Source organism: Ostrea edulis, chromosome 1, assembly GCF_947568905.1.
Source record: "Ostrea edulis chromosome 1, xbOstEdul1.1, whole genome shotgun sequence".
Lineage (NCBI taxonomy): Eukaryota > Metazoa > Mollusca > Bivalvia > Ostreida > Ostreidae > Ostrea > Ostrea edulis.
In genome coordinates this window covers 20,823,079-20,928,078 of record NC_079164.1, presented here as the reverse complement: position 1 = coordinate 20,928,078, position 105,000 = coordinate 20,823,079, and the positions used below count along the sequence as shown (strand labels likewise).

General features: G+C 34.3%; 3 protein-coding genes across 6 annotated transcripts in view; 1 reads left to right on the top strand and 2 right to left on the bottom strand.

Moving 5' to 3' along the window:
* Positions 1–18,990, top strand: part of LOC125663638 (uncharacterized) — a 30,297-nt gene extending 11,307 nt beyond the window's left edge. For 3 of the 4 annotated variants that reach the window (XM_048895933.2, XM_048895932.2, XM_056153024.1), the window contains 4 exons: positions 5,905–6,013; positions 7,539–7,660; positions 7,844–7,891; positions 13,986–14,935. In XM_048895933.2, coding sequence (XP_048751890.2) covers positions 5,905–6,013; positions 7,539–7,660; positions 7,844–7,891; positions 13,986–14,314 — 608 coding nt within the window. In that variant the 3' untranslated portion in view covers positions 14,315–14,935. Of the gene's footprint in view, positions 1–5,904; positions 6,014–7,538; positions 7,661–7,843; positions 7,892–13,985; positions 14,936–15,036 lie in introns of those variants that run through there. The other variant, XM_056153023.1, reaches the window with a different exon arrangement.
* A 3,598-nt stretch (positions 18,991–22,588) lies between these two features.
* On the bottom strand, positions 22,589–64,213 carry LOC125663637 (sodium/hydrogen exchanger 3-like). Its single transcript, XM_048895929.2, has 12 exons — positions 63,808–64,213; positions 50,837–51,303; positions 49,560–49,816; positions 47,505–47,722; positions 43,991–44,193; positions 33,343–33,432; positions 32,774–32,844; positions 29,276–29,446; positions 26,635–26,734; positions 26,110–26,260; positions 25,662–25,721; positions 22,589–24,582 (listed from the first exon to the last, which is right to left on the bottom strand). Exons 1-12 carry the CDS (start codon positions 64,004–64,006, stop codon positions 23,522–23,524), a joined length of 3,048 nt encoding a protein of 1,015 aa, XP_048751886.2. The 5' UTR covers positions 64,007–64,213; the 3' UTR covers positions 22,589–23,521.
* A 3,615-nt stretch (positions 64,214–67,828) lies between these two features.
* LOC125663774 (zinc finger and BTB domain-containing protein 41-like) lies at positions 67,829–98,382 on the bottom strand. Its single transcript, XM_056153022.1, has 15 exons — positions 98,328–98,382; positions 91,500–92,858; positions 91,111–91,323; positions 89,284–89,420; positions 88,137–88,210; positions 87,922–88,005; positions 86,881–86,978; positions 84,752–84,949; positions 76,685–76,751; positions 76,104–76,297; positions 75,096–75,197; positions 74,695–74,799; positions 73,022–73,135; positions 71,295–71,474; positions 67,829–68,659 (listed from the first exon to the last, which is right to left on the bottom strand). Exons 2-15 carry the CDS (start codon positions 92,844–92,846, stop codon positions 68,573–68,575), a joined length of 3,000 nt encoding a protein of 999 aa, XP_056008997.1. The 5' UTR covers positions 92,847–92,858; positions 98,328–98,382; the 3' UTR covers positions 67,829–68,572.
* Between the last annotated feature and the right edge of the window lie 6,618 nt (positions 98,383–105,000).

The following is a 105,000-nucleotide window of genomic DNA, read 5'->3' as shown; positions in this document are numbered from 1 at the left end:
TCATGCTCTCATGTATTTCCAAAAATAAAATTTATTTCTCAAATAAGGGTTAAAATAAGTTGTATGCATCACTTCTCCAAGTGTTAAAGCAAGTCAGACAAGATTTCAGCTACCATGGAAATTTACATGAATTTTTGATATTAACATATACATGTATATATATATATTATTAGAGATATATCTCTGGTGTCTCACTTTCATTCATCTGTTTATATTGACATGTGATTGGGAAGGTGGGGTGGGGCAATAAAATTGACATGCAAGTATTTGACTTTTCAACCAGTCATGTTAGTCTGTTAGTGTGGCTCTCTGAGTCAAGAAAGACATCAATTTTACATTACAATACGGAATATCGGAACTATTATTTCATTTCCAATTCCGTCGCAGTTTTAATATATAGTATGTCCAACGGTATCTCGTTTTCTGGGTTAACTTAGGCAACTTTTCAGTAAACAAGGCATAACTACATGTATCAGATATAATGTGTGTTCTTGTGTTCTGGCACTTGGCATCATTCTTGGAAGTGGAGAGGGGGGGGGGGAGTTGCCTTAATAAGTTGTTTTGCCTAAATCCCAAAATCCTGGAAAGGAAAGGGGGGGGGGGGGGGCATCTATCCTTCAGTATACTCAAAACATGCATGAGATGAATTCATTGGTTAACCTTGCATTTAGTGCTACAATAAAAAGGGACCAGCTAATAAAAGTATGTCACATGTCAAGAAAAGTGGGGAGGAGGGACCCCCACTCCACCCCACCCCCGGGAACACCCCCCTCCCTGTCTCCTTTGCTACGTGCCTTGAGATTGAGGCATTATTTATGATATTATTGTATAGCGATCAGTTGTTACAATGACTTAAAAAAATCTAATAAATTTAAATGAGTAATTATCCACATATGGGTTGGTAGAGGAAATACACAGTACTGTGAATTAGTTTTGACTTGGCTTCTGCTACCAAACATCTGATAAGTTAATGTCCGAGTACCTCTCCATTCCTTTAAAAGTAATGGAGCAGAGGCCCCGAAGGTCCATTGCTTTAAGTACCGTATTAGGAAAGCCATTTTTTTAAAGCTCACCTGAGCTGAAAGCTCATTGGTGAGCTTTTCAGAACACCTTTTATTCAACATCCATCCTTTAACATTTTTGACATCTTCTCAACCAAACTTGCCACAAAACATGCTTGAGTATAGAGGATTCAAGTTTGTTCAAATAAAGTGCCACATCCTATTTAATTCGTGGAGAAAATTAATAATTAGTGAAATTTTTGTGGCATTTTTTAAAAATCTTCTCAAGAACCACTGGGCCAATTTCAATCAATCTTGGCAAAAATCATTCTTGGGTAAAGGGGATTTTTTTCAACGTGGCCGCATTGATTAAGAGTTAATTTTTTTCATGAAAAGTGTTTATTTAACTCTGCATTTTAATTTTATTTTACAAAATTGAGTCGTGAGTAATGTGGCCCATGTGAATTTATAGATTGAAGTTGGCAAAATTATGCGATTTTCCCGGAAAACGTCAAACTGCGGTAGTTTTGGCATTTACTTGAGTGCTTTAAACATCCGGTGTGAGGAAACGATAGCGCAATACAACTTGGTTCATGTTATGGATAAAAAATATCCTTTTAGATTTATTCTAAAGTGTTTTTTAATTCTTCCAAAATTGGTAGGCCAAAAATGGCATATTGTGGGTCAAGTCTTTTGTTCAAATAAAGTGCCATGCTCCCTCCAAAGGGGAGATTAAATCAAGAAAAAGGCAAAATTAGGTTAGGGTCATTTAAGATTCTTTTCAAGAACCACTGGGCCAGAAAAGTTGAAATCTACATGAAAGCTTTCTGACTTAAAGTAACTTCATGGCCCCTAGGGGTAGGGTGGTGCCACTATAGGGTATCAAAGAGGATATATAGGAAAATCTTCTCAAGAACAACAGGGCCATGATTAGTCATATTGATATGCAAGCATTCCCAGGTAATGCAGATTTAAGTTTATTCAAATTGTGCCCCTCCCCTGTCCCCCACCCCCGATGTAGGGTTGGGCCACAATAGGGATTCAAAGTTTTACATGGGAATACACAGGAAAAAATCTTAATCTCATTATCAGCATGGTTGTGATTAGTCATATTAATATGAAAGCATCCTCAGGTATTGTAGATTTATGTTTTTCAAACTATGATCCTTTGGGGTAAGATGAAGCCACAATTGGGGATCAAAATTTTATGAATATATAGGAAAACATCTTTAAAAATCTTCATTTCAATAACAACAAAGCCATGATTAGTTAAATATTGAATTGCAAGCATCTACAGGTAGTTCAAATTCAAGTTTGTTTACATCAGAGGCCCCAGGGACCACAATAGTTTTATATGGGAATATTCAAGAAATTAATTAAAACAAATTCTTTTCAAGAGTAGAAGCTAGGGCTACACTAAATCATATCAAATGCAAATGTTCCCAAGTTGTGTGGATTCAAGTTTAATTGTCCTGTCTGTCTGTCTGTGTTTGAAACTTCAACCTTGCTCATTACTTTTGAATCATGAGTGGCAGGGTTCTCATATTTCATATTTACATTCCTAGTGACAAAACTTTTTTTTTATGACACCAAAGTTTTTAAACTTTTGACCTTGGAGTTTGACCTACATGTAATTTAAAGAAAATCTAACCTATTCAATATCTCCTGAACTATTTAAGGTATATATTTTGTATATGAAATTTTTTTATACCATCATCTCAGACAGTTAACAAATTGTGATAAAGTATTTCTACCAAAGTCTACTCTGCTTTTCTTTTTTTCTTTTTTTGCCAAAGGATAAGAGTAATTCAAGTTAATGTTGTTTTTTATTAAACTACAAACCACATACAATTATGGCATTAGACCTTTCATATCATACTATATATGATCTTTTGACCTTAACCATCTCCAGCACAGCAAGGTCAAATTAGTCATAATGGTATTGAGGCATCCCCATGTAATATTAAAGTGTGAATTCAGGTTTGGTTATGTTGTGACACATTGGGACTATGATTATGGAGCCAAACTATAGAGTGCAAAAAAAAAAACCTTTTAAAAATCACATCAGCTGAGCAACTGTAGGGCCATGGTGACTTGGGTGAGCAATGCATCTCATGAGTCTCTTGTTATATATGAAATATGTCTTGTGTCAGATTTTAACGGATGGAGCACATTAAGAATTTATGAATTGAAAATTAGCAGTGAACAATATTAACATGTTGACAGCCATCATGACTAAATCACAGACTAACCGGGACATGTAAAGGAGGCTAATGGAACTTGTAGACCAGAAAGATATTCAGTAGACAATCAAAACTTCAAAATGTAATATAAGGAATAACTGTCTAGTTTGTTTGAATTATGGGAGAGATAATTACAATCAAAGCCTGGGGGTAATAATTTCGTAGTGTGATACAAAGCCATTGATATGGATAGGTACAATTTTTATTGAACATTCTTTCTTGCATATTTCTACCACCAGTATCTTTCGTTGTGTGTTATTTGATATTTATGAAAGAGTTATTCAGAATAAGCAAAGATACTGTAAATTGGATCAGATTCATAAAATTCTGTAATAATGAAACTTATTTTATTCAATGTTTTAGTGTACACAACAGGACATGTCCCAGTAGAATTTTTTTTAATGTGTTATCATGTCTCCCCTTCCCAGAAGGGAGACATATTGTTTTAGTGTGAATTCTTCTTCTTCCACTTCTCATACAAAGTTTGTCCAGGCCATAACTTTTTTTGTCTTTTGACATAGGCCTTTGATATTTGGTATGTGGGTATACCATAAGACAGTGTGTGGCATACCATTTTTATGACCTTTGACATTCACCTTTTATGTACAGGTCAAATAATAGAATTTTTTGGCATTTCTTTTGTCCGGACTATAACTTTTTTTTTTTTTTTAGGTCACCTGAGTAAACTCAGGTGACCTATTGCAATTGGTTTTCGTCCATTGTCATCCGTCGTGCGTTAACAATTGAACATTTTTAACTTCTTCTTAATAACTACCAGTCCATTTCTTTTCAAATTTGGTATGAAGCATCATTGGGACAAGGGGGACATAAATTGTAAATTTCAGGACTCCAGCACCCCTGGGGCCCTAGGGGCGGGGCAAAAACTGCCCAAAATTGACAAATTTTCAAACATCTTCTTCTCAAGAACCGCACACATGTAAGAAAAACTAAATGCATAGTGATGTAGAGCAGGAAGGCGTCTACCAAAATTATAAATTTCATGATCCCCGGGGTAGGGGTTCTGACCCCAGGGCGGGGCCAAACTTGTTATATAGTGTTTATGTGTAAAACACTTAAATAACATTTTCTTTAGTGCTTTTGATACTAAATTGAAACTAAATGGATAGAGCAGGTAGTCTTTTACCAAAATTGTAAATTTGATTTTCCCCAGAGTAAGGGTTTTGACCCCAGGGCAGGGCCAAACTTAGTATATAGTATTTATGTGTAAGTTTGCTGATACTGTATAAAATCTAAATGCATACTTAGGAATAGCAGAAAAGGATGTACAAAAAATGATGAATTTCACAACCCAGGGTTATGACTTTATGATGAGTCCAAATTAGTCATATCTTTTGATGTTATAATGTTAATACATAGTACACCTATTATTTAAAGCCTTTCATCAGTGTATGCACTTTTGAGGGCAGTGAAGTTTTAAGAACACATCTTGTTTTATACTGTTGCTGAACATTAGAATTTAGCTTAGGTATTCAGAACAGGAAATTTTTTCCAGATTTCATAGCCCATGGAAGTAGTGATACCTTTTCACTAGTATTCAGGTGACCGATAAGGCCTATGGAACTCTTGTTCTTCTCCAAAACCACTGGGCCAATTTCAACCAAACTTGGCAAAAAGCATCCTTTAATAGGTGAAGAACTTTAAAATTTGTTCAATTAAAGGGGCATGCCCCCTTCAAAGGGGAGATAATCACAAAAATAAAAATAGGGTTGGGTCATTTAAAAATCTTCTCACAGATCTGGCACATTTCTGGGCTAGAAGAGCTGAATTTTTTATGAAAGCTTCCTGACATAGTGCAGATTCAAGTTTGTTAAAATCATGGCCCCCAGAGGTTGGATGGGGTCACAATAGAGAATCAAAGTTTTACATACAAATATATAGGGGAAATCTTTTTAAGAAATCTTCTCAAGAACCACTGGGCCACAAATTTACATGAAAGCTTCCTGACAAGGTGCAGATTCAAGTTTGTTAAAATTGTGACCCCTGAGGGTAGGATGGGACCATGCACAATAGGGGATCAAAGTTTTACATACAAACATATAAGGAAAATCTTTAAAAATCTTCTCAAGAACCACTGGGACAGGAAAGTACAAATCTACATGAAAGCTTCCTGACAAGGTGCAGATTCAAGTTTGTTAAAATCATGACCCCTGAGGGTAGCATGGGGCCACCATAGGGGATCATGTTTTACATACAAATATATAGGGAAAATCATTAAAAGTCTTCTTCTCAAGAATCACTGGGCCAAGAAAGTACAAATTTACATCACAGCTTTCTGACATAGTGCAGATTCAAGTTTTTAAAATAATGGTCCATGGGGGTAGGATGGTCCCACAATAGGGGATCAAAGTTATACATACAAATATATAGAGAAAATCTTTAAGAATCTTCTCAAGAACCATTGGGCCAAAGAAGTTTACATTTACATGAAAGCTTCCTGTCATAGTGCAAATTCATGTTTGTGAAAATCATGGCCCTTGGGGATAGCTAGGTTGGGACCACAATAGAGATCAAAATTTTACATGCGAATATATTTGGGAAATTTTTTTGATATGGGTCAAGGTGACTCAGGTGAGCGATGTGGCCCATGGGCCTCTTGGTTAGTTTGTTTGAGCTATGTGAATTTTATAACTTCTATGCAGCCTATGCAGCCAACCTCTCGATGAATGAGCTGTGGATTGGTTTAAATGACATAGAGACAGAAAATTCCATCAAATGGATTTCAGGAACATCAAATTACCCCAGTGACAAGTAAGGCACAAAGAAGTTTACAGTTTGATATAAGTACATGTATAACTAAATTTAAAAAAAAAAAATTACCTTGTGGGAGACAGTTGGGCATTGCTATGTGCTTATATTGGCAGTTAGCTACAAGCACATGTATCCATGGAAACTTAAGAGATTTTATTATTGGCACTTTGTGTGACTGCCACATTTTTATTCTCCCCAAAAAATTTCAGAGGAGCATATAGTCACTGTCATATCTGTCTGTCCAAGCTCATATCACCTAAACCTTGGTCCTTGAGACAAGAACTTTTGCACCAAGTCTTTCAAGGTCATTTTGGAAAGGTCAAGGTCACTCAGAATACAAAAGTTCCTTATTCTACAATTTTTTAAAATAAAAGTTCCCATCTCCTAAACCTGTCATTAGAAATTGGTCATAACTAATTGCAAATATTCCTTGAGAGAAAGACTTTTGGACCAAAGTCATTTTGAAAAATTCAAGGTCATTCAGAAGATATACTTTATATAAGTAAACAGATCTTTATTTCAACAGTTTTTGAACAGGTATTGATTTTATATCACACAAATAAGTAATAGGCAAATGGCTTTCAGACAAAGGTCACTCAAGGTCATTTTGTAAATGGCAAGGTCACTCAGAACATATACTTTATATATGAGAAAAGAACTTCATTTTAACAATATTTCAACAGTTATTGATCTTTTGAACCAAGGTCTTTCACAATCTTTTGGAAAGGTCATGGTCACTCTGTACATATACCTTATATGAGGACAAAATGCCTTATATCAATAGTTTTTGAACAGGTATTGATCTTATATCACACAAATAAGTAATAGGCAAATGACTTTCAGACAAAGGTCAATGTCACTCAACATATACCTTAGATATTCATTTCAAAGTTCCGTGGGGATCTGGGTTAGAATAGGTCCTCAGTACCCCCTTGCTTGTCGTAAGAGGCAACTAAATGGGGCGGTCCCTGCTCAATGGCCATAAGCGTCGAGCATATTTCTAAATTTTGCAGCCCTTCACCGGCAGTGGTGATGTCTCCATATGAGTGAAATATTCTCGAGAGGGACATTAAACAATATTCAATCAATCAGTCGTCTTTTCAAAAATATTTCAACAGTTATTGATCATTTTGCGATTCATTCGTCATATGAAGTAGTTCATTGGTTAGATGTATTTCGGGGAGCATCCATTAGTTTTACTGATATTCTTATATGATAATTAATGCTACTTGTTAAGATTTGGTAACTTTCTTTTCATATTTCTCTTGCATCAAACTTTTAAAGGGATATTTTAAAAACATTATATTATGCTGTGAGGTGTTGAGGCAGTTTGAGATGCACATTGAGCTGATTTATAAAATATGAGTACTAGCTGGTATTTGTATGAAAAAGTTCATACATTGATTTTCTTTAAAGGGAGAATTTTAGAAATATTTCACATGAATTTTTTTATATAAAAATCAGCTGCGAAAGTGGTAGAATAAGCATTGTGATGATTTGCTCCATTTGTATGATTTGATTATAGATTGGATACTTCATCTGCAGCAGACACCAAGGATTGTGTTGTACACGACACAAGGATTCAGAGGTGGAGTTTTAAATACTGTACCCGAGACAAATTTCCCTTTGCCTGCCAAAGACTAAAAGGTTCAGCAGTTACTTCAATATGAAGATGTTAATTCTTCTTTTGCAGTGCTAAATTCATTTTTTTGATTCAGAAAATGAATGTAAATGATAAAATTTCCTCTGAAAATGAACAATAATGGATAAGAGAAGTGCACTATAGTAATATTATTGATTATCATAGATTTCTTGTTTTATTTTTCTAAGTGGGAGAAACTGACCTTTTTAAGGTACCTGAAGCTGTTGACAAGGAAAGTAAGTATTAAAAAATTAAACATCTTACTTTGCCGTAAAATAAAAGAAGAAATGATATGCTGTTATTAGTCCCCTACCGGTTTGTAAAACTGAAGGGGACTATATATAGGGTTCTCCTCTGTCTGTCCGTCACTCTGTCAGTCAGTCTGTCCCTTTGGTTTTCCAGAATTGTTTCCGTTATGCTTGTGAGGATTCATTTGAAACTTGCAGTGTAGTTTCAGGGTGGCAAACTACAGATCAAAATTGAATTTCATAATGTTTGATCAATGGGTGTGAAAGAAATTAATCTCTATATTGTTACAATTTTATATTTATCAGGATCATGTTCTGATAGAAATTCTGTAAAAGTTGTTTGGACATCTGAATAGAGTCAGTTGACGAAACTCGGTCACTGATTGTGTAAATAATCACTTCATTAATTTAACATTTCAAGCTCATTAATCGCAAAAGGAACATATCAATGAAAATATACATCGAATTGCGAGTATTTTTTTGTATTGTCCGTGAGCAAAGTTTGATCTGTCGACAGTACTCAATTTAATCACATTCCTGCAATCCGACTGAAATCGCGGGTATTCAAAATCAGCCTTCAAACATTTGATAGTAAGGAGTAATATGACCAGGGTTCACAAGTCCTTTATAAGTAATACCTAAGTAAGAGCTATGAATATTACATCCATGTGTAGTTTTGTGTTATGCACGATAGTTGCAAAAACAGTGACCCAGATTTGACTGAATAAGACTATTTCATTCCAGCCATTTGTATTAACAACAAAAATTAAACTAAATCGATACTGGTGAACATGGTGACTTGGTACCAGTATTTTAGGTCATAGTTCAAGGTTAAAAACACTAGATATACATTCTCTCGAATCATATCCATCAATGAATGGGGGCACCGGTAGGGGACAAGTATTGCTTATGCAATACTCTCAGAATGCTTGCTTATTGATAAATTTCAAGGACTGACTTATCGTTGATTACAGAAATGAGTATTTTTTGTTCAAAAGGATTCAGATGGGGTTGCATGGTCTCTGGTCACTTTTACTAGAAAAACTGCATGTATATATTTATCAAGCTGAGCATATATCATAGAGGATACTTTTACTTTTAGAGAATAGTCATAATTTTAACATGTTTGCCTGTATAAATAAATATATATATATATATATATATATATATATATATATATATATATACATGTATATATATATATATATATATATATATACAGGCAAACATGTTAAAATATATATATATATATATATATATATATATATATATATATATATATATATATATCGTGGCTATATCCATCAATTCAAATAAAATTATTATGTATCTTAGCAAAACCCATTAACAATTTAATGAGAATAATTCAGGTAATTCAGGTATGCCTTGTAGCCAATAGGCCTAATTTCTTACAACATTCAATCAGCTTCAAAACAGTTTTCATGCCTCTAAATTTGTGTCATTTTGACAAGTTGTGGAAATTGAACTACAGTATCCAGTCACATGTGAATTTTTTGATGTAAAAGTGTTATTTCTATCATTATGTCATCTTTGCATTTTACTCCATATCAAGCTGTACAAGTATATTTTCTGCTTATGCATAAGCTAGCCATGCTGACTTTCTACTTTGCTTTCAAATGATATACTATTTTGCACCAGATTTTTCTAATGTACCTCAAGACACTATATTCCTGTAATGTACCTCAAGAGTTACACTAGCTAACACCAGATTCCTGTAATGTATCTCAAGAGATACACTAGCTAACACCAGATTCCTGTAAATGTACCTCAAGAGATACACTAGCTAACACCAGATTCCTGTAATGTACGTCAAGTGATACACTAGCTAACACAGGATTCCTGTAATGTACCTCAAGAGATACACTAGCTAACACAGGATTCCTGTAATGTACCTCAAGTGATACACTAGCTAACACCAGATTCCTGTAATGTACCTCAAGAGATACACTAGCTAACACCAGATTCCTGTAATGTACCTCAAGAGATACACTAGCTAACACCAGATTCCTGTAAATGTACCTCAAGAGATACACTAGCTAACAGCAGATTCCTGTAATGTACCTCAAGTGATACACTAGCTAACACCAGATTCCTGTAATATACCTCAAGTGATACACTAGCTAACACCAGATTCCTGTAATGTACCTCAAGTGATACACTAGCTAACACCAGATTCCTGTAATGTACCTCAAGAGATACACTATCTAACACAGGATTCCTGTAATATACCTCAAGAGATACACTAGCTAACACAGGATTCCTATAATGTACCTCAAGTGATACACTAGCTAACACAGGATTCCTGTAATGTACATCAAGTGATACACTAGCTAACACCAGATTCCTGTAATGTACCTCAAGAGATACACTAGCTAACACAGGATTCCTGTAATGTACCTCAAGTGATACACTAGCTAACACCAGATTCCTGTAATATACCTCAAGAGATACACTAGCTAACACCAGATTCCTGTAATGTACCTCAAGAGATACACTAGCTAACACAGGATTCCTGTAATGTACCTCAAGAGAAACACTAGCTAATACCAGATTCCTGTAATGTACCTCAAGTGATACGTACACTAGCTAACACAAGATTCCTGTAAATGTACCTCAAGAGATACACTAGCTAACACCAGATTCCTGTAATGTACGTCAAGTGATACACTAGCTAACACAGGATTCCTGTAATGTACCTCAAGAGATACACTAGCTAACACAGGATTCCTGTAATGTACCTCAAGTGATACACTAGCTAACACCAGATTCCTGTAAATGTACCTCAAGAGATACACTAGCTAACACCAGATTCCTGTAATGTACGTCAAGTGATACACTAGCTAACACAGGATTCCTGTAATGTACCTCAAGAGATACACTAGCTAACACAGGATTCCTGTAATGTACCTCAAGAGATACACTAGCTAACACAGGATTCCTGTAATGTACCTCAAATGATACGTACACTAGCTAACACCAGATTCCTGTAATGTACCTCAAGAGATACACTAGCTAACACAGGATTCCTGTAATGTACCTCAAGAGATACACTAGCTAACACCAGATTCCTGTAATGTACCTCAAGAGAGTAGTAAAGGTATATAGATTCTTCACATGTTAAAGGGACTGACTCACGATTTTACCCAAAATTTTCTTTTTCACTTTTAATGATGAAAATCTACTGTCTAATGTGTTTGAAAGATTTCACATGAAAATTAAGGTGTTACATCATCACAGAATCTCATTTTAGAGAGTTTATTATTTGTTTTGTAAACAAAGATTGCAGTATGCTATTGTTTACGAAATTTTCAAAAGAAATGGATATTGATCCAAGTATCATATCTTTCGCATTTCAAGCATTTTAGGGGTGAAATGTGTCATCTAAAAGTTAAAATTTGTTACTATGCAAAATTAAGATGCATTATATTGCAAAATCAATATTTCACTTGTTTGTTTGTTTACATAAAAAGACTCGAGTCTTTGTTTGCATAACACATATTTAAGGCTAAAATATTACTTTTATTCTTGCATTCAGAAGGTCAAAATCTTGGCTGTCAACATTAAATGAGCTATATTTCTAATGTTTAACATCAAAAATGAAAAATATTTTTATCAAAAATCGTGAACCAGTCCCTTTAAGGTTGGTGTTGAGGTGTTTGTTTTTACTTACAAAGGTCGTGAAAGGTTTTTTTTATTCAGTGCAATATGTCTTCATTGTAGAATTATTTGGAAAAATGAATATATATTTTGTACTTTTATATCAATTCTTAGAATAAATGACATGTGAATAGAATTGACAGACTGCATATCAATTCTTAGAATAAATGACATGTGAATAAAATTGATAGACTTCATATCAATTCTTGGAAATAAATGACATGTGAATAAAATTGATAGACTAATTTTGTAATGTTTAGCATTTTTGTAGCTCATGTTTCTTTATCCACTGTAAATACAGTTATCATACATGTATATATCTATAGTACATGTAATAAAAGTGATATTGGATCAATGTGCTGATTTTAAAGAAATTCAATATTTTATAGAATTTGCATGTTGATGTTCATTTATACAAACAAAAAGTAATTCTGTAGTAAACTGAATTTATACATGAGAAATTAATTGAAATCTTTTATGTCGTCTGTAATTGCAATTACAAAACAATGTATATGAACATAAACTAATGCAACACTGCAATATTTTTGTGCTGCAGATACCTGTGCATTGCAGAATGGTTGTGTGCAAGTTAGTTGCAGGGGCAGATCCAAGAATTTTGGTTTTCAAAATGACTTATTTTTACCTTTTTTAAGCAAAATTTTTTGACAAAAAAGGGGGGGGGGGAGTTGACCCTGGACCCCCACCCATCAGGATCTGCCACTGCATTGCTGAGGATGATGAGATGTAACGAGTATTATTGTATTCAGCAATTGCAGTCAATTTCCTGGAATATTTCATAATTTTATGTGCACAAAACTGTCAAACATTCAGTCACATTTATTACAAGTACCTCTGTAGTTACAAGTTGTTGGGATATCTCTTTTTTCTGGGAGAATGGAGATACTGATAGATTTTCACCCTGACATTGTAATTATTAACACATATCATGTAAAATGCAAGGGTTGCTGGATTATGACTATCAATTATGTAGAGCTTGCTTCAAGATGTGTGTGAAATTGTCAGTAACTGAGCCAGCCATGGTTTGTCAATTTTATTTTTAATAAATTTTTACTGAAAATAACTCTGTTTAACCATTCAAAAAAGAGAGATGCTGTGGTCTTAAATATCTTGTTAAGAAATTTTGATATGACATGAAGTATATATAGATAAAGAATATGCATGGTTTATTGACAGTTACAGTGTTTTCTTTATGTTTTTAGGTCACCTGAGCTGAAAGCTCAAGTGAGCTTTTCTGATCGCTTGTTGTGCGTCGTTTGTCTGTCAGTCTGTCTGTAAACTCTTCACATTTTCGACTTCTTCTCCAGAACCACTTGGCCAAATTCAACCAAACTTTTTAAAAAGCATCCTTGAATGAAGGAGTTTCAAGTTTGTTCAAATGAAGGGCCATGCTTCTTTCAAAGGGGAGATAATCACAAAAATGCAAAAATAGGGTGGGGTCATTTAGAAATCTTCTTCTCAAGAACCACTGGGCCAGAAGAGGTGAAATTTTCATGAAAGCTTCCTGACATAGTGGAGATTTAAATTTGTTAAAATCATGACTCCTGGGGATAGGATGGTGTCACAATAAGGGATCAAAGTTTTACATACAAATATATAGGAAAAATCCTTAAAAGTCTTCTTTAAAGAAAGCTTCCTGACATAGTGTAGACTCAAGTTTGTTAAAATCATGGCCCCTCGGGGTAGGTTGGGGGCACAATAGGAAGTTTTACATGCGAATATATTGGGAAAATCTTTAAATATGGGCCAAGGTGATTTAGGTTAGCGATGTGGCCCATGGGTCTTTTGTTTTGTTTGAGATAAAAAAAATCTGAAATGTTTTTTAATTTGAAAACTATCCAAACCATATACTTGTATTTTTTTCTGATCTCTTTAAAATCTCAGAGATACAAAGCACGGCTTGTGACTTCTTCAGATTTATTGATTAAGGAACTCAAGTTTTATTAAAACTAATAACTTATTCACACAGGTATTGTGCCTTATAATCACCAGGTCTGGCGGTTATAAAACTTTTTTGAGCACGTTTTCATACTCAAACTCAAACTCCGGGTTCTAAATCATACTCATACTCAAAAATGAAAGTGATAAAACTTTTATAAAATCATTCTCATACTTAAATGAAGTACATTCTCAAGATATTTTTAGTATGCTTTGGAGCTTGCTCGGAGATGTACTCAAAACAAACATGGCTGAGTTTGAGTATGAGTAATGGTAAAAGTTTTATAACTTCCAGGCGTGTTCTTAACAATGTCTATATCCATTACACCCTTCAATAATTGTAGATGACCTGTAATATGAATTTAACACTAATGTCCAGGGGCTCAAAGTACACCAATTATGATTTTAAAAAGTGTTGAATTTTGCAAGAGGTGTTTTGTTTTTTCAGATTTTGATCCTGTGTCATTACGGTGGGTAATAATTTTAGCAATCATTGGTGGAATTGTGTTCATCATTCTGTTGACTGTGTTGTATTGCTGTGTCAAACACAAGAAAGCCCAGAGGATTCGTGGGAATGCAGAAAGGAGTCAGACATATCAACCTAGCAACAATGCAAGGAGACTCAGCAGCTCAATAGAACCCAGTGCACCTGCAGAAGAGCCCAACTGTCCACCCGCATACTGGTCCCTGTCCACGGAGCCTGACAGGAGGTCCCTACCCCCAACTTACGAGGAGTCCCAGCTGACAGAACCAAGCAAACAAAGCATGCTCACTTAATGCCGAAAATGTTTTAGTGAATTAGTATGTTCTGAAAATACATTTATTTCATTTTTACTGAAACAATGATGTGTTATGCTCATTGGTGGATTTGATTACTGTCCACATGGAATTGTACTTACAGTGTAGCTGTGAATACTATTATTTTTGCTGGTTACTTTCATGTTTTCAAAATGAAATTTAATTGATTTAACTCCATAAATAGGTCACCAGAGTATCTAAGGTGACCCCATGCAATCTTAATTTTGCTTCTCTGTCCTCATCCATTGTGCATTGTTCGATCATCATATTTTGATTCCTTTGTGCATTCTGGAAATCAGCAAATCTCCTCGTTGTAAAAAACGTGTATTTCTTTCGCAGCTTTGTGTATCTGACATGACTTTCTTTAATCTGTTAATGAAGTAACATGTGGTAAAATCTGAAATGTTGTATGCTGTCAAACAAGTCTGCAAGTTATTCCCTTTTTATGATGTGTTATTAGTTTTGTTATTCCTTCATTTTGTCATGTGACCTCTGGAGTGACCCATTTGATTTTGATACTCAATATTTAATACTTTTTTAAAAAGCATACAGAGTTTGTGTACACTTGCTGAGATTAAATACTAATTTTGTGCACATTCACTTGCCTTGTGTTGTTCAGAGATGTGTTTAACTTTACAGAATATATTATATAGATTTATATGGAACATGAAGTGAATGTGAATTAAACCCTGTGATTTCAGAAAAAGAAGTAGAGCACAGTTTTCCCTGGGCGGTTTCCCTTGGAGCAGGAGGAGCCACATTAGTTATCATTGTGATACTTGTGTTTTGTGCCCGTAGAAAGGTCGAAAAGAGGAGACATAATGATCACTTAGCCAATCAGGCTGAAGTTGACAGATTAACCAGGGAAAATACAGAGAGGAATCGATGGACCAATCAAAGGTCCCTAAACTCAGAGAATCAACCAATTTCCATGGAGATCAGAATAGCTGGTCCCCCTCCTCCTCCATATGAAGAATATGTAACAAAACCTTCACTATACTGAGTAGAATGATTATATAAGGCAAAAACAGATTTGTCATTGCTTTGCTCAATGTAGTTTTTAGGTCACTTGAGTAATTGCAATTGGTCATCGTCCGTTGTGTGTTAAAAATTGGGCATATTGTATTTAACTTCTTGATACATGTAACTACCATTCCAATTATTTCAAAATTTAGTATGAAGTATCTTTGAGACAAGAAGGAATCAAATTGTAAATTTCAGGACCCCTGCACCCCTGGGGCCATAAGGAAGGGGCAAAAACTGTCAAAAATTGATCAATTTTCAAAAAGTCTTTTCTAGAATGGCACAAAAACTAAATGCATAGTGATGTAGAGTAGGAAGGCCTCTACCAAAATTGTAAATTTTGATCCCAATGGTAGAGGTTCTGACTCCAAGGCAGGGCCAACTTGATATATAGTGTTTATTTGTAAAACATTTAAATAACAGCTTTTGTAATGCTTTTGATACTAAATTGAAAGAAAATAGAATTTTTTTTAGATGGAGTAGGTAATCCGTAACCAAAATTGTAAATTTCATGATCTCAGGGTTAAGGGATTTGGTTCCAGGATGGGGCCAAAATTATTACAATGATAATTGTCTTTATCATTTGAAAGACTTATTTAAACTAAATGCATATTTAGGCTTAGCAAAAGCAGAAAAGGGTGTACCAAATTTATGATTTTCGCATCCCCAGGGTGTTGACTCAAGGATGAGTCTAAGTTAGTCATATTATATTAATGCTATATATATATATATGTATATTATATTATGTAAAGTCTTTCATCAGTATATAGGCACTTTTGGGGCAGTTATTGAGTTTTGAGAACACATCTTGTTTTATATTGTTGCTGAACATTAAAATTTAGCTTAGATATTTAGAACAAGAATTTTTTTCCAGATTTCATAGCCCTTGGGCCTAAAGTGATACTTTTAATACCCAGGTAACCAATAAGGCCTACAGGCCTCTCATTATATGCCTGTTATATAGACAGGTCATATTTTGGTATGGCACAGTGCATTTGTCCATTACACATCTGTCCATATGTGAGCATCTCGTGGGTCAAATGAAAACGTTACTTCTAAGCTAGGCTAAAATCATTGAACTTTGTACACGTTTCTAATGATAAGAGGAAGAAGGTCAAAGGTTAAAGTCAACCTCACATAGGTAATTTTATTGACACAAAACAAATTAGAAATAATACTAATAAGGCTAGGATAATCAAACCTGATATACAGATATTCAACTATTATACATTGTAGATGTGCATTTGTCTGTCTCTCTGTCAGTGTTTTGTGGGTCAGATAAAAACAGGCTAGATAGGGATGGGATGTATAATGGTATGAAGCAGCATGTCTGTTCATCCACCAGCACCCTGTGGGAAGGATAATATTAAGCTTACTGATAAGGGTAGTCAAACCTGGTAAACATATTCCCAATGGTGATAGGAAGATGTCCTGTTATTTCTCAAGTTCAAAATGATTATCATGAAGAAAAAAGTACTAATAAGCCTAAAACCATCAAACTAGGAGTGCATTTTCCCCCATGGTGTTGATGCCAAGTGTATTTTGAAAAGTTACTTTATTAGAATGAAATATATTTCTTCAAATTGATGTTTGATAAAGTCTTCATATAACTAACATTTTATTGATACTCTCGATATCAGAGAAAGTGTCAAAAGAACACTCAAATGTGGCTGTTCATTTTTCATGTGATTCCTGACGGCATTTCTTATTGTATTGGGCAGGTACTTTTCGCAGTGTGTGCATTGCACTTGTTTGTCTTTTGCATTAGTAACTGACATTTGCTGGTGTTATTATGGTTGTACATTTTCAGAGTGTTTCTCAATAAGGTTTATTTTTTATGCACCCACAGTCAGAGGGGACGTATTATGTTATGGCACTGTCCGTGTGAACATCAGAGGTAATGTTTTCCAGACTTTTTTCTGTAACAGATGCATATATAGTGTTGAAATTCGGTCACAATTTCTCCCCCAAGAAGCACAAGAGTGAGTTTGCATTTCAGCTGGATTGGTGCTATTTGGCCTATTTTAGTGCTTAAAGTAGGTCAAACAGTTTTCCAGACATTTTTTTGTTACAGATATTGCCCTGAAATTTAGTCACAAGCTTCCTCTTGGAGGAATAAAAGTGCAGATTGCATTTCAGCTATATTGGTGCACACACCATAATCTATTCAGGGGGAAAAGTAGGTCAAACAATTTTCTGGACTTTTTTGTTACAGATACAGGTATACCCTGAAATATAATCACAACTTCCTCTTGGAGGAATACAAGTTCACTTTGTATTTCAGCTGGATTGGTGCAGAGTGACCTACTTTAGGGCTAAAAGTAGGTCAAACAGTTTTCCGGATTTTTTTCATTATGGATACAAGTATTGCCCTGAAATGTAGTCAGAATTTTCTTGGAGAAATACATCTTCAGTTTGCATTTCAGCTTATTTGGTGAACCGTGACCTACTTTAGGGCTAAAAGTAGGTCAAATAGTTTCTTGGACTTTTTCTCATTTTGGATACAGATATTGCCTTGAAATTTTGTCATCACTGTGTGACGGGCGTATGATGATCTGTTTACGGTACTCTGGTTTAAGCATTATCCTATTGCTGATCTGCTTGCTCTAGTGTTTTAAGGAAGGAGTAAAGATCCTAATCAGGAGACTTACTTTTTTATGTTTTTAAGTCCTTTGTCACAACCAATCTTTGAAAAGCAAATTTTTAAGTTGTGTTTGTGTTATACAGTTAATTCTTGAATTATCGCCACTTTTTATTGCCATTTTCACTATACCACCATGTAGACGCTATTGTCAAAACACTTTTCCTGCTGTATAAATATCCCATTAAATTTGCAAACAAATTTTTATGTACAAGGGTATGTTCATTTTCCTACTGGTACTTCAGCATAACTGTTTTTAGTCATTTTTGTATCATATACAACAATGACATTGGTCACATTAATGTTGAATCTTTTTCCTCAGTGCCCAAGGTGAAGTTCATAATGTTTATGTTCCTGCTCATGCTTTCTCCGATGATCTCTGACCTCTGAATTGGACACATGACTGTCACTTGAAATGGGCGAGTGACAAGTTGTTTGTAAACACCTATTTAAAATAATTTTGGTTAACAGGTGAAATGATGTATGACATGTTGTAGAGCCTCATAAATATGTATGTGCAAAGATTTAATTGCGTTAAATTGTTGAAATTCGGACCGTACAACCTTTAAAAGAAATCCTTTTGATTTTTGGGTCAAATATAAGGTCAGCCATGCAGTTATATGTTTTCATGTTTTTTGTGATACAACCTAGTCATTTGTTTGTTATACCTACCTTGTTTTATTTTATAACACATGTATATTGTGTATTTGAATTTAGATTCTCATATTTTAGTTTGGATATATATATTGAAAGACTATTTTGCTTTAGTGCCTTTCTAATATTTGTATGTACACATGCATGTACTTGCGTTTATACACAAACTTGCATAATGTTAACTGGTACATTTTCTGTATTCCCATTTAGTATTAAATTAATACTTTTGTACAATAAAACACATCATTTAGTATTAAATTAATACTTTTGTACAATAAAACACATCATTTAGTATTAAATTAATACTTTTGTACAATAAAACACATCATTTGTGGTGTTTCAGTGTTTTTCTGCGACAAGGATTTTTTTGACAATTTACATTTTATGATAAATAACAGAAATGCCAAATTCTGCTAAACTACAGGAGATTTACGGGAACTTTGGCATTACCTAGTATCAAAACTGGGACAACAATTTAAAAGACCTTGGAATTTCTTATAACCTGCCTGAAATCTAAAGAAAATTTGCATCATTTGACATTTTGAGGAATTTTATTATATATTTTAGTATATAGGAATCGCTCTGTCTGTCTGTGCAGATTCGTGTCCGGGCCATAACTTCTTTGTTCTTTGACTTAGGCATACCATATTTGGCACACAGGTGGATCACCATGAGACGATGTGTCGAGTACCTTCATGACCTTGACCCTTGACCTCAAGGTCAAAATTAAAAGTTTTTTTTTACAATGGATTCATGTCCGGGCCATAACTTCTTTGTTCTTTGACATAGGTATACCATATTTGACCCATGAATGTATCACCATGAGACGATGTGTCATGTACCTTCATGACCTCTATATGACCTTGACCTCAAGGTCAAAATTAAAGGTTTTTACAATGGATTCATGTCAGAGCCATGACTTCTTTGACATAGGCATACCATATTTGACACATGAGTGTATCACCACGAGACGATGTGTGGGGTACCTTCATGACCTCTATATGACCTTGAACTTTGACCTCAAGGTCAAAATTGATTATAGGGTTTTGACATAGTCATACCATAAGACATGGGTGTATCACCATGAGACTATGTGTCATGTATTCATGACATCTTTATGACCTTGACCTTTGATCTCAAGGACAAAATTATAGGTTTATGCCATGGATTTGTGTTCGGACTATATCTTCCATTTTCTTCTACAAAGGCATACCATATTTTAACGCTCAGGAAAGAGGTAATTTATACCTATTAACAACACCCTTTGGGAGATTGGGGTAAGCGGGGGTATTCTTAGTGAGCATTGCTCACAGTACCTCTTGTTAAAATAAAGACATCCATTGTCTTAGATATGAAAAATTATCATGCAGGTGACCTTCATGTGTTTGCATTCAATTACCAATAAACTCTTCCCTTGTATTTTTTGCCTTAATTCCTTATTCCGAATAAGTAATGGTATACTCAAGTAAGCTTTTCTGATCGTCTGTTGTCCGTCCTCTGTAAACTGTTCACATTTGTGACTTCTCCAGAACCACTCTGTCAATTTCAACAAAACTTGGCAAAAAGCATCCTTTGGTTAAGGGCTTTCAAATTTGTTGAAGGGTTATGCCGCCTTCAAAGGGGAGATAATCACAATAATAGGGTGGGGTCATTTAAAAATCTTCTCGAGGACCACTGAACCAGAAGAGCTGATATTTACAAGAAAGCTTCCTGACATAGTGCAGATTTAAGTTTGTTAAAACCATGACCCTGGGAGTAGGTTGGGGCCACAATAGGGGATCAAAGTTTTACATGCAAATATATACATGTAGGTAAAATCTTTGAAAATCTTCTTCTCAAGAAACACTGGGCCAGGAAAGTTCAAATTACATGAAAGCTTCCCAACACAGTGCAAATTTAAGTTTGTTAAAATCATGACCCCCCGAGGGTAGGATGCGGCCACAATAGGGGAATCAAAGTTTTACAAACATTTAAAAATATTCTTCTCAAGAACCATTGGGCCAAAGAAGTTTACATGAAAGCTTTCTGATATAGTGCCGATTCAAGTTTATAAAAATCATGGCCCCCTGGGGGTAGGTTGGGGGTCGCAATAGGGATCAAAGTTTTACATTCAAATATATGGGGAAAATCTTTAAAAGGAAAGACAATTCCCTAACCACATTGTTGCTTTTATGAATAAAGTATTACTTACTGATATCATAAATGACAGTCTTTAACAACAAAAATCCTTGCTTAACAATTAAATCAATATTAATCTATCATGTATTTTAAATCACCCGCCGCTAAGAGAGCAGCCATTGAAGTTTAATTTATAATGTCACACCATTGGTTCCCGTTTATTTCATCAGCAGCACTGTAGACATGACAAGTGACGAACAGTTAAGTTTGGAGCCATATAGATTTGAGCCCGTTCTTTCGCAAGAAGAAATCGAGAAAAGAAGACGTTCATTTGAGTCACAGACCAGGCAGACGATACATGTTTCTTCATACAGATGTCTTGAACCTCAACTTGTCATTACGCAAATGATGGCTCCACAGTCTTTTCTTTTCAGATGACCAATGGTTGGGTCAGGAATTTTAAAAAAAAACTTTTTCACATCTCCCCTTCGCATTAGTGCAATTAACAGCTCAACAGGAAGGCATCGAAGAAATACTTCGTAAAATCTACCACATGCACATCTCATCTTTGGTGATCTTAAAATCTAATCAAAACCTGAACAGACAGTGTGACGTCAAAATTATTGATTTTTGTGGTCTTGAATACAAATTTTTAGAGTCCACATCATGGCAGCCTCTATAGATTTCAATATTTAACGTTTTCAAATTAGTGCTGAAGCTTATGTAGGCTGTATATCAACGGAATAATATGGCAAATTTTTATATAATTAATCCTATCATAAACATTTTTTGGGTTGCCTTCCCTTTAAATATGGCGCAAGACCATAATTAAACCACCAATATATTAATACACTGTATTGCTCTTCAATCTAGTGATTAAATTTAGATGTTAGATCCACTCACATACTAGCGAGTATGTGATCGGCTCAAACATTTAATTTTGATTAGATTGTAGAGCTCTTCAGTGTTTCATCTCATGAATAAATACCCGGGTTTAATCTTCAGTCCCGATCTTATCAAGTCTTGTCTTGGAGGATACACATGTAATGATATTATTCCATTATATTTATATTACAAAATCGCATTTTCCTCTATGAACCAACCAATTTCAGCATGCGACACAATCCATTCATATTGACTCACAATCCGTTCATATTGACTATGAACGGATTATGAACTAGTTTAAATGAACGCGACTGAGAGAGCGTAAGGATTTGAAAAAGTCAACATGTGTTACAAAGATCTCGCAAATTCACACCTCGGATTAAGATTGTGAACTTAAGTGGATTATCATCCCAATCTTTCAGTCTCCTAACTTTAAAATACAGTGCACCATGCAATGTTGATAAAAGGCAGGGTAAGATGAAGTGTGACGTCATGTCTGTGTTTTGACGTATGTCACAATACGACTGTGACATAGGTGGATCTTAGGAGTTCGTTTTACAAAATATTTCCTGACTTATACAAGCAATGTAAACAAATGGTGATTTAGTAAATGAATATAAGAAATGAACATCTGTGACTAGCACTAGCGATTCACAGAGAATTTGCCTCAAATCCAAATCCGTTCATATTGACCATGAACAGCTCTCAAGTGATATTCATTTCTTAAATATAGGTTATAAATTCTTTTATTAAAAATATCATCTAAATTAGTTTTTGTTAGGATAACATGTGAAGCCTCATGGGCTATTTCCAGTACAGAGCAGAACTGAGCAAGGCAGTATGTGCTCTACGGACTGGCAACATTTTTTCAGCAACAAAAATCAGATTGTCCACTTTCCATCTCTTCCCAATTCACAACACAATAAATGAACTTTTTAATTTTACTACATAGTAGTTTATTTTTTTCTTCAAAATTCAATCTCAATTCATTGTAATGCTTAGAGGAAGAGAATGTCAGACATACTTATCAATATATACATGTTCACAAAATCAGTTTTCTGAGGTCTATATACGAAACTCGTTCATTAAATTTTGTCATGATATGTCGCATATCTGAATACAAATTCATTTTCAAAGTATCTTTCACAATGCTGTCTTTTGCCTAAAGAAACAATTATTGCACATATTTTTGTTCATTATAGAACTGTTACAGCAATAAAATATTGATTCAGAAGATGTTTGAATTAAAAGGCAATGCTTGCTGCCTTTCATGCAGAGGATTTATGCAAGTTCATGTACAGAATACCGGTAAGCCTGCAAAAGGTTAAAAGAAAGGGGCTAAATCAATCCCTTTGCATTATATATTGATATAGGACTTATACCTGTACAACCTGAGATACCATGCCTGTGAATGTACTAACAAATCCTTACTAATGCCTGTGTAGACCTGATGCATGGGTGTCATGTTTGTACTGCAACATAACATACAATAAAGATGCACTGTACAGACATTTTAAACATTGTTAAATACATGTATCACATAAAATTTCCATCTTAAATGAAAATCCCTGAATTTCCAAGTTGGTGATGAATTATTTTTAGAAGTATATCCTATTTGATTGGATGATGATCATTCTCTATTTGATTTTATGAAATCTATGGAATGAAGACATGATTGAAGCTCAAAGTGTTCAGTACATCATCACGGATGAGGTCTTATTGCCATGAATACAAATTTTGCCACACAAAAATGTAGAAACAAGTTTCAATCACTAGACATATATTGACTAGCAATGCACAGTAGATGTTCATAAAAGCATTTCTGGAAAGACGATTGAGTATTCTGGACTAGATTGTGGCCGTTATCATAAGTCATCCCTGTCGAAGTCCCAACCCCCATCATCATCATCCCCCTCGCCTTCACTGCTACAGTCTGCGTCATTGTCACTGGAAAGCTCAGGTGTGGGGATGTGAATGGGAATCACAATGCCTGCTTCATCACTAAGAGTTGCAGACAACCATTCATTCACTCTTGACACAGCCTGGTCATGAAAGTCTAAATCTTCCAACATGGATTCCGAGTGGAGTCTTGATTTCGTCATTGGTTCGATCACCTGAAAGTGTTTTGGCAAATCAGGAGCTGATGCAGACCCTGGTAGAGATTTCAATGGCTTGTGAGTTTCCCCTTCATCGCTGTGACTCTGTGTTATAGAACCCTCAGAGAAATGGACTGTAGGTAATATGACATGATGAGATGGAGGTGTAGCCGAGTGATTGGACAAAAGGATATTATTTTTAACTCCACAAGTATCCATTATAGATGGCACTGGGAGATCTTCTGCATTGTCACCACAATGATTCCATGGGGGAGGCAGAGTACCTCCACAGTTATGGCTTTTGCTATCAGTTTCATCCACAGAAGAGTTCAATTTAGCAACACAAGCATCCAGACACTTTTCAACCGAATCATATCCTTTGAAAACATCAAAGACTGAGGCATGGTGTTGCCGCGTTTCTGGAATTAAGGTCACTTCAGGAGAGGCATAGGGGGATCCAGATTCCTTCAAGTGACTGTAGGAGAGATTATTAACCCATGTAGGAGCCTCGGCGACAACAGGAGCACTGTCATCCGAGTACACTAAGGACGTGGAAAAGGGGATAGGATCCCTTGGAAAGTTTTTCCATGGGAACACTGACTCGGCTGCGGTGACCGTCGATTCTGGTACCTTTGACAACTCGCTTGCAATGCCCGCCTCCATTTTTTCCTGACTGGGAGCAGCTTTCCATGGCAGGGGTAATTCCACTGATGTAGGGACTGAGGCCTCTTCATCAGCGTAGGTGATTGTGGAGGGCTCAGAAGTCTCCCCCAAAGAATAACTCCCAGACGAAAAGTCAGAAGTTTCTGTGTTCTGGTCAACTCCCTGAACTGATGATAAAAAACAAAGCACTCTAAATCTACTGTTTCTATTTGAAAGTTCTTTAATAACACCAATACTGGTATTCTGATATAATTAACGCACAGGTATTAGAATAAATCTATGTATACCAATTTTTTTCCTTTTTGATGTATAAAAATATTCATCTAAAAATACATTAATTTGCTTAATTATAATCATGTTAAAATGAATCAGAATTCTTGAATTATCACTCACTACAATTTACAACACAAAGATATCTAACAAAATCACCACAAAACAACAAACATACAACAAAAAGTTAATTATGATTAAAGGTAATTAGTATCCACCTAGTGTACAATGAAGGATTGGTTTAGGTATAAAGTGTTTGTTAGATTACAAAGAGGTACTTTGTTATGCTTAATAAAAGTTAATTTGAGACAAAAAGCGTCATTTTGAGTTCTACACCTGGCACCAAAAGTAATAATAGGTTTTCCCTGGGATCTTTATTCTGTGAATTCGTTTGAAAGTTTAAAAAGATCTTCACATTTTCTCAGGAAGCTTTTATTTGATATTATTTTCAATCAGTTTCAACTTCTCCCCTGAAGTACTGAGCATCGCACATAACTTGCTCACGAATGATCCCGTTTCCATTTGCATAATTCATCATTTGAATTTAATTCCCTATATTGGGGCCAGTTGTGTCCCTCGAAATTATAAATGTGTAATATCATGCAAAAACAGAAATATATAATACAAAACAAAATAAATAATGTTTCTCATAGCAAACACAAACTGATTCAAAATTGTTAGTGAACATTAAATATTTTCATAGTTTCCTTTTGTTGTAAAGACAGAAGTTTTAGACAATGCCCACTATGGTATAAATAACTGATGCTTCATACCTAACGTTTACTGACAAAATTTCTCTCAAAAAGTTCAACTTATCAAACAAATATGAAAAAGAAATAAATTCTAAACTGCTCAACAAATGCATGCAGGTTATATTTACATAAATGCAACCAAAAACCATTCTGCTATATTAGAAAAGCTAAACACGAATGTACATGCTAGTTAGTTCACACCATGAGTCACAAGAACTATTTACCATTGTCTAATGACTGTTTAAATGTAATGGTCACATTTTCGAATTCATCGCTGGCTTCACCTGAAATGAAATTAAAAGTTGTCTCCCATTGGTTGCATTTTCAAAATATACAGCATTAGCAGTCTCATAAACAATATTGTTTGTTTCCTCTTTGCGAATGACCCCCAAACATTTTGTTGCTATTTCTCCAAAGAAATCTATTTTTTAAAGTATTTAAAACTTTCCACAATTTTTTTTTTATGCAAGTTGACTTAAAATTTTGAGTATACTCTATAACTATGCTATATCCATATTGAAAGTGTCAGAAACTTGGCAAAACTGATTTTTTCATTAGACGTCACTATTTACACTTTTGTTTTATATATTATATACTATACATGTACATATATTTCAAAGAGAAAACAAAAATTTAGATTTTGGCCCAAATTCTTTGAATATAATTTCGTACTTTTTTCGAGTCCTTTACTGGCAATACTACTGCCTTCTCCCACAGGTGGGGATGATCTTGGCCTCTCCATTACAATTGTTTCCCTGACAACAGGATCTTCCACACACTTGTAAATAACTGGCAGGCCTTCCTCATTTACTGAATGCGATTCCTGCATAATAATTAAGATTATTCCATTGTACATATTTGTGTATTAATTTATTTAAATGTCCAATACTTTATTCATTTTTACAATATGCTTAAGTCATGATGGTAAATAAATTGAGCAGTAATTGCTATTGTTGACATCTACAAATTGTTCTTATAGAAGATTTTTATATTGTCGCTGGCCTTACTGATTTTTAGAAAAAATCATCAAAAGCAAATTTTCCACAATTTTAACATGAATTGTGCATGCAATACGTTTAAGATTTACCATACAAAAACTTTTAATAATATTTTATATCAACAGCTTTTCACACCAAGAATAAATTTTCTACAAAACTCTAATTATCCGTTGTAATATTTTTAAACTAAAAAACTTACATTTCGATTTGTAGTCTCCAGTTGTTCGTTGGCCATGTTTTCTGCAGGAAAACCTGTGTTTACAAAGCCTGCTGGTGTCCTTTTGTATACATTGGAAGCACTACAATACAAAGACAAACGACAAGGTCAATCAAGGATGTATGTCTTAGGTATGGCATCTACGTCTTATGTGGTGAAAAGCAACTAATTAAAAGTCATCAAGATGCTTTCTCTTATTCACGGAGTTCTCAAGTATTTATTCTTTGCACCTCCCACTATAAATCACAGCTAGTGACACTGCTTGAATGTGTATACGTTATTTTTTTTTTTACATACACAGGACAGTATTATTTCCATCTCAAGTCTTCTTATGTGAGAGCAAATATATAATAAAACCTTCACATTTTTATCAGCCCTAATCACATTCAGTCCAAGGTTTCCTACTAGAGCTTTCTGTGGATTTGGGGTGATAACATTGATTTTTTTATTGCTTCTTTCTACCCAGATTAATTTGCTGGGATCTAGGGAACAGTGTACATACTTCGTTCTTACATGATATTTTATTTATTCTCTGTGTCTACCAATATCCATTACTCCTGATGTTCTACATGATATACGTGAACTTTGTTTTAATGAAATCTACTTACAGGCCCCTTTCTAATCTACGATAAAACTTTAATAACACCTTTCAAGATCTTATTATAAGTTTGGTGGGTTTTTTTTTAACATTTCAACGATTTGCCTATGCTTGATTCTAAAATCACTCTTTGCTTGATTCTACAAAAGAATCAAATTGCATTTCTTTGCCCCCAGATAAAAGATCTTTCTAGTGACTAGATTTTTCATTATTTTAAAGTGCATACTATTAAACCTATACAAAGAAAAGGACACCTAACCCCTAAAAAGTTCTCTAGTCAAAACCACGGTTCTAACACAGTCCCACACAAGTGAACTAGTTATTTCCTGCCATTGAGCAGCAATTAAAGTCTGAAAATGTTAAGGGAAAAAAAAAGAACCAACATCATTTCCTCAATTACCTCTGACAATAAAAGATGTTGTCTGTCTGAACCTTACAGCTAGAACTATCACAATTTCCACCAGATCACTGATCCATGATTGGTGCACAAAATAAATCATCTGGTCCATATAAAGTACATTGTTTAGGCTAGTTCTGTAATGAATTCATACCCCGAGAAGTGTGAAATTTGTCATGGTCTGCTTACTACTGCCACTGCTGAAGGCCTTTTCTAAGTAAACATTCATTCTGACACACATAAGCACACAAACCTGTCCACAAAATCTACGACTATCTCTTCTGTGCCCTACACTCAAGTGAACTTCTACACTAAAGAATCTTACTACGTCTTAATCATCCCCTCCCTTTGAAATACTGCACAGCTTGCATATATACAGGTATATTATACATTTCATCATATTTAAATGAATATATATAAATCAGAAGTGGACAGGTATCAGCTGTTTACATGTAAAAGGCCATCAGGTTGCAGAGTGACTAAATGTGTGCGAGAGGTTAGTGACTTGATCAAGCTGACATACATTGCAGGACACAATGATCCAAGTTTGTTTAAAGACATACAGTACAAAAATTGAAGTAGACCTCTTTTTGTAAACCAAATCTCTTTAATATTCTTTAAACCTATTCCAAATGAGAATATTTAAGTATCATTGAGATCTTGCTCATTTTCTATGCAAGTAAGTGTAATAATATTGCCACAAGAAAATTCCATTCCTTCAAGTCATCAGTTGATAAGGAGTAGATTTGTGTTGACTTTTCGGATAAAAGCCATTCACCACTAACCCCTAGCCCCCTCACTACACAAAAATCCACACCTATTGACCACATTTAGGACTGTACGCTGAGGACTACATCACTAACCCTAACTCCCTCACTACACAAAAATACACACCTACTGACCACATTTAGGACTGTATGCCGAGGACTACATCACTAACCCTAACCCCCTCACTACACAAAAATACACACCTACTAACCACAAGGACTGTACCTGAGGACTACATCACTAACCCTAACCCCCTCACTACACAAAAATAAACACCTACTAACCACAAGGAATGTACCCTGAGGACTACATGGTATGTTTGCAGTACACTTTCATTCAAACGACCACTAGCAAGTATTTAAAACATTCAAAAATATAGACTAAAATATTTGTGTTAAAATATTAAAGAACAAAGTAAAAGTGCTTTAAATTGCTAGCCTGAAACACCATTTTTTTTCTCTTTCAATATCACATTCTCACCCTAAATTTGCTAATTTCTGGCAGATTCATGGAATATTTATCTCCTCCAAGCCACTAAGGCTAATCCAAATTTTGAGGATTTTAAGTACAGACAGAGAACACAAAGGTGAAGTTATAGTGATAACAGGTTCTCTTTAACAACTGATAAACAGCTATAAGCAAAGCCTGTTACAATTCATTTTAGCCTCTTTTAGGTTTCCCTTCAGTCAATCAACTGTGTAGAATAAACACCAATTCTATAGTGCAGTTTAAATTCCTAACACACTGGGCCAAAATCAACATTATAAAAAGCTCAAAACCCAGCTGTGTTGCAGTCTACCTGATCCAGTAATTAGCAATTTCTTTGTTCTATACATTGACATAAATACATTAAAGCTTACCCAAAGTTAACAAGAGGCCTCTTCTGGTTGACGTCCACCTCATTGCCAATCTGGTCAAGAGCTTCAGCAACACTGATGGTGTGGTAAACCTCGAGCACTTTCTTGGCCTTCGTCTGGGGGGCTTCTTTGTTAAACAGAGGTTTCAGGTAGCTGTGATTGAAATGCCGGAATCTGTAAATAAAACTTTAGATAAAGGACTCTATCAGGTGACCCCAAAAAGGTCATTAGGTCACATTAGGTTGTAGAGATATGGGGTGGATCTAACCTTTCCATTTGAACACATATCAATTTTAGAACCCATTATTATAGAATAATAGAAATATAAAACTGAAGTTTATGAGGTCAGTACTACACTTTGGTCCTGTATAAATGTACACTTTTTCCACAGTGGTAAACAAGAATCTCTTCTCTAGAATACAAAGAAACTAAGGCACCAAATGTATGGCAACCAATCTCATAAATTATTACATATCAATCATGAGGCCTTGACATTTTTCTTTTCTGTAATTTGGGTCTAATGAAATATTACACACATCAATAAGAATAGACATATTGACACCGGCAGGCAATATACCACAGAGTTCTTCCGTCATTTCATAACATTCCCAATTTACCCAATAAAACTCATCAAAATGCTTTTTAGTTATACATCTTGAGGTTCGAATGCATTATTATATATCTTCAGTATACTAGATCTACCCAAACAACTCAATAAAGGCACATCCCTGAACCGACACTACATAATGTCAATAATGACTGGTAAGACTGCTGTGAGAAAAGCTAACTTTTTCTGAAAGCTAGGACAAGAAGTCAATATAGAACACAGAAGAATTCATTCCATTGCCAAACCAAATCTCATTATGCAATCAAATCGCAAACATCAGTAAAAGCCTGCAATATTGCATTTCTGAGACCATACTGTTAATTCAAAATAACAATAACAGTTTTACTACTATTTAGAGTATATTTCAATTCCCTTTGGTATTTAATCATAAATAACAATCACAAAATCTACTGTATAAAATGTTGGCCTCAAACAAAAATGCAAGTTTTTTTTTCGAAAAACATCTTGCATAAAAGAAAACTTGCACTTCTTTGAATCAATAAATGTTGGAATCTTTAGAGACTCCTTTGAATCAAAAACTTGATTTGTGGAGTCTTCTGTGTATTACAGAGCTGAAATACACTGAATCTAACATGTCGGCAGGATATCGAGTGTCTCCGTTCAAAATGAATAGTATTGTTTTCCTTAGGCAAGAATCTTGGCCTTGAAAAAATACTTTTAACTGAAATAGCCAACTTTTTTTTTATGCCAAGTCTATTTTCATTGTGAGCCCATAAATGTTCATAGGATGAAAAGATACTATAATACATATATTTTCATGTACCAATGTAACCTATGCTGTTTTAACGCACATCATTTCTGGATAAAATCACTGACATTTTAACTCGACATAAAACCTGTCATGTTAAAAAACATAAAGATGATTGGAATAGCTGTCTATGTTTGCATTAAGGGGGTATAAAAACAATGTACCGGGTAAGTTCTTGAATGACTTATATATGCTGAAATTACCCAATGCTTCTATTGTTTATTGTCTATTCATGAAGTATATAATGTTTTCAAATATGTTACATGTGCATTTTTGAAAATATAGTCAAACATCCCTATATTGAAAAAAAAAATTATAATAATAAAAAACAACAACAAGGCTCCAGGACCATAAAATTAACTTATTCATAAAAGGATAAAATGAAAAAGTGAGAATGAGATCAAAAGTGAGCTCATCTAAGTTTCACCGCCCTGGAGCCAGAACATATCCTTAATTAGTAATTAAAGTAGATTATGTAAATTAACACATGTGAAAGTCTAAATGAACCATGGGACTACAAAATTTTATTAAAGTACTATAATCTGAATGTCAAGGACAAAGGTACAATCTGTTCATACTCTGCATGTATGACCATGCAGCTATACATGTACACAGGGAGATCAACAGGATAATGGCCCTTTCTTTTAATTGAATTAATGAACAATGCCTGTTTTTAAGTATACTTCAATAGATTTCAACCACCATAAGCCCTGATTAAATTTGGAGTTGGACTGCTACATGGTTTAACACATATGTGATGGGACAGCTTTTTTCATTTCAATTTGGAAGGGGAGGGATATTGGGAGTATATGTGTGTAAAATTTTGTAGTTAAGTCATCAAAACTAATGTTTCATCAACAGCTAAACGGTCAACTACAATACATGAATCACCCAGTATTGTGACGTAGGTATATTGTTCAATACCTTTCAAAAGGGGCTTAAAGTGTTAAGCAATATTAATCTGACCCAAATCTTGGTATAAATTTGTGACCTACATTAATTAAATACGCGTGTGGGAGAAACACTTGGGGGACCACTGTTACAATGCATCTTTTGATATAAATGACAAATGATTCAATTAGTCGGACAAACATGAAATTCAGAAGTTACAAAACACTTTATAAACTTACTGTCACACTAAACACATACAAAATCCACCCAGAAAGGATACAAAGTTTTCACAGAGTAACAGTTTTTATTTCTGTATACTTTTAATACGTCTAAACTAGAGAGATTCCAACAATTTAAAAACAACACATACACATATCTCTACCGGTACTTATCTTTTTCCAAGAAAAACAACATTTTACTCAGTTCATATACATATGATATATATATAATATGTCTATACAGTGATTGCATTAATGATTGAACAAATCTGAATCCCTTTCATACATTGCTTTGCTTGAAAATGACCAAGAAGTTTTAGAAAAGGTGTGAAAATTAGTGAAGAAGTTAACAGACAAAATGCAATATAAAGGCAAACATAGCTATATCTATATATACAAGAAACTTCGATCAGAAAGCCGACACTACAGTGTGAAACTAGGACAAACCTTGCACTTCCTTGATGGAAATGTTTGTACTACAGCAAATCAATTCTCAGAAAAAAAAAATCATTAAGGGCATAAAGGAAAAAATAATTTTGGCAAAGAATGCATTTGAAACCACATTTTGCTGTGTATTTTTAAAACTCCATGTCTATATTTGATATGTTTCTTTAAACTTGAGATGGAATTTTCCAACATTGAAGACAGACCAAGAACTATACATGTTTGTTGAAATCTTGACACCACTTCAAGGATGATATTATCACAAAAATTTACACAAGAAACGAGACTGTCATTCTAAAATTAAATCACAGAATGTGTCGCAAATGATTGCATGACAACATGCCACATTGAAAATTACAAGGCAAGTATTCATGTCAACATCAATGAAAAGGATATCAAACATTATTATCACATCTAAAAATCAATATTCCTAACACATACTGTAGAATGAGAGTGTTCAAAAGCTTTGCCAAATTAAATGTATTTTACACACTTTTGTATAATAATGATATTCCGATCCCAAATTGTAACAGTGTATACTAGCTGTTAGATAAAAAAAAAAAAGTACTCACTTAATACGCATGAGATTGTGACTGGAATGTTTTGTGATGCCCTCCATCCCTGCCATCAGATGGTCAATGAACTGCAACGAGAAATCAAATCAGGCCCTACTCCATAACAAATAATCTTCATCACTTGTGATAAGGCTGATCTTCATCACATATAGTATACCCATCTCATTTTAGAAAATATAGGTCATTACTGGAGTTTGATATTTAGCATGAGAGCAGGAAAGGGTTTTATGTCTCAATTACTGTGTTTAACACGTGTACAGGATAGCGGCCAATGCACTCAATTCAACAATAAGCTGAATGATCAATTCGGCTCCCTTTGTTCAATTTTCATCATCTTAATCCTCTCACATTTTACTTTTCTGTCCTGTTTGATGTTAACCTTCATTAGTCTCTCTAATTGTCTATTAATTAGTAATTAAACTTTGTACAACCCACATTGCCTGGGTTAACCATTGAAAACAAACTGTTACATTTCTGATTCGACAGGTAAAACAAAATAAGACATGTGATTTGTAATAACAAAGTGACAAAGTGATTTGAGTTACTCAAGATTGTATTTTACTCACCGATTCTTGAATTTTCTCAGACATTGATGCATCATTAGTCGAAGCTTTTTTCACTTTAAGGGCATTCACAACCGGTTTAATGGCGATTCCCTAGAAAGAAGACAAAAAAATCTGTCTTATAATATCCATATTCATTTCACCTACAACTAATAATAATTAAAGCGGAGGAGAACAATCCAGCGCCCACATTGTGTGACTGCCTCCATTGATTTCACACAGCACGGCACTAAAGCATGCTCACAAGGACGTATATTTCCATATCAACCACTGCATCAGCTGAGTTTACACATAACACACATAACAAACAGGGGGGAGGGATGTTAAGTTTCACAGAATCATATATGTCAAGGAAGAAAACAATTTTCAAACCTGTAAGTAGCAGTCAGCTTTGCCATTTTTCTCTCCCTAATTCTCTTACACACAACAATACATACACTGAGGCAGGAAATGACGAAGTCTATAAGCTTTTGTACTGCTACCACAGCAAGATTTAAATATTTAGAAATATACAATGGCATGTGTAATACCCCCTAATGACCTCTCTTTACTTCAGTCACTGGAGTGAAACAGAACTCAGTTGATTCAAACAACATGTAAATAATACAAATTTAAGTTAAAGTGATTTTGAATTAGATTATTAAATGACCTTTTGAGCTTATATCCACACATGGTCAAGGATGGTGTCTTGTCATACTGGTAAATATATACAAAGTATCAAAACTTCAAGTATAATTCAATTTTATCTCTGTATTCTGTACAGATTCATGTTACATCCTGGAGATTCGAGAGATCCCTTTACATATATAGTCATCATGAACCAATTATTTTGTTTATTACTTGACATCTTGAAAATATTTCTCATCAGAAATTCACAAATTGTAGTCACTAATGCTTTGAATTCAATAAAAAAATATATATGAAGAAATCGTAATTTGTTTCTATGGTATTCTGTTGTTGCTTATTTTCTTAGCATCAATCATCAAATATACTAAATGTCAAATAGGAAAAACAGAGATAGTTGTGAAAAAGATATTGTAACTCATTGGGAATCAAACATCCATATGCACTCATTTCAAAATCTACAAAGTAAACCGCAGGGTTTTGACAGAGTCTAAGCAAATTGGTATACAGTCTACTCCGGATATAATGAAATCCAGGGGACCGACCTGAATTGTTCATTATATCCAAAGTTCAATATAACCAATGCTGAACTAAACAAATATTGCTACTGGGGGATTTATTTTAACTTCAATATAACAGATATTTCAATATAACTGACTTCAATATAAGTGGAGTGGACTGAGTATATAATATTTTTGCAGTATTCATATATTCTGTGAAAACCCTGTGGAGTGCCAAGGATGGTCTTGCAAAATTGTGCCGATTTATCTGCAGGTGCTAAAAAGCAATGTTACATGGCACATTCAAGTATAATAATGGTCAATGGAGAAAGCAAATTCCTAAACAATAGATTTGTACTTCATTGTGCTATGCAACCTTCATGTGTAACATTAATTAAAAGCTGTTACATACTTTCATGTAAAATACTCGAATCTGATTGGTCGAGAAGCATTTGAAAAAACATATTGTTAGCCTCTGAGAACAGAAAGCACATGCTCCAGTGATAGTATCTAGCAACGGGTAACAGTACTTGACAACGGGTGATATTATAAAAATTATCACATGCGTCAAATTTATACGTGTACAGTTCGCCGTAGATAAAATTGTTACACGGCGTCGTTTGAGCATTTGTAATAAATATGAATACCCGCATCATTACGAAATATCACATGAAAGTGATTGATCAAATGTCAACAGACGTAAGTCTTTGCTTTGTTGTTTATATAACATTCAGTATTAAAACAAATATTACATGTAATTGAGGGAAACATTGAAAATTTGAACCCATCAAGACACTATATTGTCAACCAAGGCGTAGCCTAGTTTTCTCGGGGTGAAATTAATCAATGTTACCCTAAACTACATGCGATATCTATGTATTGTTGCATTTCACAGGGCAATGCATCAGGCATAAAAAACATTTCATATATATTTTTATAGTACAATACCATTGCATGTCACACCATCAGACTTTTACACATTTTATTGTACCTATGCATGAGTCCATCGCACATTATTGTCACCATTGGACAATTAAGTCATACAAATAATTCAACACACAGGCGATTCCCGGGTACGAGTCACAACAGAGTCATCAAATATAGTGCTGAAGGACGTACACAACAGTCCAACAGTCATTAAATAGTGCTGACGGACGTACACAACAGTCATCAAATAGTGCTGATGGACGTACATTTTAAAATAAAATTCCTAACACAGTCTCACCTTTTTGTTTCACAACAGGGAATTCATAGAAACCTTTCATTACAATTTTTTTATTTTTTTTTATTTTTACACTCAAGTAATATAGTACAGAAAAAGATCAAAGAGAATTAATGGAAGCTCTCTACTGCCAACCCTCATGATCGAAAAAAATGGAGATTTGAGGTGAGATTTGCAGCCATGTGTGCAGCTAGCCAGGTACCTGGAATGGGGCCCACTAGTGTGGACAATACCCGTACATCTGTATGTAAATAAAAAGGAACCGACAACAACAAGTAATATATTTATAATGACACCATTTGTTTAAGTTTGGTATTGCAATCAAGATTAAATGCAATGTCATTATGAATTTACAATACGTTTAGAATTCACTATGAATAAAATCCTATTGCTAATGTTTTGGTGTCTGACCATTGTTTAAATATTAACCTTAATATCATCCTAATTGTATGTTATCATTTGAAGAAGAAAAAATTGTTGGCAAACATTAACTCTGTAATAAAACCCAAATCTCTGGTTATCCAAGCCTTATTGAACAAAATTAATGCTCAGACTAGGTGAGGGAGCCATTTTGATGACAGTCTCATCATCAACATAGGATCAATGTTCCTGAACAGACTTAACATCTCATTCAATCATTTAAAAAAGTCTCTAAAAAAGGAGTCTTGACTTATCCTACAACTTTCTGGGCAGAATCCTGAAATTTTACAGCCCTAATATAAACAAAGGATATATACCAAGTCCTAATGTTTTAGACAAAGAGCACCAGTTTATACATCTAGGACATGAAGATCAATGACTTGGCTATACTGATTTGGTAACTGTTCACTGAACCCACTGTTCGTTGAATTTAAACTATTGAACTTTCTATTTATTCAGGTATTACATGCCTAGAAGATTTCATTCTATTTTCACCTTTTTATTTACCATATGGTCATCCCAGGTCATCACAACAAGAATTATATCTTAATAGCAGCGATTCATTAATACCTTAGTGTGTGGTGTAGAGGTGTGGTGACTTTATAGTAGAATTCAGGAGATAAAATTTAAGAAATTTAATTTACTTATCACCTACGTATTATTACCTTTGGAATGTGATGTTTATTTTTCAACCTTGAGATTTTACCCATCCTATGCAAATAATTTTCAAATTTTTAATCTAAATGTAATAAATAGGCTTAAAGCACACCAATCCACACACAAGAAAACAACAGAACTTCCAAGCATTAGTAATTGCTGTAAGTATTATTGGTAAAGTACTTTTCTCTCTACAAGCACTAAGCCCCCAGAGCTTTAACTGTGTTCCCCTCAAACCATTGCGAAACATTTCACTTTCCTGACAAATCACTCAATGGTATCTGGAGAACTCATGCCCAGGAGAACTTGTACCTAGGAGAACTTGTACCCAGGAGAACTCGTACCCAGGAGAACTCGTACCCAAGAGAACATGCATCCAGGAGAACTCGTACAAACCTGTACCCAGGAGAACTCATACTCAGGAGAACTCATGCCCAGGAGAACTCGTACCCAGGAGAACACATGCCCAGGAGAACTCGTACCCAGGAGAAGCCCTGGTACCCAGGAGAACTTGAACAAACTTGTACCCATGAGAAGCCCTGGTACCCAGAACTCATACCCAGGAGAACTCATACAAACTTGTACCCAGGAGAACTCATACCCAGGAGAACTCGTACCCAGGAGAACTCATACCAACTTGTACTCAGGAGAACTAATACCCTATCAATGTACGAGTTCTCCTGAGAAAAAAACCTTTCCATTATTTGGGTACGAGTTCTCCTGGACAGAAATTCTGTCATTTCTATCATAGAAATTAGTGTAAAAGTTCTGCTGGAGAAAAACTTTGTCATTTCCATCATAGAAATTATAGGGTACAAGTTCTCCTGAACAGAAATTTTGTCATTTCTACTGATTCATAGAAATTTGGGTACAAGTTCTCCTGTCATTTCCAAAGGCACCTAAAGTGTGGATAGCTTAATATGTACATACCCCCCCCCCCTTCCACCCAATTTGGCAATAAAAAAAATCCCCCCCCCTTCTACTCAATGAAAAAAAAATACAGAACCAATACCTTGATTCCTTATTTCATGTGAGTACTTTTAAAATGTGGTGAAATGACTTGTAATACATGTACTTCAAATCGCATGAACACGAATTTGCGTGTGGTCTGTTAATCAAGAGTTCTTCTATATATTTTAACAATTAACAAAATAAAAGCGAATAATTCTATTCCGGGAGTGATGTCCCTCGCAAAATAAAAGCGAATAATTCAATTCCGGGAGTGATATCCCTCGCAAAATAAAAGCGAATAATTCTATTCCGGGAGTGATGTCCCTCGCAAAATAAAAGCGAATAATTCTATTCCGGGAGTGATGTCCCTCACAAAATTACGTGATAATAAACTCCTTGCGTAGGAATCTACAGTAACTATTTTCAAGTTGATAAAGATTTCCATACCTCCAAGTACTGAGAGAAAGAGAGTAAATCTGCTTACCCAATAAATCACTCAACCTATCTTATAACATGACAATATATTTTAAATTTTGCTCAAACAAACAATCAGGACCCAGAGTTTACTATATGAGCCTGATTCAGTCATCTGTATGTATTCCCCCAAAAACAAATATGGTTAATGAAATTGAAGCATAGAATCTAACATGCTTTATGAAGTATATGTCAATGTGAAGCATCGCAGTTCATATGCCCTCAATATTTTCAAAACTGAAATTCATTTTTTAAATATCTTCTATAAGGAAATGTTAATGGAAATTGATGACTTGCCATCAGCAGTAAGAATGCAGTGTTTGTTTGGGTGCTGGGGTGAGAGCAGTACCTACATACATCTCAGACACTTGTTTACCATGGCAGTACTTAACATACACGTAGTCAACAAAGCACAAATAATGAAAAATGATATGCATGTTTGCACTGTATGTCCGATTAAAAAAACCTCTATAACTATTACACAAACAAGTTTTTACTCTCAACATAAACAAGCCCATCACATTTGATATCTTTACCACTTTACATCCATAGAAATTTTTGTGCATGTATCAACCTTTGCACTAAAAACATGCATATACATTATTATTAAAAATTGCTTTATCAAGCCTTCATTGTAAACATCTTGTTTGAAGCCTTTTAAAACAAATGAATGGGGTTGATGGCAGTTAACATTAATCACTGCCTTTTCTGCTTCATGTTGGGCAATATTTTGTCTTTCATGGTCTCACAAAATTAATGTTGCCCACAACCCCAGTCAACAATTGTTTTGTTATATTAACCACAACTGTAATCAATATATTCTAAACAGCTGCTGATCCGTCCCCATTTATCTTAGACCTCCATGAAAAAACGATAATCTTCTGTATGACGTTTATCCTGTTTCCAGGTGGGCTTTCAATATCCACCGTGATTCTGTCATTGAGAGCATTCAAACTACTTCCTCTGCTCAATACACCATAAAATATCAAACTCGATCTTCGTAGCTGCAAACTTGACATCTTGATTTCATTCAAACGTAAACAATTCTTTGTGCGTATACTGTGACTTAATGAAAATGCAAACACTATACCATTGTTTGTGACGTCATGATTTCAAAATTACTTTTGTCAACAAATCAAATTTCGCACAGTTGTAGTTACAGGAAACGCGAAGTGAGGCCGTAATTGGCACTGGTCAATTTTCGGAAAAATATTTGACACCAGTCATAATATTTTAGAGGATAGATATTCAAAATGTCTAGCTACACCAAATCATAATTATACAATAGATTGTAAAACAATATACTCTTTTAAAAAGTGCAGGTGTACATTTTGATTACTATAACTTCAAAAAGGTATAAAAGAAATAGAAGCAATAAAATTACTTTAAAGCTTACTCAAAACAAAGTTCACTTAATAAACATATATATAGGAAACAATAGGAGAATATTTTATACACACAGTGAAGCTTCAAGCAATAGAGTTACAGTTAATTTCAGAAAGAAAGATAATCTAAAAAATATATATATTATATGGAACAATATATACCTTTAAGGAAGAACTTTAACATGAGCATGATAACAGCATCGTCTTTTCCACCCTCTAGTAAACTAATAAACCGATTCAAACTGGAATAAACTACTTATATCAGAGACACAGAGCGTAAATAGCAGCTAACAGGATTGTAATTAGCACTGTAAAGGACTACAGTCTGACAAAGATTAATTTTCAGTGTAGCCACCTAGCTTTTAGGTTTTATAGAGATCTTCCTTTAAACACAACGTGATGTTGCTTTTCATCTTTATAATTAAACCCCTACACCAAATGTTGAGGGTGTGGTGGGGGTGGTGGTGGGGGAGGGGGTTCGCCATCATTGTGGTCCTACATGAAAGGTGAAGATAACGAACAGTGATCAATCCCGTAACTCCTATAAGCAATACAAAATAGAGAGTTGGGGAAACACGGACCCCTGGATACCAGAGGTGCAGGTAAACTTCACGTAAATTATAGTATCTATGAACTATTATCCTTACAATCAGGAGGTGCATGTAAACTTCACGTAAATTATAGCATCTATGAACTATTATCCTTACAATTTTGCCACAAGTTATATCCTTTCTACTATAAAAGCCAAACTTCAGCTTTCTCAGTTTTGAGAAAACATACTTTAATTCATTATGTTCAACAGAAGAGTGGGGTGGCCATGGTGGGGGTACAGCATACTTATGTAAAGAGACACACAAACTTAACCAATTATATATGTCTAGGAATGCAATATGCTTCTTGTGACAAAGTTGTAGAAGAATTAACTCGACAGGGCTCTAACAATGTTGAAATGGGACTGATCAGGAGAAATGAACATCATCTAGTTCATATGCAACATGTGGGTGTAACCAACAACAAAATTAAATGTACAAGTAAATGAAGCAGCTTTCTGTACTAAATAAAAATCAATGGACACCTGGAAATAAAAAATGTGATGAAAGTATGCGAGGATATAAATGCGATTGTGCACTTTAAAAAATGAAATGGAGATTGAGCTGCAACATGCAAGTTGATCAATGTGAAATTTAATTTTTCAGCAAATTTTTTTTAAAAGAGAGTATTTGATTTCAGAACTGACTCGTTCAGTTCACTGACATCTGACATGCATTTCACAACATCAACAAACACACACCCCTCTTCTCAGATGGCGATTAATCTTTATTTTTTACATGGTGTAACAATTTCAAAATATTCAGTTTCAGTGAACATTGGCTTGCAGTACATCAAAATAAATCTATAAAATGAAAGAACTTTTGAATATATTCTAACATTATTTTGTCGAGTGACGTTAATGTGGCTCAGGTAAGTATATAATACATGCTCCAGGGCATTTCAAAATTATTTCAAAGTACTTTTATTTGTGAATAAATCCACAGAAAGGATATCACTGGCTGAAATAACAGTACATGTACATGTGCATCTATATCAGTCATTATCAAAAATCCCTCAAAAGGCATTTAATTACAATCTGATTTAGTAAATGTTCCGTGTTCTTAGTGTTATTCAATAAATGTTCATGTGTTATTAGTGTTATTCAATAAATGTTGTGTGTCATTAGTGTTATTCAATAAATGTTCTGTGTTCTTAGTGTTATTCAGTAAATGTTCTGTGTTTTAGTGTTATTCAATAAATATTGTGTGTTATTGGTGTTATTCAGTAAATGTTCTGTGTTATTGGTGTTATTCAGTAAATGTTGTGTGTTATTGGTGTTATTCAGTAAATGTTATGTGTTTTAGTGTTATTCAATAAATGTTGTGTGTCATTAGTGTTATTCAGTAAATGTTCTGTGTTATTGGTGTTATTCAGTAAATGTTCTGTGTTCTTAGTGTTATTCAGTAAATGTTGTGTGTTATTGGTGTTATTCAGTAAATGTTGTGTGTTATTGGTGTTATTCAGTAAATGTTGTGTTATTGGTGTTATTCAGTAAATGTTGTGTGTTATTGGTGTTATTCAGTAAATGTTGTGTGTTATTGGTGTTATTCAGTAAATGTTGTGTGTTATTCAGTAAATGTTGTGTGTTATTGGTGTTATTCAGTAAATGTTGTGTGTTATTGGTGTTATTCAGTAAATGTTATGTGTTATTGGTGTTATTCAGTAAATGTTGTGTGTTCTTAGTGTTATTCAGTAAATGTTGTGTGTTATTGGTGTTATTCAGTAAATGTTGTGTGTTATTGGTCTTATTCAGTAAATGTTGTGTGTTATTGGTGTTATACAGTAAATGTTGTGTGTTATTGGTGTTATTCAGTAAATGTTGTGTGTTATTGGTGTTATTCAGTAAATGTTGTGTTATTGGTGTTATTCAGTAAATGTTGTGTTATTGGTGTTATTCAGTAAATGTTGTGTGTTATTGGTGTTATTCAGTAAATGTTGTGTGTTATTGGTGTTATTCAGTAAATGTTGTGTGTTATTGGTGTTATTCAGTAAATGTTGTGTGTTTTAGTGTTATTCAGTAAATGTTGTGTGTTATTGGTGTTATTCAGTAAATGTTGTGTGTTATTGGTCTTATTCAGTAAATGTTGTGTGTTATTGGTGTTATACAGTAAATGTTGTGTGTTATTGGTGTTATTCAGTAAATGTTGTGTTATTGGTGTTATTCAGTAAATGTTGTGTTATTGGTGTTATTCAGTAAATGTTGTGTTATTGGTGTTATTCAGTAAATGTTGTGTGTTATTGGTGTTATTCAGTAAATGTTGTGTGTTATTGGTGTTATTCAGTAAATGTTGTGTGTTATTGGTGTTATTCAGTAAATGTTGTGTGTTTTAGTGTTATTCAGTAAATGTTGTGTGTTATTGGTGTTATTCAGTAAATGTTGTGTGTTATTGGTGTTATTCAGTAAATGTTCTGTTTTATTAGTGTTATTCAGTAAATGTTGTGTGTTATTGGTGTTATTCAGTAAATGTTGTGTGTTATTGGTGTTATTCAGTAAATGTTGTGTTATTGGTGTTATTCAGTAAATGTTGTGTGTTATTGGTGTTATTCAGTAAATGTTGTGTGTTATTGGTGTTATCTAAATCAGTAAATGTTCTATGTTCTTAGTGTTATTTAAATCAATAAAAATCAATAAATGTTCTGTAATCCAAGGGCAATAACTATTGTTTTCATTGATTTATTTATTTAGTTCATTATGCAATAGATTTCCCTTATTATTCACAGACATGTTGAAGAAAAATAGTTTCATAAAATTGTTATGAATATTATTTGTGAAATTTTGATGTTATTTAAGGAAAATTGCAATTTTCTGATGTTGATATATGATTCTGTTTATGTCTGTCTGACATCTTAAAAAATGGAATGACCTATATATTTTATTTCATAATACATTAGTTTTTTAACTATAATAAATGGAGATAAATACACTTTCAATACATTTATCAGATAAAAATATGAGTATGGAGTTACCTTGAGGCAATATATAGGGTTTTCCATGTAAATGAAATAATCAAACTATATATGTATGTATATATATCATAAAGTACGTATTATTTAAGCTAATTTTCTTATACAGTCAAGCCTTGTTATAGCAAACTCAAAGGTGCTGAGATAAAATTTCCAAGATATCCAAGAGTTCGAGATATTGAGGTTAAAATACATAAAGAACATTAGTTGTGACTTCCAACTCGTTTTGACATATCCATGGTATTCGAGATATCGATTATTGAGACGCTGAAGTTCAACTGTATATTGGTTAATTGTATGTAACATGCAATGCATGGGGTTGACTATGATGTCACCATATGACATCATGCATTGCTTACTACTGAGGAAAACCAATGATATCACCAAAACAGCCCCACCACAAGGGTGCCCACTATATCATGCACTACATTTGTAAATTTGATATCCATAATCTATGTGACATTGTCACATGACCTAGTACATACGAGGCAATCAAGCATCTGTGATGTGAACATCGTTTCATTTCATAAGAGCTGAGATGTGAATTACTGATTTTAAAATCAAAACAATTGGGTATTTATTTCTTAAAACTCTAATTTGTATTGTGCATATGAATAAATCGTTGCTCTTACCTTCAAGCCTAAGGTTTAATATCTACTTTGTAAATCGAGTCAATCAACACCTTCACTGTCCTTACACCCGAATCTTCAAACGCTAATGAACATTTACAACAACTTAACTAAGTGAGCTACGTGAGGTAGGGTCACACCTGCCACTCTTTACTGATAATCAAACACAGCTGCTGAATAACCGTCATACTGCCTAGTAACATTCAATATCAATAAGCAAACTCATGGACTCACCTGCACAAACACTGTGAAAAATACGATGACAATAGTTGCTGTGACAAACAGCCTCTTCTCTGGAACCAGTTTCTCGTCTAATGACAAGGCTAAACAGAAAGCAATGCCACCTCGAAGTCCACCAAAAGCCATGATAAACTGGTCAATACCGGTTAACTTTACCAGTCTGCGCCGATTCAGAATCCAGGACAAAACCATCACACCTGAAGAGATTAAAGCAGTATGAATAAATGTATGTACAGACATGTGCTGCTAAAAAATTCATATCTATAAAAGGAAACAAAGATACAGATGAACTTAAAATATTCACAACGAATTTCTACAGAAGTCTCTCTACCTTAGGGTTATTTAACAAACATGATGTATATAATAATCATGTGTTTGGTAAAGATGTTAATTTAACATGATTATAAAATGCCTTCCATACAGAACAATAACTAACAAGAATATGGAATAGAATATAAACATCACTGACACACAATCAAAGGTAAGAATGGACACTGATTTGTAATTATAATGGTTCCACAGTTTGAGGTAGAAATAGCCTTGAATTCTTTTTACACAATATAAAGACTAGTCTGAAAGCTAACTCTATAGGTTTCTTCTCTGTCAGTCAGTCTGTCTCATTGGGTTTCCATACTTTTTTGCAGTGTTATAGTTTCAGGGTAGCAAACTACAGATCAAGTTTGAATTTCGTAATGTTTGATAGACAGGTGTGAAAGAAATTGATTTTTATGTTGTTACGCTTTCATATTCATCGGGATTGGTGTTCTGATGGAAAGGCTGTAAAAGTAGGAGATCTGAATAGAGGCAGTCAACAAAACCCGGTTGCTGATTGTGTAAATAATCACTTCATTAATTTAACATTTCAAACTCATTAATCATATCAAAGGAACATATCAATGAAAATATAATATCAAATCTGTTAATAAATCACACGTTTTTCTACAGTCCGAGAGCGAAGTCTAATCAGTCTAAAGGCGGCAGTACTCAATTTCCCACATTCCTGCAATCTGACTGAAATCATGAGTACTCGAAAGTCGCCTTCGAACAATTGGTAGCAAGTAGCATTACAAACAGGGTTCAGAAGTCCTTTATCAGTTCTGAATAACATTATTTCATCCCTCGGCCTGATAAATACTAAATGTGTCAACTGTATGAAAAACAAAACATCAAACTAATGTAATACTGGTAAACATGGTGACTTGGTACCGATATTTTAGGTCACAGTTCAAGGTCAAACAACATTAAATATACATTATCTCAAATATTACATCCGCCAATTAATGGGGGCGCCGGAAGGGGGCATGTATTGGCTATGTAATACTCTCAGAATGCGTGTTAATATTGTTTTTTGCATGGCTATGTAATACTCTCAGAATGTGTGTTGATATTGTTTTTAGCAATGAAGAATCAGAACAAATCTTAGAAAGAGTTCCACAGAAGTGGGATAGTCCGACACAGCTTATAGTTCAATATTTTTCCCATTCAGTCACATGACCAAAACTCCCCAATCACATTAGTCCTTTAATAAAATCTTATAAGTGAAGCATGATAATAGCTGAATACGAGTGAAATACTCTTACTCCTTTACCGCAGAGCAAAAAGATCCTTTTATAAAATGGTATTCATGATGTTCAAAGACATATATATTACACAACAAGAGGCCCATGGGCCACATCGCTCACCTGAGTCATCTTGGTTCATATTTAAAGATTTTCCCTAGATATATTCACATGTGAAACGTCTATCCCTATTGTGGCCCTAACCTAACCTTGGGGGCCATGATGTTAACAATCTTGAATCTGCACTATGTCAGGAAGCTTTCATGTAAATGTAAACTTCTCTGGCCCAGTGGTTCTTGGGAAGAAGATTTTTAAAGATTTTCCCCATATATTTGTATGTAAAATTTTGATCCCATATTGTGGCCACACCCTACTCCCGGGGGCCGTGATTTTAAGAAACTTGAATCTGCACTATGACTGGAAGCTTTCATGTAAATGTAAACTCCTCTGGCCCAGTGGTTCTTGAGAAGATTTTTAAAGATTTCCCTATATATTTGCAAGTAAAACTTTGATCCCCTATTGTGACCCCAACCTACGCCCGGGGGTCATGGTTTTAACAAACCTGAATATGCACTATGTCAGAAAGCTTTCATGTAAATTTCAGCTCTTCTGGCCCATTGGTTTTTAAATGACCTCAACCTATTTTTCAATTTTTGTGATTATATCCCCTTTGAAGGGGGCATGGCCCTTCATTTGAATGAACTTGAATGCCCTTCACCCAAGGATGCTTTTTTGCAAAGTTTGGTTTAAATTGGCCCAGTGCATCTGGAGAAGAAGTCGAAAATGTGAAAAGTTTACAGACTGATGGACAGACGGACAGACAGACGACGGACAACAGGTGATCAGAAAAGCTCACTTGAGCTTTCAGCTCAGGTGAGCTAAAAATCTAACATTATATACACTTCTATATGCCTTCAATGTGAATTTAACATTTGATTTTTCCAACATCGGACCAAATACAAATTGGGAATATTGGTTGTCCGATGAAAACTTGCATATCTACTTACTTTCAAACAGGTGTTGCACTCAAGCTGTAAACAAAGAGGGCTGACTAGGCATCGTCTGGTTAGCCCTAGTAGCAGACGGCTGACTAGGTATCGTCTAGTAAGCCCTCGTAGCAGACGGCTGACTAGGTATCGCCTAGTAAGCCCTAGTAGCAGACAGCTGACTAGGCATCGTCTAGTAAGCCCTAGTAGCAGATGGCTGACTAGGTATCGTCTAGTAAGCCCTAGTATCAGACGGCTGACTATAGGTATCGTCTAGTAAGCCCTCGTATCAGACGTCTGACTAGGTATCGTTTAGTAAGCCCTAGTAGCAGACAGCTGACTAGGTATCGTCTAGTAAGCCCTAGTAGCAGGTTTTGATGTTTGCAATTGTTCAATGAAACAATTATTGACATTTGAAAGGTCAATATGATGAGTTAGCTACCTCCGAATTATAATATTCACATCATCCTCATTGATTAATCAGCATACTGACCTCCAAAATGTCAATAATTATATGATATGGAATTATGAATTCATTTAGGGGCGAGATCAAAAGATCGATGTCGGATAAAAATCTGAATTCAAATAGATAGGGGGAGGGAGGATAAAATCTCCCGTAAGTTTTTGTCATCTGACATCGATTACACTTTAGTGGAAAAAGAAAAACGACAAGCAACTGTTAAAAACCACATATTAATATTACATTTTAATGAACAGTTAATAGTTTTAATGTGCACTTTCATTTGTGAATAAACAGTAGAAAAGGTATTCAGAGTGTTACTTATAATTGTATGTTTTTACTTTTTAATCGATTACTTTCAACATTCATCACATTTAGTTTTAAAGGGGGGGGGGGGGGGGGGGGGCTTGGTTAAAAACTATATGAATTTAGTTTTTTGTCAGGTAGTGAACTCGCCCCTTAAACATTTCAAATGAATTTTTTAACAATTCAAACATTATTACCTAGACCTCTGAATATAAGGCAGAAGAGGAGCGCACAGAATATAAAGGCCAGATTCCAATCCAGAGTGTCAACGATCGCAGACAGCCCCAGGAACATAAAGATGATGGTCTCGCTAATGTTAGCCAACATCTTCATAAAGTAACGTATGCTGGTTCGTGTGGAACGTGTGACATTGGCTTCTAAGTAATGACGTAATACGATACCACCAAACGATAATCTGGGGAATAAAAGAAAAGATAATAGGATTACTTGTACCATTATGAAATATGGGAGGATGAGATGTCATAACATCATATTTCTTGATCTGTTACAGAAATTGAAAATATTTAAACCATAATCTGCTTTTTGTTTAACATCAGTCATAAAATCAAACTCCCACTGTCGTGAAACTAATCAATACATAAAATAATCCATTCTAACCATAAAGAAAACCGGTAGTAAAAAACTCAGATATGCAAAGTCATGTTTGGTCACTTAATCCTCTCAAACATAAAATCAACTTGCCTGTAAAATTGTGAGAAATACTAAAAACATATTTTAGAATGACACCTGTATAAAACGCATTCTAATTATCATTGATATAAGACAGAAAAGTCACTGAACTGCCAGGGTTTTATATAAGACAGAAAAGTCACTGAACTGCCAGGGTTTTAGCAATAGAACACACATTTACATATGCACCATTTTCAGACGAAACATGTAACAATTTAATACTAGACATTTTTACTTCTTTTATGAAGTACAACCGAAAGTGGGTTTACGACGATGTAGGTCTATTTAAGTTTGTTTACGACGATGTAGGTCTATTTAAGTTTGTTTACGATGATGTAGGTCTATTTAAGTTTGTTTACGACGATGTAGGTCTATTTAAGTTTCTTTACGACGATGTAGGTCTATTTAAGTTTGTTTACGACGATATAGGTCTATTTAAGTTTGAAAGATTAAACATAAGCAGGTATTTGCTCAATATATTCTGAACTGAATAGTACCTCCAAAATGTTCTAATTACTTGTGTGTGTAAGCCCCAGGTAAAAGTTAGAAACTCCTAAACCTCAGAAGCTTAAAGATGCATAATGAAAAATGAAAGTAGAGATGTAATGCCTGTGTATGTACATGGTGAACAGCCTGCTTGAACATTAACATGAAATATCTCAAAATTGGTTTGTATTTTTAATCAATTTACAAATATAACTTTGATTTGATAGAAAGTGACAATAATTAGTACCCATATTAATGACCGTCAAACCCCCAAAACAACACATTTGAGATGGACCATAAGTTTTGTACAAATACTACATGGCAATGAAATTTCAATATTTTACACAGATTTTAGTCATCTTTATTGTGAAGTAACACGACACAGCTTGCTTTTCATACAAACTTTAAATGGTTCTATGCCAGTATATAGAGTTATACCCCTACTCCAACCAGCTAGAGATTTAGCAGCGACTCTTATTCTATGTTATCATGAGTACTGTATACAGGGTTATTATCAACCCGTGTTATTTTCGACTTTCTACACTTGCTGATGGTTTCGCTCCGTTTTAAATTCACCCAAACAAAGTTGTGTTAAAAGAGAAAAAACAATTTCGCCCACTCTTAAATTCGGCCACTGATGACAAGGGCAAAAGGGGTGAAATAAAACAGGGGCGAATATTTCCCTACATACAGTATACTTTTTTGGTTTTTATTTTCCTTACATTTTGTTTTCATCTAATTTCATATTACATTATTTGTTTTTTTATAATCACATAACCGAGGTACATATAAGGAGTGTAGAGATGGTATAATCGAGGCTCTTACTGGTATCAGTTGCTAAACCCCAGGAATTCTATCAGTAATGTTTCTCTTCCTACATTGACAGTCTTGATATACTTTATGCCAGAAAGTAAAACTACTCAAAATAGAAAGTACACTGTGAAACAAAAGTAAAACTACTCAAAATAGAAAGTACACTGTGAAACAAAAGTAAAACTACTCAAAATAGAAAGTACACTGTGAAACAAAAGTAAAACTACTCAAAATAGAAAGTACACAGTGAAACAGATACATACGCTAAGATACTGGACAAGTGGCACATTTCAGCAGAGAGGTACATCAGGTAGCCAATAACAAAGACGAAGAGAGGTTCGATGATTTTGACATGCTCCGTATACTTTGTGATGAATCCTCCAAAGAAACCAAAGAGAATTCCGATGAGTGTCCCGCCAATCGCTACGATGAAGAATGATCCCAAACCAGTCACAATGTCTGTTGTAATGAGGTTTTTCTCCCCTATTTCTATAAATCCTTCAAACATGTGGTACAGCACCTGAAAGTAAAGAGTACAGTTTTACCATTGTAATCACAACATACATCACTTCAGGGTTTAATCTAGCTTTTAGATTTTAATACCCATTTCATATTTTCAGGGAATTTTTGAGAATGCAGTGGAGAGCTGTTCCAGGGAAGGGGGTTGGGGGACATTCTCAGATTACAATTTCTCACATTAATCACCAGTGTGAGATCGACTTTACCCATGTGAGACAGCCATGTGAGATTTTTCTGTCTCACACTGCTGCGACGTCATTTGATTGTGACGTCATATATTTTCTATGATTTACGTTACACGGTGAAGATTTACGTTACATGGTGAAGCAAAAATATTTTGCATTGTTATCTTTAAATTTTAATGTATATAGCTTTCTGTTGGACAACCTTGGGTTTTTAAGTTTACACTTACAGTGTAAACCATTTTCGGATACGCTCTTTCTGCCTATCTAATTAGTTTTTGCATCGAAGTTCAAATGAGGATTTTGATAATTTAGAATTTTCTCAAAGGTCCTAAATTTATGCACTAAACTGTAGGTAAAATGTGAGAAAAATAATCCTTCATTATTAACTCGTGTGGGGTAGGGAAATTCCACCTCTGGAACAAGATTCGCTGTCTAGGACTCGGCAAAGCCTCGTCCTAGACTGCGAATCTTGTCCCCTCGGTGGAATTTCCCTATCCCACACTCGTACTAATGAAGGATTCTATTAATCTCAGAACAGGTATATAAATGCCTCATTACTACTGTGTATCTCTGTTGTTAGACTGATAATTGTAGAAAATCACGCAGAATATATAAAATGATTTCTGTTCAAATTCTCTTACAATTACATGGAAATATTTGCCTGTGAAAATGGAAATATTCATTGGGGGGGGGGGGGGGTCAAAAGGAAAACAGTACCCTTTACTGGTAGTAGAAAGAACCTTGATAAACTTTTAAACATTTAAAATGAAATTATTTAAGAAATTATGAAGGTATGCATCATTTTCATTTAAAACCACTAAACAAGAATAATTTACCACAGTGACACCATCATTCAGTAGTGATTCACCAAACACAATGATGTAAAGCATCTGGTTAACATGGACTTCCTCAAACACAGAGAGGACTGCGACCGGGTCCACAGCAGAAATGAGGCTACTGAAGATGAAGCAGTCTAGGATACTGATGGTCCTGCCAAACCAACCCAACAGGGAGGCGCCATACAGGGAAGCAGCAATACACCCTGCACTGATACAGGTGTTCACAAAAGCCAACAGCAGTATGGTTCCAAGGTTATCGAAGAAAGAACGCACTGGCATGAAGTAGCCTGCATCGAAGATAATTGGAGGAAGAAGATAGATGAAGAAAACATCAGCATCGAGGACATATTCATCGGTGTTGGCTATGTGTGTGAAATGAAGAAGGGCTCCTACGACGAGGCCCATAACAATGAGGAGACAACTCTCGGGTATCACAGTTGGTAGTTTGGAATTCAAATGGAATGCTGCAAAGAGATAAGGGAGATAATCAGACATGTCAGATGTAAAAATCCAATCAGATATTTGTAAACAGTCGATAAGCATGTATCTATCACAGTTTAGTTCTCCCCAAGCCAATATGCTGGAAGTATGGTATGTCATCATATTGGCAGTCCTGTGTATCACGTCTATCAATATTTTTCATCATCACAAAAAACTCTGTAGATAAAGACATGCCTGATTACAAAAATGAGTCCAACTTCATCAAAACAATAACAAAAAAATACAACCTGCTATACTTCGATGTCAAACTGCATCTCTTAATCAAATTAGTTCAAGTTCTCATGCTGAGTTTCTGTTTTCCATAACACCGAGCTTTACAAAATCATCACTTTGTCGTTATAGAAATAGGTATTTCACTTTATTCTAACTTTTCCTGAGAGTATAGAGATCGATGTATATTGAGAACAAAGAATTTAGCTATATCATGTGATATTTACCCTCTTTTCATACATTTATTTCTATAATATGCAGAGAAATGAAGACTTTCAAAATTCAGGGAGAATTAGTGAGTGGAGTCTGTTTCTGAAGAGGAATACCATCATGTAAAATTATCCTTTGGTACAACCTTGACTTGTCAAGCAACCGAAGTGATTTCGCTGCAGTATCCAAAATAGTCATGTACAATAAATGAACTAGGCCAAGGTTGAACATAGCAGTGAACATTCATTTTGCATAACCACAGCACTCACCCTTCTGATTAATAGTACAGGAAATCTCAGGTGAACTGGTGTTAGAGATGAACTTAATGGACAATTGGACAATGTGAAATCAAAGAATGCTACTAATGGGATCACTTTAGTCATATAGGTCATTAATTATGCATGTACTGAATAACTGCATGGTCAGTCTTCTCGGTAAAACATTCATCTAACCCCGAGTACACAAATGTGTACCAGTGGATATGAAGATATACCAAAGTTAAACAATCAACACCATAGAAAGAAAACCAGTTATATAATAAAACATTATTAAAATTGATTCCTGAAGTACTTATTCTACTCTCATGTGACGCAATAAGATTTTGAAAAATCAATTATTTATTTACATTTATGCATGATAGGAACAAAAATTTTGTTCGAGTCTTTTCCAATACCTATTGTAAAATAAAAACAGTTGCAATGAATCCAAGGGCAATAACTCTGTTTTCATTGTTTTCTTTATCAAGTCCATTATGCAATACATGTACCTGAATAAGATTTCCTTTATTTTTCATAGACATTTTGTATATTTTTGTTTCATGAAATTGTTATCTTTACCATTTTTTGTGAAATTCTGATGCTGTTTAAGGAAATGACTATTTTTTGACATTGATATACGATTCTGTTTACATATGTCTTGCATCATAAAAAAAATAGATGACCTATATATTTTACTTGATGATGTATTAGTTTTAACTCTAATAAATGGAAATAAATCCACTATCTATACTTTTTATCAGATAATAACGCAAGTATGGAATTACCTTAAAGCTAGAAATCAGCATCAATATGTTTGTCTGACATTTCGTTAATGGTTTTAGAACGAAAATTGAATGCTATTGTTTAATTCCCCTGCCTACTGGATCCACTTAGGCATTGAATGAATTATTATATTTTAGAAAAAATATAGTGCAGTAATGACAATGCTGTGGACAAACAAAATGAATATAACACACTAATTTCTGTGCAAAAGATTGTTGAATTTGACCCAATAGTTCTGACGAAGAAAAATGTGAAAAATTAATGACGATGACAGACAGTGAATGACGACCTAGATCTGTATGAAAATTGTTCTATTCCTACAAGAATGATAAAGATAAAATAAAAACAAGAATTGTCAAAAGACAACATTGCTCGTTGGAAAGTATCTCTATACTTGTAGGGTTGGACACTGTTACTCGGTATCAATATCATACTAAGTACTTGTTTCAAAATTACTGGTAAAATATCATTTCATACCGGTATCGATATTTCTATTATCATCCTTCGAAGTTTTTTCTATTCCTTTTGAGTTATTTAATGAAAGCTACAAGCATGCTTTTAAAGGTTATGCTAATCGACAAAATGCAACATACGATATACCACTGCTATTCAATAAATACTGGAAAAGTACAATTTCCAATAAAGTGTATATCAGTTTAGTATAATTTTTGTTGAAAATCTTAACGTCTATAACATTCATTTTAAACAATGGAAGGCTAAAACAGAAGCAATAATTCATCAGGTTTACCCATATCTTCTTCTATTAGTGGCACCATAATTGTTATAAACAATTAAACCATGTGAAGCAGTATTCTTGATTAAGAAACATGAAAACATGAAGTAAATCTTTGTTTCATTACTGATTCTTAATTTAAAGATGTTTATTACGAATTAATGAATATCTTCTGACTTAAGATTGAGGAATCAGGATATTTACCTCGAGACACTTGCAACGTTGGACACTTTCAAATACTTGTCAGAGTGATTATAGACTTATACAGTTTTGGGGAGGGGGTGAAACGTGTTTCTAAAAGGTTTTTGGAAGGTAAAGAATGAAATATAATGCTCACCTTTTTACCTAATCATACGATTTCAAATGTAAAATTTACATGTGATTTTATGTCATATATGCTACATGTACAGCAAATAAAATTTGATGAATTCAAAAACAAGAGAAGCAAATTCTCTCAATCAATTCATGAGAATTATTCTACCCAAATATTATTACCTGATTGTAACTAGCTGTTATTTGTTTCTAACTTTTTGTTTCTTATCTAAAAAGGTGCAAAACCCCTGAAGTGTAATGTCCTAGTATATCAAATATTCATTAATTAATTTAATTATCCTCTTCGTCCCCGGTGGGACATAAGGCTTCAACAAGTTGTCTCCATCTAGCTCTGTCCTTGGCAATATACTGTGCCTGTCCCCATGAGTAGCCCATTTCCTCATACCATACTATAATATTGTATCAGTTATTTCTTGATTAAAGTATCGTTAAGAACTATTGTATCATTTCAAAAGTATCGGTATGGTATCGTTTCATCCTTAACGGCATCCAACCCTAACTCTACTTAACCTATCCCCTTTAGTTCAAAAGGCTAAAGTCTTTGAAAAAATATAAAATGGTCAAAGTCCAAGGTCACTACATCAAAAGTTTGATACCATATCAAAGGCCTGGTCATGAGGCATCTTAAAATATGATATATCGAATTCCTATCCCCACGGTTCAAAAGATAAAGCCAAAGTTAATGTCTTTGAAAAGTACCGCTAAGGTCAAAGTCCAAGGTCAATAGTTCTGGTACTAAAAGAAATGTCTTGTAATGAGGCATCCATATTTGAAACATCAATGCCCTATCACTCTAGGTTCAAAAGATATAACCAAAGTGAAAGGTTTTGAAAAGTAGGTCAAAGTTTAAGGCAAAATCAAATGTCTTGCTACCAAAACAAAGGTCTCTTCATGAGGCATCTACATTTTGTAAATGTGAAATATCAAAGCCCTATCCGCACTGGTTCAAAGGATATAGCACAAAGGTTAAAGTTTTTTTTTAAGTAGGTCAAAGTATAAGGTAAAGAAAAATTTAGGTCAAAGTCAAAAAGTCTTGGTACCAAAAACAAAGCATCTATATGTCAAAGGCATCTATAAATTAGATGCAAACTAAATTTAAAATCATCCAGAATTTCCACTTCAGTGACCCAAAACAGTAACCTTGAAATTTATCATTGTATGAGTGTTATTGAAATTGGATACATTAGGACGTAAGGGAATTTGATCTTGACCTTCTTTATCTATAAATTTTGAAATGCAAAAGGAATGCGTATCTCTATACAAGGTAGCAATGAATTTCTCACAACTTTAATACAACTGCAATAGGAAAGGTTAAAATTGATGGCTGGACTGGGAATTGAGAATTAAAATTGGAATCCTTGCATTACTTAGTCCGTATGTGCTCTAACCATTGAGCTATCCAGATCGATATCCATGGTCCACATTGCCCAATCCATTACACAACTAGATCTAGACCTATACATGAATAAGTAACTTTTGAAAATAATGGCAAATCAACATCTACATGCACTCATGTATGTAAACATTTAGCAGGCAGGGTACCCGGTACCTCATTTCCATTACCACTGTTTGAGGAGATGAAGATAAGACCAAAACAAATATTTTTTTTTTCTCCATTACCAACACAAAAAAATAGTATTGGTAGGCAAGAATTAAAACATTTCATTTATAAATTTTTATTCAATTCTTCAAAGAAATATGAAAATGTCAAGAAAAATAGTAACAGCAACATTAAAAGACTATTAAGTAGCAGTCTAGAACAAGACAAAACTAACTACATGTTCACTCAATGATGCAAGTGGAAAATATTGGAAAAGTTAATATCTTCCTTGTGTCTTTGACCAAGTGCAGGGGTAAATCTATACCGAATGTTATCCCAGTGCATGACATTTTCTAACCTTCATGTGAAACACATGCTTTATTCAGTATCTGAATACCACTTCAAACATTTAATAGATTCAATCAATAAAGTTGAAAGTTCTCTGTCTGTCACAATTAATCTTTAATTTTTTTTTAAATGATGGTGGGTTTCATTAAGTGCAGAATGGGAGGTAAAATAATGGGTCAACTGGGCAACCAAAAACAATTAAAATACATGAAAATATTTAATTTTGACCCAACAAATCAGTCTACATGTCTCCAATTTAATGACCTTTGAATTCTACTTCTGACAATGTTGTTCCCTAGCTGATAGAACAAACAAAAAAAATGAATGCACTCAACATGCTGTGTATACCCTGGTCCATAGTGCAAAAATGACCAGTTTCAAAACGGTGGTTTTACTTTTACTCATGTGATTCCCCGCAATAATAATTGTAATTAAGTAAGGAGTCTGAAAAGGATTCACAATTTTCAATCAACTCTTACTTTTTTTTTTTAAATTTATGTCACATTCACCTATAGCCCTCAGATGAGAACAAAACATAATTGAATATTCATTGAAGAAAATTCTTGATTAAAAAAATGACGCTATTAAATGCACATCTTTGTACACTCCAATGTATTCTCTCTGGGTGTTAGTGATAAGCCAATATACCACAGCTTTCTAGCTTTTTATATAATTAACAATTACTGTGTCAATATAAAGGTGCAAAACATTGTTATTTTCGGCTGACATTGACGTCAGTGGGAGACAGAGCCTCGTCTGCCGATGTCTGGCTCCGTTTAACACCTAGAGTGAAGCTTAGTGGCTGCTTTACGTCTAAATCGCCTATTACATATTATCAATTCTGCTATCGGATCTTCATGGTCATAAGTTATATATAACACTTTATGAATGCATCTGCCGTAATAAATTGTTATTAAACTTGTAATTTTTTTTTACATTACACTTTTCACTTGTACAGGCTTGTGTATAAATATTTTAAATCATTTAGAATTCACTAAGAACATTTTTCTATGAAAATGTCTTTTAATTTCCAGATGTTACATAATTCATACTTCAAGTTTTGACTTTAAACAAAATCAATAAAATTCATCAATAAAACTTTTTAAAAATTCATGCTATATGTAAAGGGGGTTAACTCTTATTGGCACTATTAACTTTTTTAAGCAATTACACAGGAATTCTAGTATTCTACACAACACAGCTATCAATACCTATAACCCTAAACAGGAAAGTGCTATGTGTGCAATAAAAACTTTTATCACAAACAGTGGCATGTGGGATTTAGGATTAAGGAATTCAGTTGCCATCATATCAGTTCTTATACACTACATTCATCATTCAATTACCATTGTCATGTTGGATTTTTTAGGAGGGAAAGGGCTGGTAGCAGAGTAGAAGTACTTTTTCTTTCAATAACAATGGTTTTTTCATACTAATACTTGGAAATTAGGATAAGTTGTTATATAACATTATTTATGCCAAAACTACTCATCTTTTACAAGATAGTTTTTGCATTATTTTTCTTTCATCACTGTTAATGGAAAATGATTTCTTTTCAAGGGCAAACAATTGCTGAAACAGCATGTATTATTGTGTGTCAGTGACAATGTTTTGGCCATAAATGCATGCAATACCCTTGTCTTGTGTGGGTGGGTGAAGGCCACAGTCAAGAATATCCTCCCATGTCAAAACAGCATGGTGGCTGTATTGGGTTCAGTCATGATCCAAGTTATATATATATATATGTCAGTGGAAATATTTGTGTACTTCCAGCTTCAGGAGTCTTACTCTCCAAAACATTTTTTAAAAATCTTTCCAACAGCATTGGACTCAAAGAAGGCAATGTAAATGTATTGATCTTTGGCAAAATATATGGAGAGAGAGAGAGAGAAAGGGGGAGGGGAGAGAGAGGGGAGAGAGGGGGGGGGGAGAGGGGGGGAGAGACAAGAGAGAGAGAGAGAGAGAGAGAGAGAGAGAGAGAGCACTGGATTTCATCAACACTCTTTATACAGGTCTAAAAGTGTCTGTTCCACAAAGTGGATGCAAGGTCAAATACAAAAATCATATACAGCACTAAAATGACCAACAACACAAACAATTACATGGTCCAATTTTCTGGACAAAAAAATATAGATATATATAATGTATATGATTCTCCAATAATCCATAGCAGCTGCTTTTATTTTCCAGATACCACGTATCTCATGGCTGGCCTCTTAACACAAAACCCTGTGTTGAAGGGGGAAAATTGATCTTGACATCCCTCATCAATACAGGTGTTTAGCAATAGGAACTACCAGTTGTTAACAATGAAGCGCACTGAAATTCTCCCAGCAGTCATAGTTTTATGGGAAGTACAAGAAACTGCCCTTTATATCTTTCCTCTTCTTAATTAGTGCTTACTTTATTAAGATGCTGAGAGAAATGAACTTATAGCTTGCATTAATCATCTACATCACCATCTTGCCAAATGCCTCTATAAACATATAGCATCACTGACAGAGGTTCAACCAAAATTGAAAGACACATGTAATGTACAATTAAGAAATACTCAGGAAAAGTGTTATCAAGTGCAAAATAGAACAGAAAAGAGCTTCTAAGTTTATAGCCTACATCCCATCTTTCTACAGGTGTCAGCATAGCTCCGTCATAGTGAATAGTAATTGCTATCAAATTAGTCATGTCGGGGTACATGTACAATCTAATGTAAGACATTGATAAACACTACATAATTGTGCTTGATCAATACACACTGAGGTTTATTAGCAGTAGTCAATTTCCCACTAATTTTTTCTGGTTCTAACAAAACAATGTGTACATGTATTCAATAACAATATATACAGGAACTAACAAAGTCAATTACCATATTTGAAAATATTTCTTTGGCAAATACATGTACCATAATTAGCAAATAACGATACTCACCAACAAAAGGTAGAATTTATAAAGATTCATTTATTCTTAGCAAAAATAGAAATTTTAGATCAATTTTTCATTGATTTAAAGAAAATGTAACCTGAGACTAATTCATATTGAATGATGTGTTTTATAAGATTTATATATATATCAGGGGAGGGGGATAAAAATCAAAGAACTGAAAGTACTGCATATCACTTAAAGCTTTTCTGAGAACAATTTACCTTAGAGTAATACATGTACAGTCAGCACTGGATGGCTTTGGACTCGTTGCATATCTAGTTCCTATTTAAAGGTTCTAAATGATCTCATGTCTTTTGATCTTTTGATCTCATATGTCTGTAAGTTTGAGACTAGTAAAAAACATCTCAGACTAGTAAACTCTCTATGGCACTTGTCTGCATGGACTAGCGAATATTTGGATATCAATCTTGTATTGCTTATTAAGATTTTAGCAATGTTAAACATCTGCATGATAATGACATGCTGACCTTCCAAACATATGGAGTCTCTCAGAGGTTATTGTATGAAAAGTAGAGATAACGAACTGTGATCAATCTCATAACTACTATAAGCAATACAAAATAGAAAGTTGGACAAACACGGACCCCTTGACACACCAGAGGTGGGATCAGGTGCCTAGGAGGAGTAAGCATCCGCTGTTGACCAGTCACACCTGCCATGAGCCCTGTATCTTGATCAGGTTAACAGAGTTATCCGTCAAAATCAGTGTGCTTCTGAAGAAAACACAATAAAGTATGGCTGTCTTTTTCTACTGTAGGTTTCAGAAACCGAACTGTTTGCAACTGTGAATTCTTTAATTGTTTGATTAAATACCAACAATTGATTGAAAACGAATTTATGTTATAATTTTATATGATACAGTAAACGGACTAGTGCAATGCTTTGCTTACTGGTGAACATTAATATTAAATCACTACTCTGTATGAACAAGTAGTTACGAATTATTTTATTTTTTTATTCGATCAATATTTGCCTTAATGTATCACTGGGGAAGAAACTTTTACACGATACATACATTTGTGAGTACTGACATGCAGCATTAAGTGTTCAATATTGGGTTAAATACTAAAATAAACCAAAAATGACATTTTGACAACTAATTTTACCCTATTAAATACATGATTGCATGTATATCTGTGTTGATCTACTTGCAGAAAGCATGCAAGACACCATTTTGAAAATTTCTGATAATTTGAATATCGAGCCCAAACTTATCAGATTTTTGTTTAATTTGAGAAACAAAGTGTTCATAAATTAAGGACTAGAATTTATCTGGAAAATTAGGGTCAGGATAAAAATTTACGGTCGGTTGGGTAACCGGAAACCCACTTATTTTTTTGGGCATTATCAAAATCCATTATGCGATAGATTTCCTTTATTTTTCAAACATTTTTGTAAAATTTAATTTTAAAATTTTTGTTTAAGGAAAATTTCAATCTTCTGCATTGACATGGTTGATATGATGATTCTGTTGTAATATGTATGTCTCACATCTTAAAAAGTGTGACAACCTATACATTTTATTTGATAATATATTACTTTTAACTCCAATAAATGGAAATAAATGCACGTTCTACACTTTTATCAGATAAAAATGCAAGTACGGAGTAACCTTAACAAAATATACTTTTCATTTATTTCCTACCTACTTTACCCTAACTTTATCTTGGGTGTTACCAGAAACACAAACAATAAGGCCACATTTAAAAATATGTTTGTTTCCCCTCTCCCGACCCTAGATTTCAGAGGAAGGTCGGTAGGTAGGTAAAAAGGTTTTTTTTTAGCTAGCAGAATTTTATTTATTATGAAATTCCCATAACCATTAACAATGCCCGATACCAAACGTCGTGAAGCACATCATCCATGTTTCCTCATCAAACTCGTATAGTCAGTTCTCGCGTAAATTCTGCTTTGATTGCCACGTTTTGCAATTAGGAAAGGTGTCGATATTTCGGACAGTACTTCATGTATTTTGGAAATGCTCATTATCTAACCACTAAACTTAGGCATTGGACTACATGTATACATATTGGTTGATTCGACGAACATTGGGTTTCATCAGAATTTTCTCTGCTATTTATACCACATACTAACACTTAAATAAAGTTAGGGAGAATGTTGCAACTATGGACAATGGTGTTAGTTTTGGACACATGGTGTTATAAAATTGGTAAACTCGGTTGCTGTCTTTTATTTATGGTTCACTGACATTTTATGCTTTTGTTTTTTGCACATTATCTTAATTTATATATGATAGTGATTTTCATTATATTTTTAAATGATATCGGTAGATCTAGTTTACCAGAAAACGTTTCAACGGGACTTGATTTTGCCGATCAAACAAAATGGATGCTGACATCAACCAATCAGAGCTGAGTTACACATGTGCATATAATTAGGTGTTTTCCAGTTTGTAAATATAGCATTAGTTCAGAAATAAGTTAAATTGAGAATGCTTCTGATTGACTGTCAAAAATATCGCATCCGTCCGAAATATCAACACTTTCCCCTACTGAAGAACACAACTTGCACACTGGATGCCCCGAATTCTCTTGTTTCCTCGCTCCTCGTATAGACAACATTTCTCCATCTCGATCTTGCAGATCACTAGTCCGAATTGCGAGCCGAATTCAATGTTAAACTCACTTGTAACTAATCAATAAAACAATCATGATTCTTGTACTTATTAATATCGATTAAAAGAAAATATCAATCCAAAATTCGATATTAAACAGAAGCCAACAATTGTAGTCAACCGAATTTTCACTGGCATTTGAGCAAACGAGTCTCATGACTCAAAACAAAGCTCGACAGTTTGATAAAATGTTTTCAAGAGACTGTTTATGTGATGAAAGAACCCATAAAATCGATATTAGTAAGTACAAGAAGAATCGTTTTATTGATTAGTTATGAGCTTAAAATTAAATTTGGCTTGTAAGTATTTGAAATCAGCCAGAGAATGCCGCCTCCAGCTGGAGGCGGCGAAATTTCTAGATTTCGGACCAGAACACCTCCTGTATTCGTATTATCATTATTTTTTAATTTTGGATTGAAACCAAAGAAGATATAGAAATTTTTTGTCATTATAAAATACTGATCTGCACCAGAAACGACCTTGAATTTTTCTTAAAATTAAAAAAAAAACTTCACCAGAATGGCGTAATAAAAACTTATGGGTCGGTGTGAATTTTCAGACTCGGTCGGGCGAGGGGAAACAAACAATATTTTTATTTTGGCCTAAGTGTTTTGGACATTCCAGGCTTGGTTCTTGTTGACACTGTACTTTTAAAGTACGGATTTCAAAACTGCTGTTTAAAATGGTGGATTTGCATTGTATTTCATAAAATTTTGGAAGTGTGCTTGTTGAAGTCAGTTCAATTGATTTGGGATATCATCATTCTCGAAAAACAAACAAATGTAGACTAGTCATGTCACCCTAGATAACAATTGTTTGCAAATGCTTAACATAAAGGGTGTAATATTTATCTATATGCATTTCCAAAATGACCAGATTATCAAGAAAGAGACGTAGACAAACACAACAGAGTAATTTAACAGGCAGCTGTTAAACTCACTTAAAAATTTTCACACTTTTGTGGATTTTATGAGTGCTTATTTCACAAATTATGAAAATTCTTAATCACATTTTATTATCTACAACAACAGTTTTATCCCCAGGTCAAACAACAACAACTTGTGCACACTCCTAGAGATTCTTCCACAGATACTCATGACAAGATTTACCTCTGGGTAGAATTAACATATATTATTCAGGATGTCATAAACTTTCATGTAATCAAACCAAACCACCTAGGAGTCACACTGATTCATATCTATAGTTCTTAAACCCATCCTACAATCCCAAAGATCATCACCCCTGTGTTTTGTGGTCTACATGATGTGAAAATGAGCCATTTTCCAATCATTTTACTTTTCTAATAGAAATTGCATCAAAAGCCATTACTCTCATCTAAATTACTAAGTTACTTTCTGAAATCTTAATTATAAACTTCTATGCAACTTTAGCAATACAGTAAAATATTCAATGAAACATAATTTATGAGATGGAAATCGAACTTGCCTAGGAGAGGGACAAAAAGAGTCTATATTCGAAAATTAAATATCAATTCATGGCAGTAATGTTTCTTTACTGATTTTATGGATGCTATCATCTTCTTAACGAGCATCAACTATGTTATGTAAACACTGTATCTAACAGGTGCATGAATAAACATTTAAACAATTTTAATCTAAAAGTGATATATGTCAAATGTCAATTAATCACAACTGTTTGGAAATTTTTTTTTCATTGTTATAATGCTATCATCTTCTTAGCTCACCAACTATGTTGTGTAAACAATGTTCAGACAGCTGTTTACTCTTCATATCTATCAAACAAGACATTCCTGTATTACTCAGAAACAGGTTTAAAAGAATCAGATATATCAAGGAATACAGTGAAAGATGAATATTTCAGATATGTGAATCATGACCCTTAAGTTTCATGAAGATATCAATAAACCTACCCATGCATCACCATACTATAACTTACAATAGGGTATATACATAAACATGACAATAAATTCTCATATTTTGAGTAACTAGCACGATAGTTGTAATACACATACAGACACTGGTCTGTCAATTGATTTTGTATTCCTTCTCAGATATATACAAACACAATTATTATTTCGTGGACTCTATCTAAATCTCTCTCCAACAAGGTTTAACTTTGCTGGGAGTATAAACTCCATAAGTAATAGGATGGAATAAAGTTTCTATTCCTGTGTGTCCATGTGTCTCAGAATGAATATTACCTAAACTGTAAACATTCTCTATTCATGGGGGGTCAGAATGAATATTACCCACACTGTGCTAGCTGTATCGGCAGTAAATGGGTACTAGGATTTCCCCCATTAGCCTCACCCATCTACTCATTCTAGAGACCAGTATATTGACGTGACCAATGGCTTTCACATTGGCCTGACTATTGATTCATTCTTCCTAGCTATGGGCACAATTATTTTTCAAATACATACCCACTTCATATTTCCCCCTCAATGAATATGGGAAAATGTTTTAAATGAGTAAATCCTATTGTACGTGTACGTACCTATTTTTGCCAACGCCACTATGAGGATCCAGAGGCATATCACAAAGGGTAGCTCCACTCTGTCAAAGTCAAATACCACTAACTTGTATCTCTCTGTTTCGGTCTTGTTTTCCCCCGCCTCTGAAGATGCTGAGATCCTTGCCGGTGCGCACACCAGTACACAGCTGATCACAAAGCCGAACAAAGCTTGCCACTTCATGTTTCAGTGATTCCCACGGAGATGTGGAATCTCAACAGCTTTATATCAGTATCACAACCCGGACAAGGTTCTAGTGACTCACACATTTTTCAAACTCCATTTGGATCAAAGCAGTTGATTTTTCAGAGCTAAATATCCTTACCGACCTACCGCTGCATCGTCTACTTTCCTTTCGTGTCCATTGACATGACCTCGCACTGTGCATCCGGCCGAGTATGCGCATTTAAATTTTGCATAATTAGCCACGTGGGAGAACTTTGTCTCTCCACAACAGTAAAAAAAAAGGGGGGGGGGGGGGAGAAATCAACATCAGAGACGCGGAATAGAAAAGAACGGACTTATTTTTAGATTTAGAGAATCCTTTCAGTCAGTCAGTTGCCCGTACCCCCCCCCCTTTAAGGTTTTTTTTAAAAGTTCATCTTGAAAGTTGGAGTAATTTTTATAATGATCGACATGTGTTGAAAGGCGAGATCAAAAGTTCAATGTCTAACAAAAAACTAAATTCACATTGTTTTCACCAACCCCCTTTAAAACTAAATATGATGAATGTAAAAGTAAAGTGAAGTAAATTTTATTTAAAGTCGGCACTATATACATTCAACATGTCAAACACACGCTCTGTAGAGCTTTTTAACCGACTACTCAATTATTTGAGTTTATGTTAATTTGGCGCTCAATATAATAACACTCTGTAAACTTTTTCTATTGTTTATTATAACAAATGAAAGTGTACCTTAAATCTATTAAATGTTCATGAAATGTTTTTACGTGGTTTTTAACAGTCGCTTTTCTTTGTTCTTTTTCAACTAAAGCGTGAATTTCATGTCGGATGACAGAAACAGATATTTTACCCCCCCCCCCCCCTCCCTCTAACTATTTAAATTCAGATTTTTATCCGACATCGATCTTTGGATCTTGCCTCTTGGTCCCTGCAAGTTGCAGAATAGCTAAGCTAACAACAGGGGCTCGTCACGAATTGACCCTCTCAATATTCTACAGAATAGACGATCTGAAGTTTTAATAAGACAAATTTTCGTGACGAGCCCTTATGAGCTAACGCAACTTATGAAATTCATCCTTGGTTAACATGTAACATACATGTCTTTTATTGTGTCCTCGTGCATTTTAAATAAATCATGTTTGTTACAATCTAACTAAATTCAGATCTTATCTAACCGTTACGCTGGAGAAGTGTAACGGTTAAAGAAAATCTGATTTTAATTAGATTATGTTTGTTATTGATAAGTTTAACTGCAGAACTGTACATACATGAAGCTCTCTTAAAAAAAAAAAAATATTGGGACAAATCAGAGATCTCTATATATAAGGATATACTTATATCAGAGATCTCTGATCTGTCCCAATATTTTTTTTTTTTTCAGAGAGCTACAGTTCTGCAGCTAATTTATGTTATGCCCCCAGTGGGACTATGATTGGCGATTAAAAAAAAATTCTATTTCTTTACAGAACAAGACAGTCATAAATACATGTAATTAAATCATAGGTTGTATCGAAGTCCGTACGTGTACGTGGGCGTGTGTGCATTTTTTTTTATTATTATTTTTTTTTTTTTAGCAAAAAGGGGAGAACAGGGAAGGTGCTGTATATACACTATATACAGTCATAAACACGTCAGTTGCTAGTTACATGTTGTTAGTAATCCTAATCAATCAAGTTATACACAGGTGACAAACATATATGTATACTATCATTTATCATTTGAACATAGTCAACTTCTCTGAATTTATCAAATCTAATGTGGAAGATCGGGGAGCGGGTTAAGGGTAATCAAAATAGTGAATTTCTCCTGGTGTAAACTGTACTTGTTCCAAAGAAACAAGAACACGATTAAATACGTATCTAGATTGGAAATTAAGTGCAAATGCTCCTCTCTCGTTATTCTAAGTAACGAATGGCGATCGCGTTTTGACAAGAAAGAAAAGAGAGCAAAACTTAGAACTCGGAAGATTCGACAATTGGATCACACAAGTTTAACAGTAAGGCAAGAAGTGGAAGGACACAACGCACGTTTCTAAACTTTTATCATTTTTTTTTCCAGCAAAATTAATTCTTCTCGTGCCTAAAACTACTTTAAATGTGTTTTTGATGAAACATTTTGCGTAGTTTTCGAGTTTTACAGCGATGAAATTCAAATCTTGCGATATGACATATGAGAATGCATGCATATGAATCATACAATTTAAACAATATTAATATTTACGTGTACATACCCACTAGACAAATAGCGGACTTATTTTATGAATGATATAAAGAAATTTTTACTTTTTACAATTCGAAAAATATTTTGTTTAATGATCTCTCCAAGAGTTGTTGCATTTTACTCAGGTGCGTTAAATCACGACCCATAGGCCTCTTGTTTCGAGTTATTAGTTAGAATAGTATATGTTCCTGCCACTGTAGTCGTGCCCCTGTGATAGTTTCCGCAATATTCATCTTTTGTCATGCAATAAAACATAGACTCTGTTATATGTCTATGAATAAAATAACACCGTGCATGCTAGACCCCAGCTCGATCACAGTCTTCGTGATTCTATACAATACAATATACACTGTGTACAGAAAATATTTCATGAATTCATTTAGTATTTCTAAATCATAGTTCCTTATATCTTTAAAAGGTTTTACCAAACTTAATCCCTTTTGATTATGTCGTAAACATACGATTGTGTATCATTTAACTATTTATGTACATAATTTTTAAATATATTTTCCTAAATTTTACTTTGTACTTTCAGCTATTGGTAGCCAATCACTTCATCTGAATCGTTGAAAAATGACTACAATATCTCTGCCAAAAATGTAACAAAAGTGAAGCTAGGGTTCACCCATAGGGCATTGCCCTGGGTCCTTTGTGAGCCTCTTTACAATAGCAATTCAAAGTCTTTGACGGGCGTTTAAAAGGATAACTACATATGTTCAAAATTAATTTGACAAGTCCATATTTCGAAGGGATGTATTATTGTACAGCGATGTCTATACGTCCGTTCGGAGTTTTCCGTTTCCATTCCTCTGTATCAAGCTTTAAACTTGCTGTGTAGGTTCCTTGTAGGTCAATCTGGATCATGTTGCAGTTTTTATCCATTTTGATTTCTCTTGCTGGAGTTTTGAGGAAATATTACAAAGTTCGTACCCAGTACATGGTTTGCCCATTTCACTCCTCTCAAGTGTTAATTCCAAGCCAAGACCTCTGTAAACTAACTGGAGGATTTTGATTCTCAACAATTTTCCAATTGTTTTATGTCCAAAAAAATTACACTTTGTTGTCTATGTACCCTCCATCAGTTTTTAAGCTGGGACCTTTTATTCGTACAATGCAAAAGAAAGCATGTCACAGTTTCATGATGACTATACTATCCTGGATAAAGTTCTACAACTCATGTCTTAAGAAAAACTTGTGACAGGTGTATTATGTACCATTTCCTGTACTCTTTATCAGTGAATTATTACAAACCCACCAAATACAACCTTAGACTTTTCCACCAATCAAATATCCATGCGACCACCTGTCTGTGTTCCTCCATTTTAGTGTTTACTTTCACCTTGTGTACTGTAGCATGGTTATAAATAAATATGTATATTACAGACAATGAAATGTCTTCTAAATCTATTCAAATGGTGTTGATATAAATATAAACAATGAAATCTTGTTTTCCTTGTCATTATTGGGGGAGATAGTGGTTGCCATCATTGTAGGTAAATTTGAATGACGAACTTCATTACATTTTCTTACAATGACTATCATATCCCCAACAATGACAACAAGACCACATTTGTTGCTTTAAAAAACCCCAGAAAACCAACTCTTGTCTCTCTCTCTCTTTATTTGTTTCGATACAGACCCATCTATTAAAATCAATAGTAACCTGTAAATTAAAATCATCCTAGAAGATGAAATATATCTATTATCAAATTAATTAACTGTACTAGCAGGTTAAAAACAAATAAATAAAGTATAAAATGCAATCTTTCAGTATACAATGAATTATACATATAAATAACAAAATAAATAAACTTCAACTCGTCCGACAGACATAATATCACAGAATCATGGAAATGGACGTATATGTTGTCATGACAACCTTTCACTGATAAAAAAATCTAACAAAATAATTTCGGAACTGAAAAACTTAAAAAATACACTTACATATTTTAAAAACACAAGTGTTTGTAATGATATGTTCACAGTTTGTTTTATGCATTATAAATCACTCAACAATATGATATGATCATGCATCAGCTAAATGCAATGAACGCATTTCTGCAAAACTTAAAAGGTATTCTTTATCAAACTATGTCAAAGTGGACAATTTTTGATTGAAAATCTATCTCTACAGCTCTCTTTATGATAAGCACCTCTGAGACACATCTGCATCTCTAATTATCTAACTAACAATGGTGGTAACTTTAGTCTCAATATGTTGATATGACGAAAAATCCCCTTGTACTCTGAGAGGTCCAGCACAGAAGATTACACAGACGACCGTTGTCGAGGTCCAGAAAATCGGAAGATTTCATCTAATTTTGCGCAGTTACACTTTCACTTTTTCATCTTGCTGTTGATAAATCATATTCATCATCATCTTCATCATAATCGTCTTCATCATCGTCGTCCTCATCTCCATACATTGTAGACTGAAATAAAACCAAGTAATTCACCTATTAATGATCAGCATTGGATTCACATGTTACAGATACATATGTACTACTTGTTCATAAGGACATGACTTGATAAATAAACAGATATTAACATATTTTCACAATTACTAACTGTAAAAACTCAAGTGTACGAAAAAGCATGTAGCTATAGATGTACATATCAATCAAAAATAATAAATGTAATATAGAGTGTATGCTGGCAAACTGATATCACAATACAACTTTATAAGGAAACACCTGTTACCCATAATTCTAATTTTCCATGGATTTTCCTATATCTATCATGTTTCTAAAAAGTTTAGTCAAAAAGTAAACTTTGAAATGCAAACCTATGAGGTGTCACGGTGTGTATTTGCATAGAAAAGTATGCATATAGCAGATGTTTCAGTACAACAGAATCAATAAAGAATTGGGTATTATACCTCTACTCAATGCTTTACATGCTGTGAGTATGCTTAAAATATATTAGTCCGTATGAATTTCAACAGCATACATCTCTTGTCGGGGCTAGCAATTGTGCATCAAACTCTAGCCAATTCAGTTTGGAGTAAAAATAAATCAAAGTGACTATAAATTAGATCTACTCATTGTCAGTCAAAATTACCTGCAGTTTTGTTACTGCAAATGAAAGAGTAAGGTTGAATTCTCTAAAGTATAATCAAAAGACTAAATACACATAGTTTATGTTAATAGGAACAAAGTCCATTATTCAGAATTCATTTATTATACTGTAATTCACATTTTACTCGCAAAAACTTATAATTTCGTGAAACTAGTCATTTGTAAATATTCAATTCTTGCGAATAAACTCTTAAATATACAAGACATAAATACTGATCCACAAAAGTATGTCTGGAGAATAAATACATCATCGAATCCTTGCAAAAAAAAGGCCCCGCGAAATAAAAGTGACCTACGGTAATTCACTGGCATTACGTTTTTGTAAACGTTACCTATATATAATATGATATTACCAGATCTTAAAACTTTTTTACTCAAGTTTGAATCATCTAACATGATGCTGGGTCAAATTTGTCAATATTTCTGAATTTTCAGCAGAAAACAAAACATGTATACATGTACATGTATGATGTAGTGAATCAGAATTGAACACTTATCTCTTAAAGGGACTGGTTCACGATTTTTGAACAAAATATTTTTTATTATTGATGTTAGATATTAAAAGTATAACTCATTTAATGTTGACAACCAAAATTTTGACTTTCTGAATGCAAGAATAAAAGCTATATTTTAGCCTTAAATATGTGTTATGTAAACAAAGACTCGGGTCTTTATATGTAAACAAACAAACAAGTGAAATATTAATTTTGTAATATAAAGCATCTTAATTTTGCATAGTCGCACATTTTAACTTTTAGATGACACATTTTACCCGAAGAATGCTTGAAATGTGAAAGTTTAAATGAACTTAAAAGATCGATATCCATTTCTTTTGAAAATTTCGTAAACAATAACATACCACAATCTTTGTTTACAAAGCAAATAATAAACTCTCTAAAATGAGTTTCTGTGATAATGTATAACCTTAATTTTTATGTGAAATTTTAAAAACATATCAGACAGTAGATTTTGATCATTAAAAGTGAAAAATTAAGATTTTGGGGGAAATCGTGAATCAGTCCCTTTAAAATGTTGTTAACTTCAGATACATTAAGTGAAAATGAACCATTTACTGTGGATCACTTATTTTGTGACAATTTGACTAAAGTATAGATATATATAGTGACTGATGTATGGAGACCATAATTTCTTAAGTCAAAATGCATAGAACAGTACTGATTGGAAGAAAATGGCTAAAATCCTCATTTGTGATGCTTCCAAAATTATATTAATTTATTATGTCTAACCTATTTAATGACCAATTTACATAGAAACATTTGTTATTGAAATCTTTATATCATCCAAATTTAGACCAAATTATATGTATACTGTTAGTAATGATCTAGTAGTAAAATGAAAATAATAAAGTTTAAATATAATAAATGATAAAAACATAGTCCTTTGAAACATGGTAGTAAAAGTAAGGTGAACTAATAAGTATTGGAAAACTTGGATGATTTATTTATGGGCCTAATATATATACATTCTGTATACCAAAGGTCAAGGTCAACATACACTTGTGCAGCTTTGATATCTGACATTTAGTTATTACACACTTATTACTGATGAGAAACGGTATACCATTAGTTTGACCAGAGATATGACATTCATACAGAAGCATATACATTGAAGAAGAAATTTTGTTTTTGAAAAATACATGAGGGCATGAACTGGGACGCTTTACGCCTGCATACTTCACGAAGCGTGTTAGCACTTCAGGAAAAGTATGCTGGCGTGAGGCGTAGAAGTTCATATCCTCATGTATTTTCAAAAATGGAAATAATTTTTTTAATATTAACATTCTACTTTCATTTCATTTGCGATACCCAGTCATTAAAATAAACATACTACATCTATCAAGATTCCTACGCACATTGTTCACATTCATGAGGAAATGGCTATCACTAAAGTTAATAAAGATATTGAAGGTAAAAAATTGGATACGAAAGCTGACTTGTGAGCATAAACAAGCATGCGAGTGAAGTCTTACAGTTTTACTAATGCGTACTCTTCGATGGTCAGAAGCAGTCGACTCATACGTAGAGGTATAAGGGTCCGTGCTGCCAAGCGTGTCTGAGTAACCATTCGTTGTTGTCATGGAAGTAAGGGCATGACTGATATCCTCAATGTCTGGTCCTCCTCTAGCCATTGACAATGTCCTCTGGAATTCCTGCGATGGAGATTTTACATACAACAGAATCATTCATTTTCACGTCAGTGGTTTGAAGAGCTGTCACACTGTATCATAGTTCAGATTCTCCTGTTTGTGAAGGATTTCAATTTGTGGATATGTCTACACCAATGACATTTTTCACTGTACAGGTTGTCTATACTGTGTTTACACAAACTTAAACTGTGTTTGATTACATTAAAATATCCTGATTTGTGAATCTAACACAGAAAATCAAAATTTGAGATTAATCCACTTATCAAGTACATGTCAGAGAATCATTTGCCCAAAGCATGTACATTTTTTGTATGAAGATTATTACTTACACATAATTTTGCAAGACTAGTCATTTGCAAAAATTTAGACTACATGTAGTTCTCGAGAATTTTCACTCATAGAAGACTTAACAATATATAATGATTTGCCAAAGTTATATCTTGCAAATGAATACACTGTATCCATTTGAAAAAAAAGGTCTAACAAAATAAAAGTGATCTATAGTATCTTGAAACAAGAGGCCCATGGGCCACATCACTTACCTGAGTCACCTTGGCTCATATTTAAAGATTTTCCCTATATATTCACATGTAAAACTTTGATCCCTATTGTGGCCCCAACCTACCCCCGGGGGTCATGGCGTTAACAAACTTGAATCTGCACTATGTCAGGAAGCTTTCATGTAAATTTCAGCTCTTCTGGTCCAGTGGTTCTTGAGAGGAAATTTTTTTAAATGATCCCACCCTATTTTTGCATGTTTATGATTATCTCCCCTTTAAAGGGGCATGACCCTTCTTTTGAACACACTTGAAAGCCCTTCACCCAAGGATGCTTTTGGCCAAGTTTGGTTGAAATTGGTCTTGTGGTTCTGGAGAAGAAGTAAAAAATGTAAAAAGTTTAAAGGCCGACAGACAGATGATGGACAACAGGTGATCAAAGCTCACTTGAGCTTTCAGTTCAGGTGAGCTATATTACAGTGGGTCTAATTCATTTAATCCTCCTGGTTGATAGTCTAGATAATTACCTGTACATCCTGATAGTCTAGACATTTACTTGTACATCCTGATAGTCTAGATAATTACTTGTACATCCTGATAGTCTAGACATTTACTTGTACACCCTGATAGTCTAGATAATTACCTGTACATCCTGATAGTCTAGATAATATTACCTGTACATCCTGATAGTCTAAATAATATTACCTGTACATCCTGGTAGTCTAGATAATTACCTGTACATCCTTGTAGTCTAGACATTTACTTGTACATCCTGATAGTCTAGACATTTACTTGTACATCCTGATAGTCTAGACATTTACCTGTACATCCTGATAGTCTAGACATTTACCTGTACATCCTGGTAGTCTAGATAATTACCTGTACATCCTGGTAGTCTAGATAATAACCTGTACATCCTGGTAGTCTAGACATTTACTTGTACATCCTGGTAGTCTAGACATTTACCTGTACATCCTGGTAGTCTAGACATTTACTTGTACATCCTGATAGTCTAGATAATTACCTGTACATCCTGATAGTCTAGATAATTACCTGTACATCCCTCTCCTCGTCCACCATAGACATACTCTCAAAGCACTTGGAGTAAAATTCAATTGCTTTTGCATGGAAAACTAACTGAACTTTAAAATAGTCTAACATGGCAGCCTGGAAAAAAAATTTATATAAAAATGGCGAAATAATCTTTGTTATACTGCATATACACAGAAATAATTATAAACATGTGATAAGAGCTCCAATAACCCAAGTCATGCCATTGTTTCAAACATATGTGTATTTTGTTAAAAAATTCCACTGCAACTCGGTTTTTATTCTCAGCTTGATAAAAATGACATAGATTCAGAATTACGATATCATAGGCATAACACTTCTGTCTTTCCTTTTCCCACATATATTTATGCTATGACATATATAATTCCATGCAGTCATAATTTCATGGATTGTCATTTTTGGTTTTGTCCGCAGGTATGAAATTCCACTGAGTTGCATATGGCTTACATGGAAAAGTTTACATGCTTTAAGTCCAATTGTTATGAAATTCTGCAGATTTCATGTGATGATGGACATAGCGGAAATAAGTATTGCGCGTAATAATGTACGTTTACAGTATATATAAATGCATTAGTCAAGATGAGGCCAAATGCTTTTGTGGAAAATCAGGATGGATTAGGTAAGATGTGTTATGCATTTTCAGAGTAAGTATCGTTTAGCAACTCTTTCCTTCTCTGAAGAGAGTAAGTTTTTTGTGTCATAGAATGAGATTTCATAGACACAAAGGTGGATAATAAACATTTTAATGATGCAGTAGAAGGTCCATGGATTGTAACCGCTACAAGTTATTAGCACGAGCTGTGTACTGTGATGTTCTAAATATAATATCGATGTTTTAGAAATGTTTATGTATAATTTACTGTTAACAAATTTCAAAATAATAAACAATGCTTCAAGATTTATGCAAGTGAACGTCGTCTAGTTATACAGCTTCATTCAACAGTGTTTGAAATAACTGTGTGCCCGACCGCCCGAGACGCATAATGTTTCCCAGGGATGAATAAATTTCTTTGTACTAAGATGCACGATTGGACGTGTTAACTACTAAACAAAATCTAGATGTATCAGATTTACTTATCATACCTGTAAAGAAGTTGTAAATAGCCAAAGGGATTTATAAAATTTTATGTGATTGAGATATGCCAAAATACACAAAGTTAGCTCACCAAATTACCTTAATAGAGGATCGAAAGTTACATGTTAAAAGGAAAGCACAAGTCGATAGTTAACTTGTTCATTTATCATTTTGTATTGATAACTTACACATAAATTCAATTTTAATTATTGGATGAATCTAAATTCAGAAAAATATTTCATAAATGATCTTGAAAATCTAAACAGTTCTTCCTCATTCAATGCCAACAAAGTATACAAACTGTGATTGTCAGTTCTTTTTGAATCTTGCTTACAAGCTTGCACACAAACAGACACACCCATTAGCAATGCTACATCCCCTTCACAACTAGTTGTGTGAGGGGATAAAACAATGAATAAAACAAATATGACAGACCATATCCTGTAGATAAATTTTGATCAGAAAAGCTCCACTGGGGCTTCAGATCAGGTGAGCTGACATTATGCCCCTAAACTCTGATATTAACAAAAAACTCTATATGATTTTGTTTGTGTTTAGCTCTAGAGGAAATATAACTTACTTTAACATCATGAAGCCTCCTCTTCTCGAATGTGACCATTTGTTCCTCTAAATGTTTACTACCTATAGAGGCTTCTTCCCTGGCCCGCTCAACATCAGACTGAGCCTGCAAATCAAAACATCAGGACTAAATGAGCCAAAGAAGTCTTATAAATCACATACACAAAGTCCCAGAGTCATTTGTCATATTTATATTTTTGAAATATTTATATAGACAAAAAAGTCTAAAAATAGAATTAGGAATTGTGGAGCAGGTGATTCCCGTGTGGGTGAATTTTGCCATCTTCTCAGACTTACTCTACTCTGATGTTTGGTTAAGGAAAGATAACTCTTTCAGCTATTGTAATCTGGATTCACAGAATGAAATGATATACTTGTACATAAAAAGCTATGAAAGGATACAATTTGGTGTGCATTTCCTGGAGTCTTCGAACGTATCTTCTGTAGTTCTGTTTTTTTCTTGTCCTCTCGCTTGACAGCATCCAACTCCCTCTTTACACCTGACTGAGAAATAAAACGCACTATAACCTATGAAATCCATGCATTCAGGTTACATAGGTTTTCTAAGTTGTGCAGGAAATCAAATCATCACCTAAATTTCACAGGAAATAATATCATCACCTAAATTACTCAGGAAATAAAATCATCACCTAAATTTCACAGGAAATAATATCACCTAAATTACACAGGAAATCATATCATCACCTAAATTACACAGGAAATCATATCATCACCTAAAATATGATCACGTAGATAATGCAGGAAATAAATCGCTAATTCGATTGCACAGGGAATAAAATCATCAATCAGGTTACATAGTAATAAATTTGAAAATTAGGTTATACAGGAGATAAAATTATCACCTGTACGTTATAAAGAAAATAGGCTACATAAGAAATAAATTTGTCATGTAGTTACACAGAAAATAAGTTCATCATTTAGGTTACATACATGTAAATATGAATTTGTTATTTAGCTTGCATAAGAAATAATTTTGTTATTGAACTTAATAAATAAGTTAGTTATCTATGTCTAATCAGGGATGCATGGTAATTCGTCCTTCATTGGTTGTTTTATATCCTGTTGAAGAATTCTTCACTCATACAGCATACAGACTGACTGACAGACAGAGGGACGGACAGACGGAGAAGAAACCTTAGTCCCCTTCGGTTTTAAAAACTGGTAGGGGACTAATAACGGTTGAAATCTTTTAAGAATATGCCAGATTTTAATTGCAGTAAAGCAATATTTCTTCAAAACTTTGAAACATGATGTTTTCTCACTGTCTTTAATTCTGGCACTGCAATTCTGACTGAATGCTTACACTGCAAATCTGATTTGAATGCTTATCAATTATGCACTCATCACAGTCTATAAATGCTACAGTACTGCTTGATATTGGCCACTCACTCTGATTTGTTTACAGATGTTGCCATAGTCACTGATTGGTCTTACGACCTTTGACTCCATCCTCTGAACTTGAGCATGTCTGTAATCCTGTATTATAGACAGGTTTTCTGCACAGGATCGTAGACCAGCCTTCAGGGAATGGCTAACTTTCTCTTCATCTGAATAGTCTTTACATATTTTGGCCAACATATCACCTTGAAAAAAAAAAGCCTCTTGGTTAAATAATGCAATTTCTTTTATACTTCATGACGTACAGAATCAGCTGTATGTGTATATTAAGGACATATGATACCCCAAAACATCTGTTATAGAATTTGTAAATGTTTTAATATTGCTAAAACCCATATTACCATAAAAACTTTCTTGTGAACCCACCTTTATTTTTGCAATATTCACAAATCTTTACTTGAAAATTCAATGAAAAAACATTACCCTGAAATTGAAATCCTTGGTGCATTTTATATAATTTACATTGTTAATTGTTTGATTAAATAATAAAAAATCCCACATAAACACATGAAAATCCCACTTCATTTGTTGCGTCCAAAATTCTGAGTATTCTATGATCTTAAATAATCTACCTTTGTCTCTGATGCGGGCTGTTTTTCTCGTAATGGAGCCCATGACTTCACATAGTGACCCCAGATACTTTTCAGTATTAGATACTCTGTCTTGACAAAATTTGGCTTGACTTTCACTGTAAACAGATTCAAGTAACTGGATTATTCCCAAGATAAAAGAGTAGGTTGAATTACCATGAGTTCTCTTGATTAAGGAGATTTATCTACATATATCAAACATGATTGGATAGATGAAATGCTAAAAACATAAACATTTTTGCTTAATGAGCAACTCTATGTCTAATGAGTGATAACAGCTATGTCATTTTTAGTTGCAGCATAAACAATGATAAAGAAATTCTACTTTGATCGAAATAAAATTATGAAATGCAAATGTAATCTCACGTAAGTACAGAAGATTTACCCTACACCAACAGAATGTGAAAACAGACAACATGTAAAGCAGTGCTATACACAATGTGCAAATCCTTGCCTGCCCAATTCAGACGAGATGATATTGAAGAGTGACAGACGACATTCAAAACTGTGTATATATTTTGTTCAAGCAACTTTTTCTGGTGCATGAGTGGATAAAAATTGGGTTTTAGTTGGAGATGATACACAGGAAGTGCAAACAAATCTTTATTTTAAAATTGTACCAAAAATAAAAACACCACCTCTGAATGGAAGGAGATCCAGGTACAAGTATAAAGGAAAAGACACTGTTGGGACAAATAAAAAACTTACGCCTGCTGCCCTATGGTCATATTCATCCTACTAATAAAATGGGAGTAGTTTATATTAAATGAACAGTCTCAAAGTAGAATTATGGTTATCAATGATAGTTTCTCAAAATAAGTTTTTCTCTTATACTCATTTTGTTGACCTTAAATGAATTAACATTTACATGTACTGTATAAATATTCATCTTCTATCCCATTAATATGCAGCATAAATGACAAACTGAAAATAAAACCATATACTACAAATGTAAAAGGTGCATTTTATTCTCCAGCACTACAGATGATAAATAAGAAGTTATCAAATAATTCTCTATTTCTCTCTAAAATAAAAGTCCCATCACCAAGGACAAAATGATTACAGAGTCCAATGTATATCAAAGCATACCTTGTTTGCAAGTAAATGTATTAATATAATTAAAACTACTCATCATTAGTAGCTCCAGTGAATATCAATCAACTCAAATAGGATTCACCTCCCACTGCTAAAATCATTTACATTTCCAATGTTTTGAGTCTTTGATATCTTTACAAATTGTAATGATAGCCATTTCCTAAATGGTTGTGTTGTGAACAATGCACAATGTAAATCTTGATAAATATTTATATTTTAACAGCTGGGAATTCTGACAGAAATGATTGTATAATGAAATAAAAAAAAAAAAAAAAAAAGGAATTCATTTTTTAAAATATATATATTAAAGGTATGAACCCCAATGCTTGATGCCTGCATACTTTTCATGAAATGCTAATGTGCTTATGAAGTATACCAGCATGAAGCATCACAGTTCATGCCCTCGTGTATTTTCAAAACTGAAAATTATTTTTTAATTGTCTACTTGCAAAATGGTTGAGTGTGGATTTTTTGGGTTTTCTTTTTTTTTTAAAATAATTTTTCTTTGAAAATGACTCATTGATATCAATATGGCATCCCAAAGAAGAATGTAATTGAGATTCACTAGATCTCTGATGATAATCTCTGTACTAATTGTTATGTATTGTTAAATTCAAAAACTTACACTATAACATTGCAATTAAGACAGAAACAAGCATTATCGATTATTTTACCTTTCTCCCATTGATCTAATGGTACTAGTGAAATCACCATCCTCACTTTTGGAAAACAAACAGGTCACAAGTTAAAGCAATGTGATATGAAAAACAAATAATTGCAAACAATGTCTCAAGTTGTAAAACACACTGAAAAAACCCTGCATGGATTTCAAAGATTCCATTCATAAACATGAAGTTATCCAACAGCAAAATTCCCTTTAAATTTCTCTGAGATAGGGAGAAATATCTACATATACTGTTCAGTAGCATCTGCACAAACCAGAAGGAGTGTTCAATGGTATGCTTAGAAATCCATGAAGTTTAAGTGCAAAAATGCAAAACAAATTTGTGGATAAAAGGATTACTTTGTGGCTTGATGGTAACTGTATTTCAGACATGAAAGTAAAAATCTTTTATAAAGAGAGCAAAAATTGAAACTGACAATGCCACTCCAATGTGTGTGTAAATACCTAGTTAATGAAATACTTCTTACTGCTTCATCTTTCACCTAGCCTATATCGATGAAGAAGCATATCAAATGTAAGCATATTAGTTTTTCAACATGCTTTAATTACCATTAAATCAACATTTATCATTATGATAATTTTTGCTTTTAGTGTTCAATTCTTAAATTATATCAACTGTTTCTTTTTTCTGTTCAAATTAATTTTTCTTGTATGTGTATGCAATTTCAAAGAATATATATATATAATTTAAAAGAATAAAATCTTTGTTTAGACAAACTGCCTGAAGAACCATAAGGAGAAAGTACTAGCAGGAACTGATCGTTGATTATTATGTGATCATCTTGGATTTTATTCTTTTAAATTATTTAACAACTGTGCCGATTTTTTCATTCATTTTTTGACATTATATATATATCTGTCTCATAATTGAATATTTCTTCAAGCTGTCTGTTATGCTTGGTTTGCTGGTTTTCAGACATCAGCTGTGATACATGTAGTTCATAGAACTATGTAGTTTTAAATGTAATATGCAGAAGTCATCCAGTAATATCATAACCATAGCAGTTAGAAAAGATTATAAACTTGTCAGTTGCTGATTGCAAAATGCATGTTCTCTACACTACACCAATCTGCACACATACACTCAATACTATAAATCTTATCCCTGTTATGCACTTAAAAAGAAACTAAAACGCACACACCTAGCATTGCACTAAAATCAAGCTTACTGTATAAACCTTAATATTTTTATAGAGGTTTGTGTGTTTGTGTACTTTGCATGCACTAGACTAATTGCTAATGGCATTAAAAAAAATATTAAAGACAGGGGAAATTACAAAAGAAGAAGTTACTGATATACAAATAACACATATGGGAAAATGTTTGGACTATTTCAACTTATACATGGGTTTTCACAATTTTTTTTTTTACACGAACCAATCAAGTGGAAACTGAAAACACAAGTCTGTGCAGACTCGTCAACTGACCTAAATTTTACCGCCATATGTTTAGAATATTGTTTCCATACACTGCGATCAGTAATGATACTCACTTTGCTGAAGTTTCATTTTGACGGTTGCTCATACTTCTGTCTGGTCGGAAAATTTTACGGTGAAATGCATAAATGTTGCTACAGAAGCGTTCTGTTCACTCTTCTCGTCGGTATGTGCTGAAAGACGAAACGTACCTCCTTATACAGAAGAGTTTTGAAGTCAATGAGAGTTACCTCCCATACGCCCCACACACGCACACAAAAAAATAAAATAATAATAAACAAGAGAAGAAAAATAAAAATATGTAAATTTTATTAAAAATAATCAAAATCATACTGAAAATCTAAGACTGCCACATGATTTATCAGTCATTTGAAGATGGAAAAAGTGCCCTAGCTCAAGCCTTTGATTAGCTGGTGATCATGAAAGGACATATACTTTTCCCAATGAACTTGAGGAAAAAACCTTTCATATAATTTATGATTCACACAGGTCAAAAATACACAGTGTTAAGTATGATCCTAGACTTTCATGTTCATATTAAACTGCTTTATAAAATTAAAATTGTAAAATGCATGCAATATAATGTTTTTTAAACTCCAATACGTACCATTTAGAAAAAAATATGAACAATTACTAGTTCTTGTGCCAATTATTTTGATTTAAATTTATAGTTTAAACTTTATTTATTTGACAACAAGCAAGTTTTACATCTTATATGAATTAATGCTTCTGATGTGTGAAGGGGTCATTGATGTGGGAGGAGACTGCAGTACCTGGAGGAACCCATGCACTTGTCCGAATGGATGACCACATTACCCTCTCACATTCAACCTGTGACTGCCTATCCTGAGGACCAAAGTTGGGTTGAACTAGTGGGAATATATCAATTGACTTATGAAACAGGAAGGGAGAAAATCCAATGCACCAGACCGGGATTTGAACCTATCAGCCCCCTGAAATCTCCAGTAAGGTGCTCTACCAACCGGGGCATCTGGCCAACCAGCACTGGAACCCGTCTGACTACCACATTCCTCCCTCCTTAAATTTCTTCACACCTTGAAGACATTAACCCAGGATCTTTATCACCTGGCAGGCATTTTCTTCTGTCAGTTCCAGGGGCTGGTCTACGTACTGCACCAAACGAAATTAACCCAGAACCTCTGCATTACTAGTCAGATGCTCTAACCACCGAGTTATCCATGGTCCATTTCGCCCAAACCATGAATTATCATGTTCTCTTATGCACTCTAAAAATGTTATGGAGAGGAAAGCAGTTAAAAAATGTGCAACTTTTCAGAAAAGATCAGATATTTATACATTTATTAATGTTACATCTTAAAATCACCTACAGCTGATGGTAACCAACACATAAAGTGCAAATTTTATTCCATAGCATACTGTATGAAAATTCCCATTTATAAAATCTGTGCACCGACAGGTAAAATGAAATGTATTGTCACTCCTGCATCCCCAAAACTTGTAACTATAGAGTATTTCTAGTCTATTCTAGCTGCAAAATATGCCCATCCAATACATTAATTATGAAAAAAAAAAGGACTTGCCATTTATTAAATCATTCTCTGGTAAAAAATAAAATAAATAATACAAAACCAATTTACATAAAATTACAGATGATCTTCTATGGCTTCAATGACTATTACCAGTGTCACCATAAAAAGAATCCCCACCATACATACGCTGCATTAAACGCTCGGATAATAACAATAGATCCAGCAGAGCAACAATCTACAAATTGCTCCTGACCAATTGTTCTGTACTTGTTTAATTTCTATCCATAGATTTTTCCTTCAACACTTTCTTCAATATCGGAAATTATTAATAAATTGTTCGATCTAAAATTGCTTTTTAAATATCAAATTGTAGAAAGACTTCACTCTAGTAATGTATAACTAGAAAAGAAAAAGAAAAACCTTTCAAAATGAGAACATGTATCGGTATATCCAGTTAGTTGAATTTGCCTTATTAGTTTTGATTTTCCTCTTCACGATTACTCATGGAAGTATTACCAAAACCTTCAGAAATATCTTTCAAGATAAAGAACATTTGTACCTGGTATTATAATGCTAGCCTTATCAGTAATCATTTTCTCCTTCCCACAAGATGCTGATGCATAAACAGATGTACAGAAACACTGCACCATACCATAATATAACCCATCTATGATGATCAAAAAAGATGCGTAATGTGTGATTATTCTCTCCGTACTATTTCTATCTTGATTTGTGCTTACAAATTTAACACGCGCATTTGACTTTTACCTTTGTGCTTTAAAAATAATAGGCATCTTCCTCTAATTATTGGGCACGTGCAAGTTTGTTGACCCTAGCCTTATAAGTAAGTACTCTATACAACTGATCCACAAGGTGCTGGTAGATGGACTCATTGATGCACTGAGCCATACCATAACAAGACCCATCTACGAAGGGCACAAAATCAGTAAAAACGTCACAATTTGCTTTTATTTGACATTCATATACATGTATTGATCTAATAGAGCAAAAATTCTCTAATCCCTCCCACCCAGATTCAGCAATCAATATTCAAACTCAAACATCCATTCCACTTTCAAAACCAGCTGTAACTTTACATGAACGAGCTGCTCAAAACCATTCTGAACTGATAGTTTTCATCAACAATGCCCCGCTACATACATTCTTATTTCAGCAACAGGCAATCTGATTAAAAATAAGATTTTTGATCCGCTCCATTATTGTTATGTTGCTACGCTTTGTGTAGCAACATAACAATAACGGAGCAGATCAAAGATCTAATTCTAATCAGATTGAGCAACAGGCTGCTAGATTCATCGTCATGCGTCTGAACTACCGTTTCTTAAGTACGCAATCATAGATTCTACTCATCATCATTACATCTAATAATTCTAATTATGCCTTTTTTAATTAACACAAGTTTGCAGCATCTTTTATAAAGCACTTAAGGAGGAAAACTACACCACAAAAATTAGATATGAATGAAAATTGAAAGATATGTATAAAAAACTTTCAGATGTACTTTATATAGTAAAAAATAAAATGCAGTTTTCGTAGACGGCAATCTGAAAAAAATGTAACCCTTGCTGTACTCGAGGCCGTGACCTACAGATCAGTAGTTGACACACTGAGCTACTCAGCTTGGCAATCAAACCTATCGGGAATAGACAAATGTTGAAATTCATGTAACCATTCATGTTTTAAAAGAATTCAGCCACTCTGATGATGTACAGTGTAGTATACCTCCTTAATTTCAATCAGTTCAAAACATGTAGTTGTCCAATTTAATCAAATCATCAAAATTAAAAATCACTCATGATTGGTCCAGTAAATATACATTCTTTTTGATACATTTCCTCAGAGTTCTAAATTTGGAATAAAAGACTTCAAATTACTACTTTGATGAATGTTTATGGAATGCTACATCACATATCATTTTAATCTAAAATTCTAAATACATGTACATGCAATTACTACGTTCCAACTATAAATTACAGTCATGATTCAAGAGGTAGTAGTTATTTCCCTGTAACACACAAGTATGACAGGAGAACACAGTCATCACCCTTAAGGAAGGGAAAATAAAAAAAGCCATTTCAGCTATGAAGTTTAAAGGGACTGATTCACGATTTTCCCTAAAATTTTGTTTTTCACTTTTAATGATCAAAATCTGCTGTCTAATATGTTTAAAAGAGTTCACATAAAAATTAAGGTTATACATTATCACAGAAGCTCATTTTAGAGAGTTGATTATTTGTTTGTAAACAAAGATTGCGGCATGTTATTGTTTATGAAATTTTCAAAAGAAATGGATATCAATCCAAGTTTATTATATTGTTCACATTTCAAGCATTCTTTGGGTAAAATAAGTCATCTAAAAGTAAAAATTTGTGACTATGCAAAATTAAGATGCTTTATATTACAAAATTAATATTTCACTTGTTTGTATACATAAAAAGACTTGAGTCTTTGTTTACATACCACAGATTTAAGGTTAAAATATAGCTTTTATTCTTGCATTCAGAAGGTCAAAATTTTGGTTGTCAATATTAAATTTAATGTTCAACATCAAAAATTAAAAAAAATATTTTGTTCAAAAATTGTGAACCCAGTCCCTTTTGAGTTCTTAGATGTGTAATATGTATCTTCAAATACATGTTCAATACTACTGTACATAGTTTTGTCCTAGGAACACAGTTATCTCCCTGTAAAAACAAGTATGACAAGAAAACAGAATTATCTCCCTGTAACAGAGAAGTATGACAGGAAAACACAGTTACCTCCCTGTAACACACAAGTATGACAAGAGAACAGTTATTTCCCTATAACACACAAGTATGACAGGAACACAGTTATCTCCCTGTAACACACAAGTATGACAGGAACACAGTTATCTCCCTGTAACACACAAGTATGACAGGAACACAGTTACCTCCCTGTAACACACAAGTATGACAGGAACACAGTTACCTCCCTGTAACACACAAGTATGACAGGAACACAGTTACCTCCCTGTAACACACAAGTATGACAGGAACACAGTTATCTCCCTGTAACACACAAGTATGACAGGAACACAGTTATCTCCCTGTAACACACAAGTATGACAGGAACACAGTTCCTGAAACAAACAAAAATTTCAGGGAACATATGAGAAGCCATTTCAGCTATGAAGTTTAAAGTTCTTTGATGTGTAATTTGTATCTTCAAATGCATGTTCAATACTACTGTACATAACTTTGTCCCAAGAATACAACATTCAGCTTTATTTTTCAAAAGTTTAATACTAAGATCAGGATTGTTCTTCATGTGGGAACATTACAGGAATGGTATTTGCAATCCTAGATTTTGCCCGATCCACTAGGATTTCATTATATCCTTGGCCTGTTTCCAAGGCGATCTTGCGTTGTTTGACCTCTGTCATGACCTCCAGTCCATGTTTATTTACTAAATGCTTGTTCAAGTTCCCCTTCAACTTACAGCTGTGTTCACATAAGTGGCACTTGTGGGGTTTGAAATTCTGAAACAAAAAGGGATAACTGAATCAAGAATTTCAGTGTTGAATTCAGATAAAAAGAAATCATAAAACCTTAGAATGTAACATGTTCTGTTCAGACTTGTACTTGTTACTTGGATCAAAGAGACAATGAAGAAGAAACAGAATAATTATACAAGCTCTGTACATTACATGCCTGCTTTAGTATTTTTAAGAAATAAACTTTGTTTTTGAAAATACATGATGGTATGAATTGTAATGCTTCATGCTGGCATACTTTTCATGGAGCATGAACGTGCTAGTATCTGGCATGAAGCAATGCAGTTCATAACCTCATGTATTTTCAAAACTGAAGTTCACTTCTTATATTTACATTCTACTTTCCTTTCTGTCAGAATCAATAGACATACTACATTTATTTGTATTTATACGCGCACTGTTCACAACTGCAACGCATCTATCAGAAAATGGCTATCATTACAATTTGTACAGAAATCAAAGGCAAAAACATTGAAAATGTAAATATCATAAAATGACTAAAATCACACGTCAAGGGTTATTGATTCGTTACCTCGCACTAACCCTTGACATCAGTCACCATTCAAAACATGGGTTTGGGACAGAGGATGACGCAATAAGCTAAAATCAAATCATCCAATGAGATTCCTTGTTTAAGATGCAAGTTTGGTGAGAAGAAAAACAGAAAGTAAACAATGGTCTTCCTGGGGTACTTTTCTCAACATCATGAAAATTGCATGTTGATTTCATATGTATTGTAATTAATAATTCACATTTCTGTCCCTTAAATGTTGTTGCTATTTATTAATCTATTTCAATTTTAAATAACTTGTTCAATTTGTTGAAACACAATCGACAAAGATACTTTGAAAATCTATCGTTTTCACACGGCTCATATTCTAAAACTTCGACTAATCGTTCCTTTAAAAATAAATAAATTTCTGAAAATCAAACGACAATCACAAATTGTACAACATGTTGCCAAAGCCGCGCCATGTGTGTTTAGTTTTGTTTTCAACTGAATATAAAAGCCATTGTCTGATTGGCTCCACTCTACAGACAGAAAACCAATCATATGCTCCATCTCGAGCCCATGTTTTGAATGGTGACTGATGTCAAGGGTTAGTGTGAGGTAACGAATCAATAACCCTCGACTTGTGAAGATGTGGGACAGTAGTACTGAAATTACTACAAACACTTACAATATTGGTGCAATTACCACAAACACTTACGATATTGGTGTAATTACTAGTAACATTTTAAAATACAGTATTGGTGTAATTACTACAAACACTTACAGTATTGGTGTAATTACTACAAACACTTACAGTATTGGTGTAATTACTACAAACATTTACAGTATTGGTGTAATTACTACAAACACAGTATTGGTGTAATTACTACAAACACTTACAGTATTGGTGTAATTACTACAAACACTTACAGTATTGGTGTAATTACTACAAACATTTACAGTATTGGTGTAATTACTACAAACACAGTATTGGTGTAATTACTACAAACACTTACAGTATTGGTGTAATTACTACAAACATTTACAGTATTGGTGTAATTACTACAAACACAGTATTGATGTAATTACTACAAACATTTACAGTATTGGTGTAATTACTACAAACACAGTATTGGTGTAATTACTACAAACACAGTATTGGTATAATTACTACAAACATTTACAGTATTGGTGTAATTACTACAAACACTTACGGTATTGGTGTAATTACTACAAACACTTACAGTATTGGTGTAATTACCACAAACACTTACTACAGTATTGGTGTAATTACTACAAACACTTACGGTATTGGTGTAATTACTACAAACACGGTATTGGTGTAATTACTACAAACACTTACAGTATTGGTGTAATTACTACAAACATTTACAGTATTGGTGTAATTACTACAAACACTTACAGTATTGGTGTGCTTCCCAGTGATGTGGTTTTTCAAGATGTGTTTGAACTTTGTGAAGAAATTACAGCCATCATGGGGACATCTTACTGTCTCTGCTCCTGTAAACCAAGACAAATCACTATAATGATGTTGTTGGTGTTATTACTGTTATAAATATATAGGTACCCACTTTGAGCTGTGTTGCCATACCTATAACTACAATTACAGTACTGATTAATTGAATATTGTTTAATGTCCCTCTCGAGAATATTTCACTCATATGGAGACGTCACCACTACCAGTGAAAGGCTGCAAAATTTATGCCTATGCTCAGCGCTTATGGCCATTGAGCAGGGAGGAATCTTTATCGTGCAATACCTGCTGTGACATGGGACCTCGGTTTTTGTGATCTCATCCGAAGGACCGCCCCATTTAGTCACCTCTTCCTACAAACAAGGGGGTACTGAGGGCCTATTCTAACCCAGATCCCAAAAGCATTTAATTTCGTTGGGACAAAGAATATAGTGTAGCAATGATTATATAAAAATCTGTCCATACATCAAAGTAATACAATCGCAAAAAACGAGGAAATAGTCTGTGACATTGATGTATACAGTAAATTAAAATCAATATTTCACAAAAACATTATCTGGTACACTAAATCACAAAATCTCCCGTGATTCATTTAACAACCTCTCACTGAGTAGCTGTGTACTTACTGTGTCGTTTTTCATTTAACAACCTCTCACTGAGTAGCTGTGTACTTACTGTGTCGTTTTTCTCACTGAGTAGCTGTGTACTTACTGTGTCGTTTTTCTCACTGAGTAGCTGTGTACTTACTGTGTCGTTTTTCTCACTGAGTAGCTGTGTACTTACTGTGTCGTTTTTCATTTAACAACCTCTCACTGAGTAGCTGTGTACTTACTGTCTCGTTTTTCATTTAACAACCTCTCACTGAGTAGCTGTGTACTTACTGTGTCGTTTTTCTCACTGAGTAGCTGTGTACTTAGTGTGTCGTTTTTCGTCATTTAACAACCTCTCACTGAGTAGCTGTGTACTTACTGTGTCGTTTTTCGTGACTCTTCAGATTATACATGGATGGGAACGCCTTATCACATTGAGAACATATGAATGCCTTTTCTCGTCCTGTTAATCAATATATCACCATCAATTTTCATACACACTATCACAAAAATATGTCAATTCTATCAGTAAATAAAATTCATGTACAGCTACAGTCTAGAAATAAGTCCTCATTACAAAAAAATCAGCCTCACCATCATGCATAGCTACGTGTCTGTTGAACTGGGTCCGATTCAGTGAGTAGTAATCACATTTTTCACACTGGTGTCTACAATTCAAAATACACATGTTTATACGCATGTATATACTGTAAATGAAATCAGAGATAGAGACACTCCGAATCCATTGATTGATATAATGTGCATTACACATCATTTATTCATTATATTGATGAGCATAATGCTCGAAGTACTAGTAATTGAAGAATGAAATTAATTCTCAATTTTATAAGGAAGAGAAGTTAAAGGGAAAAGCAACCCAAAAGATTTTTACATGATAAAATATAGGATTAATCATATGATACGGATTTGTCATACAATTCTGTTGATATATGGCCTAGATAAGCTTCAGTACTATTTTGAAAACGTTAAAAATTGAAATTCCAGGAGGCTGCCATGATGTGTAACTCTTTTGTATTCAAGACAACAAAAGTCAATAATTTTGACGTCACACTGTCTGTTCCTGTTTTGATGAGATTCTAAGATCATCAAAGATGTGCATGTGGTAGATCTTACAAATAAATAGGTTGATGCCTTTCTGTCAAGCAGTTAATTACACTAATGAGAAGGGGAGATGTGAAAAAAGTTTTTTCTCTCTCGAAATTCCCGACCCAACCAAGTCATTTGAAAAGAAAAGACAACGTAAACTGTGGATCCATCATTTGCGTAATGACAAGTTGAGGTTCGAGACATTTGTATGAAGAACGTGTACCGTCTGCCTGGTCTGCGACTCGACTGAATGTTTTCTTTTCTCAATTTCTTCTTGTGAACAAACAGGCTCAAATCTATACAGCTCAAAACTTAACTGTTCGTGACTTGTCATGTTTACAGTGCTACTGATGAAATAAACTGGAACATACGGTGTGACGTCATAAATCAAACATCAATGGCCGATCTCCTAGCGGTGGGTAATTTAAAATACATGATAGATTAATATTGATTTAATTGTTAAGCACGGATTTTTGTTGTTAAAGACTGTCAATTACGATATCAGTAAGTGATACTTTATTCATGAAAGCAACTATGTGGTTAGGGTTGCCTTTCCCTCTAAGTTTAAACATATTACACCAGCAAAATTTCTAAATTGAACTAGTGAATGAAAATGATTCCTATTTCTACGCACACTTTGGTTTTCTTTGGTACTGGGACGTTATGAAGCTTCAGGAGGTGGTTGTTTAGTTCCTGTCTCCCCACACTACTGTACGGACATAAATGACACAGCAGTCGTTTCTGGGTGCCAGTGTGGTACTCCATGTGTTTCTACAAGATACACACAAACTCCATGTAAACCGTGTAATCAAATGGCTAAATAAAAACCAATATCTAAATTTTCAATCTTTTAATTCGAATTGGCGTCTTCGGCGATCTATCTCAATGGGTTGAATCATCAAGGAAACAAAAAATATAGTTATGAACTTTAACTTGTTAAGATATTTTACTCTGAAATACAGTCATTTTTATTTTTGTTCATCAATTATTTATACAATAATAAGCAAGTCCCTCGGACTTCAGCCATTTATAATTGCTGAGTCCGAATATGGAATTTGCTAGTCCTGGACTTCGGGCTTCAAGACTTTTTAACCCCCGATACCCCATGTGCATCAAGGGAATCCCAACATGATGTATATAACTTAGATGCAACTGTCTAAATTTAGGTCTGAAAGCGCATAAACAACGAATTACTAAGAGGTATTTGATATTTTTATTTCTCTTTAACTTAGACATATGATACTGTAGCAAGTTTTACACAGATAAGACTACCAATGATTTCTGAAAATCTGAACTAAACACTTGACTGCAGGGATTAAACTTAACCCACAAATCATGGTAGCCAGCTGGGCCCCTAAAAATCAGATTGTGTTTGCCCAAGTTAAAAACTGGTTGCCCAGATGAAAATTGATGCAACAGAAAGTATACGATGTCAAACGTTTATTCATACGCCAATAAAAGAATATGCCTTTAAATCTTCCGAATTCGCTTTTCTCTTCTTCACACCTTGTATATATCGCCACATGTTTAGTTGTCATTGTCTGTTAGTAACTTGGAAACGATCAAATATGTGTGTAAATCACTGTATTAAAGCGTTTATATGCACTGATTTCGTATTTGAACTCAAAGCGGAAAAACATTTAAATCAAACCGGTAATAAATGGAAAATATCGATCGCAACCTGGGCAACGTAATACAAATTCTGCTCACCCAGCCAAATTTTCGGTTGCCATTGGCGACTGTTAATTTTAATCCCTGTCACTGAATTGATTCTTGCATTAGAAATGGCAGAGTGACAGTTGTTTGTAAGCACCTATTTAAAATCATAAAATTAATATCTTATTATGTCAGCATTTAGATAAAAAAAATTCTGTGAGAAATCAAAACAAATGATACAAAAATGATGACCACATAAATACTTCATGCTTGTATTATGATATTGTATATATAAGAGTCTGAGCCATGTTAATGTTTAGTTCTATATAACTTTATAAATTTTCTCTGTACTTGTTTACAATTTTGGGCGATGGATGTACAGTATGCTTCTCTGTAAGCCCACATTGGTTGAAAAAAGTATTCTATTCAATACTGTTTCCTAATTATCTCCCCTTGGTTGGGGGTGTGATGTGACCCTTCCTGTCAACAAACTTGAATCCCCTTCAATGTTGGATACTTTGAGTGGGAAGTTTAACTGAAATTTGCTGATCAGATTTCAAGAAGCCAAAAATATGAAAAGTCAATGCTGGATATATGATCAGAAAAACTCACTGGAGACTATGATTCAGGTGAGCCAAAAACTCACTGGAGACTACGATTCAGGTGAGCCAAAAACTCACTGGAGACTATGATTCAGGTGAGCTAAAAACTCACTGGAGACTATGCTTCAGGCGAGCTAAAAACTCAATGGAGACTATGATTCAGGTGAGCTTAAAAATAGACATAGTTGACTTTCGTATCTCACCTTCAGTGCCTGGCCTGTGAAGTACGTTTTGCCACACGTGTTACAAATGAAGGTGGGCCTGGACTCGGAGTGGGTGGATTGTATGTGATACTTGAGTACACTTTTGCTTTTGAAGGCTCTGCCACAAGTCTCACACATACAGGACAGACCGGAGTGGACCGTGTTCCGGTGTTCGGACAGTTTGTACGGGACTATTGTTTCAAACTCACACTCCTGGAAATACAGATATCAATACTCATAAATATTTGTGACTTTGTAACCAATAGATTAATTACTCTAAATTCACATATGAATACGTTAATGAAAAACTAGGTTCAAAATATTTGTATACATTATACTATGGTTATTTATTGTACATACAAACATGTATCAAATTGATAGATGTATACCTGTTCATCGCATCTGTAAATAGGATATTTTGATTTGTCATATGTAATTCCATGTTTCTTAAATTTGTGTTCGACAAGTGTGACATGATTGTTCGGCTTAGCATTACATATATCACACACAAATCTCTGTTTTTTGAAGTTGGAGGGATGGATTTCACGACGATGCTCTGTTAAGGACTGGGCATCCTTGAATACCATCTTACAGGTCCTACAGTTCACTCGCTTCTCCACTTGACTAGTGCCGAGGAACTCTTGGTCCTGTTGATAGGCTTCTGTAATGGTTCCGTCAGGATCAAACTGTTTTGTGATTGTCACTTTCTCTGCCTGTTGAGGCTTTGATTCATATACTTTCAGTTCACTTAAATCCATGAACATACAGGACTGCATTTCACTTGTTTCATCCTCCTTCTCAGTGGGAGTTGCTTCTTTTGTAAATTCACCACATGTCTCGGACACGAAGCTGTTAGGAGTCTGGTCCTGTTCCGGACTCTGATCAATCTTATTTTCTGTGAAATCTCCTTGGTTAACATTCTCCTCTAAGGACAAGTCCGGGTTGGTTATTGGCTGTATTGTGATCACAGATTCTGTGGACTGCTCTCTGATATCGGACACACTACACCCCTCATTCTTCTGACTTTTCTTTTCAATATAAGACACATCAGACTCGTCACTTATCTGGCTTTTCTTTTCAATATAAGACACATCAGATTCGTTACCAATCTGGCTTTTCTTTCCTTTCTTTGTGACAGTACGTTTGGTTTTCTTCCGACTTTTCCCTTTGCTTTCATCCACGGAAGCAGACTGCTTTCTTTTTTTTAGAACTAGTGCATTAGAAGTGTCATCCTCAGTGTTGAATATGTCGTAGGCTCCATGTTTGTTATTGTTTGTACCTTCAGTATCGTTTATTTTGTGCACAAACTCTGTCCTTCTCTCAGACAAATTAACTAGACTTTCGTGGTTAGCTATCCCTATCTCTGCCATAAACACAAGGCACTTTTCTAGAGCTTCATTTAGCCGTAACTCTGCACAAATGGCTGCTATCCTATCAGCATTACACTTGTTGATCATTAATTTTCCTGTGTATAACATATTCACAATTTTCCGCACATCTTCAATGTCGTAGTTAAGATGAAAGTTCGGATCCTTTGAATTGGTGTATGTTCTCATCGTGTCAGCTTCATAGAAGTATTGACTCCCAGCTACTAGGACCACTCGGTGAGCTGGGATGAAACCATTGGCTGTGATTATCATGACATCACACAGGTATCGCTTTCGTTGGAACATAAAAAAAGTTTCTGGAAGTTTGGAGATCAGGCTAGGAATATGAATCTCTTCACTCTCCACCATTTTTACAGGTATCTGAATAAAGATTGGAAGAAGTTTGTAATAAATCTGAAATCAACATGTGTTCAATCAAAGCTAATTATTATGTTTACTAATAATCACAAATGGACACTAACCACACTAATTGCAAGTGACCTTTGCCTAGTAAATATGTGAGTATGTGACAAATAGATCCCATTAGCACACACGTTATGCGAGTTTGTATGCAATACTGCATTATAAATATATGCATTTCTACAGGATAGGTTCATCTTCGCTAGCCAAAGGTTTTCGGTCCACTCTGCTCCCCGGAGTGGACCGAAAACCCTTGACTAGCGAAGATGGGATAGGTTAGACTCTGCACTACACTAATAAGTATGAGATCATAATTATTAAATAACAATGAAGTGATTGATGATTCTACCCATTTTAAAAGACAATTTAGCCCTTTGATTATTTCAGCAAAGAATGTGCAACCCTTCAACTACATCGCCTATCAATTTCAAAGCCAATATACCTTTATTTACTTTTTATACTGAGCAAAGGGCCAGTCTGCAAAACAAGTATTTGAAAGAAAAAAAACAAAAAGAGATAGATAATATCTACATAATACTGAAAATTCTGTGAGCCGTATGGATGTCACCATTTTGTTCAACTATCTGATTTCTTGGCTGTATCCATTTTAATTCATATGAAGCTGGAGTTCTGAGTAGTTGATTCATTAGTTGCTTCAACAGTTATTCGAGTTTTAAATTTTATTGCCAAAAAAAAACCCCACAAGGCTCCCACGTGCAATCTATTATTCAAATTTGTATACAGTGAAACTTCTCCAAACCGGTCCCACTGAAAACTGGTCCTCCCTGAATATCGACCGATTTTCAAAGTCCCTGCAGAAATCTTAACATTTCCTTGCAAAAAATTCTCACAAAACCGACCACCCCTGAAAACCAGACGTCAGCCACTTTTTACAGAACACCTGTTCACAAAAATGTGTAATTTCCCCTCATAATAATTGCCACTCTAGCAAAAGGAGAACATTTTAGCCATAGGGGTGATCAAAATCAGCCAGGTGTGAAAGTATGGACTGGAGGTGTGAAAAATACAAGTTGTCTCTATAATTTCTAAGGTTTACCTGTGGTATCAAGAGTGTTAGTGACCACCTGGCAAGTCCAAGTGACCCTTCCAAATGCTGTACAAAATGTATAATAAACAGATATTGAACATATTGAATGAATACAGTATCAAACACCATATTGTTGCACCACACTATCATACATACAATGTAACAAGTGGAAATGAATAAAGAAGAAACCCCTGACAGATAATGATAATTATCAAAAGATAGGCTAATTTTCTTGGTTACCATAGCCTTTCAATTCCCCAAAATATTCAAATTACAATTTTATACTTACCAATGTATTTTTCAAAAATGTCAAAACAAATGAGTTAATGATATATGCACTGGACGTAAACAGAGTTGTCAAAGTACTCTTATAGGTTTTCAATTTAAAATTTAATTAGATGATTTCACCGAAAATATTTCTCGTAATAAGTACCTGAAGGTACAAGCGGATTAATTTGATCTCCGCTAATAATTCAATCTAATTAAAATCAGACTTCTTAGATCCGTGCCATATACTCTGCTTAAGAAGATCTGACATAACCCGATTGGGGGTCATGTTTATGTGAACTTTATGTTAGCCAATCGTGTTGCCTATGAAATTGTCGGTGTTCACAAATCAAGGAAAATGGCTGCGATTGTTTGGTTTGAAAGAAAACACATTGCAGCTAGATGTGACGTCACAATGCACCATTTACATCTACTGGCGTTATATTCCTCGTGTTATTTAAGTAAAACATCTTGAAAACTATTCAAATCGTACCCATCCCTATTCATACATAAATCGGAATTCACAATTAATTTAATTTGGGTGTACAGTGAAACTTCTCTAAACCGGCCGGCCCTCAGACCGGAAAAATAAAACGGCCGGTTTGGAGGGGTGGCCGGTTAACGGAGAATTTAGCATTTAGAGACATTTTATCTCAATATTCACAAAATAGGTACTGTTCCCTTTCTTCTGATGATCTATGATCAATTATCGGCGGAGATCAAATTAGTCCGCTTGTACCTACAGGTAATTATACATGTGTAATATGGGACTTTCGAGATACGGATCCACTCGACTGTTATCGCGCGTTGAACGTCAATTGTAGGGCATGTCACTTCCGGATTACAATAACAACAAAGTAAACAAACATGGAATTCTTCAATTGCTATCAAATTCCTGCATTTAAATGCTATCTTTGAAAGAAAGGAATTACTACAACCATTTTATAGGAAAATGCATTTGATTAAAATATGCGAGTTGGCGAGAGAAATAAATCTAGGGAATATCTTGAGGATATCGGTAAAACCTCACGCCTTGCATCCAATGATACGCGTCTAAATGCACCTTTTCCCCTCCATCTAATTTACACCCAGGTACTAGGCACCAATAGTGACTCGGATCGTCATCGTGGGATTGCTCATAGCTCTTTACGGACCGTGTGCTAGCTAAACACCATTTGTATCGATGTCAACTTTGCCCTACAATTGGTTATTATCACGTGACCGTGGTGTGTAAACGTCAAATATAATCAGTCGTTCCGGCACATCCCGAAAGTTCCGTATTAATAAGATATATTCTCACTGAAATCATCTAATTCTAAACTGAAGATCTATAACAGGATTCCAATACATAAAGAAAACACAGAGGCATATTGGAATTCCTTTTACCTATAAAAAACTCTGTTTACATGCATCGCTTATATCATTAACAAATTTGATTTGACATTTTTGAAAAGTACAGTAGTAAATATGAAATTGTTATTTGAATATTTCTTACGAATTTTAAGTCTATGGAAACCAAGAAAATAAAGTTATCTTTTAATAATTATCATTAACAGTCATGGGTTTGTTTTCTTTATTAACTACAGCTTATATCCATACATTAGAATGGTGCAACAATATGGTGTTTGATATTGTATTCATTCAATATGTTCCTAACTGTTTTTTACATTTTGTACAGAATTTGGAAGGGTCACTTGGATTAGCTAAGTGTCAATTAACACCCTTGACAGCACAGGTAAACAATAGAAATCAAAGAGGCAGCCACTTGTGTTTTTCACACCTCCAGTGGATAATTTCCCACCTGGCCAGATGGTCAGTCAATTTGCACACCTGGACGATCTTGATCAATCTCTGGCCAAAATTTCTTGTTTTCAAAAAGTGGCCAGTATGATAAGGGAAATTGACATGTTTGTTAACAAATGTACTTTAAAAAGTGGCCGATGTCTGGTTTTCAGGGGTGGCCGGTTTTGTAAGACTTTCTAAGGAAATGTTAAGATTTCTGCCGGGACTTTGAAAATCGACCGATATTCAGGGAGAACCGGTTTTCTGAGGGGCCGGTTTGGAGAAGTTTCACTGTATTTTATATTGTATGTTTTGTTGTTTGTATGAACAGAATAGATTAGGCATTATTGCGAAAGTTTAAATTCGTTATGCAAGAATATACAATTTTACAGTGTGGAATAAACTTCGTGGGAGAGAGATTACAGCAACTTGTTTAAGAATTGTCAGGAACGCCTAAATAGCCATCATTGTCTGTATGGTGCAATCTGACTGGCTGATAGTTCTCATGAATATTCCAAGCAAAAGGTCATGTGGACATGACCCCCTATGGGGTTATGTCAGATCCTACTGTAGTGATTGTGAGCGTATTCTAGGATCTGATTTTAATTAGATTGCTGATAATTAATTATAGATCACCAGATCCCAGTGAACAGTACCTGTATAAGTATTAATGGCAGCAATCATACGGTTTGGGTTGGAAATAAACATTTAAGTCAATTATTTTGTTTCCTTTCCAAGAGTAAAATAATAGTGCTTGAACAATGCTAGAACTTTTCATTGCGATAGGGAGTTAATAGGATGTCTATGGCGAAAAGATGAAGCAGACAAGAAATTTAATTTAATTAATTTAATTGCAACAAGCAGCCGAAGTTCAGGCAAAATTCCCCAAATCACTTTGTGTGACACTGGTCTGAGATTCGGAAGAGGCGTCAGTCCAAATATCTCGCCTTCACAAATCGCGCTGAGATTAGACTGTTACTTGAGACACACCAATGACCATTTCATGCCTCGGTCAAACACTGGTTACACAATAAAATATTACTAGTGTCAAGAGAAGTCCAAATGTCATTATAAGACACGTTCATTTGTGATATCAGTAATATAAAAAATGCTGTATGGATACAAAATGAAATTTGACATTTCATGTACGGAATGTGCGATTTCAAACAATACCATTTGTTCAGATGCAGCATTTTTAAAATATTGTACTTAATATCTAAGCAATACTGGGCTTGAAAAAAAATATTACACATTGTATGTCTGTCAGTCTGTGACTGGTTAAAAGTCTGGCGGACTGATTGACAATTGACTGGTCAATTTTCTGAAACATCATTTTGGGAAACTCATTTGTACAATCTTAAGCACGCATTTGGCATTCCTCTGTAGATATCAGACGAACTCCATTAGTAAAGGTAAGTTTTACATAAGTGTTATAATATTGTCTGAGGCATATCGAATTAAACAGGTTGGGAACACTTCCCCTTTAGCGAGATATTCTCGCTAAAACGCGACTATCCCTCTCTAGCGAGAATAAATATATCGTGTACAACAGAGAAAAACACCCGCGGAATACATCTTTTCGTGATTCACGTGAAAAGAAGAAAAAGTGCTAAAATGTCTGATACTTCTGCAAATATATGAATCAAAACAAAAACACTCACGACGTGTATTGGATTTCAGACTGCTTCCCTCTTACGCAGCAACTTTGGTATGCAATTTTATTACTATGTTGTCAATTTCATAGAAACAATTCGCATCATGTTGAGTGCGTGTCGCACTTATTCAGCGTTGCACGGGATTTGCCATTATTTTCAATAAAGACGCCAAAACACCTGTTTATGGTAATGTTTATTTCTCGCTAAAGAGGGATAATCGCGTTTTAGCGAGAATATCTCGCTATAGGGGAAGTGTTCCCAACCTGTTAAATTCCATTATTACATTTTAATAACATTAACGATTGTTTAATTATTTCTGGAAAACTCTGGTGGACTGGTAATTTTTTATGCGGACTGGTTGAATTTATACCCTATCAGTAAGGCTGGACTGCTGACATTAAAAGTTACGTTTCAAGCCCTGCAATATCTCTCTCTCTCTCTCTCTCTCTCTGTGTGTGTGTGTGTGTGTGTATTTTCTCTTCTTTTTACGCTAAAGTTTGTCAACCATACCTCATTACCAGCACCTGTCCTGGAGTCGGGCATGACACAAAATAAGTCGTGCCAATCTAAAAATGATAACTTCACAAATGCAATTTGCAAAAAAGCAACTTAACTTACCACGCTACTTGTAGAATAGGTCGATAGTTTTCCTAATAAATATCAGTAAAAATTTTTTACCTGGTCATAAAGAGATCGAAATGCATGACTGGAATCAAAGCGTTTGTGTGACCAAAATCAGGTTATAAAATGCGGATATACGTTATGATGGAAAATATTTCTCCGAAATAGTTTAACATATATTTGCGAGAAGAAAATATGAATGTTTTTATTTAGGCAATGACATTGTTCGACTTAATATGTTTTACGGCGTGACCGTGTTTGAGGGCGAAGCAAAAAAGTTTTGACATTAGTATCTATATCCAAAACAGGACAAAAACAACCCAAGTTAGCACGCGGACGGAGCTGTATCAAAGCATCCTAATTTTTGGACATTTGATCCACCTATATATTGAACGCGGGAAATATAACGCAATTGATGTAAACAGTACATTGTGACGTCATATTCAGCGTCGTTATTTAGCAAATTTACAAACAAAGGGTTTGAACCACAACAAAAAACATGGCGTTAATCGTGGAGTGATTATATATGATTAAGAAAATAAGATTTACACGCTTTTACGGATTTTATGTGTAACATCTCAGAACGACGTGAACTAGGGTAGACGAGATTCAAAATGGAGGAATACATGTCCACGCGCTAATATTCGAATCGACGACATTGGTACCAAAATTTTCAAGTTCCATAGGTATGGTTTAATTTTTCATTATTTTCCTACAAACGGGATGATTTCAGCTTCTCCATCGTCAACTTCCCACATTTATGTAGCAATATTCCATTAATATGTTTTACGGCGTGACCGTGTTTGAGGGCGAAGCAAACAAATTTTGGCATTAGTCTCTATATCCAAAACAGAACAAAAACAACCCGAAGTTAGCACGAGGACGGAGCTGTATCAAAGCATCCTAATTTTGGATATTTGATCCACCTATATATTGAACGCGGGAAATATAACGCAATTGATGTAATCAGTACATTGTGACGTCATATTCAGCGTCGTTATTTAACAAATTTACAAACATAGCGTTTGAACCACAACAACAAACATGGCGTTAATGGTGGAGTGATTATATATGATTAAGAAAATAAGATTTACATGCTTTTACGAATTTTATGTAACATCTCAGAACGACGTGAACTAGGGTAGACGAGATTCAAAATGGAGAAATACATGTCCACGCGATAGTATTCGAATCGACGCCATTAGTACCAAAATTTTCAAGTTCCATAGGTATGGTTTAATTTTTCATTGTTTTCCTATATTTTCCTTTTAAACATGTATATATGTGTTACCTATAGGGAGAGCTCCGCTCTCACGGCCCTTCGGGCCGTGAGAGGGCTTCGCCCTCTATCACCTGCATATGGTGTTGATATATCTCAACTGATTCGATATGCAAGAGCTTGTTCTGGGTATAGTAAGTTTTTAAATCGAGGTAAGCTACTGACAAACAAGTTGATGGTACAGGGATTTCAACAGTCTCGCTTGAAGTCAGCATTTCGCAAATTCTATGGTCGTTATAACGATCTAGTTCGTCAATACAACCTCGCATTGGGTCAAATGCTGTCTGACGTGTTTCATACCGATTGTTAAGCCGTTCTTGGCACACTGATTTTGACTGCGGATAACTCCGTTTACCTGATCAGGATATGGGGCTCACGGCGGGTGTGACCGGTCAACAGGGGATGCTTACTCCTCCTAGGCACCTGATCCCACCTCTGGTGTGTCCAGGGGTCCGTGTTTGCCCAACTATCTATTTTGTATTGCCTGTAGGAGTTATGAGATTGATCACTGTTCGTTATCTTCACCTTGCATTGAGAAGTTTTAATGATTAATTTTTCGCTATATACTTACGGCCATTGAGCAGTGGGGGTTCTTTAGCGTGCCACACCCACTGTGACATGGGACATCCGTTTTTAAAGTCATCTCCGAGGACCCGTGACATTCACACCTGATGCCGAGCGTTTGGCGATGGGGAACTGGACCACTACCTGTTTTAACGACTTAGGTATTCGAACCCCGCATTCGGGGCGAACGCTACAACCTCTTGACCACCGCGGTGGTAGTTCTGGTATTAAACAAAAGAAATGTCTTCTAATGAGGCATCTATATTTGAAACATCAAAGTCCTATCACTCTCGGTTAAAAAAATATAACCAAGGTTAAAGTTTTTGAACAGTAGGTCAAAGTTCAAGGCAAACGTCATTAGGTCAAATGTCTTCTACCAAAACAGAATTCTCTTCATGGGGCATATACATGTATATGTGAAATGTCAAAACCCTATCCTCCTTGGTTCAAAAGATATCGCCCAGGTTAAAGTTTTTAAAAGTAGGTCAAAGTTCACAGTAAAGGTCACTAGGTCAAAAGTCTTGGTATCAAAGAAAAGGTCTCTTCATGAGGCATCTATATGTGAAATATTAAAAGCCTATCCCCCTTAATTCAAAAGATATAGACCAGCTAGGTTCGAGTTTTTTAATAGTGAGTCACAGTCCAAGGTCAAGAGGTCAAAAGTCTTGGTACCAAAACAAAGGTCTCTTTATGAGATATCTATATGCGAAATATCAAAACCCTAAACCCCTTGGTTCAAAAGATATAGCCAATTAAGGTTAACGTTTTTAAAAATTAGGTCAAAGTCCAGGGTCGAGGTCACTAGGTCAAAAGTCTTGGTACCACAACAAAAATCTTTTCATGAGGAATCAATACGTGAAATATTAAAACCTTGTTCCCCTTGGTTTAAAAGATATAGTAACCCAGGTTAAAGTTTTTAAAAAGCAGGTTAATGTCACTAGCTCAATAGTCTTGGTACCAAAACAAAGGCATCTATGTGTGAAATATCAAATCCTATGCTTCTTGGTTCAAAAGATATATTTTTTTCTTGTAGTGTGATGCCGACGTCGACACCGGGGTTATAACAATGACACAAGAAACGACGGTTTCGAGATACGTTCGAGTTATCTCCCTTTGGAGAACTTTCAGTATAGAGTAAGGCGCGAAACATTTTGTATACATGTGGGAGTGTATGGAGCGCAAAATTAACACAAACTCAAATAATTGAAGATACCTTCAATTATTTGATGCGCGCAACAATTCAATTAAAGATCTCTTCAAATAATTAATGATGTCTTCAATTCTGAATTATTGCGCGCATTAATTGAATTGATGATAGCATTAATTCTTCAGCTGAATTGATGAGCGCTTTAATTGAATTAATGATCTTTTCAAATGAATTAATGATATCAACAATTGAATTGATGCGCGCTACAATTCAATTGAAGAGAGCAATAATTGATAAAATGCGCTCATTAAATCAATTGATGAGAACAATAATTGAATTGATGCGCGCATTAATTCAGTTGATGAGAGCAATAATTGATTTAATGCGCGATTCATTCAATTATTGCTCTCTTCAATTGAATTAATGATATCTTTAATTCATTTGAAGAGAGCAATGATTCTTTTAGAGAGAGTAACTATATAATTAAAGATATCTTCAATTCAACATATCCACAATTGAATTAATGATCTCTTTAATTGAATTGTTGCTCTCTTTAAAAGAATTGATGCGCGCATTAATTCCTTATACAAAAGCATTGTAAATAATTAACGATATCTTCAATTGAATTAAAGAAATCATCAAATTATTTATACCGAGCTCTAATTTAATTATTGCGAGCAATATTTCTACGAAATTGATGCTCTCATCAATTTAATTGAAGAGAGCAATAATTGAATTAGTGTGCGCATCAAATCTATTATTGCTCTCATTAATTCAATTGATGCGTGCATAATTAATTCAATTGATGAGAGCAACAATTGAATTGAAGTGCGCATTAATTCAATTGATGAGAGCAATAATGATTTAATGCGCGCATTAATTCAATTAAAGAGAGCAATAATTGAATTGATGATATCTTCAAATAATTGAAGATATCTTCAATTATTAGAGTTTATGTTAATTTGGCGCTCCATAGGAGTGGAACAAGTAAGTTAATGTGCACAGTAAGTTTCTCATACGCTGTTTGATCACCCAAATTCGATTAATACACAAACTAAGCAAGTGATAAGTATTTAAGGAGTAATTAAATACACGGAATTCTTATCATATCACGTTATTTTGTTGGTCATAAATATCATATCTAAGATAATAGAATACTTGCAAATATGACATTGTTTTTATTTTTCCACTTCAGTAAAACATTTCTTTCGATAGTATTTTGTATTTACCACATTTACATATTTAAAGAGAAGCCGCTTTTAATACATTTTATCGTCTTCCTTACTAACTGTAGGTCCACTCTGTCCCACGGAGGCATTCAAAGTTCCACTAAATGTACCTACTACACAGAGGGGCTGTATCTCGAAGTCTTAATTTTATTACATACGTTGCTGGCAGTAAAAACAACACAGTGTTTAAATGATTAGTATTAGAGTTATTCCTCTTTGACTAAAAACCAAGATTCCAATAATTTACCATCTTCGCTAGCCAAGGGTGACGCTCCACGGTGTTTCTTTTTTCAAAGAAGGTGGGTGAAAAGAGAAACACCGTGGAGCGTCACCCTTAGCTAGCGAAAATGATAAACAGTCCTTGTAATTTTGCTGTTTTATCTATTATAAACTTGCACATTTAGTTGCAAACCTTAACATTAGTAGCTTTTAGTATAGAAAAGTGACACGTAATAAAAATGAGACTAGATAGGCTTTAAAGCAATGGATTTAGTCTACATCTGGGGAAAAGTCTTTCAGTGCAGCGCGAAGTCATTTGAACTTCTACAGAGTCCTAGTTAAGCCTAAACAAAATCACTAGTTCAAGTGATATTTCTTTCAAAGGAGCATTAATGTAAACAATAGGATGCTTTCTTTGGTGTTTCATCGGGTGATGAAGGTAACTAGCATTGTAGATAGAAATGCACAGCCCGCGTAAAGCTAATTTCTTATGTAATGATTGCTACCTTCATCACCCAATGAAACAACAAAGAAAGTCATTTTATTGTTTATATTTATATTTTTATGTATTTTATAAAAATATAAACTAGAATTAAGTTCTAAAATGTCATGGTTGACCCATTGGAACAGCCAATGCACCCTTTGGCCTTGATGACACTCCATATTTGGTAATGATTTTGCAGACAGGTGGTACTAGAAAACCATGATTTTGCAGACAGGAGGTACTAGAAAACCGGATCGAACTAGTTTGCAACAAACATGTATTCAATGCATGATGAAAGCAGTGTCAATTTCAAAAGAAATAAGAGAAAAGATTCAGTGAATGCAAATATACTGATATTATTTAAATGTACATATAAATAATTATCAAGTTCAGTGAATCATACAATTTAATTTCTCTCTTACTTAGAAGAAATTCCCCCAGTAATTCAAGGTGACTGGCTGTTTTCATCAATGTGTTCTTATTTTCATTTAAAGATATCTCATAAATTTTATAAGATATCTTATAAAAGTTATAAGATATCTTATATTTACAGTACATGTATTCAATCAATCTATCTATCTATCTATTTTATGAAATATCTTATAAACTGTAAATCATATGAGATATCCTATAAAATTTATATCTTATTAAAAATAGAAGATATCTCATAAATTATGTAAGACATCTTTAGAGGAATAAATATGGCGTGCCATAGTTTACCAGTCTTTATAACCATGATACATTACCTTACATGTATTCAGCATTCCACCCAACCTTGTACCCGACACAGGGACGCCCTGACATTAGTTTTTCTTTTTCTTTGGGATTTCGTCATTTTCATCGTTCTTGGAGCTATGCCAAAATTGAAAGGGGTCCAGTCGTTGATGTTGCCAATTTCTTTTTGTGAAACAATCAATTTTTGTAACGATATGCCATTACAGATGTGTAATTGAAATTTCATTACAGGAACTAGTTTTGTTTGCATTGCAGAAGCAATTCTGTGAATGCCAGCACGACCACCTACCATTTGAGCCATCTTATTCACAGGCACTGGATGTTTCTAAAAATTATTTATAATTAAAAAAATGTCTTCCTATAAACAAACTATTCACGATTTGTTTAAAGGAAGACTTTTTTTTTTGGTTGTTATTTATTTCGGCTTTAGATCCGGGGTAAAGGGGGATAGCTTGTTGGACTTAGAAATTATATCAACTTGGAAATAACTTGAAAGGTACCTCAGAGGATTCGTGTATACTTCGGTTTTCTAAATGTAAAGACAGCTATCGCTTTGAAGGGGGGTGGGGGTGGGGGTGATTTGCCACACTGTTGACGAGTTTCCATACCTGTATCGTGCTGAGGAGAGCTGAAGAACATGTTTTGACTCCGACTTGGTTGTTTGTGCCACGTTCTGCCATGACAACCAATGCACACGTAACTGTCTCTCGTAATTTTCTCTTGATAAGGAAACATGTACATAACAAATCGATGAAAAACAAATAATACATTTATTAACGTCCAGATGTATAGCTGAAATTATTATCAAATGTTCGGTGTATGACCAATAAATTCATTTTCTAATACGTGTATTTACATTTCCAATGTTTTAATTTGTTTAACCTTTGTCTGGGAATATTCCGACAGAAATGAAAGTTACTGCAACGCTTTTTTCATGAAGCACCAGCTGACGCGCTTCATGAGGTACGCTGGAACATTACAGTTCATACCCTCGTGTATTTCCAAAAATGAAATTATTTCTTTTGAAAATAACGTCTGACTACCCCAAATCGGTGTTCAGTTCTTGACTATAT

Excerpts from the sequence above, each read along its gene's own strand:
- LOC125663637 (XM_048895929.2), bottom strand. The coding sequence starts at position 64,006 with ATGAAGTGGCAAGCTTTGTTCGGCTTTGTGATCAGCTGTGTACTGGTG. Across the intron at positions 47,723-49,559 it reads CACTTGTCCAGTATCTTAGC|ATTATCGTTTGGTGGTATCG; the intron begins GTATGTATCTGT and ends TTTATTCCCCAG. Across the intron at positions 26,735-29,275 it reads AGGCCTCTTGTTAACTTTGG|TGCTTCCAATGTATACAAAA; the intron begins GTAAGCTTTAAT and ends TTTGTATTGTAG.
- LOC125663774 (XM_056153022.1), bottom strand. The coding sequence starts at position 92,846 with ATGGTGGAGAGTGAAGAGATTCATATTCCTAGCCTGATCTCCAAACTT. Across the intron at positions 84,950-86,880 it reads CTGGGAAGCACACCAATACT|AATTTCAAACCCCACAAGTG; the intron begins GTAAGTGTTTGT and ends TTTTTGTTTCAG. Across the intron at positions 74,800-75,095 it reads CAGGAAATGCACACCAAATT|GCTCAGTCTGATGTTGAGCG; the intron begins GTATCCTTTCAT and ends TTTGATTTGCAG.